A 121198-nucleotide genomic window follows, 5' to 3' on the forward strand; every position below is an offset into this window, starting at 1 on the left:
CATTAGCTATATGGGTCAGTAAATAATTGTATTTAAGTCACATAAAAAAGCTGGAGCCAAAAAGCTGCAAACAGCTCCCAGCTGGAGTTCCCATCAATTGAGAAGGGCAGCGCTGTTGGTGGAGACATTAATGGGTTGGTCCTGTGAAGCTTGGGCTTGAAAATTTAACACAACTGTGGATGTCAGGTAAGGCATGTACTGAGCAAACATCTTCCCTGGTGCCATCTGTGTAACTTAGGCAAAGTTAATGAAGTTGGTGTTTGGGCAGGTGAGAACAGAACTGGGCAATCCTTCTTTAAATGAAGAACGGAAATAAAGGTGGACCAGGGAGGAAGGTAAGGAGGGACATTGAATCAGTCACCCACCACAGACAATGCTTTAGTCATGCAGGGAAAGCAAATAATTTATTTACATATCTGATTGTACATTACAGCTACCTGAAGGACCCACATCAGCAAGGACAGCTTTATTGTTCCCAAAAAGTATTTCAAGAAAATACAGAGAAAATAGTGTAATGGCACATTGCAACAGTACTGACATCACTTCACTGATGTTATAAATTACAGAATGAGATTAAAAATAGTCATATGCCACTTTTGCTGGCTGCTTTTTTTCAGTAATAATGGAACAAGTGAACTTTGCTCATTTTCATACCAAGCAGCCTTTGAAATAAAAAATAAAACCACCTCCTTGCTTCTAAGGCAGCTTTATATTCTGTGAAATGGGTGTCAAATTCAGTCCAAAAACTTCTGCTCTGTGAGAGTGGAACAAATTCTTTTATAGATAAAAAACTTTGTTTTTTGAAAGATTTAGGGGATATAGATGATTTTTTTCCTTGAGACTTACCACAGTTTATTATCTCACTGTGTCTGGGGGCTGGTGAGTGGGGTATTGATATACAACAAGATGTGAGAGAGGGAACAATTTGAGGATCTCATCAGATGAGCAGGGTCAGCACTCCAGAAACAAAACCACCAGCTCAAGAAGAGGCTGGAGGGAGGGAAGGACACTTCTAGGACCAGGGCCCTCACTGCCAGTTACAGATGTCCAGGCTCACAATGCATCTACACAGCTTCCCAAATGCTGTGGGAGAGTGCTGTGCTACAAACCCCAAGGGAAGAAGTTTATTCAGCATCTGCCAAAATGTGAAGAGCAAGACACTCAATCTCTCACATCTACAAGATGGAATGCAGATCCAGGGTCTGTCCTTAGAAAATGCTGCCAGAAAAGCCAGGCAGGGAAGACAAGGAGTAACTAAAGCATTTTAGGCACTCTAAGATGGAGAGTCTATGAATTGGTAATGCTATTTCTTTTTCCATTTCAATGGTCAAAGTAAATCACTTGTCTGATCCCACAAAAATAATCCCAGAATAGAAGTTAACCTGAAATGGGCAATGTGTTCAAATGAGGTTTTGGTCTGGTGCCCATTTCAATTATAAAAGGAAGCAAATTTGCTTTAATGGAAATAAAAACTATAATCACCAAGTCAGGACTGTAACATTTAATTAAGTGTTTTATTACTTTGAATTAACTTAAGCCAACAAGTGGATAGAATTGGTCTCAAAACAATACTGAAACAATAAATCTGCAGAGTGTGTGTGACATTGCCTTACACGAGACCAACCATCTGATACAACATTCCTAAAAGAAGACAAAGAACTGCTAATTATGTTAAATTTCATTTGCTACGTAATTTAGACCGTGACCTAGTGCTTCTAAAAAAACCTGTACAAAATGAATATTTTTTACATCTCAGAGGCACATGAATACAAATCTGATCTATTTTATATATACACATGTACATTACAAGAAATCAGATGATAAAAGAAGTGTATATAAAAAGTGTCCAAAACCAGATGATAAAATGTGAAAATAAAATGTATCCTCACAACAGAGAAGTAAAAGGCACAAGTACTAAAATATGTAACCATGCAAAAAAAAAGTGACTAGTCTGTGCAACAGAGAAAAACAAATGGCTCTCACAACTGATTTTACAGTAATTCTCAAAATGTCTCAGCATTTAAATATGTATCAGTGCAACATATACTGCCCTGTAGTGTACTGAAGTGTTCACAGGATACTAAATTCTTGGTTCTCTTTCTGATGTCCTTTCTCCAAAGCCAGAATAATTTAGCTATGGATAAGGTAGTAAATAAATCAGAGCTGATGCTGGGGAGTGTGAGTTCATCACTGGGAGGAGGAGTGTCTGCAGCTCCCTTACCCCTGCACAGATGTGTCCCCCAGAACAGTCACCTGCCACCTCTCACTGGGGCACAGCAGCTCTGAGGGGTTTCCAGGGTATCACTGTGCCTAGAACAGTGACAGCAAAGCTGACAGCTCAGGTGTCACAGCTGCTCCACTCACAGCACCTCCATTCCAGGGCTAGGTGTCCAAATTACATTGCAGAAGCCCGTGTTTGTTAATGTTTTCATTAGGTTTAAAGTCTAAGTAAAAACGAATCTGTCTAACAGTATGTTTGACCTGGTACTACTTTTGCAGTTGAACAAAAGCCCCAGACGGAAGCCAGCAGGCTGAAGCCCAGGGTGCAGAGAACAGCAGGAGCCCTGTCAGCTGGCTCCACACTGTGGCAAACTGTGGTAGCGTGGCCCTGCCTGCAGGTTTTGCCTGCAGATCCTCATGGGCTGCTGCTGTCACCTCTGCGATGTGCTGGCCATGCTGAGCTGCAGGCTGAACCTCCAGAGTGTGTCAGCAGAGCTGCAGTGGGACACCTGGACAGAGCTGAGGCACCTCCCAGGGATCCCTCACCTGGATCACCTTCAGCTTTACTCACCTTACCTGCTTGTATACCATGAGAACCAGCTACATTTTGTCATGTACATGGGACACAGCCAGTTTTCACAACCACAAAAAAGGCAAGGACAGGACTGGCCTAGTATAAAGACAGGACTGAAATTCATGCCTTGGGTGCTGATGTCACACTGAAGCCAAGAATATAGAATTTGTCCCTCCCATCTGCTCAAAGTGCTGCCCTAAGGCACACAGACACCTGACAGTGGCTGGGGACAAGACCAAGAGTGTAAATGTCAACAGAACACTGAGGAAGAGTCCCAGAAAGAAACAACTATCTTGCACATTGGAGCGATTCCCAATGCATTATGCAGAATGACAGGATTCAGACCCAGCACTGACTGCAATCTTCAAACTCTAAAGCAGAGTTTCATTAACTAGAAACCCATGTATGATTTAACAGCAAACTGCTCCTAGGATCAATATTTTGAATTCAAAAATATTGAGATGCAAAGGAACAAAATATCAGAACTGTGGAACTATGTCCTTTAAAACCAACCAGTCATGATCTCTTGACAATGTTTCTTGAGTAAGAAATAACAAGAATACAAGCATTGCTGCTTACACCAGGAGCTGCTCAGTTAAAGTCTGAGTCAAGTTTTCACTTAAATCAGTATAAGCCAAGCCAATGATTTGGCAAGTGTTTGATCAGCTGCTACTTCCTTCCTTCCTTGGAAAAAAATCCCTCAGACCACACCATACAGTATTTGTTTTAAGAGAAAACCACTGCATATTCACTGGCATTAAAGAATGTAAAAAAAAGCATTCTTTTATTTGTAAATTCTAGTTCTTAGACTCATCACATGTCACAGGCACTATGATGCACAGACCAGTGAGCAGTGCCTCGTGTAGCAGCCCACAATGTGTGTTTATCTATCAGCTTCCAAGCCCTCATTTACAAACCAGATTAGGGAGTCTAAATACTGTTGGTCTAGATCCTCTCTGGAGAGCAATGCAGTTCTACCAAAGTAAATGGAGCATTGCTGCACTCAGACAGCAAAATATTTGTTGATACACATCCTTGAGAATTAATAATGCTGTGTTCAACTCCCTGCAGAGCTGGCTGAGAAATACCTCAATTTTTCCCAAAGACCGTGAAAGGAAAGTTGGCAACAAAAGTTCATTGGATGCTGGGTTTCTTTGAAACTTCCTACATATTTGCATATTTAAAATTCCTTAAAAATAGATGGGATGCTTACAGTTCATCAGTGTTGCACCTCAAGAAAAATTATTTAACAGCTTCAGTCTTGAATAGAAGCTATTCAAAAAGCTGAAAAATCTTCTTTTAATGTCAAAGCAGTTTTGAATCAGCATCATTCAGAACTAGGCAGCAGCTGAAGACTGAAGTCTGGAAGGAAGCAGCCAATACCAGAAAAATCTTGAGAGACTACTACTTTCAGGTACTCTTTAAGTGCAAGTTTTGAAAGAGGTAATTTTTCTGCAGTACCTTGTGTGGGATTAGCCTGACCAAGGGCAGCTTCTAGTCAAAATCCATTTTTTTTTTTTTTCCCCACTGTCCAGAAATACCTGTAATGGTATTGCAACAGGTTTAACTAGAATATCATTTAGCTTTTCAGAATCTAAGGTCAAATGAACTAAGGAACAGATCACGATACGGTACCTGGGATTGTGTTTGCATCCCCAAGGGTTAAATAGAACCACGGGTTTGACACAGGAGCGTTTACTGCATCTGTGTGTTGCTAGAAGGACATGATACCACATTTCTGTGTCTGAAGTGATTTACCTAGGGAAGGGAGGCCCTTGTTCCACCAACAAGGCAGGCTGTACTTTCCTGGCCAGCCTGAGAACACAAAGGTTGTCCACAGCAAAGAAGTAAGAGATTTATCAGAGAACAGACAGCAAAATTAGCGTCTCCCTATTTGCAACACCTGTCTGTTCTGCCAGTGTCTGTCTGACACTTGATCAAAATTTGCACTCTCTGCAACACTGGTATCAGATTACTCTTCTCCCTGCCCCAGTGAGCCATCAAGTGATCCTTTATTACCGAATTACCTGCATGTCATAAACCACAATGACTTCTCTTCTGGGATAAAAGGCTTCTCCAGGGCTTGAGTTGCAAGATAAGTTGGTCTAATATCTGCAGTTACTCAGTCAAAGAATGCAATTGCTAATTAGTATTTTTAGAGGTGGATACCTTAGAGGAAAATATATCTGCCAGTGAAATGCCTCTCCCACCTCCAACTCACATTATTTGTCAAACATAGTAAGTATCTGGATATGATTTCCACAGTAACAGATGGCAGTATCACACCGAGGGCCCCACAGGAGCAGAAGGATACCTCCTTTACACAATAAAACACAGCTACAAACAGCACCAACATGGTGGTGAGACATCTCTTCAAATGCAAACACTGGAGCAAGGAAGAGCTTCTAAGTACTTACACAGCTGGGTACAGAGCTGAACAAGAAGTCCTGTAACTTTTAAGAAATTTCCACTGCTGGTACCCTTGGCTAAATATCCCTTTTGGGATATCAGCCAGATTCAGTGACTACTTGTCACTACTAGTGACTGTTCACCTCCTACATATAATTATCTGCACAAAAACTTGGCTATCAGTATAGTAATGTCTTCTGCTCTAGTCCATGGGCTTTGCTTTCAGTGAAACAGTCCTCAACATTTGCTGATGTTCCACCCTAATGGGAATGGGCTTTAGATCATTGAAATTTTGAAGCCAAGTCCGGTTTACTTAAAAATAACTAGGGGAAACATTCAGTCACCAGCCTAAGCTGCAACAGCTTCACTCTTCTTGAAATCCACTGCACGAGAGCAGCACAGCAGTGCAACACAGTTAGCTCCAGAAGCAGGCTGCTGGGTCACCTGGCCCTGTGGGTCACAGCAGGTTTGCAACAGTCCTCTAACAGTGTGGAAGAGTTCTCTATGGCTACAAAGAGTGAAATCTCTGGCACTACCCACAGACAGCACCAGGCAGAGGGAAATACCATCACTAAAGTGCAAGTGAGGAGTCCTGCAGACAGGAAGCACCGAGCTGGCTGAACTGTTTCTCTCCCACCTTCTGGGTGGCACATCCAGAAGAAGCAGCAGCTGGGAAAGGTGGATGTGTGGGGCTTCCATGGGGTTCCACCTACTTCTAAATAAACAGAAGCTGCTGCAGTGTTACATCTTACACCGTTCCCAGGTGGCAGAAGAGTGTTCTTTAAATCCTTTCCTCCAGATTACCCCAGAGCCTCAGGAACCCAGCCCTGTGACATGACTGTTTGAACCAGACTGTCCCATTTCTCACAGAGCACTGCAGACCTCTGTGCACTGGGCTGTTGTGTCCCTCAGTCATTCCTCTGGTTCCCCTCTCTTTCCAGTTACTTAACACCTGCCTATGCAGATACATAGAAACCATCTGTTATTATTTTCTTGCCTTCAGGAAAGCCTGATTTCAGTACGTCCCCTGCTTCTCATCACTCCAGTAACACATCACTGAAGGCAAGAGCACAGAGATTGCAGAAAATATATATATATATTTACATCCCTAACTGAATACAGTTTTATGTATTCAAATTCAGGAAAAATGCATCACATATACACACCAAGATACATCAAGAGAAATACTAGGGGCAAGACACTGCCAACAGCAAGAAATACACAGAAAAGCACATTCATTGCTACTGTAACATTCTTCTGGGGAGTGTATTCAATAGAGGAAACATCTCTATGCACTAGGGAAAGCCAGATCTCCAGCTGATTTTTCTGTGTCAGTTGGTGTGAATCAAAAGTGTGAAACTCTTACTTTAAAAAAAGTGCATGGAATAAAATTTGTTTTTAGCATTCAACTACCCAAACAATTCCATAAGTTCCTTATGTAAGCTACATTATTAATTAAAAACATCCTAGCCCTACAGTATAGATCCAACTCTGGAAAACACAGGCACATGTTGAAGTCATCCCTTTTTAAGGCAGCATTTAAGCATACGCTCAACTTTAAAGCTTAATGTTCTGTCCCACTGACGTCCATGAGTAGATGCAGCACACACTTAAAAGTTAAGCACCTGCACAACTGCTCATCTAAATCGGGATGTGCTCCCTACTCAGAGCTTTAGATATGCACATACGTGCTCAGTCTGGACTGGCAACTCCTGCAAGATGAAGCTATTTTTCTTTTTCCTGTCCTATAGGTAGAAGCCACTCTGTATCAGACTGTCCTCCACTGCTGTGCCAGGAACCAGCCGTTCCTCTGCACAGCCTGCCCAGAAAATGCCATTCTCAAAGGAGTGCAGCTGTCTGGGGTGGGAAAGCAACTCAGCATGTCATGGCGAGGGCTGGTCCTCCTCCTCCCCTGAGATGAGATATTTCATGCAAATATTTTGTTGTTGTTGTTCTGTTTCTTTTTTTTTTTTTTGGTAAGAAGTGGAATGTGTTCCTTCAGTGAAATCTTTAAAATCAGGGTGAGGGGAAGGGGCAGAATCCCAAAATTCATCTTAATGGCCCATGATATACCCCTGAAAATAGGGGAACGTATTTGAAAAGCTCTTTGCCTCAATGCTACAGGGACCCTGGCATAAAAAACACACATGCACACACACTAGAGAGCAGGCTAAGAGCATCCGAAAGCAGGCTTCAAAGTGATCTTACACGAAAAACACTTTGTGCTGACAGTGGCAAACAAATGGATGGTGATTTTTCATAAATAGCAAAAATTCTGCAGTATCTTCCTTTTCTTCCCATTTGTGTCTTTTCCCGAATTTTGTGTGTTTTTGTTGTGGTTTTTTGGTTTTGGTTTTTTTTGGGCTTTTTTTTTTTTTTTTTTTAAATCTGATGTGTGGCTTAAGTACTAAAACGAAATCAAATAGCAAATTACACAGTCAGCACCAGTCAGGAACTGAACCTGGGTATGTGAATTGGTTTGTGGTACCCAAATTCCTGGAAGAACGAAGAAAAAAATTCTTGCTCCTAAAGTTAGGGCCACATCCATATGTTTCCATTGTCTATTTTTACCTTTACAACTAGAGGTAGAGTAATTTTGTCCAGTATCTAAAACAGCATGATCCAGTTATATTGTTATTACATTAATATACAGTATCCATCTCATCACAGGTATTGAAAGTGCATGGAAAAAGTCTAACCAAGCCAATTCAATGACAAATAACAGTGTACCAAACATCATATAAACACACCCTCACACCCACACTCACACCTAGTGTGTATTATATAATTTATAGATTCATTTACAGTATCAGAGTGCTGCTTAAATCCAGTGGCATGTGCAGAAATATCAGGCAGTTGCTGCTTTTCCTTCTCATATTCTCTTCAATTCTTTATTTCCAAGATAGATGGATTGTGGTCCAGGATTGCCAAAATTATCTTGTCCATATACTGTCGCAATCTGTAATTTATCTCTTCCTGTTCTTTGAGGGCTTCCATGAGCTAAAACACAACATTTTCAAGTTACTCCTGAAATATTCTCAGTGGTTTATGTTATAGCCTGAAATTGAGACAGGTGAGAGACCAGTGCCTGCTCAGGACCAGCAATTCCTTTTGTGACAAGTTTAATAACTCCAGCTCCTCCCTGTATCTGTATTAGAAACAATTCTGAATGTTACAGACCTTTGCTGTCAAAGAAGGTGGTGAACAGTCATCTCCAGGGATCTTCTGGCAAGTCATCTGAAACAAGTTCCCCATCTAACATGCCAATCCACCCTGCATCCATACCATGGATCAACTGCTTCATCTCAGAGCAAGGGCTTCATGATACTCAATTTTTTTCATAACTACTGAAATCTAAAGGTGTTTGCATGAAAGACTGTTGAACAGAACAAGCATTTCAGTGTTTTGCACCAGGAAAAATATGTGCTTCCTCTGGATCACGTGCATACTCTCTCTCAAAAGAAACCCCAAAACAACCACTACATACTCCACGAGAACAACCCAAATGCTATTCAATGTTCTGTATTAAATACATGTGTTTCTCCAGATTTTTGGGCTTGTAAAAGGCCCTTCAACCTCTCTAAAGATGAAGACTACTTTACTTTTTATCTCTGAATGTTTAATGTCAAACTGACAAGGCTGCCAAGGCATGTCAGAGCCCCAGATCCTCCTGAAGCTCATGTTATTTGCCTGTCCACTTTCATAAGACTGCACAGAAGTCCCACCCTGAATCTGCAGATTGTTACCTTTGTTCTGATCATACAGGGAAAATGGCACAATGGGAACAGTTTGGGCAGGTCTGTGAGGTTTTCCTAGTCTGGGCCACAGCTTTCAGGCACTTTCCTCCTTTAAAGGGGGCATGTTGGATATGCCTCACATGAGCCAGAGCCATAAGATTGAAAGAGACAAAGTCAGATTTTTCTTGACAATAGCAAAAGCCAGTTTGCTTTTACCTAATTAGAGATCAACAAGTAAACAGCCTTTCTTCACAATTCTCTGGTTCAGCAAGAAATTAAGTTCTCAGGTATATAATTCAAGGGCCTTCACTTCAAGGGCCTGCCCAGGAGCTAAGGCTGACAGGTCAGTCCAGTACAGACTGGGTAAAAAGGACTTTTCTGTCTCACAGTTTTTCTTGATGAAGAAATGGGAAGTTCTGTCTGGAAGAGATAGAGCATCAAGAACAAACTATTCCTTTGATCTCCTTCACCATTAACCTGTCTTCTTGCCTGGGAGCTCTCATGTATCCATTGGCCTGATCCCACAATCTGTCCTGGAGCTCAGAGGAAGCTACACCAGCTGGACTCAGCCCACATACAAATGGGTTTCCCAGAATATCTTTCGAAGCATTACCAAATTACACAAGTAACACAAGTAACACAAGTTACTTTCTCCAAGAATTCAGCTCTGGTACAGGGAATATATAGCTCAAATATATAAGTGAGAGCTTGTTACTGAAGTAAGATAGAACTAAATCTAGAACACTAAGTAAAAATTGAAGTAACTATCAATGGCCATTTTTGTATTAATTTAATGTCATACTCTCACATTACTCTGCAAGATACAAGATGTTAGAACTGCAAAACAGTTCACTGAGACTGTAATAATTCTTTTTTTTTTTGAGAAAAATGGAAGAGGATACCGAAATGGAAATAAGGATACCGAAACAGTGTTAGATTTAAGGCAACCTCTTGAACTCCTAGCAAAGCAGAATTTTCTGTTGTTCATTTGTCAACTTCAGATACTTCAACCTTGACAGTTAATTACATTGAAAATTGCATATTCTTGGATGTAGTACCTGATTAGAAAAGCACATTACCTCATCTCTTGATGCAGAATCAATTTCAGCAGCCAGTGACTGGGCTTTTGTTTGCGTTGCAAAGAGGTTTTTAGCTTCATAAAGACTGAGGCTTAGAATCTGTCCATTAAGATCATCATTTTGGTCACGAAGTTTCTGGTTCTCCTATTTAAGCATGAAAAGACATTGTTTTTTAAGTTCCTCCTACAAGGTTTCATTTAAAAAAATATATATTTTAACATGGCAGGTAGCTTGGATGACATACAGTGAGGCGGCAGCTGACAGCAACTCTTGCCTCCAGTGACAAGGCCTCCCTGCCTCAGTTTTCCTGGGGCATAATTTACATCACCAGTGCAAAGAAGTCCTGCACAGATGCAACGAGGCTCTTGTGCTTGTATGAGAAAGAAAGGGACAAAATCTGAAGGCAGAGTGCTTGGGCTTCCATTTTTCAAGGTATTCCTGTACATTTGGTGTGGATTGAGGGGCCCTTCCCTACTCACCTGCTTCAAGCGTTTTATCTCATGCTCCATTTCCACCTCTCTGGTTTTGGCATTGAATTCACTCAGGCTGGAGGAAGAGCTTCTCCCACGTCCAGGACGTTCACATTCCAGCTTGTACAGCTGCAGGTGCTCCAGTTCCTTCCGCAGGTCTTCGATGAGCTGTGGGCAGCAAACAGGCCCTGTCTGTGCAGCCCTCCCTGCAAACAGCCCCCTCTGTACTCGGGCAAAAGCACTCCCTGAGCCTGGCTGTGGCCACAGTCCTACAACACAGCCTCTTCTTCTTCTTCCTTTGCAAGCACAGGTCCCCTAAATGGCCCCAGAGCTGGCAAAGGCTGTGATTGCTAAGCTTCATCCACAAGAAGCATAATTTCCCTTGCAAACAGAGAGAAACATTAGGGAACACAGTTCTCAAAGAGCTGTAAACTCTTTGGGTCAGGGATTGGCACTTATTAAATATTCTTGCAGCTTTCATTGCTCTGTGGGCAGCCTTCCCACAGAAACACAATCCAGCAATAGCTTCACTGGATGTGCTGTTCTCAGTGCTCATCCTGACTGCCCATTCCTTCTCCCTGGGGTTTCCATGCAGGTGATGAGACTGCCTGGTCTTACATCCCTCTTCACACTTACCTCCTGTGTGGCTTCCCTCTCCTTGTTGAATTCCAGCCTGTTCTGCCGCAGCTTGTCCATCATCCTCTTGTACAAATCCATCTCATCCTTCAGTCGCAGACTTGTGTCCTCCAACCTATCCGACATGCGCTGCCTCTCCTGGAATGAACAGGGAACTTCAGGACAGGCTGGCAAGAGCAGGGCACAGCTCAGCTTCACAACAGGAACCTACAGACACAGCTGGCTGTAAACTGCCTTGTGTCTCAGGACATTCCTGCCCCTAAAGGTGACCAATGTTCCAATTCCATTAATTATCTTGTTTAGGGAAGGAAAATTTAAGAAGCTGGGCCAAGCACTGTAAGAGTTTGCTCTTACATAAACTGCTGTTGCTCAAGGACTCAGGAGTTTTGTTACCTCATCCAATCTCTCTGTTTGGGATTTCAGCCGTGTGACAGTGCTTTTCAGATCACCATTTTCTTCTTCCAGTTGCTGAACCCTGTGTTAATAACAAAAATCTTAAAGCAAATACCTCTTCAAGAATGCAGACATTCAAAATAGCGTGCTCTAAAAAGCTATCTCACTTGCACTTGATAGAAAGACCAAATAGGGAAAATCTTCCTCATCATAGCACTCTCTAACATGTGTTTTTGCTTGTTTGTTTTTAGGGCCAAAAATGTTACAGACCCTCAGGTTCTCGTGCTCCTATCAACAGGTAGCTGAAAAAATGTAAGTTGGAAAAAACAAATGCAGGCACAAGTGTTTGCTAGAACTGGTCACAATTCCCTCCTTGAATCTGTGCCAAATATCCAGTTAAGCTGTCTACATGGGCCACGTGGATTAAAGCATTAATGTAAAGCATCCTCCAAGCTTTTGGGCATTAGACATGTGACTGCAGAGTTACTCTACAGAGCTGTCAACCTGCCACCATCTGTGCACTGTCTGCTGGTGAACAGCCTACATTTACAAGCAAAGTAAAAATGAAGAAAAGAGGACCTTTTGCCCTGTTCAGGGTGGCACCAAGATGTTTGTTACCTTGTATTTAGCAGTTCAATTTCGGTGCCTTTCTCTTTTTCATACTTGCTGTAAGCTTCTCTATGTCTCTTTATCTCTTCTTCCAGAGTCTGTTCTGCCGATGTTTCTTGGTCTTTCAATAATTCCTCTAGCTCATGAACTCTAAGGAAATGAGATCTCATTTCAGTAACAGCTTCAGAAGCAAATTCATTGCCTCTCTCTTTCCTGCCTACTCCTTTATTTCATTCTAATTCACCATCTCTTTTGGCATTTAACCTCTCCCCGTATCTCTCATATTTACTAATAAACACAGAATTAAGCAGTATCAGTTAATCTAGTATTCTTTCAGTCTCATGAAGCTGGGACTAAGACCCAGCATTCTGCTCTTGCTACATGCAAGGAAAAAAAACCCAACCAGCAGGGGTAACCTCTCTTACAGCAGAAGAGTTTTCTCTTGCATCTCTGTCAAAAACACTTGTCTGGAGGCCTCCTCTTGCCGAAAATTCAGCAAGGCAGGCCTATTCCACCTGGACTTCTCAGATGAAGCCTTATTTCATCTGTCAGCATTAAGGAAGAAGACTTGGTCATACTCTAGAGGTAGAAATATTCCTTTCCCACAACTGTGCTGGTGAAGAGACTTGGCTCTGTGCTTTGTTACCTGTGAACCAGCTGTGTGTTCTCTTGTTTCAGTTTGCTCTTCAGGTCACCATTTGTCAGGCTGTCATTCTCCAGTTCTGTCACCTTCTTCTCTAGGTACGTCACCTGGAAGGACAAGCAAAAAAGACTGAGTTTGAATCTCTCTTCAAACACCCCTTCACTGTTCCTAACTGGCATTTAGCTACTCTACCATTTTAAAACAGAGCATATTTCTCTGCAAAGCCAGCAGCAAAATTAAAGTCCAGAATTCTGAGTTCCCCAGACCCTGCATGTTCCTTGAAGGTGATCACTGCAAATACACCATACAGAAGTCCTAACAGAATGCCTAGATCTGTGCTCGCTCAGTTCTTGCGTTACTGCCAAGCAAAGTTGTAATACTAATGGAACATCAAGGACATTTTGAATAAGCTACTTCATATCATGGGTAATTTTGAGCAAGATCTTGATCCCCTGATGCTGGGCTCCAGCAGGATTTGGTTGGGTACATTACTCATAGGGCACAGAGATTCTTACCTTTTCAGTGATATCATTATCACAGGAGTCTATACTGTCTCTGAACAAGTCTTCTGTGCTGCCATTACTGCTGCTGAAGTTACTGTTGTGGAAGAGTTGTCTGAAAGATCAGAAGGATCATTATTTTGCTTGATGAGGAGGGAGGATGAAGAGTCTGGCTTCAGACTTTGAACATCCAATGGTAAAATCTATGCAATCATTTCAGTGACAATTACAACTGTTTAAGCCCAAGTCTCACAAGAGACTTGTAGCTAAATGAAGTCATACTGAGCACAGTCAGTGACATTAGTTCTACGGAGTGAGGTCTTTGTTGCTTTTGATAGGATCTGCCACGAGCATTAACATAGTTTAAAAAATATTTAAGTCTTATTCACACTATGCACTGAATTGTATTTGCCTTATTACAAAATTAAAATAAGGTCACCACTGCACATTGGTTGGTACAGTTAAGCTAGAAAATTTCATACAGTGAGAACTTAAAAAAAAACAGAAAAAAGAAATCTCAAGCAGTTCCAACTGCAGAATAGTGTCAGAATATGCAACACTGGAAATTATCTAAAATGTCCTCGAATCTTACAGCCCTCAAGATGACAATTCTGTATGTCCTTTTTAAAGGGGTGCTCTTCACATTTTGGCAACAGCAGTAAGGGTTATTATGAGGGTTAAAGAAACAGCAGCTGGACTGATGGAATAGCAGTACAAAGGAATATGTCTGGCAGACAAGGAAGCAAAAACTATATTTTTAATAGAGCTCTTTCCAGTTCAGGGGCCTGCTACAAGAGTAGCAGGGGCAACATTCATACCCAAACACAGGCCCCTTCCCTTAAAAATTTATTTTTGGTACATTTTTGGTTTTCTAAAATTATTCCTACTTTTGTCTCCCACTATGGAATTGTTATGGCTGATTCCACAAATAATTCATAGAAAACTTGAAGACTCTTACCTTCCAAAAGCTGTGCTTGATATTTTCCTGTTAGGGCTACATGGATAGAGAAGGAATGATATAGGAATTAAACACTTATTTGATTCAATTTCAATTGCACAATGAATACAATGGACTTTTTTAGCCTACTCAAAAGATAATTCTGTGAACAATATTCTTTAACAACTGAATCAAAAACTGCAATTACTAAGAATGTAAAGATGAGTGAAGCCACAAATTACTGTGATCGTTAATAAGTCAATTTGCAAATACTGTTACATGTAGTAGAGATTTGTCAGCGTAAATCAGAGAGAAACTAACATTAGAAACACCACAAAGGGACACCAAGTTAGTGATGGACATTGATTCTGTATTTCCAGTTTTTAGATGATTTTATGAACAGTTAGTTTATCCTTCCCCACAACGCTTCCCAGTTCAGCACAGGAACTGAGGTCTTTCCGTTTTTCCAGTTCCCTTGTGCAGCCAGAGACTGGTGCTATCTAAGTGAAGACCCCTTGCTGCAGACAGCACTGGAACCAGACCAAAATATCCTGCTGCATCTCTTGGTAAGAGGATGTCACATCTCTGTGTGCTCCAAGACACAGTTCTTGGTCAGGTATATCCAGCCCCCCTCAGAAAATTCCCAAAGCCCTGGCTGCTCGTGGTCTGAATGTTGGCAGGCTCATTGCTAGGGCAGGAACATTGTTCATGCCAAGTTCTCCACTGCTGTGCATCACGAGAAGCAGCAGTGCAGCGTGCTGCGTCCCAAGGATTTCACTGACAGGCAGGACTCACATCCAGTTTCTAGGGGGAGCTAAAATCCCACCAAATCATTGCCTTCAAAAACTGTAGGTGATTGTTAGAAGCACTTTTTAAGTGCTCAGCACAGCTTCAGAGTGACAGAGTGGCAGAGAGAGAAACGTAAGGAAAAGGCTGAAATTGCAAAGAACTCCAAAAATAACTTCTGCCATAGGATTCATCATTTTTCCAAGTTCCCTTGACATCACAGAAAAAATCCCAGAGGAGCCAAGTACCTCTGCTGACCAGTAGCTTTAGGAGAGGTATATGTAAGGTTATGTGCATTAGCCAAGGATCTGGAGATCCCTCTTTCCCACCTGGAGAAAGCAGGAGCTAACTGTAGATCTGTACTAAGCAGCACACCAGATCCCACTTCCTGGGAAAAATTCCTTGAAATATCACTCTTACTCTGCAATCAAAGAGCTCATTGGCTAAAATATTGGAGTTTAGTAATTATATCTGCAGCTTAAATCAGAAAAATACTTAACAGCTGATGAAGAGCAGCATTTTGGGTTGGGCTACATATCCAAGTCTAAATTTCTTACTGTTTTTTAAGAACAACACATGTGTAAGATGGAATGGGATACAGATATGTCTCCTCCTGCTATTAGCCAGTCCCATGTCAAGGGGGCATTGCCAAAAGCAGTGCAATAGGCAGCTTACCTGTTTGCTTTCAAGTTTTTCAGCCTGGCTTCCAAATCGTTGAGGAGATTTATCTTTTTGCAGCACTGTGAGCAGTAAACATCCAGCAACTCGCTGTTATAAACATGTCTCATTTTTCGGGGGGTTTGGCCAGCACTGTTTGCAGGAAAGGAGAGATGTTATTGGCTGAAGTAACCAGCCCACAACAGGTTTTCCGTGTGTCTGTGTGTCAGAATCACAGATGAGGGACTTGAAGAACCATCTCTAACCACAGCTCATCTATGTCAGAGCTGATGATGGCCAGTGCTACTCTTAGGGCAAATCCACCTGTCTGAGCTGAGGCCTTCCAGAGCACATGGATGTTTCTGGATGGCAGTGCAAAGAATCAGTTTGGGTAACCAGAAGAACAGCAAAAGGTACATGTGGTCCACTGTGATGCACATAGTAAAGGCAGCTACATGAGTATATTCAACCTCAGCAATGTCTTTCTTGCTCTTATCTTGCCCATCTTCCCACTAGAGCCTGGCATGCAACCTGAAGAGTCTTCTCTCCAAGAGAAAGGCAGGAAGATGGAGAACAGAGTGGTCTGGTAGGAAGTCACATGAACCCCCTCAGATGGTAGGATGACAGGAACCCTGGAATGAGGAGGAAGGGAGAAGTGGACACAGGTCTATAGAGGAGATAACAGTACCTCCTTGGCATGATAAAGAGAAAATGAACTCAAATAAAAGAGAGCAATCATAGCATGATGTGCACTGAGCCCCAGGAATGAGAATGGAAAGTGCTGCATAAACCTGAGGAAATACAGGATGAAAGACACGAGCCATCATCATGAAGGGGCAGTGGAGAGGGGTCTGGCTCTGCATGCATGAGAGATGTGGCCAGGCTGGATTGCAGAAATGCTGGAAACAGAGGGGAGCACGTGGGGGTCGCATGCGGAGCAGAAGGATGCAGTGAGCTTCCTGTGTTAGTGATGAAGACAAGACCTCCGTATGCTATTGATCCAAGCAGACTAATCCTAGAGAATCTTCATGCTCAGCTCTTCCCAACCCTGCTCATCCATTCCCTTGCTTGGGGGAAGGACTGTACAATCTGGACCTGCCTTGGCCACAAGACGTAAGAGCTGCAGAGACTGAGGATACGTGCAGGAGGCAAGTGCACTGCTGTGGATTTGTAGCTCCTAACAGACAGCAGCTACTTGCTTATGTTTCCCAAGACATTCCAAGTCAATAGGATGCTTGTTTCAAATAACCCCCTGAACATATTGCAGCAGTTCCTCTCACAGATTAGTGCTAAGGATTTGTAGTATCAGAACACTAAACGGAAACAGCTCTCTCAAAAGTCTTCACTATATTAATGTGGGTACGTAATGCTAAGTTGGTTTCCTTTGCAACAAATCCCTTCCAATACTAGCCCTGAATTGTGGAATTATTGTCTGCAATAGAAAGAAATCTCTACAAGCAAAACAGCCCAGTTATTTCAACAGAACCCAACAGAGGTAATCAGAAACAACATATTTGCTATAGCTCCTATTATTAAATGCAGTCTATCAATTAGAAGGCAGGAAATGAACTGATAATATTTTGCTTTTAAGGTGAGTCTATCTAACCAGTGTAAGCTCTGCTATGGTCAGAGAAGAATAAAAATGAAAAAAATTTTGTTAATGAATAAGGAGCAACCTGGAAGACACAGATGAGCCAAGGTCAGAGTAGGCATTGGTTCTGGTCTCATCGTCAGGACATGGGCTACTGGGAGTAAAATCCACATCATCTCCTTCCCCATAGTCTTCAAACTGTTCTTCATTACTGATCAGGGAGGCGGTGGAATAAGTGGAGAGGTCAGATGCTGCAGAAGGGTTGTGAGGACTTGACCTGAAACAAGAGGTCAAAACATCTCGAAGGCCAACTTTGATAGCACCTCATCTCATATGGAACCTTCCACCTTCACCCTCTTTGAAGCTGTAACCCACCTTTGTGCTAAACCCCTGAAGTGATAAATGTACCTGATGTGCAGCTAACAGAGTGCCTTGAGAGACAAGAGCATGAGAATCTATGAACAAGGTATCTGTGTGACAAGTTTGGATCAACACAAACCATTTTGCTTTAAAGAGCACACTTTGATGATCCTCAGCCACCACTTCCATGTGAAGACCACATGGGGATTTCTGCTCTGAATGCAGGAACCATGCAGACAGCTCTGAAAAGCATGGGATAGTGAGAGGAGCATGTATAAGACAGAGGCTGTCACCTTATTCAACAATCAGAGTTTCCCAGTAATCCAGATACATCCTCTCCCACACCCCAGGAATTCCAGCCACTCTCCACTGCGTGGTCAGGAAGAAACCTCAGCTCACCACTTACCAGAGAGTCACTAAAGCTACTCATGTGACTAATGGAGGCCAGGTTCCTACCCTTCCTTCCATCAGGACAAATTCTGTTGTTCAGAGGAGATATGGACCACAAGACAAGGCTGTCTAACTACCAGAAAAGTACCTAAAATGATGTTAAATGGGTAGGGAGAGGCAGGACCCTGTGACTTCAGAGAAAGAGGGCACATAGGTAAACAGATCAGCAGAGTCAGGCACCACAGGAAAGCAGCTGGCAGAGCAGTTTTGAGCAAACCAAATCTAATAAAACAGAGCAAGGAGGCTGCAGAGGTGCACAGGGCTCACCTGCCCAGAGTCCAGACTGCCCCATGCAGTGCACCTGCAGAGTGCAGGTGTTTTACACAGGTTTGCTCAGCTCCCACCTTGGCGAGGCATTCAAACAGACAAGCCAGTAAATTCACAAAAACATTCTTACAAGCAAACTTCTCCCTACAGGAAACACACCTGGAAGACCTGAAACAGATGTTTCAATTGTGAGGCCCTGGCATTGCCCAACTGTTCCCCCTACAACAGAATCCAAGGCCTCTGCAGTACAGACCAAGCACTAAAGGAATCTGCTGGCACTTTATGCAGATTGGGTGAAGTTTTTCTCTCCCTGTGCTTCAGTGCACCTGCTTGTCTCTCCAGCTCCACCAGCTGAGCCATAGAACAGAGGTGAACCCAGAGGTAGAACCCAGAGGTAGAGCCCAGGTGACATTGTTCTCCAGCAGCTCAACAATATTTCCTCCTAAACGTCTTCTGAGTCTACCTTGAGCCTCTCAACCTCTCTACAGGGAGAGTCCTCTTCCTGTATTACTCCACTTGTGAGCTGTAAACAAGAGATGCACCAGTGTTCCTTTGGTGGATGGTGCAAGCATCATTTGCATATCCCTTCCCTCCAAAAGCAATTAGTTGCAGAGGAAGCCTGCCAACATTTCAGATGTATGCTCTTTTGTTTCCCCTGTTTTGATGAGATCCATTTATAACCTGCAACACATTTATCTAATTCACATTAACAGAAATTAGGGCAAGTCAAGCCAGGCACACTATTGAAGGATGAAGATAGGAATACTCATACAATAAATAGATCAAACTTATCTAACAAGGCTCCTTGGCTGAGGGATTAGTGAGAAGCTCAACATATCACACTAACACTTATTCATAAAGTGCTGCTGTGCCACAGACATACCATGTATTGGTAAGTTTCTGGGAGATCTTACAATCCTACTGCTGCTTGCATCTCAACTGCAGTTACACCAAGTGAGTTTGGGAAGAAGCTCCTTGTAACACTTCCACCAAGATTAGAGGCCTAGAAATCACACAGTCATTTGCAAAGGAGCTGCTAAAAGTGACTGATTTTCCTCATTCTAACACTTCCTGAAGGGAACTTTCAAGTGTTTGATGCTTTTTTGTTTATTTGGTTGTTTTTTTTTTGTTGTTGTTGTTTGTTTGTTTTCGAAGAATCTCCTGTTCTTCAGAGCAAGATTTCAGAGGGCTGATACACCTGATACACAACCCACCTTCTTCAGCAAGCAGCAAAGTAAAATCTCTCTATTACCCAAAGTAAATAGCTCTACTGCCTCTTTTAACACAAAAGCATGAAGCTACTCATGCTTCCCCCTCACAGATTTACCAAAGGTGAGGAGGTCTCAAAGGATAAATTAAGGTCTATCAGAGCACAGTAGCTCTTGGTGGTTCCTGCCTGCCCTAGAAGGAGGGTACAGGAGGCACAATGCCTTGCCCATCCCCTTCACAAGAGCCTGACTGGCACAGCTGGGAGGAAAAGCATTTCAAACACAGCATGGGAAAAAGTCAGTCACCACAAGGATGGGGCTTTGGAGAACAGGGAATGGCAAGCAAAGGAGACAAGCTTGATAAAGAGCTCATGGAAACTGTAATTATCTTGATAAAGACTCTGAGGTTGCTTGGGCAAATGGGAGAAGGCCAGAACTCAGCTAGCTGAGAAATTCAGGAGGAGGGCAGGAATGAGGCAGCACAGGGAGCATCTGAGGAGGCCCAGGAGAGAGAAGAAACGCTGCCTTAGCAACGAACAAAGCTCAAGAGGCACAAATCAAGATGACAGGCCAAAAATAGGGAAGACAACGCAGAGGCTTACAAAGCAAGCCCAGCTGAGCTATGTCCTGTGGTAACTAAATTCAGTTCAAAGCTGGATTAAGCCAAATTAGGTTCCTTTCCCCCACAGTCATCTTTAACCAGCACTCCCAGATACTCACCTGGGAAGAGTCAAGTTAGGGTTACAGAGACAGTGGTGTTAACAGCAAACTGTGGTTACACACACACACATGCCAGGACACCCAGTGTTAAACACAATTTACTGTTGCACAATAAAGGTTATGGAAAATTAGAAACACAAAGAATTAACTTGGTACGTGAAGTTGCAAAGCAAATCAGCAGAGCCCACAACACCAGGTACACAACTAGATGTACAAAAGACTACAGCAATATTCCCCATACTGAACTGCTTTGCAGGAAGTATTGTTTTAATTCCAGCATATAAAGCTTATGGCAGAGAAGAACCTATGTTTTGGGGAGGCTAATGCAGTGATCTGTTCTGGAGAGACTCGCTGCTTTAACTTCAACACACAACATGCAAGTCCTGTGAGTGCTCACAGAATGTACCAGAAGGAGCCAGGACTGAGGCTACCTAAGCCACTTAGAGGACCTGGACATCCATCCCCCTTATGGTGTAAATGGATGTTAAGTTTCTAAATCCATCAGCCATCCTCAGCCTCCCTCAGTAGGGATTAACCACATAAAGGCTCCTTCCTCCCTGGCACGTGCCTTGGAGCCGAACTGGCACCACTCACTTGTCACCGGGCAGGAAGAGGCCACCGAGCACCCCGTCCTTGTCCTCGCTCCGACAGACGTCCGAGGCCTCGGAGCTCTGGGCGCTCTCAATGGCACTGTCCATGTCAGACTCATGGTGAACCTCCTGCTGTGCCAGAGTCATCGCGTCCTCATCAGGAAACAGCTCCGGCTCACTGTAGGTGCTTTCGCTGTCCAAGTAGGCACAGTCCTGGATTTCACCACCCTGGCACAAGGAAAATCGGGAGTCAGTTCAGATCAGCCCTGAAGGCAGTTCAGCAGACACAGGAGAAGCAGTAAGACGCTCTCTGGATACCCTGGTAAACAAGAGTGATACTAAATAAAAGCTATGAAACAAAAAGCTGACCTGCTTTACAAAGCCAGCTTCTGCAAGCCAATAAAGTAGCCTGTACCTTCCAGAGGGGCTCATGTGCTGCCTCTGACTTCACAGGAGAAAAGGACACAACACCCAGCTATAAAATGCAGTCAGTTTTACCCTAATTCACTAACAAAATGTACTTGAAGTAATAAATATCCTCAAAGTTTTATAACAAAATTAGGCGTCTTTTGAGAGATGGTAATATATTAGTCACTAAGAGTTAGTCCTCTGATTAATATTACAGATTGAACAAAAGCAAACTAGATAAGCCCAACAGTTTACCCTGTCTTTGAGGATGGACAAAAATTTGTTAGATAAAAAAAGAATTGGCATTAAATTGTTTAGGGTAAGTCTTGGTGATAATCAAAGATATATGAGAGCAGGAATAAAAGGGCAAAATCATCTCTTCCTGCTTCCTGGAACCACATATCTTGGTTAAGTAGCAACTAAAATAAGACATCATTCTCATTACTGCAACTCCTTGCTCTTGCTGTTTACCCTCTCCCTTCCTGCCTCACGAATACTAAGAATAGCCAAAACAAGCTCTATTTCTTGTCCCTGAGGCACAAATAAAAATTCTTAATTGAAAAAATAAAGGCTAAGATTTTACTCTATCCTTTGATAAGCAGCCACACTGCAGTTTTGACAATTCCCATCCAGCATGACACAAATAACTCAGAGCTGAAGAGTAAGTCCTGACTTAGAGCTCTATTCCAAAGCTCATCTGGAAGCTCCACAGGCAGCCTGATCATTGATCTACTGCTAGCAAGTGAAGCTTTTAAAGCTGAGTTCATTGGCACAAGGAATGGAGCATTTCATTCAGGGATATACCTCATGTTTAGGCACAACTGTCATCCCACCCAGGAATCCCAAGGCACTGGCACTAACACCAGAGCTCCCTGCACTACTGGTGAGCATGTTTGCTGGGACACTGGCCCAGTGGCACCACTCGCCACAGCTCAGCTTCAAGTCCACCCCCACAGCCTCTGGACACCTCTGCTGGAGCCAAGGAGGCTCCAACCTGCTTTTGCAGAATCAATGATGTTCTGTGCTGATGACACAATTTGTCTTTTCCATTTCAACAGGAAAAGAGTCAGGCAGAAGCTGCAGCTTTTCAAGATTTGCAGAAACGCCTATTAGAAATGCAGGTCTCACCATCCACCTTTTTCCTGAAATACCAACTTATATAACTCTGAAATCTCCTAGCATACGGAGGCTGAAGAAATTCCAACAACCCCACCTGCTCAAATCTCATTAACTAATGAATACTCCAGCAGGGAAAAGGACAACACTGCCTGCTGTGTTTGAAACTCCAAGTACACACACAGAGCAGACACCTGGATGCTTTTCTAGCTGAGCTTTCAACAAGCCTTCCAGATTAACAAGCAATGCCAGTGAAACACCTGGCACTATTCAGAAAACCTTTTCTGTGTCAGCTTTATTATGCCTGAAATTTTCCCGAGGTATTGCTTTGAGAAGTGTCCCAAAGGATTTATCCTTGGTCTATACCACGTTGTACTTATTGAAGGCACGCTGCCTCATGCAATCAAATGTATAGCTCTGAGCCACAGCCCCCCATCCCCAGCGAGCCCGGGTCCGGCAGGTCAGACACCAGCCCTGGAACGTGCCCCGCCTTAGCCCCGGGTTCTTCAGCACACCTGACTTGCACCTTTCACCCTCCCAAAGCGAGCAGGAGCAACGCCACTGTTTGCAAATTACCCTGGGACCTACAAATAGCACAAGCAGTAAGTCCTTTTTAGTAGGTGTTGAAAAAGCAAAGATTACTGAGAGCAATTACAATGTTTCAAAAGTACCCAGAAGTGTTTATTTATCTAACATTTTCCCGACGTTTCCTCCCCCACGCTGAGCCCCACAGGCACAGACATTATTTTCTTAAGAAGTTTAATGCAATAAAGCCTGATTGCTATTATGGAATTGCACCAGCTGGTAAAAGTCTGATCCAGGAGGGAAAGAGAGGGGCAAGCAGTACACAGTAGATCCCTGAAGCTCTCAATTAGCACGTCTTTTTCAGAGATCTTGGAGAAGGTCTCTGCTTAAGCCAGTTTTTACAGCAGGAAAATCTCTCCGGTATTAAACAAATTAACACAAGAAAGTAAAGGTCAAGAAGATCACGAAAGACTCCCTTTTTGCTCCCTGTAGGTAACACCACACATTTGCTTGTTCTAATAATAGCAGCTGAGGTGCTCTTTGAAGAGTCCATTAGCAATTAAATGTGCAGTGTCATCTCTATGGGCTGAGGGCTCACTTCTCCTCTCTGTCCCTTTCTGGCAACCTTCACACATTTATTTGTATGGGAGAGCTGATCTACTTACAGCACACACTCCACTGTCCCCAGCCCACTCAGTGCCAGGGATTCTTTTCCAAAGTGTAATTCCTCTATTCCTGCACTTTTAGAGCCCTCTGGGGGGAAAAAAAAAAAAAAAAAAAAAAAAAAAAAAAAAAAAAAAAAAAAAAAGAGAGGTGGGAGGGTGGGAGGAAAAGGAAGAATAAAAGATTTTGGAGGTGATGGTCCATCATAAGCCTCAACAGAAGGCTTTACAGCTTCTGAAATGCCTCACTGCCAGACTTGGAGCCCCCCCCCCCGAAGCAGGTCCTTCCTTCTGCTGATCCCATCCTCGAGGAGTGGGGAGCTCAGGGACTGATGGGGACTGGATAAATGGAGAACAGGGGCCAACCGAGCTCCTTGGAGGAGCTCCCCCTCTGCTGCTCCCTCACATAGGTGTGATAAGTTAGAAAAGACTCTTTGTTCATCAAGACAGAGACGAGAAGCCTTGTGTAGATAACAGAAAGCCGCCAGACAGAAACTAGCTAGTATGTTGATTACTTAAGCTGATTGTGTAACTAGAACTTAAGTGCATATAACATATAACCTTATATAGAAAAGACCATTACAGGGCTGTGGACTTTCACCGAGGAAGAAGAAAGGAGCCCTCGTCAAACGACCACCAGAGAGTAGAAGATGACCCCCTAGCAACAGAGGGCGCAAGCGCAGAGTACACCCAGAGATACCACAGACACGGAAGAAAGAGAGTATAAAAAGACCGCGGGAAGGGGGAAACAGGGTGAGCCGTTTGCAGAGCGGGGACTCCCCGGCTACACCCAGCGCTGTTTGCTTGCCATCGCTTGCTGTAATCAATAAATTTCTGATTGACTCTTGAAAGGCTGAACAAATTATTCGCCTCAATTTATAACATAGGGAGGGCAGATGCCACATCCCAGTTTGCCAAGGCCCCTCTTCACAAACCTGGCCCGACCCCAGTGCCCGATGCAAACAAAGTGGATGTTTAGGAAGCACATCTCAGCTGCTCCCTGAGCACCCGGCAGCCAAATCCCACACTGCAGACCTCAGCCCTTTCAAAGCCAGCAGCACCACGAATGACCGTGTAGCTGTCAATTCACGCTTTTAAGTGCTCAAGGCCCACCTCCAATCGGTGGTAACACAATTTCAGGTGATGTACAGCAGCCAGGATCAGCGACAGCCACCGTGCTCCATCCTGCATGCCTGTTCCCTGTGGGCAGGAACTACACGCTCCACCAGTGAGCTGTGAGAACCTAGGGGTGTGGAATCCCTGCCCCCTGATAACACAATATTCCCGGCACATGGGGACCCCCCGTGCAGGTCCCGTAAAGTACGGAACTCGGGTAACACCACTCTGGCGTCTCTTCAGCTCCCTGGGTGAAACCAGCCTCCGGTGCAACTGTCACAATCACACATTTAATTAACACTTTTCCTTCTGAGGCCTAAATAATCAGCAGGAGAACACAGACAAAGCATCTTTGAAACAAATAATACAGGTTAAGTAAGCTATTAACACAATCGGGCCATGTCGCTGGTAAACAATATACAGGGATCCACACCTTACTGAGTAAAGCTGTAAGTTATTTGAAGCTGCAGTTGTTCAGTGATCATGGCTTCTCACAGAACTATACTTCCAATGATGACATCTAGCACAAGCTGCTTATAAACCACACCTAAGAAAATTAAACTAAAAAAAAAAAAAAGGCTGATTGCACACATTAGCCTCTCAAATTACCCCTTCATAGTTTAGATATCTACAGTATTTCATGTGTCAAATTAGAGGTTGGCAAGAACAAGTGCTGTTCAGGTGGCCTCAAGAGAGCTAACTTGAGATTAAGGAGAGTTAAAAAAGTTTAAAGATGAATAGACACTTCTAGCCTGAGTCATTTGTTTCCAGTGCACATGTCATTAGCAGAAACTAGCAAGAGAATGAGGTTCTGACGACCTGAATATGAATCACTGGGGTTTGTCATTCTCCTAGGTAGCTCCCTTCTTTGTTGGCTGAGTCAAAAGAGATAAAGCTGCTGCTTATGATCTTGGAAGATTCTCATAAAAAGAAAACCCAACCCTGAACGTTAAAATACCACCAACACAATATAGCTGCGGGTATCTTTAAAGCCCTAAGTGGTTTGCACTTTATCCAATCGGATGCTCAAGATAACTCCAAGTGCTTCACAGGCAGCCGGCCAGACGCTTGTATAGCAACTGTTGAATATTCAGCAACAGTTTGCTCTATAGAAGCACCTGCTGCCCACAGATCCAAGGCTACTTCACAGAAACTAATGAATTCCCTTCCTCGAAAGAGGCTTTGTGTGGCTGCATTGAAGGCAGATGAGTAAGCCCAGCCTGCCTTTGCAACAGCCACCCCAAACAGAAGCAGGAGCCAGAAGACAGCGATTCCCATGGATTCCTTCTGATCCTTGTGGGGCAGGAAAGCAGTGTCAGCATTAGGTGGGTATGGGAATACAGCTCTGCCTTGCCCTGCAGTGACCTGACTGGGCTTTCCCAGGTTGGAAGCAATCTCCAAAATATGCATATAAAGCAGCTGAAAGCTAGAAACTTGGCTGACAGACAGGCTACATGACATGCCTACATCAATACATTCATGCTGAAGAGCAAGCCTCGTTAAAATTCACTCCCATCACAGCCAAATCACCAGCACCCCTGACATTTAGACAGCCTCACAGTATGCCGGAGCAGATAGGGAAGAAAGGAGGACCCAAGTATCCCACCACTGTGCAATCTGATTAGTAAGAGCTGGACCCATCACAGACAACCAGAAACAAGAAATGCCACATGCAGACGAGCCATGGCCCTTCCTTCACCAGGATCATGCCTCTGACCCCTCTGATAAGCTGAATCTGCTGTGGGACAGATACAAGCCTGAGTCTCTGCACCTTCCCCAGCCACTTCCTTCCCAGCAAAAGCACAGGAAAAGTCACCTCACCACAACTGGAAGGGAAGAGGTGCCATGTGGAGGTGTGCCAGGCTTGGTCTCAGATGAAAGTTACTTACTGTTGCACTCCATCATAAGAGAAAATCCAGGTTCTCTCATCTTTATTTAAGCAGCCACTGCATTGGAAGGCAAGTATTCTCTTAATTACCGACTGACAAAGAAGGGTGTGAAGCATTTCTCACTAATGTGTTTTAGAAACAGCCACTCCTCTACAAACATTTGCATATTTACACCAAGTGGGCTATGAACATTTTTTTTAAAGCACAGGTTTTCCCCAGCGTATTTCCTTTCCTTTTTAGTTGTCAGGCAGAGGTGGGGAGGTGCTAATCTACCCTTTGATCTGACGGGAACAGGAGAGACAAGGAAGAGACAGAAGAGGAAAATGTAGGAGCACTAAGTGAGACCACACATGTGCATCTGTGTCCATGACGTGAGTGAGCTCTCGCCCACGGCTGGCTCCCTGCTGCCTACATCTGGCTCTCACCCACATCTTTCTCTCTCTCACCCAGGTTGCTGTGCCTGTGCACAGGCGAGAGCAGGCAGCTCACAGGTATGCAGATGGGGGAGGGAGGAAGTCACAGAAACTGCTTCCATCTCCTCCTGCAGAACACGGAAGAACACCCAGTCTCCTCGTATAACTGGGAATATAAAACCTCCGAGTTCAAGATTAGCGTGCAGAGCACTATTATTCTACTAAGCTGTTCAAATAAGAAGTTACTTAGGGTCACAAGTTAGTTTGGTCAAGGCAATAGCTTGCTGTGATTGTTTAGTTACTCAAATCTAATATTTTAAGGCAAAGCTTCACACGTTGTGGGTATTGAAAGGAACTTCTAGGGGCAAGATTATTCCTAAGATCCAGATCTTGAGTTGAGTGCTGGACAGCATCCTGGAAAGGCAGTGAAGAGTCCCCAGAGAGAGGGCAAGCCCGTGCTGCAGTGCACTGCGAGCCTCCCTTCCCTCTGCAGGATAACATCTGTCTCTGGTACAATTGTGCAATTCAAGGACAACAGATTTCGACTGGAAGACCAAGCTTCAGCTTTTGGGCTGTTCCTGCTGAACGACCCGAGGAGAGGGCACAGAGGTTCTGAAAGGCTGCTCTGTGCTCTGGCTGGGAAGTTCAAAGTGACATCGTGCCTTTTTCAAGACAGAGGAGAAAGGCCATGTGCTGCCAGGAGCCAGCCAGGGAACACAAGAGTCCGGAGTGTTTACACTCTGCTGTCACTTTAATTGGCCATAATGGAGATGCCAGACTTCATCATATGCAGGGTCCAGATCCAAGCACTCCTTTTCACAGGTCATTGTTTATGCTCTGTAAGTTTTAGCATTAAAAGGCTTTAGCAGACTGCTAATTTGATCCTCTAAAGAAAGTAAAAGAATATAAAGCTCTTCCTTTTACTTTGAAGTTGTGCCTCATCACTCCCTGGGTTGCTCCCCACTACTGGACTATCATACACTCATCAGCTATCACTGGAGGGTCATTAAAGCAAGGAGAATCCCTTTGCAGATGAAAAAACATCCTAATCTGCAGTGTTAGGAACAAGAGTGCATTACCTTCATCATGGATGGGGCCAGCACATCAACCACAGAGTTCAGATTTAAACCCACCACATCATTTGGCACTTTGTTCCAGCATTGCTTAAGGCACTTTTACCTCTGAACTGCACGACAGTTTCCTTTTACTTTCACATATCTAGAAAAAGTGGTGTGAAGTGGCACCGTGCTGACACACCGCAAAATCACTCAGGAAACTCCCAAGTTTCCACTGTCTACTCCAGTAAGAGCAGAAACGAGATCTAACTACCTGAAAAGTCTCTGGTAACATTTCTAGAGTGAAATGCTTGTGACTGCGCAAGCAGCCAGAGCTCCTCAGAGTGGTAACACGGCCCTTCCCCCAGAGTGAACTGCTGGGACAGCCCACAGCAGGTACCCCCTGCCACCTCTTCCTCCTGGACAGGGCAGCTGTATGTTGAAATGAGCTGTGGGCAACTCAACCTTCGTGCTCTGTGTGGGAGTGCTGCAGATCTTGGTTTATAAAAGCTGGTATATAACTTAAAAAAAAAAAACAAAAAAAAAACCAACTCATATTTGCCCAAAAAGATCTGCAGAGCAGATAATACATGTGACATAATGAACCCTCTTGAGAAGCCTTTGCCTTGAGATGAGACAATCTCATTCTATTTTTAAAGTCAGAACAGCAGTAACAGGGAGGGAGGACAGAAAACGTCAAACTCAGCAGGGCTTGTTGCCGGGGTCCGCGGCTCAGCCCCTGCTGAACCTGCCAGCAGGGCCAGTGAGGGCAGCTCTGGCACATTGGGGCAGCAGCATTCACCATTCCTTTGGCAGGAACACTTGGCGGCAACACTGTGCCCTGGGTTGTGTCCCGGGTGCCCTGGCCAGATGTCACAGCATTCCTCACACAGCACACACAGAGCTGCAGCTCATGGTCAAAGGTACCCAAAGATCCCCCAGTACAGACCAGTCTTAAGACCAAGGCTCACAGGAATGGTCAGATTACGTTACTTTGAAGCAATGGCACGAGTGAACACCTGTGCTGACAAAGAGCTGGAGGCTGCTTTCAGAAGAATGCCCTTATGCCTAAGGCACAGTTCAGCACTCACTTCTCAGTTCAGACCCCTAATTAACCAAGTCGAAGTTACAAGATGCTCTTTGCCAGCGGCGGTTGCTGCTCAGGGGACAACCGAGCTCAGATGCCAACATGTTTTCCTTAGCAAGCCTCAAGGTCACTCTGCGGGGCCTCAACAAAAACCAAAACCATTGCATCACACTTGCCCGCGGGTGCTGCAGGCAATGGGTGAAGAGCTCCTTGAGCTTAGTGCTGCCCCAGCCGCTGGGTGAAGAGGAGGAGGAAGCAGCACCTCCCGGCACCTCCACAGCACCATTAGGCACAAACAGCGTCAAGAACAGGAAGAAGCTGTCCCAGGCAGGAACAGTTCTGCCTGTGTCTAAGCTAATTATTCACAGGAACACTGGTCAAACTACCTTCCCCCAAGGAATTTGGAAACTATAATTTTTGCATTTATTTTCTATACTACTGCAAGTCTGGTCTCCAGCAAACACCAGGAAACAAAGCCATTTAAAGAAAAACAAAGAAAAAAAAAGATTTTTGCCTCACAACTCATACTTTTGTCTTGCCACCCACCCGGGTTAGATTACATTGCAGACGCCAGCAGGGAGGGATGCTTGGGGAATGGGAGCAATTTCAGACCCCAAGAGGTAGAGAAACATCTCGAGTTTCTCCAGCACAGTAAGAAGTCCAGCCATGCCTGATGAGGAGTAGTTTATGTTGGCAAGCAGAGGGAAGCGTTAAGGATGTGGCTTTGCTGTAGTTTATACAGAAACACTTCCCAGAGCTCATTGGTCACTCTGAATGTAGACAAGCCTAAAAGGTAATTTACTTCCTGTTTAAGAAATACTAAAGTAGCTCTGAAGAGCTCCTCATTAGGAGAAGAAAGGAGCCGCAGGACCTTGGCTGCTCTTCAGCTGGTGGCTGCACAACTACAGGTTAAGGAATTTCTGCTATAGGAATAACTGGAATTGCAGCCCTTACCCAGCAAAGATTGCAAGTGCTGAATTTTAAAAAAAAATTAGTCTCCCCATCTATTTATAAAAGACATTTTATTTATTTTTAAACAAAGTCTCTCACATACTTGCTTTTTTTTTTTTTTCAGCGAAAAAGTGCTTTTTCAGTTTTTTTTTTCTTTTTTTCAGTTTCTACAGTGAAGTTAAAGCATTTAATTGCAGAAGGGCTGCCACGCACATCACTGAGCTCCACACATGACAAACACGAACTAAGAACCCACTGATCATAGACCCTGGCTTGGTCAATAAACTGGGTTTTTGATTTACACGGCAAATACACATAGGCAGGAGATACCCTTGAACCTGCACAGACAAAGCAGATGGGAACCAAGAAGAAATCCTTTATAAGATTAGGCTCCAAACTGAAAACACAACTCAAAGCAGAGTCATATACAGAGACCCCCCCTACTACTAACCAGCAGTATTCAGTATTAGCTGCAAGACAGTGCCCAAAGCAGTGTTCTGTGCTGTGAGGAAGCACTTACAGAGCCTGTCCTGTGTTTGGTGCAGCAATCAACCTAAATAACTAAAGAAAGTACAAAAGGAGTGACATTATTATGCTGCATTTCAGAATTTTAAGGGGTCAGCTACATAAACATGTTGAGCATTTGAAGATATTAATATTTGGATAATGGTTAATTCAGAAACAACCTATGATTAGTTTAATAACCACTTGAAGTGTTTCACTAAGACACTGTATTTAAAAGAAAAAGTAAAGATCAAGCTATGCTCGACAGATGTAATAGCACTGGTTAATTAATAACTGGAGCAAAGCAATTCCATTACCCCTGCTATTTTGGCATGGGAAGTGTTTCGTTTTGCAGGTCTTGCACATGGCAAAGATTCCCCAACTACCCCGGTGGTAAGAGCCCTGTCAAGACAACCACAGCTGAGAAACATCTGCACATCAGGTGGCTTCTGGGAGACTTAATACTGTGTGCAGCAATTCTTCAAATAACAAACTTGAAAGAAACCCATAACAAATGGTTTTAAAACTGCTTGGAGGCTGCCACATCTTGTGTTGGGTACAGCTCAAGCTCCTCTCAGTCTGGGCAGATGCTGCCACACAGAATAGAAATTCCACCCTCCTTCTGTGCCCAGTTGTAAGAACAATATTCCACACTACTGCACATATTTAGTGGTGACACCAAGTCATTCCCCACTTCCCCTAAAAATCAGAGGGATCACAGGCAGAAAAGTAACTTATGTTGGGAAAGGGCAATCCAGTCCCAAGAGCAATCCCCCCATTCACACATCATCTGAATGGAATAAAATTATTTTCGACAGAAGTAGTTATGATAACATAGCAAAAGGGATCAAAATATAATCACAAATGATACTGGTATATAGGTAACAATATAATATACTGGATACAGGTACCATTGAGTTCACATTTAGGGAGTCTATTCTGAACCCATTTCAGAATTTTTCTCCTATCTGTGCCTCCTCCTTACCCATAGTAGATAAATCAGCCAAATACCATGAGAATAAATAATTTGCTCTGCCCCCAAAGCCACCAACCTTAAAAGTCTGCCACAAGCAATTAAAATATTGCTGCTACCAAAGCAGCAACATGAAAATTCCACCTCAAAATCAGCACAGCACAAAGCAATGAGGGCGCCTGCCTGCCCTGGGATCTCTAACCACACGTCACTTCTGCCTAACAGAAAAGCACAATTGCCCTTCTCCATTTCAGGGACACGACGAACTCCAGGCCAGGAACTGCTCACATCTACAAGATCTCTGCTGTGAGCTGCTTTCATATGCTGCCAAACCCATCTCACACAGGCCCATCAGGGGCAGAACTACTTCAGCCACCGCACCAGGGCAATGCTGGTCCCACACGAGGGTTACAGGCAGCATCTGTAGTTCCAGCACAGGCTGTCGTGACAGCCACACACTAACCACAAATCATTTTTCTCTGCCTATGTCACTAGCATCCCGGAGCCAGCGGATGCATTCAGAACCACATTTGGGTATTAAAAACATTCAACAATAACTACTGGCAATCCAAACACATTGCCAGCGCCACAGAAAAGAATTACAGAGCAAGCCCCCCTGCTTGCATTCATCCTTAAAAAGTACTTGTTTTTCCTCCTCTTCCCCTTTTAAAGGTTTAAATCCCAGGTATTTGGGCACCTCCAGGTTATAGAGCTGAGAGGTGTAAGAGGCTCAGCTATGCAGGAAGACATCCGCTTCTTCCCCTACACCCCCATTTCACCCCACACAGCTGCTGACAGACAAATACGCTTTTAGATTTTCCCGTATAACAACATCCCAAGGACCTGCTCACTTCCATTGCGAGCCCAGCCTTCTAGCACACACAACTCCGGAGCTAAAAACCCCTCCTTCAGCAAACAAGAAAAAAAACCCAGCAGATTTCGCTCTACCTGCAATTTCACGCATTCCACGAAAACGCCGATACCGCACCAAAAACCCCAGCGATGCTTTCCCCTCTCGCTTCTGGATCCCCACCGGAACAGAGCGGCCTCAAGGATCCCCCTTCCATCACGGATCCCCCTCTCCTCACGCCGCAGCCCCGGCGCGGGTTCCCCGGAGGGGCAGAGCGAGAGCCCGCGCCGGAGCTGCGGCGTGGAAAACCCCCAAACCCCGCCGCAAACTTCCTCCTCACCCCGCAGGAGCCACCGGCCGGTTCCCGCCTTCTTCTCCTCCTCCTCCTCCTGCCCGGCTGCCCGTACCTGGCTCGGCGCCGGGAGGTCGGTGCCGTCCCCACGCCCCGTCCCCGCCCCGCAGAGAGGGCGGGCGGAGCGGCCCCGCGGGCCGGCAGCAGCCGGAGCATCCCCGCCCCGCCGTTGCCAGGCGACGCGGAGGGGCCGCGGCCGGACGGCGGCAGGAAGGTCCCCGCACGGCTTGTGTGCGGCTGGGTGTCGTGCTCCGGTGGGTGTGAGTGACGCGCGCCCGACCCCGCTCCTGGGTTTAGTCGTAGTCACTCGGTTTTGCTCAAAAAGAATGCGGTATTGCCCAAAATTATCTGTAATTAAAATTATGCGCAATTGCTGGTGAGAGTGGAAGATGCCTGGGGTTCCTGATGAATGAAATGTGGCTTAAAACCCGATTAAAACCCGATTAATTCTCTCTATATTATATAATGATATATCATATAACTTTGTATTATATATAAAATAAAAATTTATGCAATTATATATGTTTATTATTTTTATATGTACATATTTATAAGTAATTTATATATTTTTATATATTTATGTGTGTGTAAATGGCACAGCTTGCCCAGAGAAGCTGTGGATGCCCCATCCACAAGTGTTCATGGCCAGTGTGGACAGGGCCTCCCTATCCCAGGGTTGTTGACAATCTTCCTGCAGGTGGTGAGTGTGCAGGAACACATCTGAGATGGAACAGAAGAATTTTTACAGACTGATTTTGGGTTTCTGATACTTCCTAAGTGAAAGGGTTGCAGTAGCAGGCACTGAGGGCTGTCAGGTCCCCAGGCAGGGACAATCTCTGGGGACATCAGGGTTCACAGGGGACATGCTCACCTGCCCGGTGTACCCCCATTCCTACAAGAGTCACAACTGAACACATGTACGGCCTCCCTGCGATGGTGGTGTCAGGCTAAAGCACCCTCAGTGTGCTCAAAGCAAAACAGATCCTGTTAGGAAGTGATGTCTGTTATGTCCTTGATTTTAATCCCTTTAGTTACAAGATAATGAGATGAGAAGCAAAACAAAAAGGCTGAGAACAGTCACACTGACTTTGTTATTTCATATTCGCTTTACTTCTTGGAAGTTGTGTAACTTCCTTTTTTTGCATCTCCTCCTAAGAGCTGTGTTTACTGTGCTGTCTGTGCTAATAAAGAAAAAAAAAAGGAAAGAAAGAATAAATAAATAAAAACTGTTTCTGTGGCTTTGTGGCATTAGACTACAAGGCAGAAAGGGGAATACAAAAAAACCATTTTTCCATAAAATTTCTATCTGGGAGTCAAACCCTGCCCTTTTTGACTATCACAGTTATCACTACTGTGTCACACATGGAAGGAAACACCATCCTGCAGATTCAGCCAGCAAGCAAACACCTCCCTCCCTACTGTAATGGCCCTGAAAGACTCGGAAAAGGAAAGAATCCCCAGCCTTTACCCTGCCATTTGATCTGGCCATATTCCAAAGCTTGTTTTTAATGCCACCTCCAGGTATTTGAAAAGGGGCAAAGCTCTTTGAGACATACTTTTGAAACAGTGCTCATACATGGAGTTACAAAGATGCTGTAAATGTAAATCACTGAAAGATCACTTAAATATTTTATACTTCTAAAATATTTTGGACTTTATTGTGTCCAAAGACAGGGTGCTTTCCAGAGAGGCCCAAAAGTTACTTAAAGCAAGGGATAAGGAAATTCTCAGAAAACAGAGCAAAGCAGGCAGACACAAACCCATCTACCAGCGTAATATTTCATGTCCCATATATTCCCTGAACCTACCCTCATTTTCATCACAGCCAGCGACTCCTAAGTGTAAAACACTGATGTTCAAAAAGCAAAAGAAGAGAAATTAATCAGCCCCAATTTATGCAATGCTTAAAGCAATTCACCGAACTTGACCCTTTTCGCAGTTCATTGAAAGAAAATGAAAAGAATTCCATCTCTGCTGAGCACAGAAGTTTGGGAAGGGCAGGGGATGCCTGAGGTTTAGTGCAACAAAGTGTAACAGCAACAGATGAAAGCCAAGTGCAGCTTCAGCTTGCACAGGCTGCTGTCCCCACGTGTGCAAGGAGGTCACTGGGACTCGGCAGGGCACAGCTCGGGGCACAGGGGGGACCCAGCAGACCCTGGGCTCCCTGTGGTGGCAGTGGGGCTCCAGACCCTGTTCCGGGGCTCTCCCGGGAAGCTGAGAAGCTGATAATGAATGGTACACCAGGAATCAAAAACCCCTCCTCAACATCCTCCTATTCATTAATCTAAATGAATGGGAAAGCAATTTCTACAAGACAGATTTAGGGACAGACAACTTCACTACTTTTTAAATAGGACACTTCTAAAATCTGCTTTTCCTTTCAGTATGCAATTTGAGAGAGACAGTTGTATGTCAGGGGCTCACTTCAGAAGAAACAACAATCACACATGAAATAATTACCTGCATGGTACATTTTGTAATTGTTTCCTGAAAGATGCAAATCAGAATTGTTTGTATTGTTACACAGATCAGGCACTACTATGGACATTATGAAACCTGACAATTACAGAACCATTACCCGACACAGATCTACTTTCAATACCTTGTGACAAGAAAAACATAAAATAAGCATTAAACAGATAAAGCAGCAACAGTTAATATTATAATAGAAATGTTAAGAATATATGCATAACTGTGTGGTACACCTGCTGAACACCCTACTCAGTTTGCTATCCAGGACTTTGATATTTATTACAAAGTAATAATTGAGAATGCACAAATCTCTCATTGATAGATGCATTTCTCATAAAGGTCCTAGAAAATGTATGGACTTTAGACAATCATTCCTCATTAACGAGCGACTGTATAAAACCTTTATTAAGTAATAACCCTAGCTATAATACAGGTTCATTTCTCACTTCATTAAAGCTAAGCCTGATTAAGTAGAGATTGTTATAAGCTGACTTTGATCTCTATTGAGACAAAAACCTTATTTTTACACATTTCATGGTAAAGTGATAATTTTCTGTTTAATATGACTTATGATTTGTTTCCTACAAAGGGAAAAGCAGAGCACGCTGTCATGGCTGAGGGAGGGCAGGTGACCATCACTGGCTTCTCTTGAAGGAATGAGGATTAATTTTGGGAGTGACACAGGCCTTTAAGTGCTTCATGCCTAAGAGCAGCAAGGGTGCAGAGGAAGGGTGTCTGCATGTCAGCCTGGGACAGCAGCTTCCGCTTGGTGCAGCTGCAGCTCAACTGAGTCAGCGTCATGGAAGGAGAGCTTGCGTGATACATTTTTCCCATCTGAGACTGGAGTCTATTCTCCTCTCATGATTTCAGGCAGCTGAGGAATTTGTGCAGGTTAGTGACTGCTCAGATGACCACAGACACTGAAATACGCTCCAGGTTTTGTGCGTGGTTGCTCGAGCAGGCTCTGCACACTGAGACCCTCCTGAGCATGGTATTTCTGACCCCATCAACAGCAGAGTTGCTGCCTTTCACAGGGAAGCCGTTCAATGCCAGATTCACTCATCCAGTGCTATAATTGCTGGACCCTGAAAAGGGCAGGACATCCCTTCACACTCAGCTTCCACCTTAATTCATCTTGTTTTTTCCTAAGTCCCACCCTCCATATGCCACTTGTATTAAGTGTACCTTCGAAGTACCTGTGCTCCAGTCCTGTCCAGGGTTTGAGGACGGTGACAAGTAGCTGTCAATGGAGACTAAATTTTATCCTCATTACCATATGAAAGAGAAGAGATGGGTACATTGGCAAAAGGATGTTTGGCACTGCCAGATCCCACAGATCTTCCAAACAAACACTATGCACCCTGAAAAAGGTGCTTGCAGAAGTATGCCAGAGAAAATGTAGGGAAAATATTCGTTATTTGGGTGATAAGAAGAAGATTGCTGAATATATCACTGAATGCCTAAAGCAAAATCACTGCTGTCCCCTTCCCTTTGCAGGTAGTGAGTTGGAAGGAGATGATCTTTAAGGTCCCTTCCAACCCAAACCATTCTATGACTCTGTGATTCTATGATTTCCAGTAGCACCCAGAGTGCTTGGTGAAACCAGGGGCTCCTGGCCAGGAAACACCGAGCAGGGCACATCATTGAAAGGGTTGATGGCAGGGAAACCTGCTGATCTGGTACAAAGCACTGCAGTTTCTCTGGAGCAGTTCTGAACAAAGGCTGGCACCTCCTCTGCTGTTCCAGAGACAGAATCCTTCCTCTGCATCTCACTAAGGCATTGCTCACAGGCAAGTAACCCTAATGACAAGAAACTGGAGCTGAAATGTGAAGAACAGAGACTAATTAATAATGAAGGTAATGAGATCACCAGAATATATATACACACCAAACCTGCATCTTAATTATCTCATGAAAACTGGCAACTCCAATCATGCTTCAAAAGCCTTTAATCATGCTCTCTCTGATGAATATTTGTGGCTATTTTACAGAGACTTATGTAAAAATACCTTTTGTGTCGGTTTTTCCCCTACAATAAGAGCCGGCCAAGTTACTACTGTGTGTAACTGCTCTGCTCCAAAATGAGATATCTCAGACTTGCAATTACAGCTGGTCTGATCTTCATCTCATCTACTCTCATCTTATTTTGGAGTGCTTCCTTTGAAGGAAATGCAGTAAGACTGGCATGAGTTACTGCAGTATTATTATGAATCCCTTTTATTATGACAGAACAAGACAAGAATGATCCCTAATTAAGGCAGTTTCTGCCAAAACCCAGGGAGCACACAGTCCCTGCCCCAAAGACCTTGCAATCAGAACAGGCAAAGACACTTTAAAGCAAGGAAAAGAGGACAGAATGAACTTGCTCCCAACTACAACTTGTTCCCATGATTTAAGGAGAAGTCAGGAGGAGGCTGAGATAGGATGAACACAGGAAAAGTGCGGAGCAGGGGAGCTGAAGACTGCAGAGGGAACAGAAACAGGCTGCATTTACAGCTGGCAGAGCCTTTTTAGAACTTTCTGCAGTTTCTTCCCTGCCCTCCCCATCCCTTCATCCCTGAACAGGGTGAGGAGGTCAGCTTCAAACTACAGCTGCAGAGGAACACTGCTCTGGGTGCAGCAGGCATAGCTCAACCCCTGCTCCCACTCCCAAAAAACAAAACCCCAAATGCCTGCAGAGAGGCTTATTTTAGTAACTAAGGAAGCAGCAATTTAGACTCTACACCATGGGGTTCTGCTCCCCCCATGACCTTCAGAGCAGAGAGCTTGCTTGTGTCCTATCCCCAGGAACAGGGCGGGCAGCCAGGCACATCAGAGAGCTCTGGTCAAGCGCAGGGCTCGCTAGAGAAGGTCTCTGTGCAAGATGAGAGCACCGAAGGCACGACAGGGCTGGCTGAGGGCCCATGAACCTGATTCCTCGGGCCTGTAATGAAGTTGGACCTGACTCTGTGACATGCAATTACAGCATGAAGACATTTCAGGAGACTCACCCACTGCTCTCTCTAGAGATGAGCTACTTGTAACCTCTCTGCCATCAGTAGGTTATACTTTGGTTGCTTAATGAGGTGTTTGGAGGGATTTTCTGTGTTCCTCTCCAAAACCCCTCATGAGGGACAAGCAGTCAAGAGCTGCCGAGTGCAAAGGCCAGATAATGGCACAAGATACACATCACCCTCTGAAAAGCAGTTTGTATTTTGTTCATCACTGCAACTGTACCATTAGGTTTTTCATGTCAAGCTCTAAAGGCATCTCAGAATTGTAGCTGTGAATCCATGATTAAAGCGCCTTTGTCAAAAGCATTACAAAAAGATGCCAAACACAAAATCTATTCTACTCAACCTTTGTCAAAATACTCAATAATAAAAAATAAAATAAAACAGGCTACATGAACAAATTAAAGTGAAAATATGCAACCTGTCCTTTAGAAATGGGCTGGGAGGACTCTGGGAGGGCAGGGACACATTCACTTTGCTGACAAGAGCATAGAAAGGAAAAGAAAGTGTGAGCATCCCTCAGCCATCTCAGAGCTTAAACCAAGGTGGAGCAAAGTGGCTCCATATTGCACAGAAAGATGGAATCACATTTATTCCGCTGTCTCCACTGTGGCTGTAGGGATAGGAGGCTTCAGTGCTTTCTTCCTAGCCAAGCAAGCAACTGGCCAGGGCTCAGGTGAGCCTGGAGCTGCAGATGGAGCAGGGGGTTCTGACAGCTCTTCTGACACATGAATATGCTGGATTATGCTTTGCATGGTCTGTAGAAGGCAGTCTGCTGCCAGAAGAACTTTTTGGTAGTTTCAGCTCTGAGCATGTTTTCACGACATGTTTTTAAGCTTTTAACACAACTGGTTAGCAGAGGAAAGGAAAAGAAAAAGAATCAGTTGGCCAGGATGAGAATAATTCATGCTCACCAGGGGCTAGTATTTCTCTCATGGCACACAGCAAGGCTGCAGAACAGAACATTCAAAAGCAAGAACAAACCTGCACTGAGCTCATGGGTGCAACTTCATTTTGGTCCTATTGCTCGTTTGCATTACCGTATCTCTTTAATCACACAATTACACACTACTTCCCACTGGTCTGGATATGTTCAGGACCCTGGCTGGCTGGTGCTTGGCTTATCAGCAACTATTCAATATCTGCTTTAGTCTCTTGATCAAAGTGCAGCTTCATGTCTTATTTATGGCTACTACTAACAGCCTGCTCTGCAGACAGAACTATTTATTTCCCCCTAAGCTTTTCTGTGGTGTTCATCACTCTGACATCTGAGTGCTCTGCAACGATTAATTTATCTTCATAAAGTCTCTTCAAAATGAGAGAAGATGGTATTCCCATTTTACAGATCAGGAGCTGCTGCACAGACAGATTGAGGTCAAACATTTCCACTCATGATAGGTCCTAGTATGAAATGTCTCAGATCTAAATTTTTTTAGATACCTTCAAATATAATGCCAAAAAAAAAAAAAAAAAAAAACAAACAAACCAGGTTTGTGTGATCAAATAAAACTCTGACTGGCTTCTTAGAAAGTCAGGTACAAGAACAGGAGAGGATTAGGTTACCAGGAAGAAGGATAAAAACTTTCTGACCACCAGTCTCAGGAACACTGAAAACCAGTACAGATAACCCGTGTGAATGTAAAATGCATTATGAGCCTTTGATAAAGCAGCAAAGAATACCTTAAAAAAACGAAACACATAGGGATGTCCTCAGCAGTTTAGGACACAGGACCAGACCCTGAGATCACAGTTTAAGGTAGGAGGAATTGCAGGTTCTCTCCACTTCTTGGCCCATTGAGCATGGAAAAACCAGAAAGCTTTGTAGTGTAGACGACCACCCAGGGAAGGAAAGCTTTTGTTTTATCACTGTGTTAAAAGCATCTGTGGATCAAATGTGCCAGTATCAATTTACAGCATGAAAATGCCGCCCAGGGGACTCTCATCATCTTTTTAAATGCTGATACCTCTTTGTCAGTTTTAATAAAAGACAGCTACAAAAACAAAGTGGGCCATGTGGTCTCAATGAAGCAGAGACCATGGCAATCAATAACAGAAACAATCTGCACTTACTCTCTGGGAGAATTTGCTTTTAGCAGCAACATTTCTATAATAAGACACCACTCAAGAGCTCCCTTCAATTTTTCTTGGGACAATGAGCCCACTGTGCCCAAAGCACATCTGTGCTTATGGAGATTTGCAAACCAGGACAGTGTTTAGACTCATAACTTGACCATGCACCATATGAGGCTAGATCACAGCTTGCAGGATGTTTGATCCTTCCTCTTCTGCCCTCAAATGGACAGTTTTCTATCTCAAAAGAAAACTTCTCTGTCAAAATGTTGACTTTTAATGCAACAGACATTAGTTTCTGCTTCACCTCATGATCTCTTTCACAGAAGGCCTCACAAGTGCTCACAGGTCTGCTCAATACAAGCTCCTGTCTCCAGCTCTGTTTTTTAGCAGATGAATAAGATTAGGAAAGACAACAAAACCTGGGGAGAAGAGGGACATGGAAGTTAAAAGAAAACATTTTTCATTTGCTATGCCTGAAAGACACCAAACTGTGCCACAGGAAATGCTTTTTAGTTGAGAATCCTGATACATCTCAGGCCCCAGACTGTGTAGGATTTAGATAATCTAAATTACATTGCAGATCAAAGTTTTATTTGTTTGGAAAATTGCATCTGAGACCATTAATATTTTCTGTTTTATCAATCCAGCGCCATCTTCATGTAGCACATACCCAGTAATGGGACTCCTGAAGTAGCTGATCGTCTATCCCAGTGCCACCAGTACAGGAACCGGCTGTCACCAGGGAAGAATGCCCATGGGCAGGAGGGGGCCTTGGCTCAGCCCCTGGCACCGACAGCTGTGGCCTCTCCATCCAGGCTGAGTGGAGAGTTGTTTGTCAGAGGGATGAGAAGGTTGCAAAGGGCAGGAGCTGAACTGTTTGCTGAGTTTGGCCATTTCCTCCAGGTCAAGGTGTGGCTCTGCTGTCTCACAGTGACCTGTGACCCCCGGCAGTGCCAGCACTGACCCCTGCAGGGCCCTCCCTGCCAGCTGAGCCTCATCCTCCTGTCACCTGTGGCCGCGTGGTGACAGCAGTGTGACAGCCCCCAGCCCCTGCAGTTCCGGGGTCTCCATGGATACAAGAGAGACTCTGGTTCCTGTGGCTCTGCACTTCAGTGACATTGTGGCGCCTGGCTGCTGCACCCCTTTTCTTTCACTTTCGGCTCTTTGCTTCAGCAAATGAGGAACCAGATGTTTCCAGTTCCCTCTGATGGAGAGACACTGCCACAGTTGTGAGCAGGCAGCTGGACTGTCAGGCTAAACCTGTTTCAGTAAGTAATGTTCATAAAATAATTTCAGTCCAAGTTGCAGCTGCAGCAAATTTGTACATGCCTGGTTCAGGATTACTTTTGAGTTTAGGATCTTGGATAATGCAGAATGTCAGGAATGGGCTCAATCACCAGTTCTATCCAGAAACAGAGGTCTCATTCTTGGATATGGCTAAAAATAGCAAGCACTAAAATATTAACGTACAGATGGAAAACCCCCACTACTTCCTATAAGTATTGCCTACAAATCATTTCAGAGGCATAGCTGGATATTACAAAGGGAAGTCCAATCTCAGTAAGAAACATACAAATTCTAATTTAAATGTTACACAGGTACAGTCTTATCATCTGGAACATGAATTCTAGCCTTAACCACTCAGTACAAGACATCAAAATCATCCAATTTCCAACCTGGGCCATCCGTAGCACATTCGTTTACCTTTGTGACTTGTGGCTCCCATTCATCACCCATCTCCATTCATATGGAAATCTAGCAAGCCAGGTACTTCCATGGGCTCTGTACTGCAGCAGCAAGAGACAGGAAGTCAATTTTCTGTGGCACCAGAGAATAGCAACTCAATGCTTTCCATGACATCTCATTTTGGTGGATTTTAATCTTGTCCCTGAGAGACAGGAGCTGTTGCAGCCACTGCTGGTTTGAAGCTCTTTTTTGCAACTCACAGATATATAATAAGCAGAAGTTCAGTGGGGAGAGAGAAAGAAAATAAGATTTTTGCATGGTGAAAGTGGTGCTTTGGAAAAAGCTTCCACAACTCCAGAGAGACAAAAACAGAGAATAGAAGAGAAAAGGTAAATTTTTTATCAAACCTTGCAACCAGAATAACACCCTCTTCATCCATGCCACCCTTGCCCAGCCAGAGCCAGTCAGATCCCTCAGTATTTTGTTCTGGTCTAAGCCAAGACCCAGATTTGAGGCTCCCAGGGGCACAGCATTGTACAGAGATAAGCCAGCTGTATAAAATACTTGAGTTAAGTCAACAGAGTTCAGTGAGCATTAAGACAGTGAGCAGCAGAGGGGATTTACCTAGAAATGGAGCATCTGTGAACCACCAGTTGTTCATAGGGACTAATGGACTTGCCTTGCTCCCCAGGTATTTTTACTTCAAAGGTACATTAAAATGCTTAGAAAACTCTGTCTTGATACTACAACAAACAGCCCTACAATGACTTTGACAAACTAACACATAATGCAGTTGAGAAAGCAACTGGGATTTTTCTTGTACAGCCATTCTGTGTTCTGCGCTTTGCTCTGGCCCAGCCAGCTAGAGACAGAGCCTCTCAGGGCACAAACCCCCCAAGATCCCAGATCATAAGATATAAAAACATTTCTGTGCACTGACTGCCTCCTTACAATAACCTCATTATCACAGCTGTCAGTCACCAAGATAAACCAGTCACGAGCATGGGAACCACTGATACGGGATGCTCACCCTGAAATGCACTTGCAGCCTGGAACAACACAAGGGATGGCAGCTTTAGCACCACAACAGGCTCCTCCAGGCCAAAGCAGCAGGAGGTGTCCTGTCCCTCCACTGCAAGGGACTGGAGGGGTCACATGAAGAGACTCCCTTCAGCTCAGTCACACCATGGGGCTGGCTCAGTGTGGAATTGTTCAGTCCCTTCAATTCCACACTGAGCCAACACTCAGATTGAGATAGTTGTTTATATCTTCTAGATTTATATCCCACAATGGTGATGTCCTGTGATCAGGCTGGAAAATATAAGGGCCTTTTTTCTTACAGATTTCCCAGGACATAAATCTTGTATCCATGTGCTATCCTGTCTTAAGTGGCTATCCAAAACTGCCATCATTAATCATTCACCTGGTACATGATCTCTCTATTTTATCCAAGTCCTTGATGTACTGATAAGGGGTGGCTGCAGTCCTGACCATGCCAATATAAGGCTGGATCACTCGCATCCAGTTCTGATCTCAATATTCCTTAGCCACTGCTTAATACTGTAGTGCTACAGTGAGAATTTAATCATGATTTATAAACCAGAGTAAGTAAAATGTTTTTATCAAATTTCAGAAAAATGCTGTTAACATTTTAAAGTCAGCAAAAAACCTTTCCCAAGGCAGGAATTTTAAAAAACTTACCCTGAACATACATTGCCTGAGCCAGACACTTTAACAGATGGACTCAAAAAGCTTTTTTAATATTGGCTATTAATAAGTGCAAATGTTCACAATGACAAATGCAATGTATTTTTAGTCTGTACTGGGACAGTAGCCTGGTCTTCATCAGCACTTTTTGTCAAACTTTCCTTTTTGACACAAAGCCCACCTGTAAGCCTGAATATACAGGCATACAATCACAAGCTCTTTCCAGCCTCACCTTCCTATTCCACAGTAAGGTCTGTAAACACTCACACTGCTCTGACTGCCTGCCAGGTGTGCCTCTGCTTCCATCTTGTCTTATTTCTCTCCCAGCATTCAAGAATGTTCTTATAACTGGGATTGCTCAGTGACTGTAGCTCAGTTAACCTGGAATTATCCAGTGTAAATCAACTCAGCATCAGGCTTTGCAGCTGAAATGAATGGATTAACTCATGATACAGTTAAGTAGGAGGAACAGGCTCTGTACTATAAACATCACAAATGGAAATCTCTTTCATAAAGTCAATTCTTTTGTTGTTATTTTTCAGAGTATAAACTGGGCAGTAGTGAGGAGGGAAGGGGTGGCTGTGAGCCATCTGTCCTCAGCAGCACATGTACAGGGTCCCAGTCACCTTCTACCCTTGCTGTGTCTTTAATTCCCAGCTCAATACCTGGGGCACAGCTACACCAACACCTCCAAAATCCAGCACTGTGAACTGCCCTTGCCATGCTGTGAACCCTGCCTGCAAGCAATGCAAATATTTTGAATTGGATTCCTGTGGCCTTTTCCCTGGCTGACACACAAGTCTTAATGGTTCCCAAAAGAACACCATGGTAAGCATAAACTGTGATAAGTTTGACAAATGCCAGCTGACGTAAAATGGGCCCATTGTATGTGTTTAACTGGAAGCAGTCAGAAACTCACATCTCGAATTTGTGGTTTCTTCTGGGATCATTGCAATAGTTTCTACATATCACAAGTTTATTCCAATAGAGGGTCATTTTTAGATAGAGAGCACCAGAAAGGATATGAGGAAACCTGGGGTTATTGCAGAGGGAGCCTGCACAGTTGGCTCAGTGCTGCTCACCTGCAATGCTGCTGTTTTGTGAACAAACAGCTGCACTCATTTACCCAAGTGGCCCAGGAGAAGCTCACCTCACTCACTGACCTTTTGGAGGTGCTGTCGTGTGCTGCAGGGCAGACACAGAACAAGGAAGAAAGCTCCATGGTAATGCAGCTGGGACACCATCAGTGTACCTTCCTAACACCTGCATGAAAGGAAAGAGTGGCCACTGCCATTTCACTGCAGAGAAATCTGACAGAGAGGCTGTGCCTTTAAGGGTGGTCAGACACCTACTTCCCACCATTTAATTGCTTCTGTTCCATATTTGTTTGATAAAAGCTCAAAGAAATACAGGCTTTGCTGAACAGCAGGAATACAGCCTAGGTGGTCTCCAGCCCTAAAACTACTTTCAAGTGACTTCTCCAAGCTCAGACAAGAAAAGTGATAAAGTCAGGACTTGGATGCTTCTTTCCCCATTCTTGCAATGCCACCCCCAGGACTCAGTGCAGTACCCTGCTAGGATGGATGGTGCACACGACTGGAATTACCCTCATCCTGGAAACATTTTCCTCAAATATTTGGCTCCACTCCTTCCCTTCTCCCTGAGCAATGGGCAAGGGGCGGGGGGGGCGAGAGTATTTCACAATTAATTTTCTGCCGTGGAAGAGAGGATGCATTTCCTTCTTCATCTGTGCTTTTGTTCACTGGTGCTCAGACAAATGACTGAGCCCTGGGCAGCAACCTGGAGCAACAGCAGTGCTCTGGCTCCCCAGCAGACTGGACACAGCTATTTGTGAGGCTGCCTCACTGGATCAGTTGTCTCTCCTTCCCAAGTAATGCTGCCATTTTATCATTAAATCACTATTAACATCAAAACTGGAAGTCTCCCCAAGCCCTGAATAAAGTCCATCACAGAGCTCCCCAGCTGAAACCAATATTCCAGCTGCTGCTTCTGGGAAAAGCAATGTGTTTTTTTGACATCCAACTATACTAAAAGAAGCTGGCCACCAGATAAAGGCAGCCCACAATGATTAAGTGAGCAACAGCACTTTTGCCCAAGCCTGGTCTTAAAGCTACTGCCATCAGCAGCAAACCTTTATTTCAATAGAGATACATTTGGCTGCTAGGACCCTCAAAACCCTCATTCAGTAATACTCACTCGTGTTGGGTCCCAGTTACACTTCATGAACACCTCTGTTGCTTTAATCTCCCTGTTAGGTGCTGTTGTGCCCTGCCTGGGGACAGTGTTGATGCCATGAGTGCCTCTAGGCAGGCCAAGGCTTCCCAGGGCCAGGAGACAAGTTGGAAACTTCTGGTGCCCTTCATCCACCAAGCTTAAAGGGGGACAGGACAGGAAGTGTGTCCTACCAGACTGCTCTGCTCCTACACCTTCCCAAATGCTGCTAGCCCCTCCTTGCCAGGAAAAAGTTCTATCTCCCAGGCTCACTGAGAATAAATTCTTCATTTTGGCACGTTCATGCACTTGTAAGTAGCAACTGATACAAAGTAAATGCTTCAGACACATGGCTGAGTGGCAGCTCTGACAGGAGAGTTTGCATTTGTACCTGTCCTGCAGACACAACTGCTCTGCCTGGAAACAGCATGGATGCTGCAGGTGTGGTTTAAGGCTTCATGCAAGTCTTGGGGGAAAAGTCCCCTTCATCCCAGAGATAAACCTGCCCTCCTTCTCTTCCATCCCCTTTGCAGAGCTGGCTCTGACCAGACTTCCATATCCATCTTCCAGGTCTTTTCACTTCTTCCATGCTTTAATTGCTTCTGTTTTACATCTGGTTGACCAAAGCTCAAGAGAAACAAGTTCAAAGGCTTTCTCAAATCACATTATAACAGTAGGTGGTCCCCCTATGGCAATCACACATCTTACAATTAGGAAAAAGAAAAAAGAAGGAAATAATTGCAGTGTCTGCACAGGGCCCCTGCTGTCAGTTATCCCTGATGGGGAGTGTCTGCTCCCTGTTTCCTTCCTGGTGGCTCAGCCCCAGGCAGGCAGAGGCAGCACTGACAGCCCAGGGATGGATCAGCACCGTCAGTCACTCCTATCTGGTGTCCATTTAACGCCACTCCAAAACCTCAAAGTATTCAAGGCATTGACATGGATGTGACACAGTCCCTCCAGGAGCCCACACACAGCACCACAAACGGTAGGCACAGGCACCCAGGAGAGAGGGTGAGAAGAGCCATAGCCTCCATGGGGGCCTGGCTCCTCCTCTCATGTGTTGAGATGTGAACACCAATTCACTACCTAGCTGCAGTTTGCTGGGCTTCTTAGGCTGCCTGTGCTGCTGGAGCTAAAGATACTCCAGTCAGAGCCATCAGCCTTTCTATCACCTGAGCACCCTGAGCTGTGTGACCAATCCTCCCCTCAGCCCCTTCTGCAAAGTGCAACTGCCTTTCTCCTCCCCAAACTCAGAGGAATGCACAAGACCCAGGGGATTGTCCTTTGAGGCTGCAGACACTGCAGGGACTCACCTGGGAACACCCCTGGGAACACCTCAAATGGTACACATGCTCCTCTCAAGACAGTTATTGGATTACTGCTTCTGGCTCAATGCTTTGTGCTTTAGGCTCTGCCAGACGGCTTTAATCAGCTGGTAATGTGACACTTCCTTCTATAAAGACCTGAGATCTACTTCCCTGGCAGCATGCCTTTTCCTCCAGAAGGTCAGCCTGCATCCCTGATTTCTCACGTGTTATGACAGAGAGATGAAGAAAAAAAAATTATCAAGGCAGTTGTAATTTCCATGTAAACCTGACAGGACATCCTGCTCAAAAAGGATATCTCAAGGAGCTCTTGAGGCTGGTTCATTTCAGCTTCAGACAGCAGGAGAGGCTGAGCTCAAAACTCCTGACTTACTCCAAATTCCCACTGGATTTAAGTGCTTGACGTGATTAAGGAATGAGAAGTGAATCTCAAAAGAAATCAGAAGTGACACAACAAACCGTGGATACAAATTTGAGTAGAAATGCACTGCAAAAGAGATGTTATCTACTAGTCCAGAAAGTTTACTGAATACCTACCTTATGAGATTTCTGGAGACAGGAGTGGTGCTCAGATCTGGTGCTTAGATCCTAACTGCCCTGAAAGCTGCCCTCCAGTTCATACTTCTTTTACTTTATATGTAGTTTTCTTGTCCACCTCCCATCTTTCATCACTCTCCGCTCTTTTGCTAAGCCACATTTAGCTAGCAATATCAAAGGAAAAAAGCCAGCCAGAGTGGTCCCTCCATAGCCATATGTGATCTTCACTTTGAAAAGTGTTACAAAACATCCTGAGTGAAATATTTAATCAGGCTAAAAACTTGGACACCCTGATATCACCTGGATGCACTGGTACCTTGCTTGGAGAAGGAGCTGGAAGCACCTCCTGCCCCTCTTTTTACCCAACAGACAACAGGATGAAAATTTCTGGACAGTCTCTTATTCTGCATGTGACCATGCAAAGCCAGTCTTATTATTGCTAGCATGTAAACTTTGTTGTCACTGTTTGCTATAAAAAAGCTTTAGTTGGGCATGAATGAAAGGCAATGACTAAATCATTGTATGAAATTGATTTAATAGGGTTCAACGATTGAAACAGGAAAGATTTTCTTTGACAAATTGTTACAGGCCAGATTCAGCCTTCTGTGACCAGCTCTGCTGTCAGCCTAATTGAAATTTGTGCAGTAAAGGGGCAACAGCCTTTGCTCTCAATTAACTCTGAAGAAAAGTAGAAATCTTTTCAATCCTTCTGAATTATCAGCCCTTCTTTAATCTGTTTGGGTTGGGTTTTTTTTTTCCCCTCTGTATTTATACAGCTATTAAGAATATTTGGGGATACCATAATTCACAACTGTAATTTAGGACCATGTATTAAATTGCTTTAAAAGCTAGGGTTAGAGAACAGGGGGAAAATGGTATTTTATTTTGAGGAAGGAGGCAGCAATCTGCAACAAATACCCACTTGTAAGGGCTGCATTTAGTCCCAGCTCATCCTGTCACAGACTTCTGGCTGCAGATTGATTTGGATGTATCGAGTCACAGATATAAAAAATCCAATTCTGCCACTCTTGATTATACAGATCATCACATACTTTGAAATTGCTCCTTAAGGCTTAACTGAACTTCGTTTGTGGGGAAAAATAACACCTCATGGTAAATGAGTCCTTGAATCTGGATACAACAAAATTTGGGACCGACCACACCTTGGACTGGGTCTGTTCAATACGAGCTAAAGGCCACACGCCCAGGTATGTCTCGACACGCTGCTGACCCCTGCTCGCCCTGAAAGCAGCAATGTGTGTGTTGTTACCCAGATGAGGATCCCGATATCTTGAGCAAGCAGGAGGCATTATTTGGGCTCCAGGGAGGAGCAGCCACTGAAGCTGCAGGTGACTTTATGTGAGAATCTCCTTCTCAGGAAAATATCCTTATTAATAAAACAGTAGGGAATGTGGAAAAGCAGACTGATCTCAGAGTAAAATGTTTCTTTGGGAGTTCCCCAAGGACTCAGTAGCAGCTTGTTATGGAACTGACAAGGCTTTTACTGCTGCAGCCATGTGAATGAGAGATATTTCAGTTTTAGGAGCAGCAAATAGAGGCACAAAGTAGGAAAGCTGGGCAAGCAGAACCAGTGCCTTGAATAACAAAACTCACAGCTACTGGAAAACCTCCTGAAAGATTCTGAGTATGAAACAATTCATGACCTAATTAGGTGGCACTGTTGCTGAAAAATAGAGGAAGGAACAGAAAGAAAGCAGGGGGAAGATTAAAGTGAGAGAGACAGAGAGTCCTTAATACTCAGGAGATGAGTCCAAGCTGGAGCTGACCAGCCCTGATGCTTTACCTAACACACACAAACACTCCATGAGGGAGGAGGGAGGCACAGAGGAAAGGAGACTTGCTCTGTGCTTAAGGGAAATCTCCTCACGGAGCACATTTTATACACTGAGATGAATGAGGGAAACAGACAGGAAACACCACAATACATTGGGATCTGGAATTAACTAATATCCATGCTGGTTTCTGCTATGAAAATACCACATTTTTCTCCAAGGGGAAAAAATGGGTTAGGAATCCCTAAGCAGACTTGTAGGAAACAAGTATTACAGTGAACTGGGCCACAACATGATATGGATATGATCTATTCTGCATCTTTCCCATGATAATTCCCCATCAGCCATGGCAGAAGCACAGTTCAGAGGCTAACTGGCACCTCTGAGCCAGACAGAGCACAGTTCATGTGCACAGGTCACTTGGGTGACACAAAGCAGCTCTCTGCAGGAGCAGGCTCAGCAATGCCAAAGCTACACTAAACCCTTGAGGCCATCACACGAGGCTGCAGGGGAGTAATCAGAAATATCCATATGGATACTGCTGTGGAGTGCACAGCCTTTTCCAAGGCAGGAGGAAATACAAAGCATCTAATCAATAGCAGACTACACCCAAGGAGTTCACCACACACCACCCCAACCACCACCTGCCCAAGGGAGCACAGAACTCACCTCTCACTCAGCAGGGCTGTCAGATTCTTTCTGAAAAAAAAGACAGGCCAGACTCTTAATTAGAGTGCACAGTCCCAGTGCTGACTTCAGTGAGCTCTGCTGATTTAAATGGCAAGGTTCTGGTACCTCCCATGTGATACTGGAAGTGAAGAAGAGCAGGGCCAGCCAAATCCTTGTCACCTCTCAGCCCAAGAGGTCCCTGGTTCTGTCACAGCTGGCTTCCCACAGACACTGCTGTTAGCAGTTCTGGACCAAGGAGAGCTGATGAGGTGCAGCAGCCTCATCTGGCTGCCAGTCAAGTATGACAGCCTGCACTTGAACTACACACTCATTCCAACAGGGAACCAAAGCTACAGGGATTTGGCCTGACCATCAGATGTGTGAAGTCTTTGAACTAAGTTCCTTTAAACTCACAGTCCCCCCACAGAAAGCATTTGTACAACTGCCTGATCAAAAAGCATCGATAGATCGAGTCATGACTTCCCTTCCTCTCACTGCAGTGTTCACTATTCCCAAAGGATCAGGTCTGAATCCTTCACTCACTGTACTCTGTGACTAATCTGCTTCATCCCCACATCAGCAACTGCTGTGAAGTGCTGCTGTTTCGGGGTGGGTGGCACAGAGGGTTCCTGTCCCTGGCTGAAGGACAAGCAGACACACTCAGCTCCCTGGCAGCAGCCTGAGTTACCACCCAGCACTGATGGGAGCTGTGTTCCTCAGGATACAGCTTCAGGCAGCTGAGCTGCGAGAGAACTGCACGTGAGGAGCTGTGCCACTGCCCTGGCCCTTCCCTAGAGAAATACAGGTACCACTGCAGGGAGCTGGGCCAGCCCAGCACTCTGCTGTGCTGTGAGTCCCACAGCTCTACCCTGACAGGTACCTCATAGGAATGTGCTTCTTAACAGGATGTGCCACCATCTGTGCACAGCTGTGCCCCAAAATGCTTCAACCAGGAGTGCAGACATCCCTGCAGCCACTGCTGTTTGCATCAAAGGCACAGGGAGAGGTTGCCATGAGCACTGAAGCAGCCAGTAATGCCCACCCACCCCAGCACAGCCCACGCAGGGACATCACATGCCAGGGAGAAAGGCTCTGTGTGGGCTCCCTCTCAGTGCTCAGGGAGATCACTGAGGCTGTGACAGAGGCTAGAGATGGATGTAGACACTCCTATCCTGAACCAGCCATACAACCACAAACATATCCTCTCCTCTGACTTGGGATAAATCTCCAGGTTTTCCACAATCACGTCTTACTCCACTAAAAGCAAACACAAACATTTCAGAAAGCAGAAAAGCTTGGTGAGAACAAAACCTCACAGTACATTTCAGTTCTGCCTAGAAAAAATAAGACACCTTAGAAAACAGGGAACAGCTCAGCTCAGTTTTTCTCTTCAAGCCTGCTTCATCACAGTCTCTGCCTCCAGTGCCCAAGGAGTGGGAATGGCTCCCTGTGCACTGCAGGGCTCCTGTTGCATCAGCCGTGCAGGGGGAGATGAGCGGAGCCCACGGCGCTGTCCCTGCTCTGCTGTAGGTACCACCGCACACACAATGCCACGGGCTCACCCTGAAAAGAACAGGCTGACAAAGGGGGAAAGGTCAGGCTCTGCTTTCCCAATCTCTCAGCTCCTCCAGTCCCATACCACTCAGTTAATGGCTAGTTAAAGCAGCTTCACACTAATTGAAAGCAGGCTTCTGTATATTTTAACTCTGCGGTTCAGCCTGATTTTTATCCCTGAACTACAGCACGCTTAACAAAGATGACTTCAGAGGGAAGAAAACATTCCTTAATTTAAAATTGTACTTACTGAGAGTGACTGTGATAGTCTCTACGGGAACAGCAGTGTCTCTAAAGCCCGCCTCGGCAGCAGCAAAGTTTTCTCTCTTGCCTTGCACAAGTGGGATGTGAAACCAGACCTGGGACACGCTCCTTGTCTGTGCTGATGCGGGCTCTCAACTGTGTATCGTTGCCAAGATACCCGGGGCAGACTCCAATGCTTCCAGATCTCGCCCTGGCCAAGGCATTCCTAATCAAATGCTCCTTTCAGCACAGCCACGGGCATCACACAGGGCTGGGAACAGCATGTTTTTCTTTGATTCAGGTAAAGATAAACTTCCATTAAGTGCTCTCATCAGTTTGAAATATTGCTTATTAGCGAAACATTTTCTATCTGGAATTGTAACCGATGTTAAAAACTATGTTAATTTTTTTAAAAAAAATAAATAAACTTTCTGCCTCACCCCCCTGCTTTGAGCTGCTCCGAGATCTCAGAAACAATGGCAGGATTGAAGTCTGCCCCCAGGTTTCATGCTAAAATCTGCAGTGGAATCAGTTAATTCTGAACAACTTTAAGAATCCACTATGTCAAAATGTCATGATCTACAGGTAAATGATTCTTGATGGAAACACGGAATTCATGAAAGTGACTACTGCAGCAACACACAATTAAACTTCTGCATTATGGCAACAGGTCCTGGACAGTCAGCTCTCACGGTGCCAAGGTTTTTCTCAAAGATATCACAGTACAAAATACAAGATGTGCATAGTTTCAGAGAGCAAGAAACAGTCAGATAAGAGGAAGACAGAAGTCTTAAGTGCAGCACAAGCTAAACTTGTCTATCTGAAAAGAATACAACCTCTCTGCTACCTCTCAAATCAGTATTACAGGTGGTCTGTAATACTCAGAGTATTACAGGAATATTTTGGGCTCTCACCCTGTTGAATTTGTTGTCCCTTCATAACATTAATTGTATTAATGGCTATTCTGTATCTTAGTGGTGAAAATGGAAAAGGTTCACAGAGCTCATGGAACAGACATTTAAGAATCCCATTTTCCAGTGTTACAGCTGATCCTAAATGCACTCCAGCTTCCTTGTTCAACATTAATATGTGTTCTACACTAAACCCAGTGTCGACTACAATAAAAATGTTTACATTATGGAAGTCAGATCAAAGCATTTAAAAAATATCTGTATGCCTGATCTGAAATGTTTTTTCCTTTTTCCCTATTGCTCACAAACAGGTTTGAAAATTACTTCTTGTGTTAGGGTATGCAACATTTTTCAGCATCTTTCAAATTTTAATTGTATAGAAAACACAGTTCTTGCCCTTTTCTATAATTTAATCATAAACTAGACCAACTTCTAAAATTCAGATTTCTGCAACAACGGAAATTTCTGAATGCTGAATTTTGCTGATAGGGGTTGCTCAAAGTGGAAAGGGTCAAACATTCCCAAATTTAATTTTTCAGGGAGGTTATAGTTTAATCCTCTTCTTTCCTCCTACAGTTACCATTATGGGTGTGTAAGTAACTTAAAATGAACTCCTTGTACAAGACCACGTGTAGTATGGCTGGAGTAAACCAGTTAAATGTCCCCTCCCCGAAGGGCCTCAGTTCCTGACTTCAAATAATAGGGTTGTAAAGGAGAGTGGGAAGCAAAAGGAGACAATGAGGTCAAGAAAGCACCACGGGAAGGTAATTCTGGTTTTGCATCTGAGTTTTTACACTTCACTGTACTCCCAGACACATTCTGGAAGAAGAATAAACTGCTCTTCCGCCAGCTCCTGCACTGCATTTACACTGAGCCCTGGAGTGTTCTGCCTCCAACCAGCTTCATCACTCAGCCCGAAAGAGATTAAGCGTGAATAGTTCTGCCAAAAGAATGATCATCTGTTAATGGAACTAGTTCTGGACACCCCAGGGAGTGAGGCACCTGAGACAGCTCACACACACACAGATGCTGAAGGCACATCACTCTCAAGCAGGCAAGGCTCTGTTTCTAGGTCAAATCACTGCACCTTTGGGCCTGATGGCCGTAACATTTAGGAATACAGAGCCAAGGGCTCAGGGCAGAGGGTGAATACAGTTCTCAGCAGAGTCAGGATGTCCTGGGATATGAACTGAGAGGGAAGGGCTCCAAACATCACAGCAAAGACTGGCAAATACTACACTTAAATAAACCAAGCATGTTTAAAAATGTATCTCTCCCATTACAATTTCCATGAATTTTTCAGAAGGTCTAAGAAGGTCTAATTCTGAAAAGGTAAATTAACTCCTTATCTGTTCACACTTAAAGCTTTTTTAAAAGCAGGCCTGAAGTCGGGAATAAATTCAGCAGGCAGCAATGTCTTGACCTTACATAGGAACACTTGCTTAATAAAACTACGGTTTTATCAGACTGTTTCCTTCTGTTTCCTTTCTGGTGGGTAATGGAAGGTACACCCACCACTTCACTTTGACGTGTGTAACCCAGAAAAGCCTCAGCTCGCTGTAAAAACGCCAAGTGATACGTTTCTTTGTTAGAAGATGCCTCGGGGCTCTTGTCGCATTCTTCTAAACACGTCAGGAAAAACGAAATGCATTGTTAACAGCTAGTAGAAAAGCACTACACATTAGTCATTCTTCTCCTGAATGGAAAAGAACAATTTCTCATGAAATATTGTTCCCATTATATTCCTAGATTGCTTTGCTGGGTAGCTGCCCTGTCTTTCACAAGCCTCAGGCTGAAAACAGGGATTCTGAAAGAGAAATTTTGATACTCCTGGAAAGAATTAAAGGGAAACGTGAAAGTTTTCACTAAAAGAATTTTGTAAAGACTGGTGCCAATCAGTTTCTTGAAGTGTTCTTAAAGATTAAACAAATAAAAGTCAAGTCAAAACGAAAAACCGAAACTTCTACTCTTGAAAGACATCAAAATGAGAAACTCTGAAATTCACAAATAATTTCCTTTTTCCCGAGCCAAAATGTTGCCAAAACCAGCATTTTATGGACATTTCAACTCTGAGAGGAAACTGCTTTACCACTGAATTTGGCACATCCAGCATCTCGGCCAGAAACGCCAATGCAAAAAGAGAAGCTGCAAGACGCAGAGAGAAGAAGCACACCCAGCTGGAGGAGCAGAGGTGCGGGGGCAGCGTCTGTGTGTCCAGGGCTCCTCCTCTGCCCTGTGCCAACTCCGTGCCCGCTCCTGGCACAGCAGCGTGCCCGTGGCACCGCTGTCCCGTCCCCAGGTGCTCTGTTGGGCAGCTCTGAAGAGCCTGGGGATCCCTCTGCAATCAGCTACTCCCGCCTGGCCAGGGCTGCTGGCCCTAATGCTGCTCTTGTGGCCCAGCATTGTCCGGCAGAAAGGCTTCAGCTGCTCCTCAATGCCTGTCAGAGCACACTAGGGCTGCTCTATGGCTGAGCTTTCGCCTGGTGCCGTAGCAGAACCGCGGCTGTTTATCTGCCGCCTTAGTTCCTTCCGAGCAGGGCACACAAAGACACGGATAAATGGCAATTAAATCAACCACAATGGGTTGCGTTAACTACTGGTAACTAAGAAGCCACCTTGATCCCTGTCTGCATCTTAGATATTCACCACATGACACCGAGGCCCCAGCGCACAAAGACTTTTCAATTTCGGATTAAACGTGTTGTATTGGAAATAGTTCTGGTAAGCCCCAGCAGCAGATTACAGCTGGCAAAGAGGGACAAATGAATGGCTGAGGGAAGACAGTGGGATAAGCATTTGCACTGGAAGAAGGGGTGTAACCAAACCCACTATTTTTAAAAAAGTTTTACCACCTTCCCATGTTTCTGGAACCTGCAAACTGCCTGGAGGAAAGAGAAATTCTGTGGACTGGCTGTTTTAACAAAGCCCGATTCCACTTGCTGGAGTTCTGGTTCTTTAGGATCAAAATCTGGGGAAAAAAAAAAAAAAAAACAAAACCCCCAAAACATCCCAGCCCTTGGGAGACTTAACCAAAACCTTCACCAGTAAGAATGAGACTGAGCTGCAGCATAACTGGAGAAGGCAGACCCAGGGCACGTGATGGAAGCTGCAGTTTTTCATAGGAAGACTTTATTTGTTTCCAGCTTGCATGATTGCTTCTGAAAGCATGGCTTCCTCCTTTCAGGATTTTCCTGCAGAAAATTTTGTGCGTTGCTCTCCAGATGATTCACATTTAGTCTTAGGGACTATTTTTAGCTGCTTTTATTTCAGCACACGTTCTTGGAGAGTCCCTGCTATTTATGTGGTTGACATTTCTCTCCCCTTGGCTCCTCTGGGGAGAAGCTCCACGAGGAACTTTTTGGGAGCAGAGCCTGCACATCATTCCTCCTTTCGTGTGTTCCACACAGCAAAGCTGGAGCACTCCTGAGATTGGCAGCAGCAGTTTTTATCGCCATGAAGACAGATAATGGAAAGCAAACAAGCCAAGGAAAATCAAACACACTCCAGCTCCTCAGAATGTTTGCAAGGCCATTCTCAAGCTGGTTTGGGCAAAGGTCTGATGATCTGGACACTGAAGGTGTAATCATGCAGCAAATACAGAGGCAGTTGCGTACAACTGAGCAATAAAAAACATGAGAAAATTGCTGCAATATGTCTGGGGTAAACCTGACTCCAGGACATGAACCCCTTTGTTAGGGTCACACAGCTTTGAAAAAATGGAAGATATTAAATTATCAGTGGGTCCACAGCCAACATCAAGATAGGTGTACATATGCTGTTCAAGCTGGACACTGATGTCTTAGGGATTAGTTTTATAGTGTTGACACAGATATTATGGGATATAGCTAGCAACAACCCAAATCACACACACCTAAATAATGTTTCCAGCCCAAGAGGCAGCTCTGCAAGTGGGAAACTGCCTTGTATTAGCTTTCACTGATTTCTTTCACATATGGGAATAGTGCTGAAGTATGAAATCATTTTTACACTGGTAAAGTCCCACGGATGAAGGTCTGTCTTGCTTTAATGAAACTCATAAAAAAGGCTATTTTTATGACACACTAAAGATTAATATTGTAAAGTTTCTGCTGCTCTTCCAAGTGTGGTTAAAATTTTTGAATGAGTATAAATTTTTGGCTGGATAGAATTTGGATTCATGCACGCACACACACAGTCAGGACACATCACAAACATCGGGAAACCCAACTAAACCAGAAGGGAATAAGCTGGAGGCAGAGGCGAAAAGCAATTTCAAGGTACACATGTTAAGCAATTGTAATTTTTATCTTTGCTGTCTTCCCTGGTTTACAAGTAAATCTCTACCATGGAGACATTCAGCACACTCTAATATACAACCCCATCTTTTAAGAGCATCCTGTATATTGATCCCCAAAGTATGGCTCAAGCTCATTATCTTATAATCTGCTAGGTTAGGAAGAGCTCCTGGGGAGCCAACATATGGATGTACTGTGAGCACATTATCAGCAGCTCAGCCCATTGCACTGAGCAGTGGAGCAGGGCACACTCTTTCCTTGTGGCCAATATGGTAATAATTAGGGCTGCTCTGTGGTTCAGTAGACTAAAAGATTTGACAGATTTTATTTATCCCAGGAGTAATTCAAAGAAGATGAAGGAGTTACACCAGGAGTCATGGCCCACTGTGCTCTTCTCCTTGAAACTCCTGCTTGAAAATACTAGTTATTTGCACACTGAAGTCTGGGCTACTAAATAGTAATTAGACAGCTACATGGGAAAGAATTACCTGATTGTGAGATGATTAATTAGTATGCTGTCAGATATGATTATCCTGGATCTAGGGAATATACCACATTTGTTCTTTGCTCCTTACAAGATGATGATGGCAACATAAAGCACTTCTGCCCTAAATCCCTGAATGAACAGCACAAGAGCACAGACAGTAGCAGTCAGTACTCAGGGCTTCAATGAAGGTAGGAATACGCAGGACGGACTGACACAGCTCTGTCCTGTCACGGTAGGTCAAAAACAGACAAGGAAACAGCTTCACAAAGACACCTGCACCATACCTCAAATGCACTCAATGCACCACTCCTGACATCAAGTGTGCAGCCTTACAGCAGGAGAGAAGCAATTTCTGACCACCTCTGTTTGGCAGTGTAGGCACCACGCTTCAAGACCATCAGCTCCAAATTTTAGCACTGCAAATTTTTTTCAGCCTTGTAAATTTTAAAAATGCCTGTAGGGACTGGAGGGTAAACAGCACATTCACCTGTGGCTCCTAAGACACCAGGGAAAGGCAGGAAGGCTGATGTGACAGGGAGAAGCAAGATTTCCAAAACTGGCTGCTTCTAGTGAAACACAGCCTGACCTAATCAATTGAACATGCCTTTTGTACAAGGGTGCAGCAAACTTATAATTCCACCCTTGTGCAGTTTTGTGAAGTAGATTTGACACCTACCAATCTCCCTAGACCAGCAGCTTCATAAACTAGTGCAGGTAAGCAAGACAGGCATGTGCCTTCAGCACCATCCAGAGCTTTGATCCTTTCCCTAGCTGAGGCAAAGGAGACCTGCTTTGCTCTGCCTTTCATTTGGGCAGGCTCTGCAGACAGAGGAACAAGGAAAAGCACTCTGGAAAATTATTAGCCTTTGAAATTCAGTATCAAATTCCACCTACATGCACAGAGGTACTGCTGTTACAGATGCCCAGACAGAAAAGCTGGCCCAGCAGACAGGGCACCAGCTGAGACCCAGGTACCTGCTCGCTCTTGATGATGGACGTCTTCTGTGACCTCAGTGGTATGCAGGCATCTGGCTTATCTGGAAACCAATCTGATTCTGCCCAACCTGGGCCTTATCCCTGAACAGCTCAATTTATCTTCAGACTTGGATGAATAACAATTTTCTAGCACCCAGAGAAGCTGCAACAGGAATTCATTAGAGCCTGTGAAGCACTTTGATAGTATAATAATGGAATAAGTATTGTAAATAGTTTTTATGCTAATTCCTTCATCTACATAACTCTGGCCTCAGCCACCAGGAATTTAACTGATATATGGGATGTGGAATAAATCCCTCTGAAGTTACAAGCCTCTGTACCGAGCTTGCAGATCATTTCCACATCTCTCCACCCATGTAGGGCCACCCCACAGTTGTCCCTGCAGGATAAGGGAAAGCAGCTGCTGTGAGATGATAATGAGTGATAGCCCCACTGCACTGGGAATTGTGCTGCTTCCCACAGCTTTGGCACCAGCCTTCGGGGGAAACAAGAAGGATGGCAACCCCTTTAAAATCCCCTAATGACTAAGGCCATGCCCACCCAGCTCTCTGGGATGGAGGTGCGTGGGCAGCTTTTCCTGGCTGGTCCATTTTTCCAGATGGGGTCTTCCCACTCCTGTAAGTAAACGTCATTAGCACTTCTCACCCTCCTGCTGGGCCAGCTCCTGGCAAATTCTTAATTCCAGATAAACCAAAGCATGCAGGTGCTTCAGAATCAGCCCCTTCAGAAGCATCAGGAATAAAGTCCCTGCGCATACTGGTGACACAAGGCGTCCCAGCCACCACCTCCCTGGGAGCCCCCAGCATTGCAGCCAGGGTTCTGAGCACACTGTGCTGAACTTTGCCTCTGTGTCACCCCTAAGCTAGACAGGTCCCAATTAACAACCTTGTGTGGGCCCAACCAGCTCTAGACAATATTTTCAAATGTGACCACTGTGAAAGAAAAAAAAATAGGTCAAAGGGATTATGCAGGGTGACTAATGATTGCTGCATGCTGGGCTGAAATGTGAAGTCTGACTGTGTTTTCAAAGGTGCATAATAATATGTCCTTGTCTGACCTGTGGTGCTGTTGACACTTTTTCTGAGTTGATGCCTCCTCACAAATCCCCATTAGGCTGGAAGCTTGAACACCCACCACGAGTGATGGCAGCTGAGTGAAAGAACTATCAAACTTTGCAGAACTCCCATTTAAGTTTCACTTAATTTCTTAAAAGCCAGGCAACAGAGGCAATTATTTAACAGTCAAGCGTTTTTGGAGTTGTTTGCTGAGGGATGTGGCTGCTGTTCTCAGACTTGGGGCAGGACATGTTCATTCCATGACAGTTCTCTGGACTTGGACAAGAGATAAAAGGAGGGCGCTACTCTGCTCAGTAGAGCTGGCAACTACAGTCAGGTGAATGTGCCCTGCCAGCCAGCTTGCCATCCAGACAGTCAGAACTTATAGTTTTATCCTTATTTTACTGATAGGGAGGACAGCATGGTATATTGAGGGCATGGTTCAGCTGCCGTTCCCAAAAATCTTGGGAGCTTTGTAGCAATAGGAAAAAGAATTCAGCTGTTTTCTCTCCTGGTCTTGTGTTTAGCATTAGAGTCCCTCCAAATACACCTTTCATTAACAGGGAAGTTAGAATTCATTTTTCTTGGCTGACAAATGTTCATTAGCTAAGTATTTGTATCAACTTCTCCATCCTGGTCACAGAAATATGTCCCTTTTTAGCTACAGAAATTGGAAGAAAAAGCAACTCAGCTATAGCTTAGCCAAACCTACAGTTCCCCACAGGAACTCTGGGGCAAGAAGTTCTGCAGCAGCCTGAGAGAATGACAGAAAGCAGCCTTTTGTTTCTATTATGGTCCCTTCACAGGCGCTAAGACTGTAAATATCAGCAGAGCGAAGTTTCCTTGACAAACACAGACATACCAGGAGAAACATAACCTCTGGTTCAGCTTCACTGTGAACAGGAACTGGGAAACATTTGGTGTCAGACAGCAAGGCCTTCACATGGGCTGTTGGCAGCCTGGCAAGAGCAGGGTGTGATGATGCCAGACTGGCTGCTGCTGGGCTGAGCCTGGAGCAGGGAACAGCAGGTGCAGATCTGCTGTAGGAGGCAAGACACCTTCAATTCATACAACATTTATTTCAGGATGCCTCAGGGAAAACTCCCAGCTTCAGCAGAAATGTACAGCTGCCCCATAAAGCTCACAAGTGTGGACAAGGCTGTGACAATATTAGCACTGTCCAGACCCTTCAGACTGATTTGCACCTTCTGGGTGATATTTGCATTTATAAAAGGCATGAGGAAGGGCAGCACCTAGGTACATCCCCTAGTTGCCTTTAGATTAGATCAGTTTTAATTCCCAGGTGATTCTACACTGGCCAAAGCACAGAAATTCCTTGCTATAGCAAGAGCAGAGGTCTGTGACTGAACAGGTATGGCCCAGGCAAGGCCATTCAATGGGGTCCCACTGAGGCATTGCTAAGTCCAGGCTTACAGAAGGCTTGAGCTCCTCACTCCTGAGGTACAGTACAGAATTCAGCAGAGGATCCACTTCTGCCCCATTGTTAGGTCTCTGCAATCACAGGCTGAGAAGAATAATTCTGTACAAATTCCGTGATTTAAATCAACCCCAAAGTGACTTTTTAAAGAAAAGCCTGCTGGAGCTAACAGTCTGATTGTTCCATAAATCAATTTCTTTCCCAAGTGTAAAATCTCCACTTGCTCATTTTGTGTCTTTCATCCTAATTAAATAGTGATGTGAAATAATCAGCAGTATTGTCAATGGCCTGGTGCTGCACAGATACTTCTGAATATACAATATTACAGGGAAATGAAGCTAATGAAGAAGATTCCCACCCAGCATCTGCACCATGACCTACAGTGCAGACTGGAAACATCCACTGAAAACCAAGACACCCCATGATTGTGGGCTGAGTCCAGCCAAGGGCCTGCAGTGCCCAGTGTTCTGTAAAGAACAGGTCATGGAAGGGGCCCTCCCTGTGCTAAATATGACCTTTCTTTACCATTTCAGCAGGGAGCAAAATACCTCTAGTTACCTTTCACATTCTATTTCCATAATCTGCTCAAATTAAAACACTGAACTACTCTTAAACACTGATCCCTGCCCTTGACATTCACCTCTCCCTTCTAATTAATCAGGTTCAGTATGGAAGTGTTCGGATGCCGTGAGAATAGAGGCAGTGAGCTGTCAGCACAGGGGAAACTTTCAGACCCCCTGAGTCATCCAAGAAGCAGTTACAGATGGTGAAGTGCCTCAGAAAGCAGGAAGGTGTGTGGTCCACGTGGTTCTTGTTACCCAGGGGCTCTCTGGAAGCCTTGGGAGTGCCAGGGCAGCCCCAGCCTCCTGGGAAGTGGGACGTGGTGCCTCCCCAAGCAGAACTGCACATGCCAGCCCCAGGGAGCCATGCTAACAGAGGTAAGAAGGGATGTCCTAACCCAGTCTGAACTCCTGGGAGGTTACTCAGGAGAGTCCTTCCTCTCTTGGGCATCAGTTCCCCCACAGGAAAGAAGACATTGCATAGGAAGGCGAGTCCTTGCACAATGCAAGCATCTAAGTCAAACTAAATATGACCATTTCACTCAGTAAATCTTGAAATACTCCTACTAGTGCTGGTTTCTTCCCTTTCCAACGTCCTCCTTCTAAAATGAAGTGATCCTGTGCTCCCAGGAGAGAGGCAAAGGAACACAAGACAGGCACTATAAAAATAAAATCAAGAGAGACTGTCTCTTCCTGTGAAGGTTTTTGATCTAGCAAGACTACACACAGGCTAGAGGAAAAGCATGTCCCTCAACAGTACAGCAAATAATGCCCTGGCTCTATGTCAGGAGACATCTGATGATTTTGTTTATGGGGCAAATTAGTGACCTTCAATAACTGCAGAGAAAGTGCTCCAGGACTTTTCCCAGCCCTAGGACCTTGTCTCATGAAGCACATGGGGCAGTGTTATTCACTACATTTCACTGCTAAAACTTCTCTTTGTAAACCAGCAGGGTATCAGTCACTCTTGGCAGGGTACCTTCTGCAATATCTGAGCACAAATTCCTTCCCCTTTGATTTGAGAACCATGACATGACACAGGATGTCTCCTGATGGCAGTATTTTGTCAGGGTGCAGTAATCTGAGAAGGCTTCCTCAGAGTTTCTTTATAGGCAAGGATTTGGACTAGAGAACAGCTGAACTCTGAATTTACTGCACAAAACTCCCTTTTATAATTCCCCATAATATCTTACCATTGCTTGGCAGTGAGACAAACAGAAACATTTAAGTGCAGTTTCAAAACACAGTGGAATGAGAAAGCTGATGATTTACTCTGCCACTTGTCTAACAGCTTCCCAGGTGACAAACCTGTGGCATCTCCCACAGCCAGATAACCCTGCAAAGTGTGATTCATAGTGGGATGGTTGTTGATCCTTGTGCTGAACAGTTCAGAGGAAAACAAATATCTGTGAAAGGCAATATTTATCTATTAGTCTCATAAAATATTCTGCACTACTGATTTCCATAAAAATCAGATCTCAGAGGTGCTGTGAAATACTGACTTCATTCATTATTCAGGTCTCCTCACTTTTTCACAATAATAACTAGTCTGTGAAATATTCTGAGGAGTGACAAGTCACTTTAAATTCTGAAACTATGAAAACCCAAAGAGAACCCTGTAGAAGGTGAAGCAGTAAGAGTTGGAAGGAGGGATATATATGGGTAAAGCTCCTACTGTAACAGTCTCAAAAGCTTACAAGGTGGGAAAAAAAACCTACCAAACAGCTCAGCAGGAACACAAGCTTGTTTCTCTCATGTTCTTAAATTGATTTTTATCATATAAGAATCTGACAAACAGTTCTTCATGGTTCTTCAATACCCTTCTCCATTCTGGACAGGTTCCCACCTTCCATGCACTAGGCCTTTGCATGACTGTGCCTTAGGGCATTGGAACCATATGGTCCATCTCCTGATGAAAGACACATGCCCCAGTTACTCACAAAAATGTTCCCCAACGGCATTAGCCTTCAAGGACACAATAATTAGAACTCATTGAAGAAACAAACACCAATAGTTTTTTCAATGCATACGGCAGTAATAAATGCAGAGCAGTTACAGATATAGGAAACTTCTTATGGAGAATATACAAAAATACACAAGGTTCTGTCTGGTGCTCTGTCACCAAAACAAGACAAACATCCTCTCTGTCAGTTGAAGAAAGTGTCAGCACAGTCAAGTCAGTTGAGAAGTTCCCTCCACTTTAAATGAGTTCAGATTTTGTTGGAGTGCTATGAATAAATTTCTACCATGGGCAAGACAATTTACCTAAGTATTGCACTATTCTATAAAAATGGGTAGCCAAAACTCTATGATGTATTTATGCCATATTTATGTATTTGCTGTACCTATCAAAGGGTGCAGAGCCTGCAAACTTCCTCTCCTCCAGTGATTATCCTGCTTGGCTCTAGTGGTGTTGCACAAACACACACTGAGAAAGCCTCTTCCCCAGACATTATGTAGAGAGACCAGAGACTGATGCCCAAAGCTAACAAATGGGCAGGATTCACACCAGGGCTGTCTCCTCACCGTCTCTCAGGCTCCACAGCTCAGGAAAAATCAAAACCTCTTGCAAAGTCAAGCAGTTTGTTATCACAGTCTTATTTAGACAGGCTGGCACAAGCTCCAAGGAATCACCCTTTTGATACCCCTTTTTTCCTTTATGGATTCCCTTTCCAAGCCCTTCCTAGCCCTGGTGCCTCAGACTGAGCTACCAGATCCACACTGTCAGCCCAAAACACTCATCAGCTTTTGTGTCAGCTCTGTATCAACACTGCCATGGTTATATTATTATTATTATTCCAACTTAAACTTCCCAGCAGCTTATCATAACCGAGTTCCAAAACAAGCCTGGGATCAGGGTGCACATCCACCCAAACAGGCTGCTCTGTCTCATGGCCTGCTCCCCAGCTGATGCTGGAGTCAGGTGGGCATTTACAGTAACAGCCTGGGTAAAAAGGTGAGCCAAATAGCAAGTTTGGCAAATTAAATCCTAATTAACATAGCCTCTCAGGGGCCTAATTAATCTTGCCTAGATTTTCGTAAACTCAGAAAATGTAACAATTCACAGTTTCTTTCCTATTTCTCATCTGTAGCTGTTGGAGCAAGGACAGTTTCACTCCACTTTAACCAGCACTGAAACTGGTTTAGGTTCTGCAAGGAAAGAAATGATCTCCCTGTTCCATGGAGCTTAGGATGAACCTCAGCAGCCTCTTGCTGGCATGTAATCGCTCAACAGAAGCTGCATTTCTCTGTATCCCATCCTAGACAGGGCCTCTGTGTCCCTGACTGAAAGAAGGTCAAATAGCCCATATCTCTTCTTAATTTTTAATCGCAATTTCATGCTGTTATTTCAGCTGCTGGAGGCAGTGTAGCACAAATCCCTCAGGAGTAATTCCTAGATACTCTCTTGTAGGCTGGCCTACTTTTTCTTCCTGTTCAGTTACAAATTGCTTCTGTGAGCCCAGATGTGTGACAATGCTGCCTCCACCCAGACAAAGACATTCTACACTGCAGCATGTTAAAAAAAAAAAAAAAATTAAAAAACACCTTTTGATTCTTCTCCAGTTTCTAAAAACAGACAGGATAATCAAGATCTCATTTTAGCTCTATCAGCCCAGCTGAGTACTGGTTTAATTTTAAACAGGTCTGTTGCCTCTGATGCAGGACATTGTCATGGTCCCCCTGTGGCACTTCTGACTGTGGCACTTTGCTGTGGCAGAGTCCCACAGCAGGACCAGGTCACAGCTGTGCCAGGAGAACCTGTGGGGACACCTGAGAGAGCAGGACAAAGGCCACGAGATTTTGTGGGGACTTTGGATGTGGCAAGAGCTGGGATTGACGTGAGAGACAAAGGACGTGGGAAAGGTGTCCTGGAGCTTTCGTAACTGGGAAAAGAATTCGGCAATTTCATGAACTGTCTGGGTCACTTTGGCAATTTATTTATCAATTTGGCAAGAATTTGGCAATTCTTGAGGCTACTGAAATAATGTATTTGAACCCTGAAATATTAGAACAGAGCAACAGCTGTGTGACAGAAATGACTCCTGTAAGATTTCACCTCCAGAAGAATGTTTTTATTTTAGTGGGAAAATTTCTAGCAGTATGTGCAGCTATTGTTTTGAAAAATGACAGAAGCTACCTTCAAAAAACAACACGGCTCTCAGGTTCATCAGAGAAGTTAAAAGGCAGAAAAGAAGCAGTCAGATCCTTTTTGTTTGCTTGTGCAATGAGGGATTTTGCTGGTTTTATCAGCTAGAACATCCCTCTGTGGTTGACTTTCTCTTTACAGTTTCATAGTAACCTGGAATCTTGGTTTTCTCAGCCACCTTTTACATGTTTACATAGAAATTTCTCCTTCTGAAAAAAAACCAACAACCAAACCCACAAACAAAAAAACAAAACAACAAATTTAAACCAATGTTATTTACTAAAAAAAACACCTATACTTCAATTTCATAGCCTTATCACTGTAAATATTCCAAGAAGAAAGACAATTGTGCATTGTCCTATAATCCTCCATAAATGAAGCAGAAATTTCCCCAAGCAGCAAAGAGAAATGATACAAAGTAGAATAAAAAATTAAGAAAAAAAACAAGAAAGAATGAACCAGTGTCAATTTATAAACTGGTAGACAAAGGTTTCCTTGTCATGCAAGTGTCAAGAAAGCCTGTGAATGCTGTGTGCCCTGCCCTCATACACCTATTTTTACAGATATTTTTTAATTTTTTTACAGACCTACTATTACAGATATTTTGGTATTCCCCAAAGGCTGTGTATCAGTCAGGACTTGTTCACCACCCTCTGACCAAGCAGTTGCATTTCTTTCATGGAAACACAGAGCAAGGCGAGTGCTGTCATAATATATCTTTGCTTTTGTTGCTAAGAATGCTGTACTCAGGACACACCACAAATGAAAGTGGACAGATTTTCAGTACATCAAACAAACGGCAAAAGGCACTAAACCACAAAGCCATACTTACCTGAAGGATTAAATCAATAGGGATGTGACTTCCTCAATAAAAGAGACCAACTTTTAGCTTTCAGTCATTACACAGCTTCTACCTAAAGACGATGCCACAGCCTAAATTGGTTTATCCAAGGATGGGAGGAATATTTTGCCATGGCAACTGACAATTTCATAAAAAAACACCCCCAAAACTGTGCTCTGTCAGAAAATCAGCAGATTAAAAGGTTGAAGATAATGACTCAGAAAGAAAATTCAGGTTGAGACAGAAAATGTCTATTAAATGGTTCTGGCAAAGAGAGGGGTGACAGGCTTCCAAATGGTAAAGCTCTGAATGCTATACAAAACTCTACCTGGGCCACAGAAAAGGAATGTTCAAAAAAATAAAAAGATATATAGGTAACAATAAGTGCACAAAATTACTTTGCTATGGATGCCTGGAAGCATGCTCCAGTTGGAGCTTCATCTGTGCTGCCGAGTCACAGCTGTGACGTCTGAACCAGGCAGTCACACTTCCCCCTGTCTCAAACCACCCAGCCAAATTTAGCCCTAAGAAACAGTACATTTTAACTCAGACACAACCCTGTGGGGAAGCAAACAATCTTTGGCCCCTTACTGGTTTATGCTTCTATTACAGGAGACCAATGGTTCACCTGCAAGAGCAGGTGCTTAAAATTTAAACCAGCTAACTGGCAGAATTTGTACAAAAACTCTGTCACAAATTCAGCCCAGATGCTGGATTCTCACAGGGCCCTACCTGAATCAACACTCTGCACTGAGATACTCCATTCTGAGGGCTGTGGCTTCTCTGCCAGGTCACCCCCCAGCCCTGCTGGCTTCAGAGTCTGGGGTTGCATTTGGGGTATTGTGCCAAGACCTGCACAGGAAAAGATTTCTCCAGCCTACAGGCTCTAAGATCTCAGAGTATTTTGTTGACCCAGCCCAGGAGAAAGTCAAAAACTCATATTTCTCTCTAAAGAAAATCCAAAACACATTTTGAGAATAAGAAGAATTATTTTTGACCAGGCCAGAGTGTATCCTTTCTTTTGAGTTATTTTATGTGTGTTTTATACCACAACTGAGCAAAAATGAGTCAGGGACAAAGTAATTTCCCCTTTAAAAATGTCAGTGTGTGATGTTCCACCAAATCAAAAATGCAAGCTGGTTTTAAAAAAGAAAATAATCTTCAATCTCTTTTATGGCTGTGTTTGGAGGAGTTGGCATTTATTTTGTTGAAAGGTGCCTGCCTTGCCCCAAGTGCAGAACTGCTCATTCTCAGTACAGCAGTTCTTCAGGGCAACATTTCAGAATCAGCTTGAGCAGCCAGAGAGGAGGTTATTTTTATGCAGGTATTTTGACCAAGGACAGTTATTTTTACATGTATGCACAAACCTAAAAAATAAAATTCAGAATATCACCAGGTGAAAGCAGGCAATTTCCATGTAAATGAATTCCAAATGGGGGCACACCATGCTCTTCATTGCTCTTGGTAATTGCTCACTGGGGGTTTCTCAGCAGTTGTAGTTAATGTTGCTTTTTGATGCTCAAAAAAAAAAAAAAAATAGGAAAAATGAACTGCTGAGAGTGCTGCCTGTAGAGGTTACAATAAATTTCTCAGTGGTGCAGACAGTGCACACTGCCTGTGTAAAATCCTGCCTAGGAACAGGTACTTTTTTTCTCTCTGTAACTGCATGGCTGTACTTTATAAAGCTTTTCTCCCACCGTACCCCTCCAGCAAGGATTCAGACAACAACCTTGGGAACAACCCCAGAGGTTGATCAGGGCCTAAGAAGTGTTTCTACCAATTTCAGGAGGGGCTGGGATCAATCCTGAGGCTGGGCCTCCCAAAAGGCCATCTCTAGAGATGCTGAACACACATATTTCTCAGGGGATGCAGCAGAAGCTGAGGGGAAGGAGAACCTGGCAGATTTAGGAGCACTAGATCTAAAACAGACTTCTGGATGTAACAGGTCCCATGGTCGAAGCAGGACACAGGAGCCCCCCAGCAGCTTGGCAAGGGGAGCAACTTGCAAACATGCACTGTGTGATCCCAGGGGGGCAGAAACACCCCAGGTCCCAAGCACAGGGAGGGAAATCTTCACACTGAGCATCTACAGGGCTGAAAAGACAATGAGAGCCAACAGTGACTGAGAGCGTGTGGGTGGTGGAGAGAACTGGAGGATGATAAGAAATGGGGAAAACGCTTCAGTTTGATGCATTTAATACTGCTTGTCCTTACCATACTGACTGGCTTCTTCTCTTGGCCACTGGTTGAAAAGGTATTTCCACCTTAACCACTTATGTGCTTTTTTTGTTAATATAGGACTGTCTCCACTATTGCTGCCACAGAAAGTGGAAGGAAACATGTATTTCACATTAAGATAGGCAACACCTGTGTTTGATGTTAGAAAAACACTATCAAGAAAAACCTTCTAACAAATGAGGTCAGTTATTCTCTCCAAGAACACTGGCAACTCAATGGTCAAGGTGGAGTCATTGCTTATAAACACAGAATGTATGAGATTAAAATTAAAAATATTCTGGTTACAGGCTCTCCTGCTACCTTCTTCCACAGCCTAGTGAAAAACCCATTTGTATCACAGTGTTTTCACAGTGCAGAAGGTCCCCTCTGCTCTGCCACAGGTGTCTGGAGATATCCTCAAGCAGCTAGTGGGGGAAAAAAGTTTTTTCAGAAGCTGGTGAGGGACTCCTAATTGATACTGAAAATATTTTCAAAGCAGCAGATCAGCCAGCAGTCCCAGCTCCATCCCAGAGGCAAACACAATTTATTTGTCATGTTTCAACAATTTTTCTGCTGTTCATACAGTGTAATTAATCACTTGGCAGGCAGGGGAACACACAGAGGACTGAAAAGACAGCTCATTCTTTGATATGCAGCGATCATTCTGTACTTTGGTAAGAGACAGATTCACTCTTATTTACAGATGGGAACAGAAAAAATGGTACGTGGTAACCAAATACAGCAGCAATTAATAAGAAACGAACAGCTTTGATTGAAACAAGGACCCTGCTATTATTGTTCCTTACAACATGCTCTTCCACTGGGTTTGCACTATGGCTTTTGGCCGTTGATTCCAGATGAAAAGGTAACAACTGACATGTAAAAATAGTCTGTCCCTTCACAAGGAACACTCAGAAGTGTCCTGCTAGCTGATAGTGAGAGGCTCTAAGATCTGTCACTCAACCCCCTCTTCTGCCACTTATTGGGGTGATCTAGATTCAGGCTCCCTTCAAATTTGAACAGCCAAAATACACCAGGTGAAGAGATGACAAAGGAGCTCCCATTCTGATTCCCATTTCCCTAAACTTAGGTGCTCAGACAGAAGAGCACCTAGACCCACACCACTACTTCTCAGGGCCTGCAATGCAAATCTTGGCCAGAGAGCTGCAGATGCAGCCAGCCTAATTCCCTGCAAGTCCTGTGGCTAGTGCTCCCAGCTGGCTGGGTGCCCGGGAAGGCCCAGAGCCAGCCATTTGGAAATACGAGACACAGGCACTCTGCTTTGTTTGAGCTGGCTCAGTCCGGGCCTGGCTTTTCACACACAAACTTCAGCTGTGGACTTTGTGTTGGTTACCATCTCCAAAAGGCTATCCAAGGGCTCTGAAGTGCTACTAGATGCCCGCCACAAAGCAAACTGGACTAGAGAGACTTTTGTCTCCCTTCAAACCAAAGCCAAAACAAGAGTTGAGGCCATAGCAGCAAACATTGGGAAAGGAATTTGGGATTGACAAATTGGCTTTGGCAGATTCTGAGTATTTCTATTACCTCTCTAAAGGCTGTGAGAGACAGAAATTATACTAATGAACAGCACTTGACTGAAGCAGTGCCTCAAATAGAGCACAATTCAGACTTTAACTTAAATCAACAGAGTCAACTCACAGACGGAGAAAAAAGGTTTATTTGTAGGTCCCAAAGCTGAAGGGCTCTAGAACTGCTATCTCCTAACTGCAATTCCATCCTCCTAAGTTTCTTTGGACCAGCTGTCTCTGGTCCAAAGAGAAGACACACTCTGCAGCCTGAATCACTGCTGATGGAAGTCAGTGGGACATCCTGTAGTAACCCCTAAAAGTTTCGTTCTTTATGTTCTGCATATCACAACAGCCTTGAGCTCAAAGGCAGAGCTCTCCATTTGCCTGTGATATCACTCACACAGCCTCTCAATACAGGTCATTAAGAACCTTCCATGGAATGGCCTTTACATTTTGAATTACATACACAATAGGATTTTTTTAACAAACTTTTCAGACATTAAAAGCTTGTCAGCTTTTGCTCTTTGTTTACACTGAAGAAAAACAAAAAGTAAAATCAGACCATTTAAAAAATGTCAAATTAAATACCCCAAGCTCCTGGTATCAGGAGGTTTTATATATCCCTTTAAATTAATTGCACTCGGTTTTAATTAAAGGCTGGAGGCTTGGCAGTTTCTTCTTCTCCATTTGACTCAACATATGCAAACAGCTGGACTAGTTGAGCACTTCACAGTGGCTTCTGCCACTTCATCCCACATCTTGGAATTACCTTTACCTCTTCAGTTTGATGCCTTTGGGCTTCAGAAAGCTACAATACAGGGAGAGGGCCCTTGGAAGGGGAAGGAAAAGTGAAAGCAGAGCAGAGGACAGAGGAAACTTCCCTTCAAGTCCTTCCTTTCGTGGAAGGAAGAATGCAGAGACAGCATAACAATGAACCAGCTCAGTACCTGCTTTTGTGTAAGCACAGCCCCTTGGGTGGAATAAAAAAGATGCATTCTGTTTTAAAGTTTCTATTTATACCATCATAACAGTTGTGTCCTTCTGCTGCCTGGGAATTTGAGTGCACCTGAGAATTAGAGAGACATGCAAAGGACGTACTGGGGTAAAAATCAGATTAGACACGCAACTTCCATTTGTGCCAATAGGAGCTGCCCATAAACTTGATTACAGCACCAGGAATTCACACTCATTAATGTCTGGGAGATGCAAGGACAGCTTATATGTTTTCCATATGTTCTTCTTTGGGAATGGGGAACAAACGAGGCTATCAAATGAATGATGATAGCCTCAAATCCACAGAATCACCTGACCCTCAGTTCTCCTCTGCTTCATCAGCTAGAAAATTCCAACTTCCTGCCATAGCACAGCATCCTTAAGGTGGGAGCAGAGGCTGTTCACGCCTTTTCCCAGTCTTTAGCTGACATCTAGCGAACAGTTTCCAAACTGCACCTGGAGGATCTGGAGATGGAACCAGCCCCTCTGGAGGGCAGTGGTGCAGAACAGCTGTGGGATAAGCATGGGATGTACAACAGTGCACACCATTCCCTGTCCCCTCCCCACCACGACAGCTCACGTGGCCTGGGCAGGTGTGGAAGGACCTGGTTCTGCTCCCAGGCTGCACAAATCCTGCACTGGCTCCATGAAAGTGGGCAAACACTGCTGCAGGACTCCACTGCAGTGGTGCCACCTCCTGCAGGGACCATGCAGGGGACTGGTGGCCATCAGGAGTGACCAGCAAGACTTCCAGCACAGCAGCATCAGATCAGCTCTTTCTGATCAGGGAGGGTCACCTTCTGCCCCCTCCCTCTCCCAGAGGCACAAATCCAGCACTCAAATAGGAAACTCAGCAGCTGTTACCAGGATTAGCAACTGCAATTCCAACCCTCAGGCTCTCCTGAAGGACGGATGGCAGAAGAGTTGCAGTTTGCAGGGTTTTGCAGGTTGTCTTCAAGAGCTCTGTGCAGCACATCTTTGCATGACAGCAGATGTGAAATCTCTAAGGAATACAGACCCAACTGTCACCTGCATTCTACGAGTGCCACAACCGGCCTGACACGTCTGCATAGCAACAGGGGAACATCGACTGTGTGCAGAGCCTGTTTGCATTTTATAGCCTCTATCAGCTACTGCAATCCAAGGAGTTTGGTTTATGGCATCTATTAAGGTAACCAAGCAACAGCATGGTGGTTATCTGTGTCATCAGTTACAAAAAACAGGGGTTTAGAAACAAGCAGAGTGGTGATGGGCACTGAGGTGCAGGAAATGTCTCTATTTTTTGTATGGACAGTGAAACCATTGTGTGTAACTGCAGCTCACCAGCACACTTAACACATCCTTCCTCAATACATGAGAATTGTCCTCACACTTCACTACCTGTGAAGGTAAAATGCTTTTCCTGTTGATTTCGTTATCATTTGCAGTCTGTAACACCACTGACACACAATCCTCCTCTGAATGCACGATGTTAACTGCACCTTTAATCTTTTCATGGGTGGAGGTGATAAAACATTTACAATGATCCAACTACACATCACCCCAGAGGCTTCCTCAGCCCACTAACATGAGCCAGAATTAGTGCTTCTCTTACCTGGTAATAGTAATCAACATATTGTGGCTGGTAGTGCTGGGGCTCAGAGTTTTCAGGAGACAGGACATCTTTTAGTAACTCTTCACAGCCTGGTAAAGAGAAAGAGAGGAAATGGTAAGGCCAAGAGCTTATCTTTCATTACATGGACAATGCAGGAAGAAACACTGGTTTCTAGCCAATCTGTATGCACAAAACCTTGAAAGGCAGCTTTGGAATTTATTTAAATAGGTGTTACACAACTCTGCCTTCAGAGTTCTGCCCAGCCCACATTCAACATGTGGAACTTGAAAAGTGCAATTATCTCAGCATGGATACACTAGCCTGCAATGAAACTGAAAGCTGAACATTGCTTGGCTTGGTAAACTACCCTGTGGGGTACAAACCCATAACCAAACCCAGGCTCTGGAGTCAAACACTGGATTTGCAGGCTTGGCATGAGCTACCAACTACTGCACATCAGTGTCAGAAGAAGCTGCTTCTTATTTTCTCTGGTCAAAATGACAAAGGGGCAATGCCTAAGTGTCACAAACCCCCCCTTCAAAAAAAGCTCTCTCACAGAGTGTTTCACAAGCAAATATCTATGCACTGCAACCAGAGATTTGAAGCTTGTGTGTTTGCTTTTGTTAACAACCACATCAAGAGCTGGAAAAATCAATGTTTGTGTTTCCCTTGGTCCTTTCTCTCATCTGAAAACCTGAGACAAATATAGAAACACTGAAATCACCAGATGCCTCGTTCCCTATTAATTACCAGTGACTCCACTTGGCAGGGTGAGCTGCAGAAGGCAGTAATGTCAGGCCAGGTTATTTTAGAGCACCCAGCTCACAGCCTTGGGCCCAGACTGTGTGAAACCTTCTCAGCATGTGTTGTGCACTATCCTACTGGAAGCTGCAATTGCCCAGCAGTCCCTTCCATCCCAGCATTAATGCAATATATTTGGCTGTGACATTACACATGGATACTGCTCCCAAAGCAGGTGAGCCAGAAGAAACAGGGTGATCTGAACAGGTTTATACCATTAGCTGAGCTTCTCACCTGGTTTTACATGAAGGAATAACATCTGTAGGGATGTTATGGTTATGGAGAGGAGTCCCTTGCAAAGGAAAGGAGTTACTTTAGAAACCAGAAAAAATGACCCGATGGAGAAGCCTAATAGGGGGACCACTGTGCTGTCCCTGTCTACCACACACAGGCACATGTCGAGGTAGCACCTGCTGAGTGGAGACATCATTAGACTTCAGAAATGGCACATGGACAAAGGCAGCAAGACTTTTTTCCTTTTTTCAGCTTCTGCAGCAAAGTGAGAGTCTCAGGTGGTACTGAGCAGATAAATGAGGATAAATGAAGCTGTTAAATACCCACTTTGCTGGAGAAGTTAGTGGGCAAGAATGTATGTTAGGGTCACTTCCCAAAGAGGAGTTTATCTGGGATTAACAATCAAAAATATAATCTACTGGCTGACAGAGGAAAGATGTTAAACTTGTTTGCCTGGAGAGAGCATCTTTCTACATAACTTGCTCTACCTGTAACTGTCACATTTCCCACCGAGCCATAATCCTTTTCTTCCCCTTGGTTTTAGCTTAAAGTGCTCTGTGCTTGCCCTAAGGTTATTTGCTAGTCCTCTCACAGAGGAAAATTCAATTTATTGTTTCTACCTTTTGACATTAACAACTAAAGCTTACTGCTCATCAAACTGCCTTGTGCCAGCACCCACTGTGAGACTCATCACAGGTATGAACTGCTTTGCTAAAAGGTCTCTTCGTGAGATGGAGCAACTACTCCTTAAAATTAGTTACCTCCAGCAAGAAAGGAAAATAAATACCAAGTGCTACACAGTAATGGATGCAGAGTAGTGTAATGAACAGGGCATGTTTTCAGTGTTCTAAAATTTCTCAACAACAATAGTTTACACCATAATTTCAAGCTTTACTTTCCTAATGCACTTGTGCTAACAACAGTGCTTCAGTGTTTTCCCAATTTTTTTTTTTTTTTTTTTTTTAGTGGGGAAAAGTCACAGAAGTTGTGGGTCTTCAAAAAAGGATTTAACTGCCCAAAACAAGGCTCTTAGAAATGTTTCTACCTTGCCTCCTTTCAAAAGGCCAGCCAGACTGGTCTGTTAGAGCTAGAGTCACAAACAGCTCTCAGACCTCCACGGTCTGAAAAGTAGAGTCTTGTGTGTCCCCTCTTTGCTGTTAATTTCTTATCTAAGATTACTACCGATCACATTCTTTCATTTCCCTTGTCCATTAGGGAGAAGCACGTCACGATAGCTCTTGGCCTGTCATTTATTCAGTAAAAACACTGGGGAGAAAAGCATTGCCTCCTTTGCATTCAACTGACTCAGTGCAGCCCTCACTGCTTCTTCACCAGAGCCACCTGACCCAGGCTTTTACAGCCTGATCCAGAACCTGGCCAAGCACCAAACTCATTTCCAGAACATCAGCAGCTGTTTGATCCAATTTGATTACCAAACTGCATAGCTGAAAATGGCAAACAAAGCCAAATCTTACTTTTATTGTAGTCACAGGCCAAATTTCCATCGGTGCTGGCAGATTCAGGGCATAAGTTCATCTGAGCCAGTCTCGTTCTGCAAAGGTGAGTTTTTAGTGGGGAGATGTCTGGGTGTGCAGCAGGCAGTATCCCCTGTGCACTGCTCTGCAGGCAAGCTGGCATGAGAGCCTGGCTCTCTTCATCCTCCTGGGAAGATCTGCATATCATTATACTCCATTAAAAAGGGAAGGAGAGAAGGAAATACTGAGAGACAGTTTTCCTCTGAGATTACTAAACCACATCACCGCTACCTTGCAGACATCTGAACCTGTTCCAACATCCAGCAAATGAATGAAAAAATAGCCACTGGCTTCAAGAATCTAAAGATTGTGCCACTTTTTTTATTCCTGTTAAGAACTCAGTTTTAAGACTAAGTTCTCTGTTCTTCTCTTTCCTGTGAGGACACAAATGAGAATCTCTTCACTCTGGAGGACTGATGCTGGTCTTTTCCTTGGACCACCCCAGTGCCAATACAATCTCACCTTTTGCTCCCCTCATCTAAATGTAATTTGAATTTTTCAGATACTCCAGGAGGGCTACACAATGGTGTAACATAAAGAGAGAACACTGGAGTGTCTCAAATGCTGTGCCATGTGTGCTCTTATTACCCAGGACATGTTCTTATTAGAACACACCCTGGCTTGCAGCCTGGGAAGCGCTGTGAGCTAAATTAGTGTGTCACAGTCCAGGTAGAAAACAACAACAAATCAAGGTTTACTCTGGCAAATCTCAATATGGAAATAGGAAGGTACTGGACAAAAATTCGTTCTTTGCTAGCAGAGCCACTCCTGAGCAGAACCCTGTGTGCTGAGGTCTGCAGAACTGCCGTGGTGGATATTTCAAGCTGTGCAGCACTGTGCACCTAAGGCTAGAATCTGTCCAAAAATAATCCATTGCAATGAAGCAAAGGAATAATTCCTGGCTACTTTAAGGACCTCTTGCACTAGAGATGTTCTATTATTGCTATAAATTCATTTTCCTGGAAAAGGTAGAACTGAAAGCCACTTACATGGCTGATTAGAGATACTTCATTTGGATGTCTACCTGTATCATAAGATATTAATGTGCTCGATGTTCTCTCTCTTTTGCTGCAGTTGGGAAAATTTCATCTACATTTCTGGGCAGCACTTGGCAAGAAGACCTAGCTGCACTGCAATAACAGTGAGGAAGCAGAGAGAGTAAGCCAGGACTAGCTCCAGGTCCTTGTGCACCCATTGCTGCAGCTCCACTGAAGGGTGCCCTTCATGGAGAAACACTGTGAAAGGCTGTGCTCGATGTAAATCACTGTGACGCAGACTGGCAGCAAGCTTGTGTCTGGAGAAAGGACTAAACAATCAGATCACAAAATGAGAGTGGCCAGAAGCTGCTGAATTTTCTTTCCTGGCTAAAGACACCTGATGAGCCAGCACAGAAGCAGCTTCTCTGTCCACTCAAGAGACTCTTTGAAACATGGATGTGTATGAGTTCTAGTTTAACAAAGCACTGAGTCACTCTAGTCTGGTCTGTCAAAATTATCTGAGTTAAAAATATTTATCCTAATACTACAAATGAAAAAGCAAACTCAATTCATTTGGCCAGAACAGGGTCATCTTCAGTCCTAAGCAAAAAGGATGAAAGTCATTTACAAGTCACTGAAGGGGAAGACATGAACCTTTTCAATTCACTCAGGTGCTAGCCATGATATCCCTTATGAGATAATTTTACAAATTTACAATCAGTTTTATTTAAAAATGGGTTTTCCACCCTAACAAACATTCAATTTGCAAACAGACATTCTGGCCACAAATGAACTCAATTTTAGCAAAGCTGTTTCCTGCAAATGCTCCAAGAAGGAGATTTAACCCATAACACATCAGACAATCTTCACAGGCAATTAAGCAATTTTAATGCTATAGGAAATCAAATCTGGTTACCTAATTGAATCTAGTTGGTTTTTGGCATTTCTCCTAACAGCAAGAGCTTTTTACCTTATCTGCCCTTGGATTTTAGTGGTATATTAGACTCATTTATGGTTTCAGGGTGTATTTAGTGAAATTTAGTTAAGTCTTAGAAAACTCTCAAGTACTTTCAGAAGTAGCAAATTTCAGTTCATTGAGCAGCTATAGGTAATTAATTCCAGGAGAGCTCAAGTCTGCACATTCAGTGATAGTCCTTGTCCCTGGAGCCATACCAAGCACCACCCCTGTCAGTTAAGTTATTCTTACCAGAATGGATAGATCCATCAGATCATCTCCAGTTACAGCCTCATTGAAGCCTGAGATCTGTAGCTATGAACCTAAAAGGGTTCATGTAGACTTTGGGGTTTTCTGATGTGCTTTACTGAAATTCCCATGCTGGTGCAGCTGTCCTGGTCCTAGATATTATAGGCAAATAAACTCCCTTTTACATGACTGCAACATGCCTATCTCTTAGTCCATGCTGGATCTTCAGGGCACAGCTGGTAAAACTCTTTTCTCAGCTATGGGACTGCAAATTAGATTTTATAATTAGTTGAAGGAGATGGCCAAAACTTGGCACTGGTTTTGTGAGAAATATAGTTTTATTCAGATACTCCAAGCAAACATAAAAGCTATTAAGAAAAAAAAACCTCCAGTGAAACAGAAGGCCAGAAATACTCTGCTTTAGAAAATGTTGTTTTGAAAAAACACCATCAAATTTCATTATTTCACAGTCCAAATAACCTGTCACAGTCTGAGCTAGCAGAACAGCCAACACCCCTTTTGCAACATTTCTTTGAAACTTTAGGTACATTTGTATTCTTGGAAGTTTCATTAAAAAGTGCTAGGAACTCATAGGGAAACAAATCTACTTTTTAACTTTTAGGTGCTTATATATAGCCTACTTCTAGAAGCTTTCCAACCAGCTACAGTAATTAGATGCATCAGGATCTAGGGAAGCAGAGAGATGGATTTTTGAAGGCACATAATGGTCTGTGTTACTATTTTGAAGATTCAAAGGTTGCTATTGCTGCAGGTGGGGAAGTGTATAAATTCACAGCTGTGCTTCTTCCACACTGTTAATGAATATGAAGGAGCTCCTACAACTCTCCATTTTCAAATTCCATAACCAAGCATAACTAAAACGTCCTTAAACTTCTACAAGATGAGGGAAAGAATCCCTTGCTCCTGGAGAACAACAGGCTGTATTATTTCATCTGAAAAAAATGATTCTGCTAAAGTACACAGATTCATAAATGCAGAAATACTCTGCTGACGTGGCTCAGTCTCTCCTGTTATAAAAGCCATGACCCTCCAAACACTACACAGAAGTCATGTTTTCATGGCTGAAATAAGCTATAAAGTCAGAATACATCTGCCTTTGTGTTTTCATTCTGTATTAATCTGTGTTCATACAGTACCCTCTTATCACTGTGAACTGTAACACCGAGGGCAGTAGGGGGAGCTCCCCATTTATTTGTCAGGGTTTGGGTAATTTTCAGCAGAATATCAAAGTAAAGAGGCTATTGGAAAGACAATAGAAATCTTAGAATACAAGGAACAGGTCAGACTCAATTAGAGCCTGGTTCTGCAAACATATCTGACTGTGGAACACACCAGCCTGCAGAGCACAGGGAATTAACAGCTCCACTCAAGCCTTTAAGTATTACAAGTGGCAGAAAATATTTACTGGATCAGTACTTTATAAATTCAGAACAGCAAAAACAGTCATTGGCTCTTGTGAGCAAACAGTAATGGTTCCCATGCTGACCCTGCTGAAATTAATGGGAATTCAGCCTTTGAGTGATATTCTGGCTGCTCTCAGTGTCTCTGAGCAGTGCCACAAAGCACTTAGGTAAGAGGCTACAGGTGTTATTTCATGGCAATTGCTCTACAGGCAGATTGTTATTAAAACCCTGCAGGCAGCAGATAGAGAGGGCAGCTTGAGCCCAAGTAAATCCTTCATACTCTGGCATTCCAATGAAATTGCTGCAAAGCTTTAAATTTGATGGCAAGCCTATCCCTGGCTCTGGCAAAGCCTAATTGCATGGGGAAAGCAGCCTGGACAGCAGGGACTCAGCACAGATGCAAAAGTAAAGTCCTTTAATCCACAAAAGACCAGCAAAAGAAGCAAAGCTTTCCATAAATAGCAAGCACCATACCAGTATTCTGTCCAGTATTCTACCCCAGAGACACAATGGGAAGGGGCTCCTTCAACACCTTCTGCCCTCTAGCATTATTTACCCCCACTTGAACAAACCTTCTCCACCACTTCCCAAGGTCTTACTGTCAGTGAGACTGCTCATCTTTACCCACAGCTCCTGCTACTCTGCAGCTGAAGGTAACTGACTGTTTTCCACCTGACAGTCGCAGCAGCTGCTGCAGAGGTACATGACCCATATGTCATGAGGTTTATGCAGCTCCAGGAGGAAACAAGGCTTCATGTCCATTTGTAGAGGAACACAACACTTCTCATGTGTACCATACAAGAGTAAACAATGCCCTGGTTTATGGAGAAGAGAGGCCAAGCTGCAGATTTTAGATCCAGGGGTAGGAGTTTCTCTATCAACCATTTACAGAGCATTAAACACTTAGATGTTTGGGATTTTTTCAAGTTCCAGTATTTAGCTTTTCACAGAAATCCAACTCTGGATATGCTCAAACCAACATCATCAGAGGTCAACTCTGATTTGAATCTGTTGCTCTTAGATGTCTCGAACTTCATGATTTAAATAAATTCAAGGCACTGAACCACCAAAAAAAACCTTGACACTGTATCACCTCTGTGCAGCAAACAATTTTGTCACCATACTATAAAGGCAAGCACCTTCAAGACAAATTAATTTAAAATCTCATAAATAAGAAATATAGTAAGGCATTAGGATTGTAAAGCTTGAATTTAAACATTTGGCTTCCACTGCTAAGAATAGCATAACTTCATACTCTGTTACTGAAAACCCCAGTGGATTTATAGTGGCATCTCATTTTGCTCTATTAATCTGACTGCCCCAAGCAATTGTAATAGGCTGAGATGTCAAAGAATCATATTTATAATCTGTTGCTGCCAAGACAAATTGCTTTTGTTTGATAATAAGCCTGCTACTTCCCTTGGGATGTGGCTGCACTAAAACAACATGGTGGAGGCTTTCCATTCTGAAAGACAGACATGCTCTTTCTGAACTTTAACATAACCAATTTAATTTTTAAGGGAAATATGGCAGATAGCCAAAGATAAATAAAATTTCCATGCTGTGAAGTGAACAATAGAAGCAGTTTTTCCAAAGAGATGCTGTGAAAACATGCAGCACCGTGTCTTATCAGAAATAAATACAGCTGCTGCTGCTTCGATGATAAACACTTAGCACTGAGTCGGTGTAAGTGTTGAAATGCTAATAATGTGCTAAGGAGCTCTAGGTGATGCTGCAGAACCGGGTGATTTCTCTGCAGCTGTATTCACAGATACATCCTAACAACCACCACACAAACGATTTGGACCCTACATGCTCCACACCTGGGCTTTAAGCTATTCATAAACTTGGAGTGCAAGGTACACCAGTTTGATCTGGTCACATCTTTGCAGGATTAAACCCTAGGATATGAACAAAAGAATTAGTTCCCACAAGGTGAGCAAGGATGAAAACCCCCAAGGCCTCATGATTCTGATAACTCAATGTTCTCATGCTGTCCCCACAGTAAAGGAGATGCAGCTGCCCACTCCATCACTGAGGGTACACGGACAAGGGCACAATTACCACAAAAGAGATGTTCTGAGTCATTTCTATCCCTTCCTGGTCATATTTTGTGCATTTGTGCAATCTTTAGACTGTGAATTACAGAAGACACCAGATGATTTACAGAGCTTGTGTCTTACTTAAACTAGAGCTCAGTTTGCTACAGCATTTTCTGCTGAAGGAAAACCCCAAGCAGTGACTTTAGGGTCTGTGCACAAATGTAATAACTTTCCTCCTGGGCTTTCTCTTGCCTTCTCTTCAAACGTATCAGCGTCACCTTGGACGGTGTCTCCAAGAACATTGATGAGAGCTGCTTCTCACTGTAATTTTACCTAATTATACTCTGTCTTTGGCTGCCATAAACTTTAATTAAAAGTACTGTGGTTTTATGTTTTTGCATCGTTATAGCTTCATAATAATCTCATCATAGCAGACTCTCCAGAAGCTTCTCCTGGAACCACACCATGATCACTGTGACATTCACCCTGTCCCTGAAGTGAAGCCTCTGGGCTATGACATCACTCCAACACTTTAGAAAGGACACACCACATGTCCAGAAAAGATTGATTATTTCACTATGGGAAGTTAGAAAAGCAATCAGCAGCAAATCAGCTGAAGTTCCTCCCCACTGTTTTTTTGTTGCCTTTAGGCTAAGCTCAAAAGCATAACCATGTCTGTGTCTTCTGCCAAGGACTGTTTCCTTGGAAAGGAGGTGGTTGGATCCATCTGATCTTAATCTTCCGGGTTTGCACTGCCAACCTGTAATTAAATTATTTCCTTCCAATACATGACCCTGCGTTCCCTAACAACATAAATTAATTATACCTTGCAGATACCTCAAGAGGAATATAATAGTCTTAAATTTCCTACTAGAGAACCGAAAGCCCAAGGGCTCCCTAACTCCCTGAGGTAAATCAGTGGCAGAACAAGATCAGAATCTGGAAGTATCAAACCTGGGCCCTGCCTGTTAACCACAAAGCTACTCTTCATTCTGCTGTATTTGTTTTTAAACCACAACACATTTATTCTGACAAAAAAAAGGCAGTAAACCAATGCCCAAGCACCTATGGGTGCAGGAACTCTAGCATTGCTCACCATTAATACACAAGATGCACAAAATGGAAAAATATCCTGGCTCTGCTCCCAGAGCTGCTCTACTGTCACTACAAATAACCACAGTTAAAAGAGAGGATGTCTTTGATCATTACATTTTCTGCAACCACAGAACCATTAGTGGAACTGAACTGGATTATTTTTCAGAAATATGCACATACCTTTGATAGCAAAAACTCCGTGACAGAAATCCTTAAAATTGATTCTTCCCAAATCATTCGGGTCCAAGTACTTTGCCAGTTTTTCCACCTAAAATAGAAGATGATAAAATATGTGTTGAGCTTGGTGTATCATCTGTTGCACTGACACAGTCTGTATCTTCTACAGAAGACTGCAAGTTGAAAAATACTCACACTGATCACTTGAACCAGACAATAAGTGGTTCTGCAAGGAGAAATCATGTCTTGTATGACCTTGGTGCTGACTAAGGCATGTGCTCTGACCAAAACTTCTTCAGCTGGGACTCATCAACCCTGTCCTATGGGGATCTCAAGAGCTTAATAAGGGCTGAATCTGTGAATTATCCTCTCACCATAGAGCAGGGTGCTAACAGAATCTCCTTCTCTGGGAGCTCTTGCCATGCATTCAGCTCAGGGGAACTTAAAACCTTAGTGGTTCGGCACCCCTCTTATCACAAGTTCTCAGAGAAGGAGAAAGAACAGACAAAGGGGCACAGTCTATAGCAGTCTCATTCCCTGAATAATCTAGATTATAGGAGAGAAAAAGCCACTGGGCACTTGGAATGAAACCAAACTTCCTTGACACAGCAGAGAATATAATTTTTGTATAGGAAAATTAACAGTAGAAAATATATTCATGTGATGAGAGAATGGTTGTGTCCAGTACACTGTGCAAACAAGCAATGTACTTACTCCTTACAATCTCAGCTTCACAGTTTAGCCTTTCTGATCATTATTCACCAATAGAATGAGATTATACTGAATTTAAACACAGCCACCAAATTAGCACTTGCCCCAAAAATGGTCTGGCAAATTTTTCAGGAGGGTTTTGGGATAGAGGAAGAAAAGCAGCCTAGACTGGAGAGGCTCTTGTGCTGTCTAGAAAAAAAAAGGAAAGGAGGAACAAATAGCTGAAGAAAAATAAAGCAGACCAGTCCAGAGAGGTGCACACCTGGACCCACAGCTGGCTCTGATCCACTCTGCTGGATCTTGTGTACATCTGCTTGTGTGCCAGTGCCTTTCCCTGTAGCACCTTGCAGGGACCCTCACTGTAAGAGCTCACAGACAGCTCCACACACCCCTGCCCTTGGCCTGGGCCCTCCAGCCAGCCAGGAGTTTGAACAAGCTGAGAGCAGGAACAGCAGGCGTGGAAGAGGCTACAGAATCCTGCTGCAGCACAATGTGTATGAGCTCAGATATGTCAGTCTGAGCAGCAACAAAACCCCAGCTGCAAAGACACAGCAAATGAATCCAGATGACCTAGTTTCTCAATTTTCTGGTGTGGTTTTTTTCCCACATACTAGCAAAACCCCAGCAGTTTCCCAAAGCCCTGCAGATAATGCACTAATGTGTGCGCATGACACTTCTTACAGGCACTTCTCAGTGCCCATAAATTCCCTCTGTACCAATAACTGCCATGATAAGCCACAGGGCCCATTTAGAACATGCAAATCTGGATGAAAAAATGGAAAAAAAAATTACTCATATGCAAAATTCTATATTGAATGAGAAAGGCACAACTTGATCCTTAAATTGAATCCTTTCCCCTCTCATTTTCTTAGGGAAAATAAAAAATCAGTTTGTATATGCAGGGCAAATAAGGAGCTATATGATGAGTTCAGAGCCCATGACAAGTTAGATATTTCCTTAAAACTTTCATATCGCAGAAGGCTTCTACAGCTCCAGTCCTGCCAACTGGGCAGCAGAGTCCAGATGTCAACTACGGTGTGACTCATTATCAAATTTCCACCCTGGTATCACAAGGAATTACTGTAACCCCACTAATTTAGAGCACCAGAACACACATCTTGTTTCCAAAAAAAAAAGCTGCTTCACCAGAAATCACAGTGTATGGTTAATGCACACCACACTAGCTGAAAATCCTGACTGAAACCAATTAAGTAGGGACATGCTTGATACGAAAAATCCGGGTCGGTGTTATCTCTGTCACCTTCACAAACAACAATTGTGTTTTAAATTTTAATGCACAGATTCCTGCAGCCAGCTGGGAAGCCTCTACTCTGTTTAATATCGTGCTATAACATAGTGGTGTCATTGGGTGTTCCCAGTGAATCTGGCACTTTATTTCCCAGAGTTGATCCAATGATTTTTGTTTACCAGCTGCTCAAGTGTAATTTAAAATTACACTTTTAAAATCAAATTACATGAGATGTTATGTGCCTGGGAGTGTGTATTATGGAGGAAGAGAGGATATGTTCACATTTAGGTCTAAGCAATATCTTAAGAATAAATGAAATTACCACCTGAGCAAAGTGCTTCAGTGTCCAGCTTCCCCTAAATCTAATTTGCAGGTTTTCAGTTGCATATTACAATGCAAATAATTGACATCAATGCAGGAGACAATGAAGAATTTACAGAACAGCCTGATGGAATTAATGCCAGTAGTGCTCACGTCTTCAGCCAGGAATAAACACAGCTCCCATTGCAGGTCAGGGGATAAAAGGATTTTGATCACCGATAGCTTTCTGGAATAAGGCAAGAAGCTCTTCCTAGTTAATTCCAGACTGAAGGCATTGCTTTAAATGAAATTTCAATCTGTGGAAAAATAAACTACAGATACCCCTAAATCTTCTCTGGTGTCCACACTGCATAAACCACCCTTCTGCTTCACTTTGTAAAGAAATAAAGTCCTCTCCTCCTCCTTCTCAGAAAGGGTTGGCTCCTCACAATTAATCAAAAGTTGTTTTATTTATTCATTACCTTGGGAAACTTGTGCATTTGTCAGCCTACCTGGCAGGCTGGGTGACAGTGAAGCCTTTTTTGCAATCAACAACCCCCTGGGACTGGGGGAGTCTACGGCCTCTGCCAGGGAATGAGGGACAGCAGTTCTGTCCTTGATAAGGGAACAGACAACAGTCTGTGCTGGGCCCAGCAGAGCCCAGGTCTGCACACATGGGACACACAGGATGTGCCAGTCCTGGGCACACTCAGACTCCTGGGCCCCACATCTCTGGGCTGTGATGGGCTCTGCTGATCCCCTGGCAAGAGACACAGGACCACAAAACCAACTGCTACCAAAATACAGTGTGAAATGAGTGTGTGATTGTTGTGATACCTACAGGCAGCACAGGGAGCACAGTGTGCTCCAGAGTTAAACATCAGAAGTCATCACAATGAGTAGGGGCAGTGTTTTGCGCTGGGGACAGACACACTCTGCACAGAACAGTCCCTCACCAGGTGAGCTAGACAGCACAAACAAGGATTGCAAACTAGTTCTTCACTGTAGGAAGTGAACAAGTGCAGAAAAAAATGAGCTGCAGGCTCAACAATCCAGCTAGTTCTTTTGGCAGCTGCAAGGGTGTCTCTAATGAACTCTTCAGCAGATGTCCAATAGTCAGGGAGAAGACATAAATCTGAGAGAGAAGAAGTAAAACATTTTTCTTTGGGAAACAACTGGAGAAAACCAAACCTCTGTCCCTATTGTCTAACTCGCCTGGATGAATGGAAGATTACCATTCAATGCAAACATGTTTCTGCATTGTAATAACTGCTCACTTCAGGCGTTGCCTCCTGTCCCTTGGGTTTCCCAGCCATCCTGACTGCCCCGCACAGGGGTGTTTGCACCATGCTGCTTTTTGACACATAAGAGGCTGGGAACACTTGAAAAAGCAGAATGGAAAGGATGTTTGTAGAAGACGGAGTGGAGGAAGGGGAGAAAAGAGGACAAATCACTGACAGACCTCAGAAGAGATTTATTGAAACTGATCTTTTCTTGCAATGAGTTCAATACAGGGGCACCTGTACTGAATAGCCAAGGAACCCTCTCCAGATCCCTGGCCAGCTCTTGTACTGAAGCTGCCAAGACAACATCAGTACTTTTTCCAGCAAAGATTTTCTGACTGGAACTGAATCCTGCTTCCATTTACAGACAAGAAGAAACTCAGACCTCTATTGACCTCACTTTATTTTCTTCACAAAGGAAGAGATTTTGTTAACACAAAATACATTTGTAAAATTTAGAAGTAATTGAGTTCAGAGGGACTCCACACTGGCTCTGTCCACTGAAATCTTGCAGCAGGATCCAAATCACAGCCAGAAGATGCCATTTGAAATATACAACTTGTCTCAGTAATTTGCCTTCATACTGCAGCAGTCTGTGAGCACGTCTCACCCTGAAGTGCGAGCAGGGAGCACCTGGGAGCTGTGACAAAGGCAACACAAGCACTTGCAGGAAAAGGTCAGGCTGTGCTGTGGCAGCGACATTTGGGCAGGATCTCCTGAGGCAGAAGCATTTGTGAGAAACCTCAAAAAAAACAGCAAAAGGAGATTAAACATGTAAATGCTGCAGGGTGGAATTAGAGAGCTTCCCACATGATTTATAAAAGGAGCAGCAGAACTGCACTTGCCCTGGTTTCAACAGACTGGCCTTTCCCACATTTGGAAAGGGTGTAAGTTTACATCTGGACAGTTGGAAATGCTGCTCTGGCTGCAGGGATGGGCAGTGAGACCACCACGTGTGTGAGAGACACCCCTGTGCTTTTCACCAGCCCCTGGGTTCAGGTGTTCTTGGCACTGGTGTGGTCCCAGATGTTGGAGCTCTTCAGTCAGAAGGGCTGTCTTTTGATGAGCTGGGATTTATAGATGGAGGGGAAGAAGTGAGATTTCTCTATGATATTGTGGCATTTCAGGAAAGCAACACAAGAAGAGGGAAATTATTTTACATTGCATTAGACAAACTAGCAGTCACACAGTTGTGGTACCCACTGTCATATGAGATGCTGAAAACACAGACACGTTGCAGAGAATTGACATACAATTAAAACACCTTATGCAACCAAAAAAAGAAGAGTTTTCTTCTGTTTAATTTGGCAAAAGGGTGATCAAGTGATGATTTTTTACTAGATATAAAGACTTCTGCAAGCAGGGAACTACAGGTTCAAAAAGATCATAGCAGAGGAAAGACATAAAGAACCATTATCTGCAAAATAAAACTGAACAGACTCCAATTAAAGGCAAAGCACAATTGTTTTATCAGCACAATTGTTTGCCCACCAGAAATATAAATCAGGAAGGGTCTGGAACTATAAAAAGCAACTGGAGTCCCTCATCTGAGGCCTTTTGAGAAGGTGAGACACACCTAGAAGATTTACTTAGGCTAGAATAAGTGAGTTGCAATCTGAGCTGTCACCGTTTCAGGATGTCACATGAGATGACCTGATGCTCTCCCTGAAGCCGACCCTACAGCACACAGGACCATGTTCCCAGTCACACATGTAAGGAGTGGAAGGCCAGCATTTCAGTCGAGTCCAACAAACTGCCTGCCCACCCAGTCCTGGCAGACTGTGCATCGTAAATAATTCATAGCACTGCAAAACAGCATCATGAATTTCCAACAGCTGCTGTCTGATCCCAAAGCATGCAGGGACATACATCATTGCTGGAAACAATGGCTTTGAATTTGCTTTGAATTTTGATTTCAAGCATCACTCATTGCCCCTTTATCTGCAGGCTTCAAGCCTGAAAGTTGGTTTCTCTGTGAGCTCTCTGTAAACAGAAAGGATTGTTTCCGTTTCTGCTTTAACTGTGCACATCCAATTTACCAGCTAGAAGGCAGATCTTGGGATTGTGTCCTAAATGACATAAGCAAATTTGTTGAGTAATCTTGGCCTAAACTTTGAGCAAATTCCTAAATCTGTCAAATCCATCATTTACTAATGGCTGCAATGCAAAAAGTCTAATCAAATTCAAGGGAGTCCATTCACTTGTCTTCCCTGGGTTTAGCACCAACATATGGAATTGCATCTTCTTCCAAATACGACCTGAGTCCATGGGGCCTTGGTCCAAGGGAAGAAAAATATCCACCAGTTATCCAGGTGCCGAAAACATCCACCATGTGGAGGATATGAAATGTATCAGTGAATCACAAAGGCACAGAAAGAAAGAGGTGGCTCCAGAAGCACTGCAGGTGGCTGAGTGCACTCAGAGGCAAAAGGAATCTTTCAGGGCTGATGTGTTGTTAATGCTCTGTGCAAGCACCACCGGGGCTCAGGTGGGCGACAGATGCTGAGCGCAGCCGAGCTGCTGAGGCGGAGCGGCAAGCACTGCGGACCTGCAGCACACACGGCAGGGCAGCTGCTGCCCTTCCCCGAGGCAGGGACACACAGCTCCAACCCGCTGAGCTGGGCTGGAAGTGCTGCACAGAGGAACAAGGAGCAGAGCAGGGCAGGAACTGCCTGTCTCAGCTTCTGGAGGGAGGAGGGCAGGAGCTGTAGGATGCATTTCATGGCCCCCAGGGCAGGAGGGTTTCTCTTGACTGGGAGATGCCTGCTGCAGGGGAAGGACATCCAGTGGCCATGGGGCTGTGGCATGGGGGGCAGAGCAGCAAGTCTTCCAGTAGCGTGATGTTACCAGCAAATTATTTCATCTGCCTTGGCTTCCCCTTCTTAAAAATGGTGATGGCGATACTGACCCCACACTCAGAGTGCACTGTAAAGGCAGTGATGCTGCAGACAGCAATGAAACCTGCCTGGAGCTGGTCTATGCTGTAGCTTGCTGGGTTTCTTACCCTGTTTCACTTGCTCACGGGTTGGTGTCTGTCATCTCTGAATACATCTGCTCGACTGGACAATGGAACACCAGGCACACTGATGATCTGACACAATACACAGGTATTTCTAAACTGTGCTCTGCTGCAATGAAATCTGCCCCACTGGGCAGACCCTTGTCATCATCTTGTTTTCAGCATTTTGTTATGTTAATAGCATTTTATTATCTTCTGATGGTAAAAGACTGAGCCGCACAGTACTGCTGAGAGAACACATTAGGAATGGACTTGTTCAAAACATTCTAATATGCAAATGAGCTATTAAGATAACATAATACTCCATGAACATCAATAAATGTTTGTGTATAACAAATACAGGCAGTGTTAGGATTGCTATGATTTTGCATTGATGCTATGATTTCTACTCCGCATTGAGAAATCACTTGCAGTCTTTAATATATGATGACAAAAACCTAATTTGGGATAACAACAAATATAATTCCTGCCCTGCCTACCCCAATTTTCTAGGTATGATCCTTACAGTTAGAATGTCTAACCATAGCTGATATCCAAAAGTCATTACTCTTAAGGAACCCCTTCTCTCACACCATATACCTTCCTGGTTAACCTCTCTACTTACACAACAAAACGTTTTACAACCACAAAGAATCACCAATAAAGTTCAAAACAGAGTGCATGAGAATAGCTCTCAATCTGACCTGATTTGAGAAATTATCATTGCCTGGAATTAAGAATTCCTCAGAGTACACATCCCAAACAGACAGTTCAAAGCTACAAAAACTACCTTCCCCCATTTTCTTTTCAAGCCAGAAACCAGTAAAATCCTGGTAAGCTTTTCCTCTGCCAATCTACACCTTTGGATGTATCTATTGTTTAAACACACAACAGCACTATAAGAGTAATTCACATTTATTTTGTCCCTCTTAATGCAGTGTAGCAGCTGACAATGAGCAAGTGCCAGAATCATAAGACCAACCTCTCTCTCCAGTCTCCCCCACGATCTGTGGATATGTGAGAACTGAGAACCTTTCATTTAGTTATTTAAACAGCTGATTTCAACAGGATTCCATTTCCCTCCTTCCCTCTGATGCTATGTTGCAAAACAAGACATTTGGCTGGGCCCACCAATCTTACAACAGTCTATGGGGAATCCCACACAGTCTGGAATACCATGGGAACAGAGAGCAAGGCTAAAAATATGCCAAGCCATCTGTTCACTCTACAGTGATTTTTTGTGTTGTTCTGGAAATAAAGGGTTAATGTGTTGAACTGTTTTCCTAAAACCACTGATTCACTCGCTTGCTAAAATAAGCAGGGCTGCATTAATACCTTCTCCTCCGTAGCTATCAGAATTGAAGCCAAGGCTGCCTGGGAAAACAAGGCCCTTAGCAAAAGCTGTGACGAGCTGAAATGAGGCACAGCCCATTATCGTCCCCATTAGCATAACTCAAATACAGCAGAAAATAGTCAGATCACAAGAGACACAGGAGGCAATTGGTCATGTGGGTGCAGCATGTTTTCCTTTAAACAAGGAGCAGGAAAATGTTTGCATATCATCAGGCTTATCTGCAAGTGTTGCGGCATGGATTGATTTTCAGTGAAAATAGTCTACCTCTCTGCAGCTTGTGGTGTGTGTGATCGTTCTCATCAGTACAAAAAGGGAACTTACACAGAATGATGTTTTTCATTACTTTCAGTTGCGAGACATCAACCAAAGAGGATCTACTCTCAGAATAATTATCGTGTTATACTAAAACTGGGGAGAGAGGTGGGGCCCATAGTGCCAGAAAACAGTTTCTTGGTGCCTTCCTTGCTGACACGTTTGCATTTTAATTGAGGTATTATGGTTTGCAAAGAACAAATGAAATACCAAAGGCCAGCAGGAAGGAGCTGGAGAGGGTGGGGAGAGAAGAGCAAGTCAGGTACGTGGGTTACAGGGAGCAGCTCAGACATCAGGGGCTCTCCAGGGATACACCAGTGAAAACACAGCACTCAGAGCCAAACAGGAGCTTCAGAAAATTCACCAAACCAGAGCTAAAAGCCAGTGCTGAAATCCAGGCAGTGGCTGCAGACTGCATGGCTGACACAAAATCAGAACAAGGCACTTTTGTGCCAGCCATGCGATGGCACTTCACTTGCTCATCTCTGATTCACAGGTCAAGAACACGGCTAAGTGCAATAGCACAAGACATTGTATCACCCAGTTTTGTCAGCAAATCTCACAAGGCTGGATTTCTAGCCTCAAAGCTACAAGGCAAGTGTTACACTTCAGACAGCCACTTCTCTTGACTGTGTGCTTTATTGTTATATTCTCTTCTTAACGCACAAAGCTAAACCAGCAATATGCAACCAGCACGCAGTGCTATGCTTCACACAAATGTACTTTCAGAAAGAATTTAGATTTTAGTCTGAGGGCCAGCCAGAGGTCTGCCCAGAGCAGCATAATCTGGGCATCCTCAGGTCTCTCAGCCTGGTCTCCTGAAATCAGTTTTGAACTGTTTAAAGGGACTGGCTTTTGGCATGCTCACAGATATAGAGCATGAAATGTAGGCCTTGAGATCTGATCTCAAATGAAAAAGCCTGAGCAGCAGTCCTGAAATTAAACTGAATGAAAGAAATTTTGTGACAAATTAATGCCTTGACACAAAAATGAGTATGGGAGGAACGAGTATGGGATGAATCCAGCTCAGGGAGACACACATTAGTTAAGATGACAAACATCAGGCAGAAAGGTATGATTACAGGAACAATATTCCACTTAGCTGAAGGCAAAGATCTTAACCTTTAGAAAAGTGTGGCTGGGAGATAAACGTCCTTCCCGGTCCTTCCCCGAGTTCCAGAGAAGGAAATGAGCAGTAAATGCCACTCATTAGGGTGGGATAATTACCAAGTCTGGAATGAGGGTGACAGGTCTGAACAGCTGACTCCTCTGACGTTAAGACAAGGGAAGCAGGGATAAGCAGGCAGTGGCAGCAGGGGACGAGCATGAGTTTGGACTGTCAGTGCTGAGAGGGGGTAGCAAGGAACCCCCCAACCAACAGCAAAACTACCCGGGGCTGAGGGAAGGAGGGAGCCCTTCCTGCCCAGTTTGCACAAGCAGCCCGATTCCTGGGGCACTCACACCGTCCAAATCTTTTCTAATTCCCCCTTGTGCTTTGCTGCAGCTGCCAGCTCCAGGCAATGCCCAGAAGCCCCCTCAGATCTCACGTTCCCATGCCATGAGCAATCCCCCTACGAAGAAATGTGTCACTCAAGCTGCAGTAGAGGAAACCTTGTATAAGATCACACATAGAAATTCACACTGCTCTTTGATCTACACCGGGGGAAAGCCATTAGATAGAATGATAATCAGCCAGCATTTTGGTGTAGAAAGGGTCAGAAATACAAAGCCTGAAAAGCATAGAAGAGGAATGCTCTTTACAGCCTTAGAAGCTGTACAAGGGTGTTTCATGTTCCAGGACTGCTTGCACTGTGCATCCTCATTAGTCTTCACAGCCTGGTCAACATTAGTCCTCTGAAATGGTTACAAGGCTGAATGGAAGAAAGATCCAAAATGCAATACAAAAATCCCAGAAAGAGATGAAGGCGCACAGCTACAATGGGACTGTACTTTTGTGTTTCAGCAGTGTGCCCAATGAATCTGCTATCAATTAGTCTTGGTATTGTAAGGAGCTCAGCTGGGACTGGACCCAGCATTCTTGGCTCACTGCACACACTATTGGAAAGATAGTATCTGACACAAAGATAATTTTCTCAACTGACATGTGATTTCACCTTCTCTTCTTATCCAGAAACAGATGGACTGCAAAGTGTGCTGGGCCTGGGGACTAAGTAGGAAAAGGCAGATTTTGAAAAAGAGATTTGGGTAATGATGTGGTGACTTCCATCAGCTGGAAAATCACATCTCTCAGGCTCAGGTAAGCAGGTCACTGTTCCCAGTCCATCTGTCACTCAGGATAATAGTCACTTGAGAGGCATTTCTGTCCATCTGTGTGTGGGACTGGACTGTTCATGCCTGTATGTACAGCACAGAGGTCCACAGGGCTGTTCCTGTTCTGTGAAATTGTTTCCTTCTAAAGCCTTTTAAGAAGCCACTGTTTTGATCTTGCTCATTTCTACAGCTGCCTTTTCCAACTCCCTTTTAGTAGGGACGTAGCTTGCCTTTTCAGTCAATGTGTATATTTATCATCTCCCAGTGGTATATGCTGATTTATTTTTGATATCTGTTAATGCTTTGTGTATCATTATGTGAATTCATTTTTTTCCCAGATTAAAATCAAACCAAACAGCCTGACCAAAAAAATTGTCATTTTGATTTTTCCAGCAAATATAAGTTCCCTGCAGTTATTATGACAACATGTCACCACAGGGTCACAGACAGTGAAAATTAATTGCTTGGAAAGCAAAACCAACCAACCTTTCAGTGTAAAAACAAACAGGCACTGTTTAAGGTAAATCAGGAGAGCTTCTCCTAGATGGACCCTAGAAATAAGGTAAGAAATGGTCACTAGAGCTCAGATTATTATCTCTGGTGTAGAACATCCCCTACAAACACCAATCAGATTATGTGCAGCTCTGCTTTGGAGCATCTATACAAGAGGTGAGTGGACTGGTTTATCCTTCCCATTGCACCTCACCCCAATTCCAGGTACAACATACAGAGTAAAATACTATTTCTGTACTAGCTGAGTCCCTTTAAAAGTCAGAGAAGGAACTTTAACACCAGTCTTGTCCTTTCAGTTCACAGGCTCTTCTTCACTTCAGTTACCAGTTTAAACACCCTTGACAAATTATTGATTGCCTGCGAAATCCCTAAATAGGTAAGAACTGATTACTGTGTGTTTGCCAGACCTTCCACAGTGCAACTTCTCTCAAATACTCAGAGCTTCTGCCACTGCTGCTTTGTCCCAGCCTGCCAAAATAGTGCTTGCATCTATTTTCCTCCAACACAAAAGGTGCCTTGTAGGAGTTACAATCAAGAGGTGAGAGCGTGCTGAAATCACGATAGATTTATGCTGCAAGGCCTTCACCCAGCTGCATTTCACTGCAGTGCTGGATTGGAGAAGCCAGTTCATTGCTAATAGCTAGTACCAGCCCCCAAAAAACACACAGTTTTGTGCTTTTCCAGTCTCTGTTGTGTGCTACCCGCTCAGAACATACCTGGTACAGTAACAAGGATGTAATTTACCCTTCAGTGATAAGGCTCAGCAAAGCTCTGTACCAAAGGCACATGTATGAAATATGAGGTGGAATGCTGAGAGCCTGATATAACAAAAGGAGCCTTCTGAGAGCACCTTTCACTGGACCAGTTCAACAAAGGAATTCTCACTGGGCATGGTGAGGTTTCCTGACCATGGACTAAAGCAGTTTCATGGTTTGTAACCATCTTCAGTTGAACTGACATTTTTACATCTGTCTCTCTGCCACTGCTGGCTGCGGTCTCAGCATGGAGGGCTCCTCACAGAGAGGGCTGATGGACTGAGTCTGCCTAATGTGTTGATGGACCAGGTGCCTTTTTGTCCATGTTTTCTTAAACTCTCTCTATGAGGAGTCTGCCTGCAGGAGGAGGTGAACCTCAGGGCTGCAGGTCGGTCAGTGCAGAGGGGGAAATGCTGAGGAAAAATGAGCTGGTGCCAAACAAAATGCCTCAGCAGCAGCAGAGAGATGCTCCCTCCCTACTGCAAACCACACCCTGTTCACCCTGAAGAGCCAGCAGCTCCCATATCTCTTAATCGTCCTGGTTTGGACAAGGGTCCATGCACTTCCTGTACAATTAGGAATAACAACCTCCCAGGCAAGGTGTACAGCTATTATGGAGATGGGCACCCTGTCTCTGGGATGGACCAGAGACAGATACAATGTGCTAGCTGCATGGCACCATGTCCCCCTCAGCTGCACAGCTCTCTGCAGGTCCCTGTGTGACTGCAGTGGGCTGGAGCTGCACAGCCTGCCAAGGATGGAGAAGGTGGAAGTGGTCCTGAATATGCTTTGTCACGCTCTGGGAGCCACCTGGATGAATGTGACCTGGAACAGGGCAATTGCCATTCAAATATACACACCTAAGCTGAGTTACAGTGAAATGTTACACCTGATGACAGCTTGTCCTTGCTGTTCCTTCCAGGTGTGCATTCACATTTCTCCCAATAAAGGTCAATGCATTTTTATTAAATGACCAAGCCCTGCCCAGAGAGAAAAGCAGTGAGGTGGGTATCGAGGTAGTGAGGTAGACAAAGAACCATCACATCATCAAAAGCTCACAGGACAGGGTTCACAAGGTAGGGGGGAAGTAGATGGGAGGGGGAAACATCTCCCTTAGCAACATTCTAAACCCGACCTTGAGCAAAGCCAGAAGCAAGGAACTGGATGCAGGAACCACTTATACTGTATTATACAATGAAAGTCATGCTAGAAGAACTTAATGGCCATAAAATCTATAAATCACCAAAAACACTGTGAGATTTTTAACTCTAAAAAGTGCTTTTGCAATAAATTTCTAAACCTTGGCAAATAACACTTACCCCCTTATTTGAGAGATGCTGGAAGGCATCATTATGATGTGAACTTAAATCAGATTCATCTCAGACCAAGACTTTGACTTTATGCAGGTGGATGTCACTTTCCAGCAGCCACCATAACTCAGAAATGGTCCGTCAGTCAGGACTCCCTATAGCACAGCACATCCTCCACCTTCACTGGTCCAGACCAAATCTCTTCATAGCCAGGTCTGTAAAAACCTCATTAGGCCGGATCAGTGCAAATGTGAAGTGTTGAGGATTACAAACGAGTTTTGAACCTGCATAACTGCTGGTCTCAGCAACTGTGGGTTTTTGGCCAGTACACTCTTGGGTTTGGGCTGTCTATCATCATATAGTTCAGAAATGCTGGTACAGACTCTTGTTCCAAACCTGCATACAAAGGGTAACTTTCTACACGTCTCACATGGGGAATTCATCACAGGAATTCATCACTTCCACTGCTTTGCAGACTTTGATGTGGTGAAGAGCCACAGAAAAGAATATATTACTTCTTGCCCAGAATTTACAAAATTATTTTTCTCTTCACTGTATTAGGAAATAGGAATAGGTGGTTCCTTTCAAGACCACCAGGGACCACCAGACTTGCAAATGCCTTTCAAGACACTGCAACCAAACCAGAGTCTGCCCAATAGAGCTCTGTGCAGATATCCTTGGTCTCTTATTGAATGGAGCCTACAGGGAGGCTCCATGTCTCTTTGAACAGCACAGAACAGCTTTTTCATGTAGTATACATCTAGCAGTGAAATCAGGGAAAGCACCAAGGCTCCACAAAATGGAATATTCTGTCAGTGAGAAAAAAAAAAAGGGCATCATGTATGTGGCCAACAGTCAGGCCATGAGCTGGCAAAGGAGGCGATTTCCCTGCTCCAGGGTGCTTTGCCTCTTGATGATAAACTCTTGTGGCTAAATTGCTTCTGGCTCCCACCATGTGTGTCTGCTCGCTGTGTATGTACGCTGCTGCACTGGTGAGAATTAGGGAAAGGTACAATAACTGAATTACTGCTGCACTTGCAGATAACAATGGCAAGCCCTTATAAAGGCTGCACATGCTTTGTCTGGGATGAAAATTAATAAATAATAATAATTAAACAAAAATAATTAAATAATAATAAAACAAAATGGGCACTTAGATCTTAGTGCCCATTGAATGGTGCAGCAGGGAATGGCAGCATCAGCTCCAGCCAGAGGTCAGTCTGCCAAGGAAACAGAAGGCAACACTCATACAAAGGGATGAAATATTAGGAGGTGATGTTTCTGTCCTTGTTGCTGTCAATTTTATGGAATGTGGGTGTACAAAGGACTCGGGAAGACGAATGGCAAGTGCTGAGCTCAGGGGAAGCTGCAGAGTTTTACTCTGACAGCCTTCCACCAACAGACCTCAACCTAAAGATGCACAAGAGCTCACTGGGGAGGTTGGCACTGGTTGAAACAAAGCAGGTGCTGCCCACGTCACCAGTGTTTTGGTGTCAGGTGGCCAAATCTCCTGTGGACTGAGATCCCCACCGAGCCTTGACCACCCTGCAGAGGGGCTCTACAGCAGACAGGGCATGTTTCAGGGACAGCCTGAGTCCTGAGACATTATGAGAGGCCAACAGCCAGGACAGAGTCACTGTAACACAAGTGTAACCCTGAGCTAACTGTGGTGTAACTGAGCCAAAGCTCAGAGAAGTGCACAGGAACCTTTCCACTGACCCAAACACCTCCTGGTCAGGGTGTAGAACTGGCAGCAAGGAGAAGACAATTACCAGCAAATCCTTCTCACCCTTGGTCAAACTTCTCACAAGCAGCAGCACTCAGCAGGAGAAGTAAGCAGCAGCTTTTTGCAGCTCTGCCAGAAGCATATCCGGGAAAAGCTGCAAATTGCAAGTGTCAGACTCCTGGAAAATCTTTTCTCTATTCACCATTTTCTGTTGTTTCTCTTGGCAGCGGAAAAAACTTTCCATATAACATGGGATGCTCTTTTTCTGGGACATTTCCTTTCTGCACTACATCTCTAAGTAAGTTTTTAATTCTTGACCTTTCAGAGTTCTCTCTAGCCTTTCTCATCTGGTTCTGAAGCATTTTTCTGTGCTTGTATTCCAGGATCAATTTCTTGGCTGATTCAAACAGGAAACCCTCTACTTGCTCCAAAAGACACTTGTTATGCAGGCTATTCATATCCTGTTGAACATTTAATAAAGACATAAATTCAGTGCTAATACAGTGTGCTGAATTAAAGCCTTGCTGACCACAGCCTTTAAGAGGACCTGTGAATCGGGTGCAGGCAACAGCTTTTCAAGGTTTCTTACCCTGGCCATTCAAACTTAAGACAGAACCTGAGCTGTGGTCTGATGGCTCATTTTATGCTTGGATACACTGTATATTGACAGCAAAGGGAATCTGTGGAAACCACAGCTAAATCCGGGTTGCAGGCTAGTCCCTCAGACAGACAAGACAACCTGTCACCCCTTGAATAAATTATCTGCTCAAAGAAGAATGTAATACAATGCTATTCTCAAAAAAAAAAAAAAAATCACTCATTTTCTGTTGTACTTCCGTGGTACTTTAAGCTGCATCCACTGACTGCTCACCTGTGAAAGTTTGCAAACACAGCTGAGGCATTTACTGCCCCAGGGTCTTCCTTCTTTACCATTCAAACACCAGCACCTTCTCACACAAGAGCCAAGAAGCATGACTCAAGCCCATAATGCCACAAAGCTGCCTCTGGAGAGAAGGTGAGGCTCTGAAGCTTTAAGAGCAAATGGATGGGAAATAAAAGTGGGATGAGGAGAGAGATTGCTTGTTCCCAAAGACACAGCGACACAGAGTGCAGTCAGATCTCATCTGTACTCATTCTGCATCAAGCAAGTGTCCATGCAGCAGAGTGCTCCAAGATTATTCAGTCTGTGACACTGGAAAAATATCTCCAGACAGTAAGTGTTTTTGATACAGTTTTTACATGGTTTTCTCTAGTGCCTGCTGAACTTACAACAAACCTCCATCTTTTACAGAAACAGAATTTTTATCTTTTTTCCTGGATTTTGCTCTTGTCCTCACTGAAAGCAAAACTCTCCAAGTGCTTTTAAAGCATCTAAAGGCAAGTATGGAAAATAACCTTGGCCCTGTCTGAAAGGCCCTGCTCCTGAGTGACCATAACTGGTATAAAGACAATTCTGCCTGAATAAAGAGCTGAAGACTGAACTCCTTGGGAAAGCAATTTCAGACTGTTTGAGTATGTTAAAAAAGGTCAGATATTAAGTAAATACTCAATTAAGGAAGGAGGGCAAGTAATTAGTAAGGCTAATTCTCTGCTGAAATGGTCTAGATGGTACGCAATACTCACCCCAGCAGCACCTTCCATATACAAAATAAGTCTCAGCTCTTGAAGGAGTAGCTCAGCTTTGAGCAGACCTGGGTTAATTACCAACTCAGCCACAGATTCAGTGTTTTGGACATGGACAGGTCATCAGTTTCTTTTTGTGTCCACTCCCAAACCCCAGAACAGTGACAGTAAGTACTGAGACGCTCAGACACACAGCACTGACCCCAAAACTGTGTGCATACATACATAGCTTTGTATACATTAAAGCAAGTATTTGTGGCAATTACAGCACTCCAAGAACTCTAAGAGGCCAAGTGAATGCTTCTCTATCCATAGATTTCTTCTTGAAATAAGTCCTATGTGAAGGAATCTCGTTACTGAAAAACAGAATGTTATTCCACTTCAGGCACTGGAACCATGCTACAGTGGGGAGCTTTTCATAGCATGGACATACAAAAAGAAGCAAATGTCTATATAAAAACCATGCATATAACCAGTGTAACATAAAAAAAACATTAGAAACACCAAGCCTGGCTGGTTTGAACCTACTTGGCCTCTGCTCTCATCTGCTGCAACACAGCTCCACAACTGACATGCAGAGGTGGAGAGATACTAAAAATAACCAGTGCAGGGAGAGGGACAGAAGCATGAGGAGGAAAATGTTTCTTTGGCCTGGCTGACAGATTGGGGATCAGCTCCCAGTGCCCAAGGAAAACCTGGTTCCAGTCCTGCTCTGTGAGCAGCCCTGCACTCCCTAATATCCCGCTGGCACACCATTTCTGGAAACTAAACATGGCCCAAATACATACATAAGACATACAAGAAGAGATTTTTAAAGTCTGAGGACAAGCCAGAAATTGTCAAATTCTCAAATCAGCTAAAAGAGAGCTCTGATATAAGAAAAAATTTAGTTGTCAGTGAACTGAATGTAGGACATCACCCTAATGCTAAGTCAAACACACAGAGCTCTAATTCAGTAACAGGGATCTAATCCCCAGCCTGGGTGGTTTGAGCTCTCTTATATTAGCTGTACAATTGGAACAATTAAACCCAAAAAATCCTCTGGTTCCCCAGAACAGACCACCAAGCCCATCCAAAATCATGTTCTTGTATGTAAGGTTTCCTCCTCTGCTGGACTATTCCAGGGCTCAGATTTGAGTCACAGCATCCTGTCACAAGTTTATGGCAAACTGGAAGAAATACTGCTCTTCCACACTTCCCAATCCCATTCTCATTTGACTACAGCATGTTCCAATTCTTGCACAACTGGTGCTAGGAAAAGCAGTGAAAGTACTGTAATTATGTTTATGCAGGTTAATGTCCCAGCACATACAGCCCATTTCATTCAGTCACAGAGTTAAGCTTATACAGTACCTGGGAACAATTTGCAAGGAGACATAACACCCAGATTTCATCTAACACTTTCAACAACTTTTATTTTATCACTGACATTGACTTCAGGTTACTGCTGAAAGATGGGCAGATATGGTGAGAGCAGGAGATCAGGCATGAGATCCCACTAAAGCTGGCACAGATGTGCTGCATCCCAAATTCTGCTCTTGCAAACTGGAAGTGTATCCTGAGAGCTAAAACCAGAGAAAGTCTGCCTAGATGCGCAGATCTTCCCCAGCCACCCACTAGAGTAAAATCTGAAACACAACAGCAACACACCCAACACTGCAATTATACCAGCTGTAAGATTTAAGATTGGCTGGAGATGATAAGAGCAAGCAATAACAAGAACAAATCTTACTTCCTTCCCTATAATCAAAGGTTTTCTCACATTCCTTGTGCTGCTTTCGCCTAGTGAAAGTAATAGAGGACAGCCAGCCTGTAGCTCTCATATAATTATCAGTTGTCAACTCATCTGAAAGACACCTGGTAAGGCTCCTGCTGCTTCAGATGTACAATTAACTTGTTCTTCTCTAGCAAGGGCACTGCATGAGTGAGAGGGCTTGGAGGCTCTTCTTTCTCCCAGCAAACACATGATAAAACTCTGCTCTCAGTTTAAGCCTGGGAATGGCTCCAACTGTTTTTACCTCAGTATCAGTCTCAGTCCTTCACTGCACTGTCATTGATTTGTATGGAAAATCAGTTGTTATCCTGCAGCCTCAGACTGGGGTTAGTGCTGCAGCTCTGTGTCCTTCTCTGTGGATGCCATTTGCACACACTTCAGCCCAAGACTTGCAGGTAAACTGCTTCTCCCATATCCAAAGTGTGCATGGTCCAGTCAGACTCAAAGGTTTGCAGCACCCCATGCACAAGAAAAACACTTTCAAGCACACAGAAAAGCTTGGAATCCTGCAGTCAGGCATGCTGGCATTACAGAATTTTGTTTAACCTCACCTCTCTACAGCATACAATGAGCATAATTTGGCTTATTTGATATAACAAACACAATCTGCTGCTGCAGCTGATCGGATCTGTGCTGTCATTTCATGGGTTCCTAAATGTCCCCTTGGGCTTTGATGTCACTTAGTGCTCTCCAGAGTATCACACTGCATGGCAGATCAATGCTCCGTATTTATCTAAAACATTAGACCAAAATCCATAGGCAGTGTCTGGACTGCCCAGTGCAAGTCCTGAATATGGGCTCAGCACTGAGCCCATATGTGTGGATTTTGTCCTTTACAGCTTTTGGAATTAAGAGAGGGAAGCAGAGGCACAGGATATTGCAAACTCATGGCCTGTTTAGAGGAAGTAATCAGGGGTGCAGTGTAAGAAACCGAGGAGAATGGAATATTCAGAGTGCTGAATGTGTGCGAATATTCACATGCTGTCATGTGGCAGCAATAAAACATCACATTCTCCATTACTATTGAACAGAACACTTTATCAGATACTCTCAGTAAACTGCAACAGTGGTTCCACCTGTCCACATAAGAAATAAGCTTGTGTCACACACCAGTTGCTGAGCAGAGAGATTTCTGCAGCCAGGGCCAAAACCACCATATATCAACTGCTCCTGGTCTTCAAAAGGGCAAGATTTACACACTAGACAATGTCAAGATAAAGCACTAATTAAACAAAAGTGAAAGTCACTGAAAATTCTGCTTGGCATTTTTCACTTCATAAAGATAATGGAATAAACTTAGGACCTGCCAAAAGAAGAAAGGAAATATGCCAAAGAAATCACCATCCAGCACACAGCCAGCGAGCTCAAATTCCAACAGCAGAAAAAAGGCAGCAGTGAATCCTGTGCAAATAACTCACCAATAAAGATTTGGAATGAGGGAAAACACTTTAAGGATGAGCTGCTGAAGTCAATCACAAACAAGGATCAGTGACACTAAAATCATGGAACTAATCTAAAGTATTTGCTCTCAGAAATGGAAAAATATTACAAATAGAGCTTTGAAAGTGGTGTATATTTCTAAAGCACTGGATTGCTGATGCAGTCTGAATACTAAGCGAGCATTGAACACCTGCCTGCCACTGTCCCTTATTGAGAGGTTTCTGCTCCTGCTCACCCACCAGAAGAGCTGATCCCTCCAGCACCCCCACTCTCCACTGCAGTGCTGAAAAGCATACCATAACATTCAAGTCTAGAAGCCTGTGAGCAGCCAGGGAGCTGCAATGTGCATGGAAAAGGTCTGTCAGAAGTAATGCTAGAATGGGAATTCATTAGGCTCCCACCCCTGGCACAGAGCCCTAACCCCTTGGTAGTAGGAAGGGGTGGACACCACAAACAATGGCAGGAACCACTCTGACCATACCTGGGAAGAAATTCCCTGAAGCTGCTATTTTTGTGTACAGACAGAAAAGCAAGAGTGTGAGGGAAGTAAAGCTCCCAGTTAGGCAGGAGATAGGCCAGGATGTGACCAAAACAACATGGATCACTGCAGGTCTCCAAAGGATGACTGACCCAGACACAGCTTTCCCCTGTGCAGGGCTGTGGGGCTGGGGCTGGATGGTTAAGGACTCCTGCACAGCACTGCTGTCAGGCATCTACCCCTTTGACTGCATCCTCTGCACAAAAATAGGGAAAATCCTGGTCAGGCAGAGAGATTGGGCAGTTTTTTCCAAAACAGCTGTTCATACCACATCTCTAAGAAGCAAGACAAAGAGACTGTAAATGTTTAAAATAGCATTTATTAATAACTGCCTTGTTTCTTCTGTATAAATGCTACTTAACTGCTTTGGGAGTAGGGCTCCTGAGTTTAAAGTATAAACTGGTACAGCTGCTGTTTCTGTAGAACTACTACAAGTCTGTTCCATCAATCAGCATTTTATTAATGCTCAGTTACACCAATGCTGAAGTAATGGAGAACAGAGTTAGACCTTTGAAATGTCCTTCAATCTGAAGGAATAAAATTCCTAAAGAGAATTCACTCATCTATTAACAGGAAAGAAGAAATTTTTTTTTTCTAGGTGGTTTTTGACTAGGTCACTAAAGCCTCTGTTTTCTTTTGTTCGTGTTCCAGTGTTTTTAAGTGTGACAGAGGACACATAGGTTCTCCCTCTTGTTATCTCTTTTATGCCAGTAAAAAACAGAGTATGAAGCTTCTGGGGTTTCCAGCAGCAAAGACCAAAGATAGTCAGTCTAAGATGAAACCCCTTTGTTTTTGTTTGAAAAGATCAATCTTACCACAAGGACAAAGACATGGAAAACATTTAAATAAGTGCTCTGCTTGCATTGAAAACTTTTAATTCAAAGGTCCAGGTTTGGCTAAGCTCAGTTCAGGCAAAATTATGAATCTTGCATACAATCAGAACTACACCTTCCTTCACTGCTACAGACACAGCAACTCTGTCTGTAAAGATGCAGACTTGAGCGAGGTGTAAGTTTTTGTTCTTCCTGAGCAAGAAATTAAGTCAGGAACAAGATCTGTCTTGAAGCAGTCAGTAGAGGTTCCAGATCACAGCTGTCACTGGTAAGAAAAAGTAAACACTGCAGAAGGACATGTACAGTAAGTGCAGTGGTCACAGTGTTATGCCACTGCTCTTTAGTCTTTTGCATTTAGCAATGCAGAGAAATCTGCTGATACCCTTTGAGATTATTTTCATCCTTCTCCCTCCTGCATTCACTACAGCTCATCCATTAACATTTCTGCTGAGTGCCCTTTAGTTGATTTGAAAGTGCCAGGACTGATTGTTTGCTGAGTCTGTCCTGTAATTTTAAAATCCAAGCACAATTTAAACGTAGTGAACAGGCACCAGGAAAGCTAACTTATTCTCTTCACTCTGTTTCAGTGATTCTCACACTTATTAATTTTCTTTTAGCATCTATTTTTAGCTCTGTCCTAACCACCATGGTCCTTGGTAAAGGATGCTCTTCTAAATACATAGCTGATCCTCTTCCCATTCTCTTCAAGGTACCTGTGACAAATAGATTCTTCTCTGCTCTGGCCATCCTCTGTGGAGACAGGGAACCCTCCTAAAGTCAGACGAGCTCCACAAGGACTGTGGCAGATGACCACAGCATCTTTCTCTAACTTTACAGATTGGTTTCCAGGCAGTTGCTCAAGCTCTGGTCATGAACACTCAGGGCAGAGAGTAAAACGGAAAAGCAACTTACGTCCACTTCATCAATGCACATTCAGTCTTTTTACACCAGGAGAAAGTGAGATGCCATGTTTCAGGTGGCAGCTTCTGACAACACCCCACCTTTGATTTAGGGAGAAGATGGGATGGGGACAATTCACATAAGGAAAAAGCCATTTAGAGACAACAAGAGTCCTGAGAATTATGAGTAATTTGGCCAATTTCCTGACAGATATAACAGGTATTTCCATACAGATGTGACACTTTCACATGATGTCTGCTGTGCACCAAACTGTCACAATATGTTGACAAACCTTCCCCAGTGAAGAGGAACCTGTTTGTTTTATTATTAATCCTCCTACTGTAAATCAGCTTCATGGACTTGCATAAATCCTTTTGTTCCCAATGCACAGATTACCCAAGATGCTTTACTACTTAGGTAGTGCATACACCTGGAGAATTTCCTGCATATCATTTCCTGTTTCTCAGTTATTCTGACTAACCTGAATGCTCTTCACTGCAAAGAGCAGGGCTCTCTGGAAACCAGGAAGTGTATTTGAAGATCACCTTAGGTGTGATGCATCCCAGCATGTTTTCTGCACCTGGGTTATTTTAAAAGGTCAGATACAATTGCCAAGTATAGATAGAGGATACCTATATCAAAAACCTTCTCTTGAGGATTTTATTTTGTGGCATGTGTGGCATGTGAGCTTTCTCACTGCTGTCTGTGCCTCAGGTAGAGCTCAGAGAGCTTTAATAAGTGTTAGAGCAGTTTAATTTTCCAAATAAAAAGATGATTCTTATAATATTTAAATTTATTTAATATTTGAATATTATATATTTGAATATTTTATGCCAAACAGGAATCAATGTGGCTAGCACAGGGCTGTTGTTAACTGGAGTCCCCAGTTTAAGCAGAAATCACTGCAAAGAAACAGACAGTGTTTGCTTCCAGACCAAGTAGGTTTGTCAGAATATTTCGTGTTATCATTTAGTCTGACAGCATTATCTCAAAGTGTTGACTCAGACCTGTCTTGAAGATGCACTTCGGAACATCTTGATCAGCAAGCTCGTTTCCTTCCCAGCCCTGCTCTGCTATTCAGACTCCCACCTTGCAGGAATGCTGAGCACTTTAGCCCCAGTTCAGCACAACTGCAAAGCTGAACTGCCAGTTCAGAATTCTGCAGGTTCAAACCCTGTCTGTCAAAAAAACTTCCTGGTTCTCCATTTTCTGTTTGCTAGCCTTATGCCCTTAGAGCTGTCTCTCAAAGATGTGGCCATTGCCTCATCAGGAATATTATGCTATAACTTGGGAGGACTGATTCAATAATACCCAGGCATTCCACTCAAATATCTTAAACATTTTACACCTACTTTTAGTAGCTTCTTCCACGGCTTAGCTCTTACAGATAACAGAATCAAACAATAAATTAACCACCCTATTGAAGAAAACCTGTGGTAGTGAATGGAAATGGCAGATTTCTACTTTGCTTGTAGAAGTTAAGAATGAAATGTACTTTTGCTGTAGAATTCTATATATGGTTTAAACCCAGAAAACTGTCAATTTTTACATCACTCAGGCTTTCAGATTAATTTCTAGTCAATCCTGTTAAAACAGATGCCCCAAATCACACAGGACTTTTTAAGGAGAAAGAAATACGGTTTAAGTTCAACAAATCACAGCTATATGCATTCAATTTGAGCCTTTTACTCAACCCCACTCCTATTCAACAGAAACCACCAATGCTTCTATCTTAACACACCCAAACCCTACTTACATCCTTAGGAGCACCCATCTCAGTGCTTGGCACAGCTGAGCCCTGGTTTTTCCTCTCTTTCATTGTCTTTACCAATGGTATAAACTCTGTCACATGTTTCAGACTATCCATCAGTGTCAGGCTACACTCAGGCAGAGGAGAAGCTGTGCAGGTTATACCAGACTTCCTTGCAACAATGATGTTTTTAAGATCTTCCCCTCTCTTTCAGAAACCTGACACCTTTTATTTCGTTTTGTTTGGTTGTCTTTGAGTTGATCAACTTTCAGCAGAAGTAAGGAAGTTTATCAAGCTTGTCAGCATCACAAACTCTGGAACTGCATGCTGTAATTTCAGTGGAACACCAGAAGGTCCTGGTTGCACATGGATCATAAGCTCAGCTTTGGTAAGAAATGTGTTCCTCCTTTTCCCCACTTTGGGAAGTGCTGACCATCCCCAGGGCTGTCCATACACAAAGCTCCCGTGCAGGTTAATACAGTACACCTAAACCAGACACATTCCAGATCAGCCCTGTCACCTCTCCCACTTCGTCATCGCTGTGATTCAGTCTTGGCACATGCAAAGCAGTGAAAGGCTGTGCCCAGGAGAACTTTGCTGAGGTGCTGTATAGACCCTTTTTGATTAAAGATTTTCACAGAACTGCCAAATCCTTTTTTCTTATCCAGCTACCTTGAACTCAGATTTTCAAACTAATTCCACAGAGAGCTCTGGCAAGAAATCTCTGCTGCAAGTAAAAATATCAAAACGTAAAACACTTCATAGTCATGTTGTAGGCTATTGTTAACTTGGGTAACTTTGCACCAGCAGCTTTATTTCCCTTCCCCACCACTCTTGAGAATAGTATTTTAAAAAGTAAGAAAATATTAATTATTACAGGATCCTGAGTTTCTCAAGAGGGCCCAGGAAAGTCATGCATTTCTGTACCTGCATGAGCAGGGCTCTACAGTGGAAATCAATGTCATGACTCTCACTGAAACAGGGTTTTACCACCTCAAACCTTGTGTTGGTTCAGAAGAACCCAGGGGAGCCACCTTCTTCAGCATGAACTTAGTTGGTAAGTGCTCCATCAAATACTTCCTGTTACTGCTCAGATTTGAGCCTTCTACTCTAAATTAAAATGGAGCCTGGTGCTGCCTCCCTGCCTACAGGGCTGGGACGAGCAACTGCTCCCAGACTGCTCTGCAAGCTACTGGGAGATTTCAAATGCCCATCTAACACCTGTTCAACTTCATCTGATGTCCACAAATGGTGAAAACAGGACAAAAAGCTCTGAGCATCAATACAGCATAGTAAAACCTGTCTTCTAAAGCCACCAGTTGCACATTTTGTGTATCACACTGTTGCATTCCTATTAGCAACAGCAAAGAGGAAAAAAGCAGGGATGAGAGCAGCACTGCTCTCTACCACTCCAAGACACTCCTATTGTAACACTTGCTGACTGAGAGACAGGCCTGCTGGCATCTAAGCCTTTTTTCAGATCTCCTACCATGTGATAGCCCTGAATATTCATTACCTATTAAAAGCTTTGAAAGTGTAAATTCATCCCACAATCAAGTGAACTGATTTATTCACACAGCTGAGTCACACTCATTTACAGTCTGTGACCTAAATCTATTAATCTGGCACCAAAAAAAACCAGTCTATTTTATTATTTCGGTCATATTAGTTGAACAAAGATGAATATTTTAAAATTGCGTGGGGTTTTCCTTTCAAGCAGTGCTGACACACAGCCTGTACTGAGCCTGCTTTCCTTGCTGGTCCCAAGAAGTGGTGCAGATATTGCTCATGTATCTGGCATGGAGTGACCCATTTAACAGAGAACGCACAAAATCTTCATGGGAATCACATCAGCTCTTTAGTAAGAGTCTCTGAAGTGCCAAGCAGCAGATAACACGGAAACCTCTTCTAAAGAGAAACTATAACTCCCTCATTAATCACAGAAAGCCTAACAGCCAGTTCTGACAGAGGGGAAAATTGCTCTGTGGAGAGCAATGCATTATTGTGTCTAGCACCTCCTGAGTCTTTTCCTAGGGCCAAAGCTACTAAGTCTGTGCTGTACTTGGGGAAATAAAATCATATTTTCAAAAATGACTGGAGTATTTTAGAGCCACTGATTTTTAGTAAAACTAGAGAATCATTAAATACAGTGTAGGGGGTAACATTTAAAATGCAATTGAAATTTAATCTTTTGACAGCCTCTCCTTTCCTCTCCATTTGATAGCTGTGATATTCCTTGAGTCCATCGCTGATGTCATAAATAACCCCATAAGCTTCTGAAGAAAGATGGAGTTTTTAAAAGGTTGAAGTTCAGTACTGTGCTGAAATTGCAATCACAATCTAATTACAGTGTGCACTGAGCACACGCTTTGGGTCTTAAAATCCTTTTCCATTCCAGGCTGGCAGTTTACTCCTAGAAATCAATTCTTGCTTGTGGGTATTAAGATACACACAGGTACTCCCTGTTTCACAGGGTGCACTTCACCAGTATTTCCTTTGCATTCACTCACAGCTGTCCATATGTTTGCAATCCTTTTGAAGGGAACATCCTTCTTCCCCCTTCCCAATGAGATCCTTCTGCCCAATTGATTTAGGGAAACCACAGGTTGGAGCTGATGGTGGCACAGTGCTACTGACAGCAGGTTCACCAAAGTTAAGCAGGAGTGATGACTGACAGACTGATTGTAAAATAGGGATGTTTCTATCAGCAGCAAGAGTGGGAGAGAGAACACAGGGGAAAAAGAAGAGAAATTAAAGTCGAAATAGTATTTGGTTAATGAAAGAAGTACCTTCCGTGATTGGCACATGTGTTATTCAATGAATGACACAGCCTTCTAAGGCACTGTGAGTTGTAAAGCAGCTACACATGTGAAAAGGGAAGGGAGGTACCAGCTCAGTGAGGTTCCACTTCAGTGGCACTTCAAAGGACTCTGAGAACATGCCTCTTTATCCAAAATCACTGCTCCCAAAAGGCTGGTTCTGCAGATTTGCTCTGCAGAGGGTGCTCAGCCTGGTGTCCCCGTGGGCTCAGGAAACATCTCTGGAAGCCAAAAAGACTAACTGCCAGTGTCTCTTCAGCCATCCTGTGCCATCCAGAAGTCTGGAAGATGAACCTGATGCTCATGATCCTCCCAAAACAAAGTCAAACAGGGCAGGGGGTGGCAGGTGTGGTGTGATGTAAAATCAGACCTAATGCTTCACAACTGTTACCCATGGAAACCCTTCCCCCTGTAAAAAGGGATCTGAAATGTGTCCCTTTACCTTTCTTCCTTAAAATAGAGACATCAGCAATTTCCTGCTATGGGAGGAGTCTACCCTCCTACTCTCTTCACCCTGTACCACAAATCCAGGGAAGCAGCTCTACAGAATAGTGCAACATCTACGAAATGCAAGCAGTGTCGGGCACTGAATTAGAAGCAGTGCCACCAAACAGAATGTATTGCTGAAGACTCGCTGCAGCAGCCAGCTGCAATAAACCCAAAGGTAATTTATAGCCACATTATGCTGCCAACTCAATCAAGCAAGCTTTTCACCTGAAATGTTGTGTAAATCATTTGTGTTTACGACCACTTAGACCAATCCCTCCAAAGCTCCCTTCCCTTCCAAACAGGTGCTATTTTGCTGTAACAACCAGAGCTTAACAATCACCCTGACTTAAACAGGAGCACCCACCAAAAAGCACAAGCCATGGTGAGTCCAGAACTGAAGCTGTCCCTATAGATGGAAGGAATAAATCCAGAGAATAACACAGTGAGGCCAGAACAACACACATTACTTTAGACAGTCCAGCAAAATCAGTGCCCAGGCAGAGCTGTGATGCTGCAGAGTGACACCGGGGATTGCAGTCTGTTCATGATGCCCCCCTTGAGGCACCATCGATCCTCCTGCATTAAATATCCCTGCTGCCTGGTGCCCTCCTCCTCAAACCACTCTGTGGCCCCAGACAGCAGACTGAGAGCAGCAATTTGGCCCAGCTCGTGCCAATGCACCAAATATTCAGTGCCCACCCCAAAGAAACAGCTGATACAGAGCATCAGCAACCTCCACCACCCACTCAGAGAGAACCAGACAGGAATAGCATGAAGATGCTTCCATACACCAGCGTTGTCAGGCTTCTGAAAATGTATTTAGAATGCTACAGGGGGGAAAAAATTACTTCTGGGAAAAGAAGTGCAGTTGGCAGTAGTGAGGCCAAGAGTACAAGAAAAATACATAAGAGAAATCACATGGGCTTATGCACACAGAAAAAGCAATCTGTGCCACGACCTTTGGCAAAATGCAAGTAATTTGTGAATATCTGACCTTTGCCAGAGGTTATGTGGATGAGTATCTAAATCAAGAAACAAATGATCTGCATCTGCCAGCATTTGCACCACAACAGTAACTTGACCTGTGCCAAATTCTCTGCACATAGCAAATTGTCTTTTCACCCATTGGAAAGACATCGTGAGCTCGGTTAGAGCCAAAGCTTCCAATCTGGCTGACAGATGTCCAGAAATCCTCTTGAGTACTGGCAGAGTCAAGGTCAAGGTGACTACAGGACACAAGAGAGGTGACAGATAATTGATAAAGATCATAATCTGCCACCCTCAAAGTCACACTGGCAGTTACAGATGCATTGAACTTCAAATTTAGACCTGCTCAAATGACAGCTGTCAACAGCAGACTGCTCAAACCAATTTCATTCTCTCTCTAAACAAGCCACATTCAACTGTCTGATTGGAAGCAAATATCACAGCACTTTCCAGTGAGATGCAGCTGACCGTGTAGAGAGGAGTTTGTGTTTGGCAAAGAGCACTCAATTCCCAGGTGAGGAGGCAAGATGCAGTTTTCCTCAGTGGAAACTTCCAGGCCTTGTAATTGCTCAGCAGGAAAAGCAAAACTGGCATTATCAAAGCTCCTTTGAAGATGTGTCCCAAAGCACTCCTCAATTCTTTATTTTCAAGCAATTCCAGAGAGAACTGAGGAATGAAACACACAATTCACTCTTCACGCTGGAGGCTAAAATTCACAAGTTTCCCCCACGTCTGACTGCAATAAATGAATCATAGCCAAACAAACATTCATGGACCATAATCCTAAATTCTCTTGTAGCACACTTTAAAGCTGTTCCTACTTTGTGCACAAACACACTGATTTTCTTTTCATGCAGATTACATTGTCTAGTCTCTTACATGGCTTGGCATTATTCATGGTTTTGCTTTACCTGTTGCTTTATTTTCCCCACAGCTCTGGATAACTGCAACCTGGATAACACAACTCCATTAGGCAGAGAACTGAACAACATATTTTCCCTTCCTCCAGCATCTACAAAGTTTCTCTGCACTTGCTCAATACATAACTTGGTAAAAAACTGATTTTTCAGCTTTCTTACCAAGTAAAGAAAATCAAACCCATTTATTCTTTTTCATGTTTCTCAGAAGAAGACAGAAAAATGCATTGTGTTGAGCAAAATTTTATGTTTTGGAACATTTTGACTTGCTGTTTGCCAAATATTCCAATTTAAATTTTGTCAATAAAAAGTTAGCTTCAAATGAAATCCATCCAGATATCATACTTATAAAAAACCCAAAAAAAGTGAAGTTAATTACATTCCTACCTCTTTAAGGCAAAAATAATGTGCCAGACTGATAAAGCAATTGTTAAAGAAGCTGCATAAAGTGGGCAGCAAAATTCTCCTACAGGTTTCTCCTGTTCCCAGTAGGTTACAACAAAGAAAAGTGGCCTTAGCAACATATCCCAACATACAAATCCTATATATTAGGCTTAAAACTGCCCATATAGTCACTTACTACTAAACTAGCAAAGTCACCAATATTTTAGGACAGTTTCTCAAATCTATTAATACCATGCAAACACATGGATAAAGCTGCTTGCATGTTTGTTTGGATATTTTATAACAACAGAAGTGCCACTGGAAAATAATATCCCATGTTCCAGAAGCCATCTGGATCCCATCAGGGAGGGTCAGCTCATCTGGAGGTGATGGAATACCACCAGAATGTCCCCCAAAGGAGAAAAAAACAAGTTTGACAAAGCAGATGTGTATGTGATGTTGTGGAATACTTGAAAAAACACATATATAAGTACTGAAATGTAGATCATTCTGAAACACCCCTCATCTCACCAGACCCCTCTGTATTCCAGAGCACAGGATTCCAGTACCCTTCCTTCTAATTTCAGGAATCCTATAAGAGAAAAGTCTCACCTGTTTCTAAGCTTTTCACTTGACCCCCTAAAACCATAATGCTTCACCCAAACCCAACTGTCAAAGCAGCTTTAAAATCCAAGAGTACACTGCAATTTTTCCAGTGCCTGCATTTTGTGCCCTGTGCATCGATCCTGTTTCACTTGTTGTACTTTGACCCCACAGTTCAGTCCTGTCTCTCATTCTGAGGCTGAACATCCTTCTGAACTGAAACAGATTCAAGGCTTAGGAAGGAGCCCTGCTATTTATGATTTTAACTGCACACAAAATGTGAAACCAGCACACAAAACTCTACAGAAACACTTGCATTCTCTCCAAGTGAGGCCCTGCAATTGTATCTTGAATACAGTGCTTGGTTTACACTCACACTGCTGTTGTAAAACCGTATGTTGGAGTAGTAGTGATTGTGTCTGACACTCTCTTTTATCATCCATGTGTTTAATCACAGCCTGCACTGAGTTAACCACGTTCAGGGATGAGTGTTTACTCAGCAACCTGTGCCAGGATCTAGGTCTGAGATCACGTGTGTTCCCAAATACTGCATATTTTAAGAACTGCTAGAACTCCTGAGCAGACAGTCTGATGCAAAAATCAGATCAAGGATTTTAAAATGTTTGTAAATATCAGCGTTAAAATCAGATAAAATTAATAGGAAACAATACTGTCAACTGCACAGAGAATAAAAACATTAAATATTATCACACCTTTTATTTGTTTCCACTTCATTGCTACGAAAGCACTGCTGCTGAGTATGAGTCAATTGTGCTAAATTGCAAGTACCAATGCAATTTTAGAAGCAAAAAAAAATTCTGTATTGGGGATCACCCCCAGCAATACTAGATGGCAGTGGCTTGTTCTCCTTCCAAGACTTACCCTCCCTTCCAGCAATTTTAATTTGCTTTTCAAAGCTTAATCATATTAGAGGAATAAAATCAATACATGTGAGAAATCCGAAATCTTCTGTAGGATTTGCAAGAGCAAATTTCTGGAGAACATGCACGCATATCACAGACAAAGAACACCAATTTTACAACTTAACGGCATGGACTGAATCAGGATGGAGGGAAAAGAAATTACATAGAAAATATCTGGCCCTGCCTGGCAGCTAAATGATTTGATACACCACTTACATGTGCTACTTTCCATACTGTACTGTCTTCTATGCTTCATTCATGCATTTTTTCACTTTTGCATTTAATGATATGTCAACACAGTATCACTGTACCTGTGCTAAATTCAAACAATGAGGTAGTGATAAAATACAGTCATTTAAATATCAAGAATTGCTATCAAAATTGATTGCCTTTCCTTCAGGCACTAAGAATTTACTGTTTCAGATCACTGACTTGTATTGCAAAACACAGCAATAATGAATTCTTAGCTGTACATGTATCAGTTCTTGCTGTACCCCTCAGAGCTCTTACCTTTGAAAGGCAAACATTACGTAACGAATTAAACTCATGAGTGCACAGCAAACCTACAGCTCCTCTCTCTACCAGTGCTTTGGCAAACGTTTCATTAACACTAAGTACCAAGCTTGCTTTATGTCAGCTGTTTAGAAATACATGCTTAGTTTAGGCATTTACCAAAAGGCTATTTTAAACATATTCACTGCTAGTTTGTATTGAATTAGGGAGGCTACAGTGGCTGTACCTTGACTAATCCATAAACTGAGTACCCCACTGTTCCACTTCAGAACTCTATTTTTTTCCAGTCATTGTAAATTGCATTAAACATCTGGGTCATTAGCAAATAGAGTTTAAAGGAATCTGAAAGCGTGGCAGCCTTGCTGCTGCCTAGAAAACACTATCACATGGGACTGCTCTTTGTATCCTTGATACTGTCTAGGCAAATATTTTATTCTTACTTTCAATAATTATTTCCAGGAAAAGCAAAGAAGTATGACCTTATAAGAATGGCAGTATCACTTGATAACACCCTTTTGTTTCCATGTTTCAGTGCCATAGTCTCTTCTTCTCATGGCTGCAGACTCATATTACCAAGAAGGTATGAGTCACTGTGCACACTGACAGGAATTTTGATTCCTTTAATTTCTGGGTGCAATTCTGAGCTGCAACACTACAGCCAGGAGCCTGAAATTCACCCAGACTCCTCAGAAAAACTCTGGATTATCAGGCAGTGAAATCACAGTCCTGAAATTATAGGAAAAGCTACTTCTGGAGTGGTTACAGCAGAAGGGCTGTTTGGAGTACGACAATCTCAGCTCCTGGGAGACATCTGATAGCAAGTCAAAAGGAAGCACCAGGACTGCCATTAAACAGCCACAGCCACAATCCACTGCTGGGACAGCACTCAAGGTTGATGCCTTTAACTTCAGCCCTGAATGGTGCTGATTATTGAAACTGACAAAGATGATTGTCAACAAACATTTCCCTATAACAGTTTTTTTTGGCCAGAAATTTTCATCTGTTCATGAGAAATATGTGAACTCATTTTTAGCTATTTCTGTTCTGCACCACTAGTAAACCATTGGCTTTAAGTGAGTTACTGTCCACTCATGTGAATAATTGATATTGGCCTTTACATTTTATTAGCTGCTGAAGCTCCCTTTTAATTGTGACACTGCTTCAAGTTGATGAGCAGATCTCACCATGACAAAAATGACTGTGTGAGCACCTGCATGGTTTGCACCTCCAAAAGGTGTTTACCTGCCTCAGAAAGAAGTGTCAAACGCTCAGCTTACTTCACTTGTTGCTGAAAACTGAGTGTGGAGTTTAAGTAGAATCTGGCATAATGAAACATCAACTGGCACTACCCTGAAATACACATTCACACAATCCGCTGCCAGAACCGGGGCTTGCTGAACGTGTCACTCACAAGGCTCCCAGACACTTGGCTGTACTGCAACTCTTTTCCCAGTGAAAGGGAACCAGATGGTGAGCGACTCCTGGCATTTCTCAGTGTTATGTGAAGTGTTTCTTTAGCTACTGAGCACATGCCATCCAGTCAAGTCGCTTTGGAAACAACCCTTGGTGTCTTTCTTCAGATTTCTACACAAAAGGCAAACACCCCATTGACGAGGAAAGTCAGACCCATGCAAGGAATCAGAAGTCTCAGCTAGGGAGTTTCTGTTGTCCTGGAGACAAAGAAGCATCTCTGAGGGATTTATTTCATCCTTTGGTCCTGTTACAGCCTCTGAGTGCTCAATTGCTCATCGATGTCCACAGAGAAAGACTGATGGAGACAACTCGGTTAGATGCCCACAGTCAGATGGGATGAACAGAGGCCAGAATGCCCAACTGCCTAAAAGTACAAGTTCCACAGCTGTTTGCATATGCAAGCAGTGCTTGACAGCCAGTCAGGTCTGCTCTAAATTCAGAAATTTAGAGACCTGGTTCTGTTCCTGGCTCTGCCAAATCAATACAATCAAATCCTTTTTTCCTCTAGTTGAACCACACTATTTGCAGGGCAAAGCAAAAGCTTGCAAGCAAACTTGCTAGAACCTATTTGAAGCAGAGGTTTCAAAAGCCCATTAAAATAAAACAGAAAAAAAAAGTTAACCAGAAACATTACAGTTTATTATTTTGACTGTGTGGGTAAGGAGTGCTTTGCTTGAAGGGAAAGCTGCTGCCTTGCTGCAACGATTTTGCCTTGGGGCAGTTTTCAGAGAGTTGTTATCCTTCAGGAATAATAAAATTCAGCATGTTGACTACACACCACACACAAGAAAGAAGAAGAAAGCAGAAAGAAGAAGAAAAAAACCAGAAAAGGCTAAATGCCCTACAAACCCTACTGAAGTTAGTATTAAGAATTTGTAGACTTCAAACTTTGGATGGTGGTGGCTCTGAGGAGGACAGACTGAGGAGGCAGAGAAGAGATGGAAATCTGTGTGCCCTTCATGCACAACTGAAGGGACAGATACTCCCTCATTTCATAGACATGACCCCAGGCTACTGTTGGTAAATATCAGAATTACTCAGTACACAGTGCTACAAAATAGGACCCTTCCTGTGGCCAGATGAACTCTATAAACAGAATATTCTGTTTATATTTGATTGCACATGAGGTAAAATCACTCTTTCACTGATGCCAATGGAAAAATTTATTTTGAATCTAAAGGGAGCCCAGGTGGATGAGGCCCAAGAATTTTAGCATAATCAAAAATATAATTAATTTTCATTGACAGTATATATGTCCTAATGTGTTAAAGGGAACTGCTCCCTAACAGTGTCTCCTCAGTTTAATTTCATGAGATGCACTTCCACACAGAACTTGGTAGGTTCCTGCCAATGCAAGGTAGAAAGCACTGTGTTACTTGGGAGAGTAGATTCTCCCCATCTCCAAACATCAACTGTGATTCATCACACAAAAAGTTAACTTTTAACAAGCCTTTAAACTAGAATAGTTCACCTGCAGTGGTAGCTCTGGAGTAAATCTGCACTTGGAAAACTGATTCTGTATTTCACTAGCAAACCTCGTTGGGTGATTTACAAATCCCATTTACTCAGCTGCTCCTTTGAAGTCAAGGGACTTCCAACACCAACTTCACCAGGCACGGGGAAGTAAACCAGAACAAGTTATAACACTAATAAATAAAGAGGTATGATATATAGATAGATAAGATAGGAAGATAAGACTTCTCTGTCCCAGTTTTACAAATATCTGATCAAACACTGCTAGTTCCAAATGAATGAAATATGAAGCAAGCATTTCTCACCACTGGCACTCTCTCCTGTGCCTGCCCAGCAAGGCAGCCCGTCCTGAAACTATCACTGACAACTGGTACTTTTCTAGCGCTGTCTTTACTGGAATTTTCAGTTTTCTCTTTCTCTCCATTTAAATATTTTTCTGCTAATATACTCCAATTCACTCTAAGCTTATGAGATCATCACCCAAACCCTCTGTTGCATCTTACAGAACACCCACTCCACTCTCGAAACCTGAAAGATTTCTAAAATCAAAAAGGATTGTTATGACCATCAGTGTAATCCTACTGCAAAACAGCCAGTGGAATGCTGTCAGTCTTCCTCAGTGCTGCACAAGAAAGCCACTGCTCTGCCTCCAAATAAACACAGTAGTGCAAAAAGCAATTTGGATGCAGTTTATCTGGCAATAAGGATTTAAAAATACTTCTATTAGTTTCTATAAAATTATACAAGAGACAAATAAACCCAAAGTCAATAAAACTTGTTACAGTTACTCATTTCTACTTATTTTGCTTGTTAAAACCACAAACTGCAGCTTCTCATTAAGAAAATGTTTAAGACCTGTGACTACCTGCAAGTAATAAGCCTTCTGTCTACTGATTTCCTGATTTAATTCACAAGCTGTGTTTCATTACAAGTGGCAAGCTATTTGAAATAAGCTATTTGCTCCAACAATTACTTGAATTCACTCTGGCTTTGCTTCCTCTTTGGCATCCCTCTATAAACTACCGTTTTATTAGCTCCTCACATTAATTTGTTTTATTGTAGTCTAAAAGGTTGTTTGAAACTGGTTTTCTGAACCTCATTGTAGTCCCAACTTCACTCCTCCTCTCTGGCACCCAAAGTTGCTGGGGCACATCGTGAAGCATTGAACAATGAAGTGTAACATCCAAAGAGCTCTCCTAGGAAAGCGTTTCTTGCTGGTTCATTTCGCTGGAGCTGCAGCCCTTGATTGAATCACTGAAGGGAACAGTTTTCAACCAGCGTATGGCGTAGCCCTCATTGCCTTTGGCCCGAATCCCACTCCCATCTCCACTGATGTCACGATTTACACCGGTCCCACTGACGCAACGCTCTGCCGAGACCGGTGGCGCGACTCCAGATTTACGCTGTGTCACTGAAGGGCTGGAGGGAGGCAGGGATGAATGGAGCCCAAGCTCCCATCCCATCCCCGGGCGGTTTTGGGGTTCCTGGACAGGTGCTTCCCTCACTATCCAGACACTGCCGGCACCGCACTGGCTCCGCTCCCAGTGCCCCACCGAGCTCAGCTCAGCTAGGACGGACAAAACCCGGAATAAAAAACACTCCTCGAAAGGAACCGCGACCGGTCCCTGTAGCCGAGGGGTCTAGGCTGCCCCGAGGGATGGGGGATGCTCCAGGACCCCTGGGGAAAGAGGGAGCCGGGCTGTCTTTGGGGAGGGCTCCACGGGAAAGGGGGAAGGCGGCTGATGGCCCTAAGGGAAGGGGGCTCCAGGCCGCCAAGGGGAGGGTTCTGGGACTCCCCAATGAACGGAGGGAGCCCGAGCCGCACCGGGCTGCCCTGAGGCACGAACCTGGGGCTCCCGAAGGGACGGGAACCGCGGTGAGGACAGGTGGGTGACGGGCGGCCCGGGCGGGGTCTGGCTACACACAGCAGGTGAAAGTTGCGTGGGGGCCGGGAGTCGCCGCACTCACCTCATCCCCTTGGCCGAACTGCAGCCCCAGGGCGACAAAGTGCTCCACTCGGATGAACCCGTCCGCATCCTCATCGCACACATCGAAAACCTCCTTGAGCTTCCGCAGGAACCGCAGCAGGCTGGCCGGCTCCATCGCGGGCATTAGCTGGAGGCCGGCGGCACGGCCGCGGCCGCAGCAGCCATGATCGCCCGCGCCTTCAGCGGGTGCGTGACATCAGCTCCGGGGAGCGGGGCGGGAGCGACGGCAAGAAGGAGGAGAGAGGGATGGAGGGAGGGATGGAGGAGAGCGGAGGGAGGACGCGAGCCCCGGCGGAGGGAGGGAGGGAGCGACGGGCGGGAGAACAATAGGGCAGAGCTGGAGGATGGCGCTGAGGGAGGCGCGGCCGCCGCCAGGGGGCGCCGCGGGCAGCAGGGAGGCCCCGGCGGGGCCGGGAGGGACGGGGACAGAGGGACAGGGGACCGGGGACAGGGACACGGAGACCGGGGACAGGGGGGCCGGGACACAGAGACCAGGGAGAGGGGGACGGGAACAGGGGACCGGGGACACAGAGACTGGGGACAGGGGGACAGGGACAGGGGGACTGGGGACACAGAGACCGGGGAGAGGGGGACCGGAGACAGGGGGACAGAGACAGGAGGACCGGGGAGAGGGGGACGGAGACACAGAGACCGGGGAGAGGGGGACGGAGACACAGAGACCGGGGACAGGGGGACGGAGACAGGGGACCGGGGACAGGGGGACCGGGGATAGGGGGCCGGGATGTGGGAACAGCGGCGATGGCAGGGAAGCCGCCCGAGGAGCGAGAGAACGGGCAGGGAGCGAGGCAGGATGGTCAGGAGGACAGCAGCAGCGCGGGACGCAGCTGGCCTGGCATCCCCCGGGCTCTGCGACAGCGGCCGGACCCGTTTGCAGCCCCTTCACTTCTCCATACCTCAGTCCGACGCCCCATATAAAACACCAGTAACACTGCAATATTTTTTCTTAGAAAAAGCCTGGTCTGAATAGTTCCAGGCTAGAGGGGGAAAGCCGCGTGTAGAGAGTTAAGGGGCAATTAAGGCAAAGCAGGACAAGCGCAGCTCCGCTGCGCTCAAGCGAGCAGGCAGAGCCATGGGAAGGATCCCCGCTTGGCTGGGCAATGACACTGCCCACCCCCGCTTTAATCAGACAGTGGGTAACGAAGGGAGATCCCTGCCTTTGCAGGATTCCTCGTTAAAGCCGCCTGCAACTGCTGTGCTCCATGGCTGGGTTCTAATTTGATCTCTCTGCTCGGCCCCTTTTCTTTCTCTCAAGTGTGTTCCGGACTGCCTTCGAAGCCCACAGCTGTGAGCTGCCAGAGGGGGGAACCAGGGATGGTTCTGATTTCTGCACTGTGCCTCAGACCAGGCATGAGTCCAGCTCCTGGGGAGGAAGGAGCTCTGGCTGAGTCAGGCTCAGGTACTCACTGCCTCTGCCAGCACTCCTTTCCTGCTCTAGATGCTGAGTGCAGGTGACCATCAATGACTGAGTGACGTGCTGTAGGTGATTGATAAAGCTGTCCAACTAAAATGACCATGTAAGTGAAGCAGGTTTTGAATCGAGACAGTATCCATTCATTTGCTTCTTGCAGTAGGAGAGGTCCATATGGCCCTTAACAACCCTGAAAATTCCATGATTAGAGCAATCTGCTCAAATTTATCTCTTTTGTAGAAACCAATGTGTTCTCAGGAAGTTTTATTTCTTTGAGCATGAGTCTCTCATCCCTTTTATGTGCAAATTCAAGGTTTGGAAAGAGGCTGGCTTAACAGCCCTGGAGCTTGCAAATCAGTTGTCAATCAACAACACAGTGACAGCAATACAATTCCTCACATAGCCACCCCCAGAGAGATAAGGAGCTGATTCTAGAGCCTCTGCCACTTTGATCTTCCTTTATTTTTTACAAAAAAAGTCATGGAAGAGTTCTCCTTTCCCTCACTGATGTACTAAACGGTCTTTCCAGTCTGGGGAAAAAAAATCAAAGCGCAGAGATCAGATATGAACCTTGGGAAGCGAAGAATTTCTGAAGAGATATGAGAAGATGTGAAAGGAAAAAGGGAAGCAGAATATTTGATCAGCAATTTTCTCTGAAGCTGTCTAGTTAGCTGTCTAGTTATCTTGAGACCCTTGAACTCTTCAGGTTATATGGGGATTGAGCTCAGCACACCCCTTGGGGACACCTATTCAAAAATCTGTGAGCTGGTAGCCCTTGGAGTTGTGGGAAGACACCTGTGTGGAATCAGCTCCTGCTAGTCTAACTGCTCTGAAGTCAGTTCAACCTCTTCAAAGGCTCAGAGCACATCTGTGTCAGTGTCCCACCTCGTTTGCTGAGATTGTCTCAGTGACTCCTTGCTCTGACTCCCCTCTTTGTGTGCAGGTGGGCAGCTGTGCAGGCCCAGACTGGGAAGTGGAGTCACAATAATTATTGTGGTAGGAAAAAAA

The 121198-nt window shown here is 44.0% G+C and overlaps 1 protein-coding gene and 2 long non-coding RNA genes across 10 annotated transcripts; 2 read left to right on the forward strand and 1 right to left on the reverse strand.

Moving 5' to 3' along the window:
• Positions 1–385: 385 nt before the first annotated feature.
• On the reverse strand, positions 386–118911 carry RAB11FIP4 (RAB11 family interacting protein 4). 6 transcript variants are annotated; one of them, XM_053960755.1, is made up of 15 exons: positions 118742–118911; positions 82556–82643; positions 73064–73152; positions 20841–21064; positions 17327–17518; positions 15669–15803; positions 14229–14264; positions 13286–13385; positions 12774–12877; positions 12137–12277; positions 11519–11600; positions 11126–11263; positions 10499–10657; positions 10020–10163; positions 386–8203 (listed from the first exon to the last, which is right to left on the reverse strand). In XM_053960755.1, exons 1-15 carry the CDS (start codon positions 118883–118885, stop codon positions 8087–8089), a joined length of 1893 nt encoding a protein of 630 aa, XP_053816730.1. In that variant the 5' UTR covers positions 118886–118911; the 3' UTR covers positions 386–8086. The 6 variants fall into 6 exon arrangements, with proteins under 6 accessions (XP_053816730.1, XP_053816731.1, XP_053816734.1 ...); XM_053960756.1 differs by lacking the exon at positions 17327–17518 and having other exon boundaries at positions 118742–118839; XM_053960759.1 differs by lacking the exons at positions 73064–73152; positions 82556–82643; positions 118742–118911 and adding an exon at positions 72334–72449.
• LOC128797858 (uncharacterized) lies at positions 41395–49030 on the forward strand. 3 transcript variants are annotated; one of them, XR_008434256.1, is made up of 3 exons: positions 41395–41543; positions 44211–44496; positions 48803–49030. It is a non-coding gene; the product is annotated as an uncharacterized LOC128797858 (long non-coding RNA). The 3 variants fall into 3 exon arrangements; XR_008434254.1 differs by having other exon boundaries at positions 44326–44496; XR_008434255.1 differs by lacking the exon at positions 48803–49030 and adding an exon at positions 45945–46208 and having other exon boundaries at positions 44326–44496.
• On the forward strand, positions 72535–77108 carry LOC128797857 (uncharacterized). The gene is made up of 2 exons (XR_008434253.1): positions 72535–72640; positions 76708–77108. It is a non-coding gene; the product is annotated as an uncharacterized LOC128797857 (long non-coding RNA).
• Positions 118912–121198: the final 2287 nt, after the last annotated feature.

Source organism: Vidua chalybeata, chromosome 19 (assembly GCF_026979565.1).
Source record: "Vidua chalybeata isolate OUT-0048 chromosome 19, bVidCha1 merged haplotype, whole genome shotgun sequence".
Lineage (NCBI taxonomy): Eukaryota > Metazoa > Chordata > Aves > Passeriformes > Viduidae > Vidua > Vidua chalybeata.

Bases quoted from the DNA above. Each gene is read 5' to 3' on its own strand.
- RAB11FIP4 (XM_053960755.1), bottom strand. From the start codon at position 118,885: ATGCCCGCGATGGAGCCGGCCAGCCTGCTGCGGTTCCTGCGGAAGCTC. The intron at 73,153-82,555 runs GTATGTGCATAT...TCTCTTTACCAG, and splicing joins CGGAGTTTTTGCTATCAAAG to GCTGTGAAGAGTTACTAAAA. The intron at 8,204-10,019 runs GTAATGTGCTTT...GTTGTGTTTTAG, and splicing joins ATTCTGCATCAAGAGATGAG to CTCATGGAAGCCCTCAAAGA.